The sequence below is a fragment of the Pleurodeles waltl genome, chromosome 10 (assembly GCF_031143425.1).
Source record: "Pleurodeles waltl isolate 20211129_DDA chromosome 10, aPleWal1.hap1.20221129, whole genome shotgun sequence".
In the NCBI taxonomy this organism is placed as follows: Eukaryota; Metazoa; Chordata; class Amphibia; order Caudata; family Salamandridae; genus Pleurodeles; species Pleurodeles waltl.
This window is the reverse complement of record NC_090449.1, coordinates 22,713,637-22,848,473: the sequence shown is the minus strand read 5'-3', so window position 1 is coordinate 22,848,473 and position 134,837 is coordinate 22,713,637. Positions and strand designations below refer to the sequence as shown.

At 46.7% G+C, this 134,837-nt stretch overlaps 1 protein-coding gene across 1 annotated transcript; it reads right to left on the bottom strand.

The window, feature by feature from the left end:
• Positions 1–33,562: 33,562 nt before the first annotated feature.
• On the bottom strand, positions 33,563–126,509 carry ATP6AP1 (ATPase H+ transporting accessory protein 1). Its single transcript, XM_069209498.1, has 10 exons — positions 126,315–126,509; positions 110,962–111,088; positions 103,239–103,313; positions 101,606–101,799; positions 90,711–90,751; positions 68,974–69,059; positions 60,285–60,517; positions 60,137–60,184; positions 59,118–59,358; positions 33,563–36,144 (listed from the first exon to the last, which is right to left on the bottom strand). Exons 1-10 carry the CDS (start codon positions 126,413–126,415, stop codon positions 35,935–35,937), a joined length of 1,356 nt encoding a protein of 451 aa, XP_069065599.1. The 5' UTR covers positions 126,416–126,509; the 3' UTR covers positions 33,563–35,934.
• Positions 126,510–134,837: the final 8,328 nt, after the last annotated feature.

Genomic DNA, 134,837 nt, shown 5'->3' with positions numbered 1-134,837 from the left:
TGCAGGCCTCGGTGCCGCTGGTGTCTGGGGCACTGAGAGCTGTCAGTGGAGGCTGCAGGTCCCTCAAGTCTGCCTAGGTGGTCCTCGTGCAGGCCTCGGTGCCGCTGGTGTCTGGGGCACCACTGAGAGCTGTCAGTGGAGGCTGCAGGTCCCTCAAGTCTGCCTAGGTGGTCCTCGTGCAGGCCTCGGTGCCGCTGGTGTCTGGGGGTACTGAGAGCTGTCAGTGGAGGCTGTAGGTCCCTCAAGTCTGCCTAGGTGGTCCTCGTGCAGGCCTCGGTGCCGCTGGTGTCTGGGGGTACTGAGAGCTGTCAGTGGAGGCTGCAGGTCCCTCAAGTCTGCCTAGGTGGTCCTCGTGCAGGCCTCGGTGCCGCTGGTGTCTGGGGCACTGAGAGCTGTCAGTGGGGGACAGGCGCAGGGCAGCAGGGGCACAGAGTCCATGTGTGCACAACTGCTTGTGTAGAAGCAGCGCAAGATTCCCTCACATGGCACAAAGCTGCAGTGGAGGTGAGGGTGAGGTGGAGAGAGGAGGCGGTATGTCAAAGAGGGGGTGCCGAGGCAGGGGTGGGAGACAGGTAGGAATGTGCGAGGGAGACCGGGGGTCTGAGGATACTGAGGGGGAGAGACTGAGGCTTGAGGAGTAAAGAGAAGAAGCAGGTGACGAGGGAGAGGATGAGAGCAAGGCATGGTAGGCAGGCAGGTGAGGGTCAGAGGAGGGGACAGTAAGGTAAAGAGAGGAGAGGCAGAACAAGAGAAGGGTGATGGGAGGAAGAGATGGGGGTGAGGTGGAGAGAGAGGAAGAGGAGGCCACTGCAGGGAGGCAGGAGGAGGAGATGGCAAAAGATGGGTGAGATGGGGAAAATGAAGATGAGGTGAAAAAACAAGTGAGGCACGAGGATGCAGAGGGTGAGAAGAGCAGGGTGAGGCATAAAGAAAGGATGATAAGGTGTAGAGAAAGGAGGGTAGGGCAGAGAGAATGAGAGTGACAGAGAGAAAGGAGAGTGAGACAGAGAAAGGAGAGTGCCAGAGAGAGAGCAAAAGAGATAAAGCATTTGGCTACAAAACAAAGCCTTAGAAATAGAGGTATAAAGCAAGCATGACCCCCACAGTGAGCAGAGTGTGCATCTCATCCCTGTACAAGACTATTCAGAACACCTAGACCCAGATGTCAGACTCCCAGGAGATGCTGCTCAATCCACTCATCATCATGGCCCTCCCGTGCTTCTTCATGGCCACCAGTGCTTCTTCATGGCCCACCCGTGCTTCTTCATGACACATCCATGCTTCTTCATGGCCACCCGTGCTTCTTCATGGCCACCCGTGCTTCTTCATGGCCCACACGTGCTTATTCATGACCCCACCCATGCTTCTTCATGTCCAGCTCATGCTTCTCAATGGCCCACCCGTGCTGCTCAATGACCCACCCGTGCTTCTTAATGGCCCTTCCATGCTTCTTCATGGCCCACCCGTGCTTCTTCATGGCCCACCCGTGCTTCTTCATGACACACCCATGCTTCTTCATGCCCCACCCATGCTTCTTCATGACCCCACTCGTGCTTCTTCATGTCCAGCTCATGTTTCTCAATGGCCCACCCCTGCTTCTTCATGACCCACCCATGCTTCTTCATGGCCTGTGCTTCTTCATGATACACCCGTCCTTCTTCATGATACACCTGTGCTTCTTCATGACCCTCCTGTGCTTCTTAATGACCCACCCGTGCTTCTTCATGGCCCTTCCATGCTTCTTCATGACACACCCATGCTTCTTCATGCCCCACCCATGCGTCTTCATGGCCCTACCTTGCTTCTTCATGGCCCTCCCAAGCTTCTTCATGGCCATCCCATGCTTGTTCATGACACACCCGTGCTTCTTCATGTTTAGCTCATGCTTCTCAATGACCCACCTGTGCTTCTTCATGACACACTCATGCTTCTTCATGACCCCACCCGTGCTTCTTCATGGCCCCACCCGTGCTTCAGCAACACAAAAGGATGACGGACGGAGTGTTGAAACTTTTCAAACACTTACCCCCGGACACAGATCTGGGTTTAATCCTGTGCTTCTTCATGACACACCCATGGTTGACACACCCAGGATTCTTCATGACCTCACCTGTGTTTCTTCATGGTTGTCCCATGCTTGTTCATGACCCCACACATGCTTCTTCATGACCCACCCATGCTTTTTTATGGCCCTCCCATGCTTGTTCATGACCCCACTTGTGCTTCGTCATGGCCCACCCGTGCTTCTTCATGGCCCTCCCATGCTTGTTCATGACCCCACCCGTGCTTGTTCATGACCCCAGCCATGCTTCTTCATGACCCACCCCTGCTTCTTCATGACCCACCCCTGCTTCTTCATGGCCCCACCCGTGCTTCAGCAACACAAAAGGATGATGGACAGAGTGTTGAAACTTTTCAAACACTTACCCCCAGTCACAGATTTGGGTTTAATATATCGTTCTTTTGCTCACCATGCCATTCCAGTTTGGAACCAGCCATATGAAAATCAGTCTTGACCCTTATATGTTTCAGGGCAGAAGATGCCAGCTTGCAAGACGTAACACTGGATACGGGTAGTACATACAAAATTGAGGTACTAAAAAATATTATTTGTATTATGCAATGCATTTGTTTTCTTCAAAAGTTATAGATATAGATATGAAGTCTGTTCAGTAAGGCAATGGCACACAGCGTGCCGTCCTCTGCTTCTCCTACTAGTCTGCAGTTGTCTTGTTCAAGGGCGGTTTCACGGACCTGCCCTGCGGTGTCCTCGTCAGTCTATTTATCTGCAGGTGTGACTTTCACCTTTCTTCGAGACTACCTTGTGTGCTTCACTCAACTGCATCAGTTGGTGTCACCTGACACTTGATGACGGGCACTCAGCGTGGCCCTTAGGAACAGTCTAGTCTGCACCCCCTTTTCTGGTATGTGGTTCTGCTCCACAGGTTGCGTGTGCTCATCCGTTGCAGGCAGGTCGATCTTGGTTGTTGTTGGTGCGGATCTGCACCTAGTGCAGTGAATCCACTCCGGACGTCCCTGTAATTTCACTGCCGTCCGCTTCACCAGGAGCACGAGGTGTGGTCCAGTCCACCTAGAACTAAGAGAACATCTTTTATTTTTCTCACCATGACCATGTCTCCAGTTTTAAAAGGATGTGTGAGCTCTGAGGATGGATGGGACAAAGCTTTCTTTACCTGGAGATGGTGATGCCTCAAGACTGATGACAACTTTATAGCATAGTCAGAAATGTTTTCATCTATCCACAGCAGTGCTGCTTGAGATGCTAGGAAAGGCAACCTCAACCCCACAGACATAGGCCGCCCCATCAGTACATCATAGGGAGACAAAAGGGTTGTCCTAGATGGTGTTGCCCTTATAGCATTCAGCACTAAAGGCAGAGCATCAGACAATTTCAGGCCTGTTGCATCAGTTGTTTTTGCTAATCTATTTTTTATATTGGAGTTCATCCTCTCCACCTGTCCTGAACATTGGGGGTGGTAAGGGGCATGCAGTTTTCACTCTAGTCCCAAACATTCACACATCTTTTGCACCACTGCAGCCACAAATTCACCCCCTCTGTCCCTATTAATGCCCTCGGGGACCCCAAATCGGGGTATGATATCTTTCATCAAGCATCGCACCACAGTTGCAGCATCATTTTTCCTTGTGGGAAACGCCTACACCCATTTTGAAAATTGATACACACACACACACCAGCAAATATTTGAATCCATTCACTGGGGTATATAGGCAAAGTCTATTGGGACATTGGTAAACGGCCCCTGTGGTACTGGTAAGTGATCATGTGTAGCAGGGGATCAGCCTTTAGTATGTTGGGCACAGACAAGACATTGGGAGCAGAATTGTGCAGTGAAAGCTGTTATCCCTGGTGCAAACCATTCCTGTCTAATTAGCTCAATCATTCCCCCTTGTGCCATGTGAGTGGGTCCATGAGCAAGCTTTGTAAGAGGAAGGAACATACTACTTGGAGCCACAGGTCTCCCATCCTGATGGACCCATAATCCCTCATCATTTTGCAAACACCCAGCATCAATCCACACTCTTTCCTCAGCTAGTGTTGCAGACCATTGTTCTTCCTTCACATCAGCTAGCAACAATTGTCTCTCAACAAGCTGAATTTTTGGAATGCTTTTTGCCATTAGGGGCACCATTTGTACTGGCTGTAACATGCTTTCTCTTGCTGCTGTGTCAGCCTTGGCGTTTCCTCTGGCTATCTTGGTGCTAGCCCCTGTATGTGCCTCGCATTTTATGACTGCTATGCTGTTGGGTAGTAGTATTGCTTTTAACAAGTTCTTTCCTAAAAGGCCATTTTAGATGGGGCGCCCTGCTGCTGTTATGAAACCACGATACTGCCACAGCTGGCCAAAATCGTGGACAACTCCAAGGCATACCGTGAGTCAGTATAAATGTTAACAGTTTTCCCCTTGGCTAGGATACATGCTCTTATTACAGCATACAGCTCAGCTTGCTGGGCAGATGTGCCAGGGGGCAGAACTGCACTTCCAATTATGGTGTCTACTGTTGTTATCGCATACCCTGTTCTGTTTTATTTTTATTTATTTATTTAATGCGTTTTTATATAGCGCGGACTATACCCGAGGGTGTCAGAGCGCTTCACAATAGGCAAAGTAGAGATACAAGAGGAGAAGAATTACAAGTGAGCCTTGTGTAATCGGTCTGTTAGTCTACTGGAGGAACCATCAGTGTACCACTCATAGTCTGCCTTTTTTAAAGGTGTCTGTTGTAAATCTGGTCGGGTGTAGTGCATGTTTCTACAAGCTCAACACAATCATGGTCAGGGGTCTCATCAGAATCACTTTTGCAGGTACTAATGTTGCCAAATTAACAGATGGGCATTTTTTAATGGTAATATTAGTGTTAGACAACAACGTGACCTCATAACCTGTGCGCCTGGCTTCTGAAAAATGCTGTGTTGCTGCTGATGACAACAACAACTGTACTGAATGTGGCACATAAACAATTCAAGGGTAGTCCTTCACAATGGGAGCCGCCCTCTCTACCATCACAGCGGTTGCTGCAACTGCCCTCAAACAGGCTGGATGCCCAGTCACTGCCGAAGGCAAAGTCACAGAGTAATACGCCACAGGTCTTCTTCCAGCGCCATGCTTGCTGTGTCAGTACACCATTTGCAATTCCATTTTGCTCTGACACATAGAGATGGAAGGGTAGTTTCTAATCAGGCAGCCCCAATGCTGGCGCAGTACACAATGTCCCTTTCAGTCTCTTGAAACATTCTGCAAGTTCATTAGTCCATACAATGTTGTTGGGTGCATCTTGTAGTGTGCATTTCCTCAAGAATGCATCATAGGAGCTGTGCTCAGGGATCCACTGGCGGCAGTAGTTCATCATCCCCAGGAAGGACATCATTCCTTTCTTGGTCGATGGGGGCTGCATGCTTTAAATCATTTTAATTTTGTCAGGAGATAAGCAGCGTGCACGTTTGGATACCACATAACCAAGGTAAGTCACCTCTTTTTGGTAGCACTGACATTTTGACAATGAGGCTTTGTGTCCTCTCTCTGGAGGTGGTTCAGCAGAGCTACAGTGTCTCTTTCACAAGCCTCAGGTGATGGGGATGCCACAAGGAGATCATCAGCGTACTGCAAGATGACACTGTTGCCTTCCAGGTGTAGGCTGTCCAGGTCTCTCTTTACTGCCTGTGCATAGGCCGTGGGGCTCTCTGTGAAGCCTTGGGACGGTCTTGTGAAAGTGTACTAGGTATTATTTATTGTGAAGGCAAAGAGGTACTCACTCTCTGGATGGACTCTAATACTGAAAAACGCACTTGAGAGATCTATAACTGAGAAGTACTCTGCTTCTGCAGGTATAGAAGATAATATAGTATTGGTGTCAGGCACAACAGGTGCTAAGGGAACCACAATGTTGTTTATCTGGCGTAAATCCTGTATGAATCTATACTGCCCAGTGTTGCCCTTGGGCAATGGAATTATTGAACTATTGCAGGGGCTATTGGTCTTTTTAATGATACCCTGTTGTAAGAAAGACTCAATCGCAGGTTTTATTCCCTCCTCTGCCTGAGGTGACAGTCTGTACTGACCACATAAGGTAGTTCTGCATTTTCCTTAAGCGTCACTTCATAGGGAGGGCATGTTTTTAACAAACCTGCCTCATTTTTGTGTTTTGCCCAAACCTCTGAGTTCACTTGTTCTAGGACCTTGTTTTTTGTCAGCTGTAAAGCCATATTCCCTTCAAGCTTGTCAAAAACTGCAGCCCTGTCATTTCTGAGCATACAAAACGTCCAACACCATCCTTCTCCATCTCCCAACACAGACACAACTACCAAAGGAAATGTAAAGTCCTTAGTTCTTGGTAAGACCCTGAGATGTTGGACCATGGGGCCTAAATCTTTAGGGTAAAATCCTGGTGCTACAGCTATAGACATGTGTGGTTTTGAAGCTGGTACTTGAAATAACCTCTCTTCCTGTGGTCCTAGCTCAATGCTGAGAGCACACCCTTATTTTCCTACATACAAAGCGTCTTCATGCAACTCCATTGTCCAGTACAAATATTTGTCTGCCATGTAGGCGTACCATTCGGGCACTGGGCTTGTAAAAATGCTGCAGTACAGTGTCTTGGCCCAGGTACTGATGCCAACTGCACCAACTTAATCATCAAGTCACTCTCAATGTCAGGGCTGTATTTAAACAGTTCTTGAAACATGTCATTGTAGAAATCTCCCTGTACCGGGGTCCATTGGTAGCGTGTTGGAGAGAGAGATAAAACCGGGTTTGGACATAACATAGAATCCTCACTCAATTTGCAAGCAGTAAGTGCTCTATAAGCCAATTCTAATCTGTCCTCAGGCACTTGTAAGTAAATCCCATTTTATGTAAAATATAGGGGGTTATTACAACTTTGGAGGAGGTGTTAATCCGTCCCAAAAGTGACGGTAAAGTGACGGATATACCACCAGCCGTATTACGAGTTCCATAGGATATAATGGACTCGTAATACGGCTGGTGGTATATCCGTCACTTTACCATCACTTTTGGGACGGATTAACACCTCCTCCAAAGTTGTAATAACCCCCATAATGTTGCATGCAATTTACAGAGGAGGTCTCTTCCCTAACAAATTGATGGGTGCATCTGGTGACAGGAGAAACTGATGGGTTGTTGTGAAATCCTCAACAGAAACTGGAAGGGTTCTGATAACTCTTCATGCATCAGCATTCCATTTACAGCTACAGTAGTTACTGTTTTACCACTACTAGGACCCAGCTTGTTTCTTACTGCAGAGATAGTTGTACTGCTGTCTATTAGGAAATCAATTTCCTTACCTCCTACCTTAATTGGGAACATGGGATTCTCCTCCGGCGTGTCAGATACCTCCATCATAAAGCACTGCGTTCGTCGGTTTTCTGTTGTTTGGGTCATCTCTCTCTCCACATGGTCCTATGCTGAGCCATGTCGTTCCTGAAAGGGATTCCTCAGGGAGTGCTGTGTTTGCTTGATGTCTCTAGGCATGGGTGGTGCTGATGGCTGGACCTTGTCCCTGTCAAACCTGTTGTTTCTATCTTTTCTCTCATACCGGTCATTTCTGTCATTTCTATCTGTTGTACCTCTATAACTTTTACAATTTCGGGCCCCAGTGCCCATACCTCTGGCAAACATAGCACTGATCCCTACCCATGTCTCTTCTCTGGTATCCTTGACCTTTATCCTGTCTATGCCACGCCCCCGATAGTACATTCCCTCTGGCTCCTCCTCTCGTTGTGCTTGCTGCAACATCATCCCTTTGTCAATTTTAGCTGAGTCCTTCTTTACTTTGAAAATACCATCCCTTTCCATAGTTGCCAGAAGTGTGCACAACTCTTGATATCCTTTAGCAGACCAGTCAGGGTGGGGTAGTTTACAACTATGGGCCACAGATGCTAATAATCCATTCATAAGGGTCTGAGTTGCCAATACTTTATACTGATTCCCCTGACTTCTGCAACGCAGCTGTTTCTTGAGAAAAATCACCATGTTTTACTGCTAAGCCATTTACTGTGTCCCTGACAGACTCTAACCAATTCATCAATCTATTTTCTGTGACATCCATAATATTAGTCAGTATTGTCCAGTCCCTTTCCTGTAAAATTTGGAACCACTCTTTACTAAAGACCACCTGCTACCATATCCTAGTTTTAGTAACATTTCTACATCTCTGGGAAGGGGGGTATACGCAAAGCATATTTTATGGAGCCATTCATAATATTTCACACTGGCTGTGAATGGGTCTGGGGCATCCTTAGCCATTTGAGCTGCTTCCAAGGGGGTCCATGGTTTTAACATTGCTGTCCCTCCTAACACTATGTTTGGTGCAGTCATTCTAGCGTTTAATAGTGCATCATCAGTACAGGAGTTCTCACCCTTTCCTTTTAGCGCCCGTGTGCAAGACTGTATAAGTATCAGCCATTGTCTGCTATCTATCTTATCCTGAAGATTATGAATGGAGCGTTGTATTTTCTCCCTTTCTGTGTTCACTTCTTCCTGGAACCTATCTGTCTTCTGCCTTAGGTGAGCTAATTGCATGTTTTCCTCCTCCTTGTTTTTTCCTCGTGCACTCATCCCTAAATCCTCCCTTAGACCAAAAGTGGAAGTTGGGACAGGGGTTTCAAAAGCAAGCGGTATGTCCCCCCCAAAGGACAGGTGTCTATTCAGGACCGGTGTTGTGGCATCTCCTTCTCTGGCACTGGTTGACATGTCAGATACCCTAGTTAAATCACCCTCCAGGGATATATGGAAATAAGGCACACGTGGCAAGCCTGGTTTTGGACCCAGGGCCTACTTGTGTGTGTTATTTCTTTCACAAGGTACATAGGGGCCTGAAAGTGATGGGTAAATTGAAGTTTTGTGGATGCTTTGGTCCAATGTTAGGGGGCTGCTCTCATTGGAATTGATCTCACTATTCACATCCAATCTCTGTCTTTTCCTTTCTTCCTCTGTTAATAACAGTATCTCTTCCTCAGTTAATGTACTACTAGTTATTTGCTCATTGTTCCCTCCTTCCCCTAATTTTACATAAAGGCCATGAGGCTTGGAGGTGATAAACAGTTTCTTTAATTTATTTATGTCAATAGACACTTGGCGGTGACTCCAAATACACAGCAGAGCAGCAGCCCTTCTCGAAGTTTCAGGTATTGTTTTAACTCTGTCTACTTCAGCTATCGTCAAACCACAGTGGTTACATAGTGACAAAAATACTGCTCTGTTTGCACATAGTTACTTAATTCCAATAAACATTGGCTATAGGTTGTGGGCCAATCCTTTGCTAGTTCTAGCTCCTTTTTATTAAGTTTTTCACAATCCCTGTTCACCACTGCCACCGTAGAACAATCTCTGGACTCTGTGGAGACATTTTCCCGGCCTTTCCTTTTTGAAAGGAGAGCTTTCTACTTAGCAATTGAATGCCACTGCCGCAAGCAATCACTGTTGCTTATGTAGTGTGAATCCCATGATGGGTCACCCCCTAATTCTATAGTCTCTGTCACTAGTTCAATATCCTCTATCTCAAGAGAACCAAATCCAGGCCGCCTCCCGTTATTCCCCTTCCAAGTCCAAACTAGCGCACAGAAAGGGGTCACATATTCCAGACAATTTGTATCTTCTAGAACCGGAGCTGCAGGGCTATCTGGTGGTAATTTAAAACCTTTCTCTCCTGTCAATTGTTTAAACAACTTTTTAGTCTTTTTCAGCATTCTAGGGCTTACCACCATTACATTTCCTTTAGACTTGCCGCTGCCCATTGTGCCCTTCCCTCACAATTTTACAATCTGAAAAAAATAAACACAAGGGTTGTATCCTGCAAAAAAATGTGTTAAACAGGGGAAAAAAATTGTTATGCAGTGGTGGATAGACAGAGAGATAGAGAAAACAGGAGCTGTTGACAATTTAGAGGCACAACATAAAACAGTTTTATCTTGTCTAATGCAGTGCTGCACTACTTTACAAATAATTAAAAAACACTGCAATGAAACATAGTGGCACATTTACAGTTAATCAACACATAATTGAAATACACTTATTGATCAATGACAGACTATTTGTTTGTGCACATTTCAAAATCATTTCCTGTGTTCCGGTGCCAGCTGATCAAATGCTTCCCAAGCTACACACTCTGGGAGGGTTTCAATTAATTAATGTATTTATTTATTTTCTCTCTGGGATTCCCGTAAAACAAAAACAAAATTCTCTTCTCTCTGTCCAGGCTCTCCTGCGTGGTATTACTATTCACCGTACGAATTTGCCACCATCATTTAACGTAATGATACGGATAACTTTGTTACTCCTAAGTCACCTAGTTAAGAAAGAAAATATCTTCCGTCTGGCAAGGTTCTCCTGCATGGTCTTCCTATTCGCCATATGAATTTGCCACTATCATTTAACGTAATGATATTGGTAACTTAGTTACTCCTCAGTCACCTATTAAATTGCCAGCTATATTTTTATTTACCTCAATCCCCAGTTTAACTCTTAGCTAAATTGTAAGCTTTGAAAGGCCACAACAGCAAGGCATTTAATTAACTTACCAGTGATGGTATTTCATGCATCCCACTTCTGACACCATTTGTTAGGGAAACTACTTTTCAACCCTCCTAATAGTGACACAAATAAAACACAAACACCAGGCAAGGCTCCGGAACAGATGAAATGTGTCTTGAGGTACCTATGTTAATCGGCAGGCCAAGGCAGAAGGCAGACGCACATTCCAGTGTTACGTCTTACAAGATGGCATGTTCTGCCCTGAAGCATATAAGTCAGGCACTTATATATGTTAATAAGTGCTGTCACAGCAAAACCCCAAAAGGGGACATAGTCCAAACATGGGCAATCACATACAAAAGAAATGCTGCATATACAAAACTTAAAGTCCATAGAGTAAAAATATACATAATGCAGTGTGACCATGAACAAGTGAACAGACAACAGGTGGTCCCTAAAGAAAAGGGGGTTGGGTTGCTGACTGGCTGAACTTAAAGTGTGAGACCGAGCTAAACTTAACAACGTGTTTTGGAGCGTTTTGTTTGCACAGCTGGCAGAGGTGTCAGAGAGGTCAGTAGGGAAGTCGTGGGGCAGTGAATGTGGATGAGCCGAGTCAACCAGTGAATGATAGGAGCAAGTGTCTTGGTCAGTGGAAAGAATAAATAGCTTACTGGGATTCAGATAATGGAGGAGAGAATTGAAACTAAAGTATCATATCTATAGGTACATACATGAGAATATATTTTTCTCAACAGGTAGAGGGGCCGGTAAAGTCCAGGGAGAGACACTTAAGAGGGTAGAGTGGAAGAGGTAGAGATAACGCAGGGTGGAGAGAGCACTGCGGGTAGATTCTAGGGAGGGTCACTTCAGAGGGTATAGGGGAAGGTAAAGTCCAGCGAGAGACACTTAAGAGGGTAGAGTGGCAGAGGTAGAGATAACACAGGGTGTAGAGAGCACTGGAAGTAGAGTCTAGGGAGGGTCACTTAAGAGGGTAGAGAGGCACGGAGGTAGAGATACCGCAGGGCGCAGAGAGCACTACGGGTAGGGTCTAGGGAGACCACTTTGATGGTACAGAGGCAGCTAGGGATGGTCACTTAAGAAGGTAGAGAGGCACAGAGGTACAGATACCGCAGGACGTAGAGAGCACTGCAGGTAGAGTCTAGGAAGAGTCACTTCAGAGGGTAGAGGGGCTGGACGTACAGCTGCAGGGGTTTCAAGGCAGGGGCTGGTTGGACACTGCAGAGCCAGCAGGATATGGAGCACAGGGAAGGACCCTTGTACTGTAAGGGGGTTAGAATGATAAGTTCTACAGCAGCATATCCCAAACTCTGTGTTGCAATCAGATATTGGTGGATCATGAAAATCCAAGCAATAAATAAAGACGCCTTATATTCTGTCTTTATCTTGTCACATTTGATGCATTTCAAAGACTGGGGTCAAATGCGAGGCTATGTCTTCCGGCATGTTGCTTCTTATATTATTTATCATGGGGATTGGTGTTTACAAACTCCTCTTACACTGCAGAAAGAGAAAGAAAAGTAAAGGGAATTATGTGACAATCGTGCTGGGGTACAGGAAGTGTAAAGGGAAAGGCTGTAGAATGTCATTTTTTGTAATAGGCACTAAAATGTAAATACTTGTAAATGAACTGCACATCCAGCAGTTAGGAAAGCAAAAATTAAGCATTTTTTTGTAATTCTGAAGTGCGCTGGATACAAACATTTCAATGATATCAAAATAAATCAATACGCTTTAATGCACAGATGATAAGTATTCACTGAAACTCGATTTCCACAAGTTATCATTTGTGTGCAATATTTTTTATCAGTATAACTGTATCTGTGCAGATGTAGTGGTCATTTCAATGGAGGATGGTGCTGCATGGAAATGACAGTGGCTCCCACACCATGTTACGTTTAAACAAGTGTCCACAACATGTCCATTAAAGGTAGGGTGATCGTGAAATGTTCTTGTTCTAAAAATTGGGTCATCGTTCTAAAAAGCTTGGGGAGCACTGAACTACATGGATGTTATGGGGCTGCGACTGTAGGGTTGGTCTCCGACACATGCTTTGCAGGGAGGAAGTCGGTAGAATCATACACTGCAGAGTGAAACATGCACTGCAGAGAGATGGTGTGGGATTGGCCATACACTGCAGGGTGGCGTTAGTGAAACACGCACTGCAGACAGGTGTTAAAGGGATATGGACTGCAGAGAGCTGGTGTGGGATTAGCCATGCACTGCAGAGAAGTGTTATAGGCAAATGCACTGCAAAGAGGTGGTGCGGGGTGGGCCATGCACTGCAGAGAGGTGTTAAAGGGACAAACACTGTAGAGAGGTAGTGCTGGGAGGGGCATGCACTGCAAGGAAGTGTTAAGGGCACATGCACTGCAGATAGGTGGTGAGGGAAGGAGCATACACTACATGGAGGTGTTAAAGGGACATACATTGCAAAGAGGTGGTGTGGGGTGGGCCATGCACTGCAGAGAGGAGTTAAAGGCCCATGCACTGCAAATAGGTGGTGAGGGAAGGAGCATACACTGCATGGAGGTGTTAAAGGGACATACACTGCAGAGAGGTGGTGCTAGGAGGGGCATGCACTGCAAGGAGGTGTTAAGGGCACATGCACTGCAGAGAGGTGATGCGGGGAGGGGCATGCACTGCAGGGAGGTGTTAAAGGGGCATGCACTGCAGAGAGGCGATGTGGGATTAGCAATGCACTACAGGGAGGTGGTAAAGGCACATGCACTGCAGAGAGGTGGTGCGGGAGGGGCATGCACTGCAAGGAGGTGTTAAGGGCACATGCACTGCAGAGAGGTGGTGCAGCGTGGGGCATGCATTGCAAACAGGTGGTTGGAGTGGGGCATGCACTGCGGGAAGTGTTAAGGGCACATGCACTGCAGGGAGGTGTTAAAGGGACATGCGCTGCAGAGAGGTGGTGTGGGATTAGCCATGCGCTGCAGAGAGGGGGTGCGGGGAGGGGCATGCATTGCTAACAGGTGGTTGGAGAGGGGCATGCACTGCGGGGAGGTGTTAAAGGCACATGCACTGCAGGGAGGTGTTAAAGGGGCATGCACTGCAGAGAGCTGGTGTGGGATTAGCCATGCGCTGCAGAGAGAGGGTGCGGGGAGGGGCATTCATTGCTAACAGGTGGTTGGAGAGGGGCATGCACTGCGGGGAAGTGTTAAAGGCACATGCACTGCAGGGAAGTGTTAAAGGGGCATGCGCTGCAGAGAGGTGGTGCGGGGAGGGGCATGCATTGCTAACAGGTGGTTGGAGAGGGGCATGCATTGCTAACAGGTGGTTGGAGAGGGGCATGCACTGCAGGGAGATGTTAAAGGGGCATGCACTGCAGAGAGGTGGTGTTGGATTAGCCATGCGCTGCAGAGAGGTGGTGTGGGATTAGCCATGCACTGCAGAGAGTGGGTGCGGGGAGGGGCATGCATTGCTAACAGGTGGTTGGAGAGGGCATGCACTGCAGGGAGGTTTTAAAGGGGCATGCACTGCAGAGAGGTGGTGTGGGATTAGCCATGCGCTGCAGAGAGGGGGTGCAGGGAGGGGCATGCATTGCTAACAGGTGGTTGGAGAGGGACATGCACTGCGGGGAAGTGTTAAAGGGGCATGCACTGCAGAGAGGTAGTGTGGGATTAGCCATGCGCTGCAGAGAGGGGGTGCGTGTAGGGGCATGCATTGCTAACAGGTGGTTGGAGAGGGACATGCACTGCGGGAAGTGTTAAAGGAGCATGCACTGCAGAGAGGTGGTGTGGGATTAGCCATGCGCTGCAGAGAGGAGGTGCGGGTAGGGGCATGCATTGCTAACAGGTGGTTGGAGAGGGGCATGCACTACGGGGAAGTGTTAAGGGCACATGCACTGCAGAGAGGTGGTGCAGCGTGGGGCATGCACTGCTAACAGGTGGTTGGAGAGGGGCATGCACTGCGGGGAAGTGTTAAGGGCACGTGCACTGCTGAAGGTGGTGTGGGATTAGCCATGCGCTGCAGAGAGGGGGTGCGGGTAGGGGCATGCATTGCTAACAGGTGGTTGGAGAGGGGCATGCACTGCGGGGAAGTGTTAAAGGGGCATGCACTGCAGAGAGGTGGTGTAGGATTAGCCATGTGCTGCAGAGAGGGGGTGCGGGGAGGGGCATGCATTGCTAACAGGTGGTTGGAGAGGGGCATGCACTGCGGGGGAAGTGTTAAGGGCACATGCACTGCAGAGAGGTGGTGCAGCGTGGGGCATGCACTGCTAACAGGTGGTTGGAGAGGGGCATGCACTGCGAGGAAGTGTTAAAGGCACATGCACTGCAGGGAGGTGTTTAAGGGGCATGCACTGCAGAGAGGTGGTGTGGGGAGGGGCATGCATTGCTAACAGGTGGTTGGAGAGGGGCATGCACTGCGGGGAAGTGTTAAGGGCACGTGCACTGCAGAAGGTGGTGAGAGAAGGAGCGTACACTGTAGGGACTGGCTAGAATTACCAGCTGCAAGGGGGGGGGGGGGGCACATGCTGCAGAGAGGGGTCACAGAGATGTCTACTGCAGGGATGAGGATGCAGGGAAGAGTGTGCACTGGAAGGAAGGGTAGGTGCCACGCACACCAGACTGCAGCTGGGCGGAAGGATATGCACTGCAAGGAGGAGTTCCGGTGAAGGGCGTGGACTGAAGGAGCGAGTTTGGAAAGATTTGTGGCAAGGGTTGTGCAAGACAGGGGCGACGGTCAGAGAGTGCATCACGTGCCTCCCTTGAACACACTGGCCCTGCTCATGTCAGTGTGCAGCGAGGCACTGACTCACTGCACTGTATGGAGAGGGGGTGGTTAGATGCTGAGCCTGAAGCTGGGGGAGGGGCCTGACCCCAGAGATGAGGCCAGCAGGGATCCATGCGCGGCGGAGGTGGCATCCCTCACGCCCTCCCGATGCCCGGCAGCCGAGGGCACGTGCCAGGTGGAGGGGGCAGGCACCGGCCTAGAAATGCCCCCGGGGAGGGGTGTCACTGTCAAGCGAGGCATCCAGGGAAGAGGGAGGCGTTCACCGTCCAGGAAAGGTTGCAGGACGGCGTCCATTCATTCACCAAGAAGGACTGCCTGATCCAATGCGCCAATAAAGCGTCCGCATGCCCACAAAGCGCCTCTAGACACTAGAGTGCAGTGCTCCAAGTAGGGTGGCCAGTGTGGAAGAGGGATCCTTTGAATGTGTGGCCGCAGAAGCACAGCTAAGAATAATCTAGGCGTGGCCTATGTAATTATGGACTTTTGTCTACATGAGCAACAATCCTGTGCTTTGACTTTACCAGTGCTTGTTGGCACTTATTTTTCATTTAGTATCAGATAAATGAGAGAACTCGCATTGTTGCAGTCACATCACTTTTCTGCACTCTCCCAGCGTTCGTCACTTGTGCCGTCTGCTCCACGCCACTCTTTGTGAAGTGCCCTCGTCTGCGTGACACATCTCCGCGACTCTCCGCCACGTCACCGTCCCCGTTCACTAACACGCACCGCATTTCTTTTTTTCCTTTGCTACCGTCAATACTTCGAGGGCCGTGCGCCCCCTTACGTACTCACACTTACATAGCACATTAATCACCCGGCTGTGTGTGTTCTGCAGAGAGGCCAAGGACTGAATGAGCATGTAGTCTAGATATCTTGATGAGCAACAGAAAGGGCACTTGGGGAACTCTCACAGACTTTAGCCTCTACTACAGCGTTCTCAACTGTACCCCAACATCAAGATCCGGGCACCACCTGGGATCACCCAGACGCCTAGAGGCCATTCAGTTTGCATTATGCGCTATACAAGATGGAAATGCTGTATAAATAACAAATCTACAGAAAAAAAAAAATCCAAGGAAAGGAAACCCCCCTAGGAAATAAGGATGCATTTACCGAAGTTACATACGTGAAAAGTACCTAGGACTGCATCGCTGACTTGGAGTACCTCGAGGGAGTTGCAGATTATAAAAGATTATCATTTTTATTTATGAAGTTAACAACATTAAACATAGGTCCCAGTAGGGACGCGTGTATAGGTTTCTTTGTAATTACTAATAGTCATGAGCACGGGCAGGACCCGCCCCACTTAAAGCCATGCAAGAGGGGCACTTCATGCTTCAGGGGATGTTCTGCGAAATACAAGAAGCCTTCATCCGCAGAAGTTGGGGCGGGGCAATAGGGCGGTCTTCAAGTTTTCGGGTAGTGGGGGGGTGGAGGGGTGCAGTCTGCAGGTTCACTGGGTGGCAGTCATCCTCCTTCACATATACATGACACCTTGCATGTGTCAGCGACAGACTGACAAGGGCGGCGGTGACAATTGAGGGCGGTAGAGGGGATTGGTTGGCACATTTGGGTTTTTCAGGTCGGATCTGGGGGCTTGAGGTTTCTCTTGAATGGTAAAAGGTTGCCTTTGAGCCTGAGGTCTACAGAACGACTGTCACAAGCACTTGCAGCAAGCATTGAAAGGGCTTTGTCACAGTTTTCTGCCTTTTTTTAAAAATCTTGGATATTTCCAGGATCCACCATTATTTACTTTTGGTTCTTGTCTTTGCTCCAGTGAAGACTGACCTCTCAGGTGAGCAGGTGGGGTTCTTTTATGTCATGGGTGACAGGTTGCTCCATCAGACCGGTGATGGTTATCCCGTCCGCCGAAATCCAAATCCCATACATTATAATGCGTTTAGACTCCAGGGGGCGGGTTATGGGTCACCGTTGTGACGGAGTAACCCGTCCGCCAAGTTCTAAAACAGGGTCATAGGCTGATTTCTTCGCAGATTGGACAAAATGAGCACCCGTTTAACGCATGGCACCGACGGGGGGACAGCACTGATTTAGGAAGGCCTGGAAGCCTTGTGTTGCCACCATTCAGGCGTGAGAGAACCAAGGCCTGGTCAGTGGTACTAAAGTCTTCAGTTAAGTTGGAAAGTTTACGTTTTCTAAGACGCTGGACCAAGAAGGAGGTGATTGTAAAACCTGGAGCACCTTGGCATCAGAGAGGTGTTTTGGTTAATAGTGAATCCAAGTGCTTATGTAGTGTCATTGAGTTAGAATTGCTCCGAGCAGTTCCTATAAAGGGTGAAAAGAAGAGGGGCCATGATAGGCCCTTATGGTACCCTGTGTTGTGTCTTGACTATGAATGATGAAACCTTTTTTGGCATCCTGAAGGACTCAGTAGAATGATGACGTAAGTGTTAGGACATGGGGCAGTGAATGCAAGTTTAGAATGTTGAGTTTGCGGTTACACGCTGAAGAATAGATGTGTAATACATAGTTCCATGTGAGGTGTATTCAATAGCGGGTACCCAGGCTAGGGCAGACACTGCATCCCGCAGCGGAGATGATAGGGATGTGATGTAAATGAACCATTTTGGAAGTAGGTCCTCTGCTGTGATGGGAATGTCCCCTGCATGGTATCCGGGTATGTTCCCCTGTCCTGAAAGCCAGACTGCCTGTATATATGGTATCCTGCCTTTTATTTGAGTCCTGGTGGCATGCTAATCTGAGCGTGCGTGCAGACGCCTAGGTTTATTCCAGGACGTTTTAACTCCTGGCCTGTCCTATGACCTGATAGAGCGAAACCAAGCGTGCCCTCCTAGTGAAGAGAAGATTGCCCAGGACATAACATAGAGTGGTGGTGGCTGCCTACCATGTTTTGGAGATTGCTCATGTCACCAGAGGTTCTCATCAGCGTCACAGTGTGGCGTACAGCGCCCTGTAATGTACAGTTAAGCTGTTATGTGCATGTTCAGAACCTTGTGCTGGTATCCTTTGCGTATGGAGAGAGGGAGAGATATGAAGCCAGTGCGATCCATTTTGGGTACCCGTGGCTTGGAATGGCACACGATGGAGGGTGACAGTATCTTCCCCAGACAGTGGTAGTGCACTGCCTGCATTCCTGTGACCAAAGGGTGGGGAATCGAGGCACTGAACTGAGGAGGATGGAGACATGGCTACCTTCAGAAGTTGCATGAGGACTTCTTTAACAAAGGGCTAGAGAGTAGCTGTTCCTGATCACTGCCATTTGGCGGACGGTAGGTGTGAAGGGTGGGCCTGCAATTTCTGTTGTGCAAGTTCAGGAAGTTTCCAGGTCAGGCCATCCGTTTTGTCTATCCCTAATTTCGGCTCCAGAGTGGCCAATGACAGCACAGTGCCAAACCGAACACTTCACCGTGCCTCTGTTGTGGGTGCTCCGTGTTGTGGGCAAACCCCCAGCGCTATTATCTGTAAGATGGCTGTATCTGGAGAGCAGCTTGAGAAAGACATTTGAAAAGAGAACCACCTCAGAAGCCCGCCCGCCCGCCTGCTGGGAGAGGTCTGGCTGAGATGCAGGAGGAGAGATTGTGAAGAAGAGAAGCCTGGGATGTCCCCAGGAACGAGGAGCATCTAGAGCAAGCGGACTATCAGAGAGCAAGGCAGGAGTAACCAGTGCTGCAGAGGGCTCTTCTGGTTTCTCAAAACCCATTTCTGGCAGAAACCATTTCATGCATTGCACCTGTATTAGTATGAACAGGCCTGCAACTGTGTGTTGGCACGGTCAGGGTTGGACCTTCCAATGTTGGCCCAAATGAAGCTTGATCTGCCACTGAGGCTTGAGTGGCCATATCCTAACCTGCACCTGCTCCAACTTGTTGGGCCAACTGGGGACCGACTCTACCCATGGCCACACAGAAGCAGCGGCAGCCAGGCCCACTCCAGTGCTTTGAAGCCAAGGTCGCTGACCACAAACTCAAGCTGGATCATGCCTGGCCTACTCGGCAGCCCCGGAGACGGTGTTTGCTTATCAAGCCCCCCACCCCCCCACACACACACTTGTGGGAAGGACTAAGAGGCCTGCATATCTGGGGGGGTCAGGAGTAAAAAAAAAAAAAAAAAAAAAAAAAAAAAAAAAAAAAAAAAGGACTATTGAATTACCAACTATACCACCAGGGCTGAGAGACAAGAAAACATGGACTTTGTGCTCATTTGTCTGATGGGAATGTTTGAAGCTGCAATTAATCCAAATTGAAGCTTCTTCCCAAACTACTGGACAGGAGCAGCCATCAAGGGGTCACCTGGGGTGGGATAAATATGTGTGACCAAGTCAGGAGTACCACCGCAATGGATAATCACAGCTAGGATCACTGGCTTGTATACGGAGTTGCTAAGTTGGACTGTGTAATATTTAGTAATGATGTACACATAAAAGTACTTTATTTTTCTGAAAAGACCAGCTCTGGGCTGGACATGTACGTTACTGTGTGTTGGTTGTCGAAATCTGAGCTCTTGCCTCCCACACTACCAGCCAGAGGCCTGTAATGCCCGTCCTTGCTACCCTGAGAACCAAGTGTAGAAGAACTAGCTATTTACTTCCGATAAATACTCTAACTGCAGATCTGTCTGGTGGATACTCTAACTGCAGATCTGTCTGGTGGATACTCTAACTGCAGATCTGTCTGGTGGATACTCTAACTGCAGATTTGTCACCTTGGAATACTGCCAAGGGACCACACTGGATCCGGAAACGTTTTCCAGTTATGCTCCTGTGCACCTTTCTGGGAAGAGTAGAGCAGCATAAACGTTCCAGTTCTGTGCGCCAACATCAGTTTCTTGCTTGTCCCTTTCCACACCATCAGAAGCAGAGCTTGAACAATTATCAGTACCAGTGTGCAGATTCCAAACTTGGGACGTTTTTTAGATGCTTAAAAGAGGCACTTCCACAGAATAGAGTTGGGAGGGTGATGAGCAATCTGTGGTTCGATAAAGTATCCACCAGAAAGAGCATTACCAAAGGTAAGTCGTGTTCTTCTGACAGATGCTTCAAACTGCAGATTCCTCACTTTTGAAATAGACACCAGAGCAGTACCTCCAGGCCGAGGGCCGGGGGAGTGGTCTCAGATCAAAGTCTTGCAATAACATGCAGGCAAATGTCATTCTTGCCGAACCTGGCTAGGGAGGCAGCAGTGCTTTGTGAATGTATGCACTGATGCCCACATTGCAGCCCTTTAGATGTGAAAGCCAGTCACTCAACGTCCCAAAGCAGTTGTAGCCGTCTTAGCCCTGGTAGAATGCGATCTCAGACCTTCAGGCAACTGCGTCTTGGCCAGTGCATCACAGCTCTTAATGCAGAGGGCTAGCCACCTTGACAGAGGCCTCTTTTTTACACCTTCATGTTCTTCACCCCAAAGAACCCCACAAAAAGCTGGTCAGGAGTTCCTTGTTATGATCGCCTACATGGAGTTCCTTGTCACAATCAATATAAAAGTACTTTTGGGGGTTTGGCTAATGCAGCCTCCCCTCCTCTTTTGACAGATGAGGGGAGGCAAAGATCACAGGCAGGGTGGTAGGCTGCCGAACGGGGAAAGGAGTCTCAACTTTAGACAAGAAGGCCATCCGTGTTCTCAACACCAGCTTGTCTGGGAGAAAAGGTGGTGTTGCACTGGCTGAGCCTGAAGCTCATTCATGTGATGGGCTGAAGTAATCACAACAAGGAAGACAGTCTTCACAGTCAAGAGATGCAACAAGCCACTATGCATCTGCGCGGAGGTGGTGCACATGAGACAACGTTAAGACGAAATCAAGGTCCCACTGTGACATCACAAATGGTTTGGGAGGAATTGTGACAAACATTTTATAAACATTCCAATATGTGATTTAAACAAACACTGTGGGTCTGGTAAACATAAAAAGGCTGAAAGGGCCAACAAATAACCTCTAACAATGCCCACTGCGCACCAAACCACAAACTTATCCAACTTAAATAGTCTTCGTGGAAGGGCTTCTAGAAGTTAGTATGACATCCACCACTTCAGACTGCAGATCAAATGTAGTCAACTTCCACCGCTGAGTCTCCATGCATGAAGATGTAGATTGCTTCGATTTAGGTGGTGGACCCTGCTGCTGAGACAGGAGGACCTTGCGTAGTGGCAGTCTGATCAGAAGACAGGTGCTCGTGTCCAGACGTTTCAGGGACCATCCCCTCCTGGCTCAATCGGGAACCACTAGAATGACTTGGGCCCGGTCGTTCCTGATCTTTTTCAGAACTAGAGGAAGGCAAGATAGGGTGGGAGGCTGGACAAGAATCATGAGTTCCTTTTCAGCTGAAATGCATTTCCTAACAAGCGTTCTTGTGGAAACTCTAACATGCAAAACCTTTGACACTGCACATTCTCAACAGTGGTGAAAAGATAGCCAGGACTATCCACACTGTGAGAAGATGCAGACACCTTTGGTGATCTGCAAGAAGCGGCCTGCTTAGCTCATCCAATCTGGCAATCAATGATCCTGCTAGGTGGTTTGAAATCAGGGAAATACCCTGAAGCTCCAACCATGTCCAGAGGTGTAAAGCCTCCTGGCACAGTGCCCAGGAACTCATTCATCCTACTTGTTGCAATACCACATAACAGTGGCGTTGTCCATGAGAACATGCACCAGCCTCCCCTTGATATACAGCAGTAAGGCCTTCAGAGCTAGATGAATTGCCTGCTTCTCCATCCAGCTGCTATGAAGCCCAGTTTATGTCGTAGATCAGAGTCGTCTGATATCCTCCTCCCCCGAATGCAGCCCCCTCCCAGTAGTGATGCGTCTGTCACCACCGTCAGCTCTGGGGGGCAAAGAGAAAGGGGCCTGTAGGTGGACCAATTGCATTTGAGCAGCCACCATTGCAAATCTTTAGGCATCTCTTCCATAATTTGGACGCCATCCAATATATTTTTTTCAGCCCTAGGACCACTGAAACTTCAGACTCTATTGCAGCACCTGCATGTGCCACTTGGAGTAGTTGACTAGGAAGATGCAGGATGATCGGATGCCAAGAAACCTCAGAGCTGCTCTCAAGATCCGGGACTGAGTCTGAAATGTTGGGATCATAGCACAAGTGTCCTCGACTTGTGGCAGAGGGAAGGGTTGGAACTGCACTGTATCCAGGATGGCTCCACTGAATGGCAGCCTCCATAAAGCAATCCAATACGACTTCGGCTTGTTGGTCATTAACCCCCAATGATGTCAAGAGATTTGCCGTTGTCTGAAGGTGGTCTACGACGGACTCTGGTGAGCCCGCCTTAAACAGCCATTTGCTGAGGTAGGGGAGAACTGGTATCCCCAACCTCAGAAGGTGCGCTATGACCATCAGTGACGGCTGGTGATGTTTGAAAGTGGTGGGGCATAAACGTCATCTTTGACTTTCACGCAATAAGCAAAGCGAGCGACACCAACTGACCCAAGGGAATTTCAGGGTGAACGACTGTCTTCACTTTTACCAGGCAGAGAAATGTATACAGATGGGATTACTTAGTGTAACCCACCCACAACACAACTCTGAAACGGTTAGAAGGCAAATTTTAAGCACTATATTAAACAACCTAATTTATTAAGTGATGGATAACATTTGTCCTTTTGTGATGATTCATTAATGACTTTTTATACATGATGCTGGACTTGAATTGTGTAACCAGATCATGGTGCCTAGTGGCAGGGGCTGTCTAATGAAATGATTGTGTGGGCTACCATAAAGCAATTGTGTTACAAGCCTCGTGATAGCAGCTTGCCCATACTGTCATACAGCAAATGCTGCTTTAATTACACACATATATGGAAAATGTCACTTACCCAGTGTACATCTGTTCGTGGCATGAGACACTGCAGATTCACATGCTGTGCATTATCCTGCCATCTAGTGTTGGGCTCGGAGTGTTACAAGTTGTTTTTCTTTGAAGAAGTCTTTTCGAGTCACAAGACCGAGGGACTCCTCCCTTTCGGCTCCATTGCGCATGGGCGTCGACTCCATCTTAGATTGTTTTCCCCGCAGAGGGTGAGGTAGGAGTTGTGTATATAGTAAAGGTGCCCATGCAATGGAGTAAGTATGTATGTACAGAATGTGTATAAAATAATAGTACATATTTACAAATGTACAAGTTTCATCAACTTATAACGGCTAGAGGCTCCCGGGGAGGCGGGAGGGCGCATGTGAATCTGCAGCGTCTCATGCCACGAACAGATGTACACTGGGTAAGTGACATTTTCCTTTCGATGGCATGTGTTGCTGCAGATACGCATGCTGTGCATAGACTAGTAAGCAGTTATCTCCCCAAAAGCAGTGGCTTAGCCTGTAGGAGTTGAAGTTGTCTGAAATAATGTTCGTAATACAGCCTGTCCTACTGTGGCTTGTTGTGTTGTTAACACATCTACACAGTAATGTTTTGTGAATGTATGAGGCGTAGACCATGTGGCTGCCTTACAGATTTCTGTCATAGGTATATTTCCTAGAAAGGCCATTGTGGCGCCTTTCTTCCTAGTGGAGTGCGCCTTTGGCGTAATAGGTAGATCTCTTTTTGCTTTAATATAGCAGGTCTTAATACATTTCACTATCCATCTGGCAATGCCTTGTTTGGATATTGGATTTCCTGCATGAGGTTTTTGGAAGGCTACAAAAAATTGTTTTGTTTTGCAGAACTGTTTTGTTCCATCACTGTAATACATTAGTGCTCTTTTAATGTCTAACGTATGTAAGGCTCTTTCAGCTACTGAGTCTTGCTGTGGAAAAAAGACTGGGAGTTCCACTGTTTGGTTTAGGTGGAACGGTGATGTAACTTTTGGTAAGAATTTGGGATTTGTACGGAGAACCACTTTATGTTTATGTATTTGTATAAATGGTTCTTGTATAGTGAAGGCTTGTATTTCACTTACTCTTCTAAGAGATGTGATAGCTATTGGGAAGGCTACTTTCCAGATTAAGTATTGCATCTCACAAGAGTGCATGGGTTCAAATGGTGGACCCATGAGTCGTGTTAATACAATATTGAGGTTCCACGAGGGAACTGGTGGTGTTCTCGGGGGTATGATTCTTTTTCAACCCTCCATAAATGCTTTGATGACTGGGATTCTAAAGAGTGATGTTCAATGTGTAATCTGCAGATAGGCAGATATTGCTGTGAGATTTATTTTAATGGAAGAAAATGCTAGTTTAGATTTTTGTAAGTGTAATAAGTAGCTTACAATGTTTTTGGCGGAAGCATGTAGTGGTTGAATTTGATTATTATGGCAGTAATAAACAAATCTTTTCCATTTGTTTGCGTAACAATGTCTTGTAGTAGGTTTTCTAGCTTGTTTAATGACCTCCATATATTCTTGTGTGAGGTCTAAATGTCCAAATTCTAAGACTTCAGGAGCCAGGTTGCTAGATTGAGCGATGCTGGATTCGGGTGTCTGATCTGTTGTTTGTGTTGAGTTAACAGATCTGGTCTGTTTGGTAGTTTGATATGAGGTACTACTGACAGGTCCAGTAGTGTTGTATACCATGGTTGGCGAGCCCAGGTTGGTGCTATTAGTATTAGTTTGAGTTTGTTTTGACTCAATTTGTTTACCAAATAAGGAAGGAGAGGGGGGAAAAGCGTAAGCAAATATCCCTGACCAACTCATCCATAACGCATTGCCCTTGGACTGAGGGTGTGGATACCTGGACGCGAAGTTTTGGCATTTTGCGTTTTCTTTTGTTGCGAATAGGTCTACTTCTGGTGTTCCCCAGCGTAGAAAGTAAGTTTGGAGTATCTGGGGATGAATTTCCCATTTATGTGTTTGTTGGTGATCTCGACAGATTGTCAGCCAACTGGTTTTGAATCCCTGGGATGTACTGTGCTATTAGGCGAATGTGATTGTGAATCGCCCAATGCCAAATATTTGTGCTAAGAGACACAGTTGTGATGAGTGTGTCCCTCCTTGTTTGTTTAGGTAATACATTGTTGTCATGTTGTCTGTTTTGACAAGAATGTGTTTGTGGGCTATTAGTGGTTGAAATGCTTTCAATGCTAGAAACACTGCCAACAGTTCTAAAGGATTTATATGCAGTTGCCTTTGTTGAACGTCCCATTGTCCCTGTATACTGTGCTGGTTGAGGTGTGCTCCCCACTCCATCATGGAAGCATCTGTTGTGATCACATATTGAGGCACTGGGTCTTGGAATGGCCGCCCTTGGTTTAGATTTATAGGATTCCACCATTGAAGCAAGAAGTGTGTTTGGCGGTCTATCAACACTAGATCTTGAAGTTGACCCTGTGCTTGTGTCCATTGTGTTGCTAGGCACTGTTGTAAGGGCCGCATGTGTAGTCTTGCGTTTGGGACAATGGCTATGCATGAAGACATCATGCCTAGGAGTTTCATTACAAACCTCACTTGATAGTGTTGGTTTGGGTACATGTTTAATATTACATTTTGGAAGGCTTGTACCCTTTGTGGACTTGGAGTGGCAATCCCCTTTTGTGTGTTGATTGTTGCTCCTAAGTATTGTTGTATTTGACACGGTTGTAGATGTGATTTTTGGTAGTTTAGAGATAACCCTAGTTTGTGTATGGTTTCTATGACGTATTTTGGGTGTAGAAGACACTGTTGCTGAGTGCTGGTTTTTATTAACCAATCGTCTAAGTAAGGGAATACGCGCATGTGCTGTCTCCTGATGTGAGCGGCTACTACTGCAAGGCATTTTGTGAATACTCTGGGGGCTGTTGTTATGCCGAATGGTAACACTTTGAATTGGTAATGCACACCTTGGATTACAAACCTTAAGTATTTCCTGTGGGAAGGATGTATGGGTATGTGGAAGTAAGCATCCTTGAGATCTAATGTTGACATGTAGTCCTGTTTGAGAAAGGGAATCCCGTCTTGAAGTGTCATGTGAAAGTGATCTGATTTGATGTAATGATTCAGTGTTCTGAGGTCTAATATGGGTCTCAGTGTTTTTGTCCTTCTTTGGAATTAGGAAATACAGGGAGTAAACACCTGTTCCTTTTTGATGGTTGGGTACTAGTTCTATTGCTTCTTTTTGTAACAATGCTTGGACATATTGTGTGCTCTTGGAGGCACATCTGGTGGCAAATGTAGGAATTCTATGCAATAACCATGTTGGATAATGGCTAGGACCCACGCGTCCGTAGTTATGTGTTCCCAGTTGTGGTAATATTCTGTAAGTCTCCCCCCCCCCACTGGTGTTGCGTGGTGGGGGTTTGTGACATTGAAGTCACTGTTTGGTTTGTGGAGTTTTTGCGCTCTGGAATTTCCCTCTGGCTTTAAGGAACTGTCCACCCCTATATTGTCCTCGAAACCCTCCTCTCTGATACTGGCCCTGATATGTGGGTCTGACTTGTGAGGTGGAAGGCTCTCTAGTTTGGGCACAAAACCCCCCTCTAAAGTGCGGCTTCCTAAAAGTGCCTCTGCTCTGTGGGAAGTAGAGCACGCCCATGGCTTTGGCCGTGTCCGTGTCTTTTTTCAGTTTTTCTATTGCCGTATCCACCTCCGGCCCAAACAATTGTTGTTCGTTGAAAGGCATATTCAGCACAGCCTGCTTGATTTCTGGCTTAAATCCGGAGGTCCGTAACCATGCTTGTCTACGAATGGTTACTGCCGTGTTTACTGTCCTTGCCGCTGTGTCTGCTGAGTCCATAGGCGACCTTATTTGGTTGTTAGAGATAGTTTGGCCCTCCTCAACAACCTGTTGGGCACGTTTCTGGAACTCTTTGGGAAGGTGTTGAATAAGATGTTACATTTCATCCTAATGTGCTCTGTCGTATCGAGCCAGTAGAGCTTGAGAATTGGCAATTCGCCATTGATTGGCTGCCTGTGCTGCCACCCTCTTGCCTGCTGCATCGAATTTCTGACTTTCCTTGTCGGGCAGTGGTGCGTCTCCTGAGGTTTGGGAGTTTGCCCTTTTCCGGGCTGCTCCCACTACCACCGAATCAGGAGTTAATTGTTTTGTGATATATACAGGGTCAGTAGGGGGGAGGTTTATATTTCTTCTCCACCCTAGGCGTGATGGCTCTGCCTTTTACTGGGTCCTGAAACACTTGTGTGGCGTGTTTTAACATGCCTGGCAGCATTGGCAAGCTTTGGTATTGGCTGTGAGTAGATGACGGGGTGTTGAACAAAAAGTCGTCCTCTATGGGCTCTGCATGCAATACTACATTATGGAATGTAGCTGCCTTTGAAACCACCTGCATGTATGCAGTGCTGTCCTCAGGTGGTGAGGGCCTCACCGGGTAGCAATCAAGACTATTGTCTGAGACCGGTGCATCATACAAATCCCATGCATCCGGGTCATCTTGGGTCATCCCAGTGTGTGTTGGTGACTGCATCATTGGGGGTGTTGCTACCGAGGACAGATGTGGCGAATGTGATGGCGATTGCTGTGGCGAGAACCGTGGTGGTGTTTTTTCTTTAGCCACTTTCGCTTTTTGGCTGCATTTCCGTTTCTTGGAATGTGAGCTTGCGCTTCATCTTTATTGGAGGAAGAGTTTGGATTCTCTCCGTGTCTTTTTGTATATGCAACCTCCTCTAGGTATAGTCTGGCTCTCCCATGCCCAGTTCTTGTTCAAATCTGTGACCTTGTAATTGAGTTGAAAGGCCTTGTTCTTCTGTATAGGAGCCTGGTTTCGGCTCCGAGGCCGCATGTTTCGGCACCGAAGTCTTTTCTACAGTCTTTTTCGGCTCCGAGGAAACCTTCTGGACTTTCGGGGTGCCGAACTCTCGGTGTCGAGTTTGGTCGGAGCCGGTATCTCGACCGGAGTCGGATGTCTTCGGCTGCTGGGAGGCCTTTTTCGGTGCCGATGTTTGGTCACCGTGTTTTCAGGTTAAGCCATGGCCTGTTGGCGGTGGCGTCCCCTTGGCCTTCATTATTTTGGAGTAGGTTTTTGCCGGGGCTGGTTTACTCACGATTTGCTGCGTCTTCGGCTGCTCACTCTCAGACTCGTCCGAGTCCGAATCTCGAATGGAGAATCTCTCCTCTTCTTCGACATCGATGTGCCCGGCCGGTGTCGACGCCATCTGGAGTCTTCGAGCTCTTCGATCTCGCAGTGTTTTCTTGGATCGAAATACCCGACAGGCCTTGCAAGTATCCTCTTTGTGTCCAGGAGACAAACACAGATTACAGACCAAGTGTTGGTCTGTATAAGGATACTTTGCGTGGCAGTTGGGGCAGAAGCGGAAGGGGGTCTGGGCCATGAGGTTTGAAGATGGACGCGGTCGGGCCAACTAGGCCCCGCCGAGGAGTGGCAGCCCCGAAGGGCCGCCGGAGCACTTTTTTCTTCGGTGTCAATGTGGTAGCACTAACCCGGTACCGAGCGCAAACAATACAGTAGAATTTTCCGATAGTTAACTAACTTTTCCGAACCGAAATACGGAGCGAAGAGGAACACGCCGAACCCGATGGTGGAAAGAAAACAATCTAAGATGGAGTCGACGCCCATGCGCAATGGAGCCGACAGGGAGGAGTCCCTCGGTCTCGTGACTCGAAAAGACTTCTTCGGAGAAAAACAACTTGTAACACTCCGAGCCCAACACTAAATGGCAGGATAATGCACAGCATGTGTATCTGCAGCTACACATGCCATCGAACATATATATATATATATATATATATGTATCAGAGCTGTGCGTTTCAATCCATAAGCACATGGGCTAATGCCAGCTGTAACCAGTAAACTATCACCTCGTGTTTATCATTTAATACGCACAACACAAGATTGAAATGTAGAAAATCTGTCTTTACCACTAAACAAAAATGAGTACTTTATCTCCCCTCTGTCAAAGTGTTCTGCTATAAACTGGTTTCATTCAATATTGTGCACTTTTTTTTTTCCTGGCCCTTGGCATAAAATGGCTTAGGTATATGGTACATGCACTCCAAGCTCCTCTCACAAAATACTTTTTAGATACCTGTTCTTTCCATCTCTGTTTGCTTCATGTTTGCTGCCTTGCACAAGTCTGAGTAAAATGAACGCCTCACCAGCACATGGTCTGTCTGGATGTCAACTGCCGGTACTCAAAGGCCTAGACTGGGGCAGCCTGGTGTGCGCAATGCGTCACACACTACGCACAGGCCGCACCAGCGCTCTTCCCTTTGTTTTAAGCCATTGTTATACACAAAGGAGATGGTCGCCCCCGGGCTAGCGGTAAAAACATGCATGTAAAGTGCGCACACGGGTGGAGCTCGTGTGCTTTTGAAGAAACCGAATCCTGAAACTAGGAAAGCTTTACACATCCTCTTATCCATGGTGTACATGTAGATTTCAAAGGCATTTCTCAAGCTGGGCGTTGCATGCGGTTTTGCATAACTATACTGAATTGCAGCCCAGTGGCCCATCTCACATACCTATCTCCAAACCTGAGCACTACTGCGCAGGCACCGGACGAGCGGCGCACAGCCCAGCTGTCAGCACAGACTTCTTAAGTTCATTTGTCCATGCTCACTACCGGAAGGAAAGGAACGCCGGCAGAGGATAATTAAATTATTTAAAAAAAAAAAATTTAAAAAAAAAAAAAACAAACATGGCCTATTAGTGTGCGCTTTAAAATTAAGCTGGACCACAAGTGACTATGTTATATGCTGTTCCCACCCCCGCGCTGACTCTACTGCGCCCTATCCTGGAGGTTGTTCTGTGTCAAAGAGCCAATACTGACGCAGCTCTTATGATATTTATTATATTGAACAGCATGAGAGCTGTGCTGGGATTGGATGGACAAGGCAACACAGCGCTCCAGTTAAGACATAGAGGGCTGCATTAACTGGCCCGGCCCATGCCCTCCTGACAAGGTGAATCTATCGTAAGAAGCCTCAAGTACGCAGGTCAGGCCCGCCGAGTCCAGGGACCGCCCAGTGTATCATGCTCAGTTTAATTACACAGCTCCTCTGCTCAACATGCAACAGCCTCACCCATTCCCTCCCTGTTGGCAAGTGACATCAAAGTAAGCGGCACAGAACAAAACCTCACCAAAAATGAATTTAAAGAGGTAGCAGAGAATAAAATAGAGAATTTAAGCTGCTTTATTTTCCAGGAGTTTTGGCTGCTCAAATTAGTGGGGCAACACTCCTCCGACCCTATGAAAACAAGCTGTTGGTAACCATCAACATCACTTTTGTGAACACCAAGGGGCCTTGCTGAGGAGGAAGTGGATCACTGCCAATTGGAAATGCTCCTGGCTGACCTTGAACCGCAGGTAACGTCCGTGGGACTGAAGTTTTACCACACTTTTTTTTTTAATTCACTTTGATTGCTGAGCACCCGTCCGTATCTGTAGTAACAGAACAGAGCCACACAGACCCCTAAGAGCGATAGTCTAATGTTTCAGGGTGGCAGCAGATGGCTGGGGGGGGTGGGGGGGAGCCTGCACAAGTGCCCTCATTACATATGCAGTGGGCGTGGCTATTGATTTCTGCATCCCCTTGCAGTCTGCAGCGCTGCTGGCCTCCCTGGGAAGACAAGCATCTAAATGATAATTTTCTCCCCGCGATGCAGGCTGTGCGTCGAAATTTCGCCACACAAGTAGTTCTTTGCAGAGATGAAGTCTTTCTGGTCCTGAGACTTCAGAAAACAGGAGGAAATCTCAATCCAAGCCATTGGAGAGCACATCTCAGCAGAGCCAGAGGGCAGCAGGGCAGCAAGGCAGCAGTCCTTTGGACAGCCAGGGAGCTTCTCTTAGCAGGTTCGAAGTTTCTTCACCAGTAGTATCTTGTCCAGAAGTGTCTGAGTTGGTAGGGTCAGAGGCCCTGTTTAAATACCCAAATGTGCCTTTGAAGTGGTGGAGACTTCAAAGAGTGGCTTACACGTGCACAAGGTCCCCTTTCAGTTCCATCCTGTCTGCCAGGGTCTCAGTAGGGGGTTTGGCAGTCCATTGTGTGAGGGCAGGCCACTGTCCTTTGACATGTTAGTGTCAGGCCCTCCACCCTCCAAGCCCAGGCAGAGCCATTCAGTATACAGGTGTGACTGAGCATCCTGTGTTTGAGGTTCTCTGAGTGAAATGCACAAGTGAGCTGTCAACTAACCCAGCCAGACGTGGATTGAAAGGCACAGAAGGATTTAAGTGCAGGGGTAAGGACTGTTGTAAAGAAAGAGCTGAACTTGAGAGCTCCTGGCCCAAAAGCATGAACTGGCACAACTGGTATCAGAATCAGGAGCTGAAAAGGGGTCACAGGCAATGCAGAGCACGGCGAGCGAGTGCTCTAGAGGGGGAGACGGAAGTGCATTTTGGATGGGGAGAGGAGTTAAGGAATCTTTCACAAGGAGAGACTTGTGTTGGGCCTTTAGTCAGGAGGCCAGAATGGGCTCCAGGAAACCAGAGAGGCCAAACAACGTAGAAGACTCCTTCTCTAACAAAGGGATCTTGGATCATGTGTCTTGTGAGGGGCTGCAAACGGGCACAGGCCCACAAGAGGTTGCACCAGGGCTCTCATGCACCTCAGGCCAAGTAAAATGTACAAAGGCCCTGCAGACTACCAGTACAGACATCAAAGGCAGTGGTTCCCAACCTTTTGACTTCTGTGGACCCTCACTTGATCATTACTGGAGCCCAGAGACCCCCACGGAATTATTATAGGAATCCAGGGAACACCCACACCCCAATGAGAGCCTGAGAGTGAACCCAGCTTCTTCCACTGTCAAAGCCAACGATTAATACGCATCTGCCTAAGGACTCTCGTTGTGAGCCTATGAACTTGCAGATAAAAGTCTATATTCAAGTAAGGAAAATATTACTTACCCTGTACGCATCTGTTGCTGTAGATTCACATGCTCTGTATACTTCCGCCATCTAGTGTTGGGTCCAGATGTGTGCAAGTTGTTTTTCTTCAAAGAAGTCTTTTGAGTCACAAGGTGAAGTGATTGCTCCTCTTGGTGACAACGTGCATGGGCATCGACAACTCTGTTAGATTGATTTCCCACAGGCGGGTGAGAATAGAGTGTGAGTAAGCATCAATAAAGAGATGTCCATGCAAAGGAAACCCTAAGAATGAACTACAGCGGCCACAGGTGTCCAGGGAGGACGCAAGTGAATCTACAGCAGTCATGTCTCGAACAGATGATTACAGGATCAGTAACATTTTCAGTTCGAGGCATGTGTGGCTGCACTGCTGACGTACGACCCGTTCAAAATAGGACTAATACTTGTAGAATGAAGGAGCCCCTCTGCTCATGCTGAATATACAGCTCACCTGTACTTAATGGGGGCGGAGGAGAAGAGCGCCTCAGGTACATTACTTGCCCCTGTTCTTTGGAGGGTGGTGAGAATCCATCAGTATAGACTGCTTACAAATAAACACAGACACTGGAACCAAGGTAATAGAATACTATGGTAGAAATTTAGCCAACGCTTGTTACCATTCCAGCAGGTAGGTACCCTTGCTGCTGCGGAACACCAATAAGACGGTCTACACCAAATATCAGAAGACGAACATCCAGAGGAAACACCCTCCTTTGTGTGTGGTTTTCCACCCGGGCACCAGCTGAATTATGAAGGATCCTCTGTTCCGGAATGCTCATGAGGGAAAAGGAAAACAGTTTTTTTGCCTGTAACATCAGCTCTGCCGCTTGACATCACTTGAAGGCTCATATGCAGTGCACAGCTGTCAGCCAGTGTTTAGTGGGTGACTTGAGTGCAGCCAGTGTGTGACAGGTCAGGAGGGGGTCAGGGACATCCCCACAATGCTGCCAGCACTTGTTTGTTGCAAGTGTCTTTATCTGATATGTTGGACCCATTCCTTGCGGGTTTTCCCTCTCAGGAAGAGTCTAGATCAGGGTTCTGCAAAGTAGGTCCTGGAGAGCCGGGTCCATGCCAGATTTTTAGCATTTCCACATTTTGAAAAAAGATGTTTCAGAAATCTACGTTTTTCTAAATGTGGATATGCTACAAATCTGGCATGGACCCGGCTCTCCAGGACCTACTTTGCAGAACCCTGGTCTAGATTGTTAGTGTGTCTCGCCCAAGAAGACAAGCAAGAAACTGTACGGGTAGAGGTGAAAGGGGGTCTGTTGCTACGTACCTGTGTTTTCATCCTAAAATACTGGGCTACCACCTTTCAAGAAGCAGACAATAAATGACCTCTCCCTGGAATCCTGGCACCATCACCAGTAATGAATCTCTGTTCCATTCCAGGCCCCCGCCTGTATGAAATAGTGGTCAGCCCCCCTCCACATCACAAAAGACCACGCTGTGGTGGGATAAAGCGGTTGCCAGAGTAGCAAAAAAGAAACAAGAATCGGCTGACCCAAGAGTAACAAACTCCTGTGCTGGGGCTCAGAACAAAAGACTAACAAACCAGGTCATTCTGGAGGTTTATTTCCATTTTATACATTTAATTTATACAGTGACGAGTTACGGAGAGAAGTAAACAGCAATTTAAACCTGTGAACACCTCCAGATTCAGGTGGTCCACTCCCAGACCATGCCTCTGAGAACGGGGCCTCCACCCGGTGAGTGAGAAACTGACTTCTGGAAAACAGAAAACAAAACTAAATATCCCTCCCGCCCCATTCACTATTCTGAAGGTTTGACCTACATACATTACAAGCCCTACAGGACTTCGTGCAAACACACCCTTTTGGACTGAAATCTCCAGGGCTCCTGTTTCAGAAGTGCTGGGACACAAGACAAAGAAATAAAAAGGGCTGACAAATCTCCTTTCACCTGAATAGGAAAACCACACCCTGCCCACCACTTCTGCAGGACATCATCACACTGAACCTAGAGGTGTTCACACCCCAACCCGCCTGCATTGTGCCCCAGGTCGGGAATGAGGGCCCTTTGTACAGAGATTGTTTTTTAATTGGCTAACAGCTACAAATATGTAAACTGGAAACAACCACAGGAGACACTTTGACAAATAAATACACAAGCTCACACATCACGTTTCTAAAACGAGTGCTCTTCTGAGCTCCTCTATAATACAAAGAGAGCTGGTGTCTCGCAGTCAGGGAAGGAATTTGTACATCTTTCGAGCACCAGCTAGTGGGTCCCATCAACGAGTGCAGAGAATAGGGAGTGGGGCTGGGCACTCCAGCACAAGGCTGTGGCAGAGGGGTAACAATTATATATATATATATATATATATATATATAAAAAAAAAAATAAAAAAAAAAAGGAGAAATGTGTGGTATTTCTAATATGCAAATATGCAGTGGTCCCGCATCTGATGCAGTAAGAAATAAAGAATAAAGATTCTGAAATCAGGGGCCAATTGCTTCTCCAGAGGAGAAACCAACTTGGGCATGTGCTGCATCCTGCCCGACTAGCTGCAGAACAAAGAGCAGGGACAATGCATCTATTTCCTCGTTTAGTCTCTGGCACCCGTGACATTAATAGACAAGGAATTTTGCATTTTTAAAAATAATTCTTGTGGGTATTTAGGAAGGGGCATATAAAATTCTTAAATCCAGTGTATGACGTGCAATAACTTCCTTGCGATCACCATACTCTATAGGTCACAAGTCGTTTATAGTTGTAACCCAGCTGTAGGATGAGCATATTTTTGCATTAAACCAAAGCCTTGAGCTGAGGTGCTGCTTCTTCTCTGAGGCTTTCTAGACTCCTGGGATACACAGAGGTGCCCGAGATCAAACATGCTGTAGACTGGTGTCTACAGCACACACGTCTACAGGATGATGGTCAGTATGCAGCTCTGGGTTTCCTTTGGAACTAGATCACATAACAGGCGTAGTCCACCAGCCCTCTCCGGACAGGCAGATCCTACCAAGGGCTCAGGAACAGAGCACACCGAGCAGTCAGGCAGTCCCCCGGCAGCCAACAACAAACGAGGCGCTTGGTTATTTCATAAGGACTACTGGAAGACACCAACAAAAAGTACAAGAAGAAGAACACGCCCGCGAAGGCTTTGTGTAAGGATTAAACCTGTACAGAAATGCACCGCACTGCCCAAGAAAAGTAGCAGGAACTTGACAGCAGCCTCTTCTCGTCGTGATAGCTGAAGCCAAGAACAGACCCCACATGCTCTAGCTAATCAGGCCAGAAGACCTGTCCCAGGAAGTCACTACTGCACAGTATGGAGCATCCACTGCCCTTCCAACTCCTGAGGGTATTGAGCCACAGCATAGGCCAGAAGCACCGACTGCCCCATGAACGTAAGGAAGAGACACTAAAGAAAGAGAGCGAGGGTGAAGGTCTGCTTGGTGTCCATGGTCCTGTCAGAGGATATGGAGTCAGCTAGCGATCTCATTCAGCAGCAGATCCCTAGAACTCACTGGAGAGCAGGCCAGGTATATGCCAGGACACAAGTCAGATGCTTCCTGATGCCAGGGTGGGAATACTGCAGAGCAGACACGAGGAACCTCTGCTGGCTGGATTTCCAATATGAAGCTGGCAGTCATGCAAGCTGGCTTCCCTCAAAAAGAAGCCATCATCAGGCAAGCGCAGCCAGTGCCATGCTGGAACTCTCAGCAGCAGAGACAGTTCAGAAATGTACCCACGATTCACAGAAAAATACAGCAGCAAGCGGTTATCACAAAATATCCCTTCAATCGTTTTACCCCATCCTCCCCATCCCATGTGTCCTTACTTCAGTAGCACGTGCCCACTAATTCCCCCCTACACTTTTATTGGTTTTGAGCTACAAATTGGTAGCTACTGGCTAGAAAGATAAATCTCCATCCTCGTCTCCGGGCAGCCTCTCTGACCACCTTCACTCAGTCTGTGGGACAGAGATGGATGGACCCTTGGGGTCATCAAAGCGATCCATGGTCTTCAGACTCATCAACATGTGCAGTCCGTAGGTGAGAATAAAGAGGAAGAGGAGGGTGGTGATGAGTCCCATCCAGATCCCAGGGGTGAAGAAGGCTGCACAGTCGCTGGCGTAGGCAAAGCTAATTCCGGTCACATTAAAGCTTTGAATCTATGAATGAAAAGACGGAAGAGGTATAAACATTAGTCTACCTCCAATATCAAGCGTTGACACCATCTTGCCAGCTAAGGCGTTATGCACATTTTATTAAATCAACTTTGACAAACGTCACTCCTGCTCCCAAAGAGAAGACAAAGTTTCTAAACTCCAATTACTAAATGTAAATCTACAGATAATCACAGTTTGCATAACTTTAGTTCTTGCCTGTACGCCTGGTTTTCCAGTGTTTTGCAGAGGTTATTCTATTCAGCAATGCTCACAGAGAAGAAGGTAACCAACCCAAACCATAATATGGGGTCGCCAGAGTTCTATTCAAGAAAAGCTTCTGATCCGAAGAAAAGGTTATTTACCTGTAACACTTGTAGCTTAATGTGGCATCTCGCAACCACAAGCTTGCGTCTTATGCTACTGGGCAATGAAGCATTCATTTCACCAACAGCAATACAACATGAAAAACGCAACAGAATTTAAGGCCCCGTCAGTATTGCCCCCCCTTTTCGTCCAGTATTCAGGAACTCCTTTTTTAGGTCTCAACATAGACTGTTTTTAGCCTCGTACTGACCATACCAAAATGTACAGTGGGTTTACGGCCAACCCACTGCTTACCACCGGTTGGCAGTCACTTGCCTATTTGGTGGCTTCTCTTCATGTGTCTCTCCCAGAGGGGGATTGTCTCTCCCCTAGAGCATATCTGTCCCTCCCCCACAGCATAGGGTCTGTACCCTCACTTTGATTGGATGTCTTGCATCCTTCCACTGCTTGCATTCAGGGAACTACTTTTTTCTTCCTTTTAAAACTCTACACGAGTGCACGCGTCTCCTAGTGTCCTCCCTACTGTCATTCTTCCCAGCTCAAATCCCTCGCCCCGGTCCTCATTTGTGTTTAGCAGTTCATGGGAACATACTTTCAAGGTGAGCTTTGGGGTTTTAACAAACAAATCTAGTAGTATAAAACATGTGCGGGCTCAGGCCACATTCCTAAATTTAATTTTTTTGTGCGCCGAGGTTGTTGTTAAAGTCTAATAACCTCTGACGCCAGTTTGGTGATTTAAACAACAGTAGACGTGTGTAACCCTGCTCTGCACTCAAACTTAAATTCAGCGGCTCTCGAAAGTTGCTTCTACGGGGAGTTAGTTGGTGCAATTGCTTCTGAAGCACGGCTAGCTGCTTTAAGCAACAGGTTTCTTGTAGATACTGTTACTCCGGACCACACTACTGAATGCACATTTGACCTGCTCTGAAAAGTTGCACCTATAGCGTGAACATTTCCTGCAAAACACGTGCGCTTGCAGCCGTCTTTCTAGGTTTCTTTTAGAAAGACCTTTGGCCGAGATTGTTAATTTAACTTCGGTCACTTCCTAGTACATGTCAAGAGAGACACTGCTTATAATTTTACACCACCATGTGCTTTTGAACACAATTGAAATGAATGTAATCTAGGACTGAGCTATCGGTGTCAAGGTTTCCAAGAGCAAACATCAGCCATGAATAACATTTGGTAAAGCTTGTGAGTTCATCTGTCCTCCTGTTTACCTCCTGGTAGACTTTTGAAAGTGCAAATGTATTAAACAGGATGAATGAGGACATTAAAGGAAATTTGTTGATGCCCGAGTGTGGCAGTCTGTCAGTCAGTCAGTGTAGCAGAGAACTACATCCGCCACTCTGACTGACTACAACCCACCAGATTGACACATCACCACCAGCCCAGTGGTGATTTCTGTACCTCTACAGCAACCACTGCCACAGTGTTTCTATGAAGGCACTACAAGTTTACTGGGAGGCTGCCATCTGTTAGGCAGCCATTCACCAAGGTTTTTTTTTTTTCCCTCGAGAAACAAACCCCACCTTTTGAACTTTAAAAAATAAAAAAATAAAAAATTCAAAAGGTGGGGTTTGTTTCTCGAGAAAAAAAAAAAATACAACTAAAAGACTTACCATATCTTGGGAGTTTCCTCCAAGGATGTGGGGACATTTTTTTTATTTGGGTCTGTGACCGCAGGTTTTCATTACGGACTGAAGAAAAAAAATAAAACATATCCGTCTGCTCGCTCTGAATAGGTGAGGTGGTCAAATGTCCTTAATCTGACAGCCCCCCACTCCACCGGGCTGATGGAACAAGTGTTCTGGCAGCGGGTGGAAGAACTGATTTCCTGTCCTACTCAGAATAGAGCAGGTTGACTTTGGGTTTGGCGACAGAGAACACCACAATGTTTGCGACAGAGTACCCAGTCTGCCAAACTCTGAATCAGGCCTTGGGTAGGAGGGTTTAACTGATACCAAATGTTAATGTTGCTGAACGGACACACTGACCACTTTGGGGAATGCATTCCAGGAGGTATATACTGATGTTTCTTTAAATCTAGGCCGTCCTTGTGGCGGAAGCGTCAGACTTTGTAGACTTTAATAAGTACACTACAGAAGGCCCATAACTCACCGCTTATTGTGAAATGCAACGTATGTACAAATGAGGTCATTTTTTAAAGAAGCCACACACTGTAGCAAGATATGTAATGTTATACATCCTGCTTCTAACTATACTTACGTATGTGCGAGATAAAAACTTATTGTTCTGTCCCTCTGTGTTTTACGAACTGACCTTTCAATTTACGAATGTACTTTAACAACTCACCAGAGCCCACTCTTATTTCTAATTGAAGCCTTTTAGGTTGCTTCTACAGGGAGTTGATCTAATCAGTTTTTTCCTAAAGCGATGTCACCTCCTCCTAACAGTTTCATTGACTATCCTGTGACTATGGGTCATGCTGCCATAATCATAAAACGAGACATGACGAGGTGCTAATACACCATCATTTTAGATTTTCAATATTTTTTTAACGTAAAGGGTTTGACCCATACTCCTTCATATACATGTTTGCAGTATTTGAGGTTGCTCATACATTCATAAGGATATCAGACACCAGCCCTGTGGTTTAACAAGCTTCCACATAATACACATCTGCTATGAGAGTTGCCCATCACTGTACAGCCCAAAAAAAACAAACATCACCAAATCAACAGGCATGGAATAATTGAAAAGATCTGTCACATTGATGAACTATTCTGGAGGACACTGATAAACTTAATTCACTGCAGGTCCCAAATATCTATACAATGTGACCGCTTCCTTACATCTTACAGAGACACTCGGATAATAAATATGGACTCCCTACGGAATTCTCCACTTCTCTCTCCCTCCAACCATGCCAGCTCAGGACAACAGCTATAAACAAAATCTCAGCTTGGACATCCCAGTGGAGTAACAAGCAAAGCAGACTATAAATATAAAAAAATACCATAAAGGGACAGGCAGAGCTGTTCAAATATGACAGCATCCTGAAAACCATCAAACTGTGCGTCTGTCTCTTACACTTCTCCATCCAACACACTACTACCTGCTGCGTCCCTTAACACGATAACAGCACCTCCGTGTTCATTACACGTGACATGGAAACATTTACCACACAGGATCAAACAAGAACAACATCCTTCATGGTGCAGTGTGCAATTTATGTAGGCAAATGCTTCAGCACCCAACTCAGTGATAGTAAACGCTACATAAATGCTGCTATACAATCCAATCGGTCAGGCATGTCTGGAAGCATGTCTTACTAATCAGCTGGGCTTTATATCTCCTCTACACTCTTCCCATTAAGAGTATCCAAGCTCCTCTTCACAAGCAGATTAATCTTCCTGCTCTCCACAGGTCCTGCAGCAAAGTCTACAGGCTTGCTGGAGAGGTCACTGAGGGGAAAGATGCAACGAAGCAGGGGGTCCACTCCTGGCTCTCCCATTCTCTTCTTAATGTTGGAGCAAAGGACATCCTTTGTGACCAGCCAAACAATGAATAAAGTACTGTCAAGCAAACTGTTGCATTTTTGGACTTAAGATGTCATTCTTCTTCATGAACTATTTGAACGAACAATAAAGAACTGACTCCTCATACTTACTGTGAACTGTTATTTCCAATGACCAAGAAGATTACGAACTACCGCTGGTGTGCCCTACTTTGATATTAAAATGAATAAAGCACTGGCTGAGGAGACCAGTACTTATCCTCCTCTGGTGGCCAGGCCTGCGCAATAGGGCAAGGCTGTACCTTTTGAGAGTCCTGTTGGACCTCACTGCCAGTCCTAGTGGAGCATCCTTACGAAGCGTGGTGCTTAAATTTGCAGGCTCCTTGCTCTGTTGTCCTTTCTTTGTTTCAGTTTAGGTTCCAAGTGTCTAATGGACCCTTGGGCACCTATTTCACAAATGGAATGTTAGAAGCAAAAACGGAGTGGGGTGCGTTTCACTTTGGTAGGAGTAAACTGGTCACTCAAAAGGGAATGAGACGGCTAGGTCTTTCAACCCCTCTGGAACACTTAGTTTTGGTTAAGGTTACAGGAGATGTGTATGTGTGACTGGCATGTCTAACAAGGCGACACCTGCTCTACTCTCTGGAGACCATCACCTTGAATAGTGCACATACAGGACATCCAAAACACAAGGTTGTCCAACAATGTATAATGGTACAGCGACACAGTCAGGCAGAGAACGTCTGTGTCAAAAAGATCTTTTAAGCCAATATTTGTCAGCAAGCTGTCCTCCTCTTAAAGAGCTGTTCTGTCTTGCAGGGTCATTATTTTGACTTGTTAGGCTGAGATTGGTCGCCACGTGGCATTTTTTTTGGTGTATTAGAAAAGTCCTTTGTGTACAGGTGTTTCCTTGAAGTAATGTGGAGTTGACACAAGGGGGTATCACAATGTCGATTGCAGCAATGGGGGGCTGGGTTTGCACTTGATCTAGCAAACATATGTGGACTAGTATGAACATCTGCAGACTTACAATGATGACAACCCCTTCAGCCAGCATATCACACAAAGGTAACATTATTTTGATGATGCTTTACTGATTTGGACAGGTGACCATTCATAATGGTCTCAATACCAGTTGTGATGACTTACAGTTTACTATGTAGCACCACAAACCAAATTAATTTTCTAGATCTTAAAGTGGATGATCAAAAATTATATACAACTGTATTTTGAAAACCACCGGAATGAAGCATCTAAATTATGAAATTCCAGTCACCATCCTCCAAGCGTGAAAGATATTTTGCCCTGTGGTCAATTTCCGCATGTCTGCAGGGCCTGTCCCCAGAGGGCAGATTTCTTTAGCAAATGTGATTATTTGATCTCTAGGCTGGCAGAGTGCGATTATCCCTTCCACCTACCTAAAAGGTCCCATTAGCGGACAGTAGCAGCCAACCAGAAGAACTTAACGAAACCGACGGATCAGAACGATAGCTGCATTGTTTGTGTGACCACTTTTTGCACCATCAGTAACAAACAGGAAACTGTCAAGAACCATCAGCATCAGGCAAGGAATGATTTGGAGAGGTAGTGTGTGGAAATACATCAGCATCAGGCAAGGGATGATCTGGAGAGACATTGTGTGGGAATATATCAGCATTAGGCAAGGAATGATCTGGCGAGACATTGTGTGGGAATACATCAGCATCTGGCAAGGAATGATCTGGAGAGACATTCTGTGAGAGACACTGTGTGGGAATACCTCAACATCAGGCAAGGAATGATCTGGAGAGACATTGTGTGGGAATACATCAGCATCTGGCAAGGAATGATCTGGAGAGACATTCTGTGAGAGACACTGTGTGGGAATATATCAGCATCTGGCAAGGAATGATCTGGAGAGACATTGTGGGGGAATACATCAGCATCTGGCAAGGAATGATCTGGAGAGACATTCTGTGAGAGACATTGTGTGGGAATATATCAGCATTAGGCAAGGAATGATCTGGAGAGACATTGTGTGGGAATACATCAGCATCTGGCAAGGAATGATCTGGAGAGACATTCTGTGAGAGACACTGTGTGGGAATACCTCAACATCAGGCAAGGAATGATCTGGAGAGACATTGTGGGGGAATACATCAGCATCAGGCAAGGGATGATCTGGAGAAAGTGTGTGGGAATACATCAGCATCAGGCAAGGGATGATCTCTAGAGACATTGTGTGGGAATATATCAGCATTAGGCAAGGAATGATCTGGAGAAAGTGTGTGGGAATACATCAGCATCAGGCAAGGGATGATCTGGAGAGTGTGTGTGGGACTACATCAGCATTAGGCAAGGAATGATCTGGAGAGAGTGTGTGTGGGAATACATCAGATTCAGGCAAGGGATGATCTGCAGAGACACTGTGTGGGAATACATGAATTGACCCCCCCCCCCCAAGTAAAACTGTGAAAAGTGACTCCAAAGGACCCATTGTTGCATTGAATACCAAAGCAGGTGGAATCACTTTGATATGCCCAATTGGTATAGAGATACCCGTCTTAGTGTCTACTGACAAGTTATCTACCACTGAAAAGTACCTCTTTGCTGATGTCTCCAAAGTTTTCGGACCTTTGTGACCTTTTAATAAATGCACTGATTTTTCAGAAAGAGAAAAAAAAAAAATAAAAAAAAAAAAAAAAAAAAAACCCCATCAAACCTCCTACTCTGAAGCCCCTTCGTCTTTACTCCTCCCTCCTGCCAACAGTCAGAGCCTTCTGACCACACGTGCCTGAGCCTCCTATCCCCGTAACAGACCTCAGTGTGCTGCGTGCCCAGTCTTAGGATTTGAAAAGCATCCTAACGCACAGCAGTGTTCGGTCACAGGCGGTCAATACCAGTTGGGTGGAGCAGAATTTTAGTATGGCATTCCGCTCCGTCAGATCACAAATGGTGATTTCCGTTTCTGATGGTGCGGGAGCATCAGACAGATTTTACTGGCTGGAAAAAAACAGCTAGTAAAACCATTTGCGGCTACAGCTGCAGCCAGGCCTGGCCTGGCCTTCTGGCCCTTCAGACTACTGCCTCTGGCAAGGGGTAGCACACAATACTGTTCCCTGCCACAACCATTCCTTCCCTTCCTGCGCCACCCTCTCCCCTCCACCCAGCCCCGCATAGAAGCCCTTGCTACACATCACCACCTGCTCAGAGCAGGGGATAAATGGACAAATGTTAATCCCCATAGAATTCTGCTCAGTTTTACACCCAGTAAAACTGGATCCGTACAACTATTTCCCATGCCATGGGGTTTAACTCATTAACTGCACGGTGCTAGTGGGTTGCTCCAGCATGGTAAGATTAACTGTAGGTCTGCAGTTTGCACCCCACTAGTACTGTGCAATTTGTAACAAGGATCCTAGTAGAGAAGTTGTGCTCCTCGCCTTGCAAGGCAAGGCACAAAATCCTTTCCGTGCAGAGAACACACCAGTCTAGGGTACCATTCCTGGGCATGGGGGCTTGCTGGGCTCCTCACCGCGCCAGAAGAGTTTGTGTGGCTGCCAGTAGTAGTATGTTAACCAGCTGAGCTACCCTTCTCGGTATACCCCACTTGACCACTGGTATCCATCCCAGCACTGTACTTGACGGACCGTCAGCGATTCTGAGGTGTTAACTTGCTGATTTCTTCCAGTTCTCTCCCCAGAAGCCCTTCAGCAGCCCCATAGTACATGCTTTATTGTTCCTGTCCGACCAAAACCGCTGCAACACAAGAACACATTTTTCTTAATGATAGTGTGAAGCTGTTGAAGTGTCGATTGCCACCAGTTTATGAACTTGCTCACTCTTCAAATCCCCGAGTGTGTGCGAATCCATTCCCCCATCCATGTATACTGCAGACTATGGCATCCCATCAGTCCCCAGCAAAGGTGCACTCCAGTTCCTTCAACCATCTAATCAGGGTTCTTCGCTCAGACTTGACCGTCTACTCCTTAATATACCAGAGATTCTGGAAGCCAGGTTTAAGTAGTTTGTGTAACTAATTGCTCAAATGATGACAGTGGGAGCAATGCAACCTACTTAACAGCTAGATTCAAAACCCAGTGCCAAACGCGTTTTGACTCCCACAACTTGTAATCTGCTTTTTTGACTCAAAGATGTCCCCAATCTTTGAATATCTTAATTTTTGCAAAATCACTAAATGCCATCCTATTCACCCCTGGGTCAAAGTCTATGTTTCCTAATAAGTGTGTTTAAGGCAGTAAGAATATTGAGCCCATATCTCATCCATGCACGTTTACAAACCTCGATTAAGGCCCGTTATTAGGGACAATATTATGCTCACCGGTCTGTCTTTTGGCTTCAGCTATGGGACATCCCGTAGGGGAAATCCCAAAGTCTAAAATATGGTTTCGCCAATCTAGCTTGTTGGTGTGCTAGGACAGCCACACAATAGTGTTTAGTAAAGGTGTGCAGAGATGACTAGGTAACTGCCTGCCTAAATGTCAGGTATATGGATGTTCCTAAGGAAAGCATCAGAGGCTCCATTTTTTCAGGTGGAATGTGGCCTTGGCAGAGCAGGCAAGGTTCTCTTGGCTTTAACGTAGCAGGTCTGGATACACTTGACAATCCGTTTTTTACACAAACTTGTGAGGTTTAGCGAAAGCAACAAAGAGTTGCTGAGTCTTGTGATAAGATTGCAAAAAGGTTTGGTCCATCAAAGTAATACATGATTGGCACGTTTAGCACCACATATATGTAAAACCCTTTTAGTTACCTGGACTGTTTGGGGGAAGAAGCCAGGGAGCTCTAGAGTCTGGTTAAGGTAAAAAGGAGATACCACTGCTTTTCACCTTAACTAATCCTAAAGACCAGAAATAATCTGAAAAAACACCCAGTCATTATAGGCTTGGAACAAAGGGTCTTCAAGTGTGAGGATCTGGAGTTCGTTTTTGAGCCTTAAGAAAGTAATAGCGACCAGGAAGGCGACCTTCCATGAAAGGAATTATAGGTGGCACGGAAGCACTGGTTTAAGGGGACGGCCCATAAGTCTAGTAAGGATCACATTAAGGTTCCAAACAGGGGGAGTTGAACTTTTGGTGAATGATTCTGGAGTCCTTTCATAAAAGCCTTGACGACAGATACTGAATATTGAAAGGTGCTCTCTATTCAGCATGTATGCCATGACAGCAGCCAAGCGACAACACAGAGTTGTAGGCAAGGCCTGATGTTTGTAAGTGAAGGCAATTGCAGACAAAGTCCTGGACCGGGGGATTAAGTGTGGGTCTAAGTGCTTTGAAATGCAATAATGGACAAACCTATTCCACGGAGTGGCATAAGAAATATGCATATTGGTTCTGCTTGCTTTCTTTAAGATGTCCATGCATATCTGGGGTGAAACAAGATACTCAAACTCTAGGATTTCAGGAGGCATATCTGTAGCTTAAGCGGCCTGGTTTCCGGGTGCATGATTGCCTTGGTTCTGAGTGAGAAGATCCGGCCTGATAGGGAGCTTCTCATGTGGGACAACCAATATCTCAAAGAGTTTTGAGAACCAGGTGCTGGATGGCTAGGTTGGGAGCCACTCAAAGATTCTTGACCAGTCCATCCACAGAGCATTGCCCATGGCCCGAGAGTGTGGAAACCTGGAGGCAAAGTTTTGGCATTCTGCATTTTCTAGAGTGCATAAAAGTCGATATTGGGGACAAACCAACGGTGGAAGTACGGGAACAGGACTTGGGATCGGAGTTTGTACTCGTGGACATGTTTATGTTCCCGCTGAGCCGGTCTGGTAGGTTGTTGTCCACTCCAGGAAGGTACTTAGATAGGGAGTGTATCAGATGGTGAATCGTCCAATGAAAAATGTGCAGCACCAGTGTTACCAGCTGCTGGGTGTGTGCTGCCCCATGTTCGCAGATAGTACATATTGGTAATGATGGCTAGTCTCACGAGGACTAATTTTCCCTTTATGTCCTTGAAAAAGCTTTGAGTTATCTGTATGGCTAGAAGCTGTAAATGACTGAAGTGGAGATCTCATTGATGAGGCAACCTCGCACCTTTGTAATGTCTTGGAGACGCCGCCCTGGTAAGTGAGATTTCCGTGGTAATGGTGGCTTGCCCTACAACAGGTTGTTGCTGTTCCATCACTGAAGAGAGCTTTGGATGATGGCCTGTATCAACACTAGATCTTCCCAGTGACTCTACGCCTGTGACCACTATGCCAAAAGGCACTCTTGCAGTGGATGCAAGTGCAGTCTGGCATGGGCAACTATGGCTATACAAAAGGCCATCAGCCCCAGCAGGCGCATCACTGTTTTGACTGAGTTGACAATGTTGCTGAAAAAGAGGCAATAATCACTGGAATGCGTGTATCTCCTGCTGACTGGGGCAGGCTTTTGCGATGACTGTGTTTATGATGGACGCTAGGGAGGGTTGAACCTGAAGAGGCTGGAGATTGGATCTGGTGCAATTTAGGGCCAAACCCAGGCTGCGCAGAATGCAGATGGTGGCTTGGGTGGGCTTTAAACTGCTGGTTGCCTGTGCTATTAATCAGCCAATCACTGAAATAGATGAACACATGAATGCCCCCTCTTCTGAGGTGGGTGCTACCATGTCTAAGCATATGGTGAACACCCTGGTAGCTGTGGTGCTTTAGGTTTTGTATGGGTCTTGGGGAGTTGTCCTTCTTGGAGATAACGTGTAGGGAGCAGACCCTTTTGCCTTGGTGCAGGCAGGGGAAATGGTTCTATGACTGCTCTGAGAAGGAGTACTCAAACCCATTGTAGCAGGAGCAGGTCTTCCAGGCTGAGGGTGTGTGTGCTCAAGCTGGGCTGTTTGGTGGGGTTTAGGTGAGTTAGAGGCAGTAGCTGTGCTTGATGATAGAACAGGCAACGAAAAATCATAAAAATATTACTAGACCTGCAGGTCAAGTAACTTGAATAATCTGCTCGGCCTAAATTAAATGTAATTGACCAGTAAGCAGATCTCAAATTGGTAATTCTAGGCAAATGTTATTTTACAGTTGTCTTGTTGTTTTTTTTTTTCACCGTCACATATAAATGAACCTTCTGTTGTGTGAGCTCAACATTTCTGCTGTACAAAAAAAACCTCGTTTTATTAGACTAAACGTTTGCTCCATGTATAAGACTCAAGCCCACATATAAGGTATATATGATGCATGACTTGCCTCTTAGTTTACCAATAGCTTTATCAAGGCAGGAATGTCTCTGAGTTTATGTTTAAACACTCACTTTTAATAAATATATTACTAAAGCATGACGTGGTAGCTCACTGTCATTTACAGACAGTAAATTTCCAAGAAATGTCCAAAAACCTTCCCACTAACTTGCAGCTTTACTGGCAAAACTATACAGTATATTAACAATAATTTGGGAAAACTGGTTTCAGAAACCATATTTATAATTTGCACATCATCAAGGAAAGTGTTCTGATTTGTTTCCATTCTATCAAACTAGTTTTTTCATCACACAAATACAAAAATGGGCTTTCACAACTACTGAAATAGAAGTTGAAATGTTTGTATAGTTGACTTAGTTATTTACATGTTGTGTGTTAGGAACAACCTGATGCCCTACAGCCTTGCGTATAGCAGGTCAGACAGTTCACCTTACAAAATCCTGGAAATCTGCAGTCAGAAGAAAAATTAATCGCACAAAGACAAACTGAATGTTGACTTCTGTCTCTAAACACAGAGCTAATGTGACATAAGTCTTTATTGCGCCTTCATTTTCTTACTGAATAGAGCACCAGTTCTTTGTCAACTCACCAGAAGGGGCAAGTAGGTCCTAAAAATAGCTCGACCTGCTAAAATGACTTGCCATAGCGAGTTGGCAAGTAGATTTTTGAGGCCCAAAGATACCCAACAATCTGTGGTGATTTCCTCCTAGCAAGGAAGAAACCTTTGAAGCCTCCCACCCAGGCTGGAGACAGCTGTTGTATGATCAGCAGAGAAGTGTGGTCAAGTCACTGGTTGGCTGTAGAGGATCTCTTGTTAGAAGTCCTCTGCTAGGAGTGGCAGTGTAGAACAATTAAGGTGGTAACTCCTCTGGCAGCTGTTTTGGCTGCATTCAAAGTGCACCGTATGGAATCACAAGAGATCCATTTTCTCTCTTCGATTTTCTCCCCACTTTTTCTGTACTCACCTGGTAGCTGCTGAAGAAGAGCTTCCATCTTCTTCTATTGGGCCCCATCATAGCGTGACAGCAGGTCCATGGAATTGGCAATACGCCAATAGGTGGCGGAACCCACTGCCATCCTTTTGCTAGCTGCATCAATATGCTTACTCTCATGGCCAGGAGGGAGCATCGCCTGTAGCATGGGCCACAGCTGGCTTACGGACGGAGGAGACCACAAAGGGTCCTCTATTTTGAGTGTCACCACTTGGGATTTTAATGAACGGGTAGATTTGATGATGCCCCTCAGCACTGGGAGAAAATAGAGGGAACACTATCCTGGATAGTGTTTAAACCGGGAAGTTGTCATCTTTAGACCTAACGTGCACGCCTACCTTATGGTAGGCAGCTGCATTCTGAATAACCAGTTGTATGCAGTGGTGTTGTCTCGGTGGGAAGCCCCAACAGTGATTTAAACAAGGTCTGGGTACCTGGGGTTTCTAAGTCACTGTACTCCCCATAAGTCATCAGTGGGATGCAGGTAAAGAGGGGCTTCAAAGTCTCCTTATAGGGGATACAGTTTAGTGTCTGTCCGAGAAGGACTGCGGTGACCCCTGTGGAGAAGCTAGAGGAGATGAAAGTGATGCAAGTGGAAGAGGAGGTAGAGTGGGTGTCGGAGGATATAAAGAGCTGATAGCCTTGTCCCTGAGACTTATAGTGGGCACAGGTTGCGGAGGGGCATCAGGCTGTGTAGTGTCCTCGAATGTGAGCCGCCTCTTTTTTTGGCACAGTCTGTCCGGAGGGAGCAGAGATCTTGCTGAGAGGGGGAGTAGGGGAGAGTAATGATCTACCTATGCCTTTCGTTGAGCTCCTACTGAAGCTTCGAGCACTGGCCCCCCAAAGTTTGGAGCCTGCAGTGGACAGTGGTGTCAGGACCAACGCTGGTTTAGGCAGCTTGTGCTTGGCATCCTGGTGCCAAGATGTTTCTTTGAACTCTGAGAATGACGCAGGTCATGGTGCTTGGCTGGATGCAGTTTCTGCTCTGACGCCTTCCCTCTGTGCCAACCGCAGCCTGAAGGCAGCAGACCTGGAGTTGGTAGTGGTGTACGCACAGCTTTGCCTCAGCATGCGGCCTCATGTGTTTTAACCGTTGTGGACTTGTGTCTACTGAGGCAGATGGAGCAATTTTTCTTCCTCTGGCTCGGAAGAGACAGATCCAGTTACTTTTGGGCAGAGCTGATGGGCTTGGATGTCAAAGACTCTGCGTCCTCCTTGACACCCAAAGGGTCGATTTTGCCAAAGATGCCAACTGCTGTCTCTGCCCAATTGTCTCTGGTGTAATCTGGAATTGTTTTTAGCCAAACCCCCAGGACGTTATGCAAAATGGGCAGGGTTGGCCCATGGGAACTGTTGCCCCTACTGCTAGAGGGTCCTCCCCTCCCACAAACATGAAGAGGACATAAGAGTAATACCCCTGGCACACAGACCTCAGATCACACTGGGCTGGAAAGAGGGCAGAAGGACTGCCCCGCTGCTCCCTGAACCCAGCAAAGAGGCTGCACCAAAGAGTGGAGAGCACACGCTGAATTTGAGGGACTCACAAAGAGGACTGTGCCTGCTGTGCTCTCCTGTGCCAGGACAGAAGTGACTCCAAGGGCTAGGAGACTAGTCACCTGTTAAGCATCATGACTCCAAAAGCTAAAGAAAAAGTAAATGAGAATATAGAAATAAGCATCCTGTAGATCAGAGGATGCCATGAAATCTCCTAAATTTACAAGTTGTAGTGTTGTCATTCAAAATTGTTTTTTTTCTCTCCAGGAAATGGTTTAGCTAACAAAAATCTGTTATTTGTTTCCATTATCCCAATCTTGTCTTGATAAGGAAGTAACCATAGTAGAACCACATGTTCTGATGGGTATAAGGGATCTCTTCAATAGCTCATTTCTGGAGAAGCAAAAGAGACTCCAATTTTAACAGACAAAGCTGTTGATGTGACCTCTTGAGCTGTAGATTGTGAGGTGGTGGTGGTGTAATATTAGTAGAGTTGTCTGCCCATCAGTTTGGGGGTGGAAATTGCGAACGGTGCCTGAAAAACATCACCGATGTCTGGATAAGTCCATTCCACTGTGTTGTGTTGCAGCTCTCTTGATGGGGAGTAAGTGGGGGGAGGAGGTCTATACTGCTGTTTGGTGTACTGTTGCCAGTAACCATGTTTGGGATGAATCTATTGCTGGTATCTATAAGCGTCTCCTGTATAAGAACTTGCCCTTTCCCCTAGCACCATGAAGGGGTTGAAGGTGACGCTTTAAAAGAATCCCCAGAGACCTTACCGTTTCTGTATCTAACTTGATAGATTGGAGAGCAGCATTAACATGGCTGCTGAGCAGGGCTATTCAGTCATGGGGAATATCTAAAATTTTGGCCTATACTGCAGGATGGAACAATGCCACCTTGAGCCATTTGTCTCCTCAAGACAGCCACTCCAACAAGCTGGCGAAAGCCTGTTAAGGAGACATTTACGCTGCATCATATACTTCAGCAGATGTTGCCTTGCCACAATAAAGGATTGCCTTGGCTTCATTTCTTTGGTCTTCCGCTAGGAATTCTAGATATGCACCTAGATTGAACCATATTTGCCTATTATATCTCTCCTGGTTCGCGAGATAGCTATAAAGTCGGATGCTCCAACGGTGATAGCTGCCATTGCTAAAAACCGCTTACCCACATTTATTCAGACGCCTGCCCTCCTTGTTAGGTGAATTTGAACAAGGTGTTGAAGGGTTCCTTGAACATCTCTGGGCAGCTTCCATGATCACAGAATCAGGATGCGGGCACTGTTCTTTTAATGAAGGTAGGGCAATACCGCAGCCATGGTTGCTGGATTCCTCATAACCTTTAGACCAGTGGTCTCCAAACTTTTTAATGCTACGCCCCCCCGGTTGAAAAATAAAAATCATTGCCCCCCCCCCCTCCGAATTTTTCACTATTTTATAAAGATAGCAATGTTTAAATATGTCTAAACCTATTTAAACATTGCAGTTAAGTACTGTTACCTTTTTAAAACTGCAATAACATGCTTCTGCTTAAAACAAAGGCCTGTTATTTGTGTAATATTTATTTTGGCCAGAGTCTGGCGCCCCCCCCCCCCCTTGGGATCACTTGAGGCCCCCCTAGGGGGGCCAGCCCCCCAGTTTGAAGACCTCTGCTTTAGACCCTCAGACAAGGTGTGATCAATTATAGGAACTGCCTTGATCGATCTGCGTGTAGGCTCTTTTAAGTCAAAAAGACAGCTGTCTACCAGTTTTAGAGGAGTGGGCAGATCAGATTGTTTTGAAGCTCTCTGCAGAAGGGCATTGAAACCTCATAAGTCACCCGGACAGGAAATAGTAGAATAGGAGGGCATGCAAAGGGGGACATTAAATTATTTATTTCTGCAAAAACATTGGTAGGTGGTTCTTGATTGAGTTCACCTTCTTCTGGTTTATCATCAGAATAAACACCTCGGATAGAAATCAATGCTGCAGTTCATGCTGGTAAGACCTAGAGTACTGATTATGTGCAGGAAAGGAAGAACCAGATGAAGAGTATGAGATACAGATGGTTGAGGAGCCAAGGTCAGTTATGGAGGCACTCAAGGACCAGTGGGTGCTCAAAACCTTTCATAACAATTCGGAAGCATAAGACAGAGGTCTGTAGCTAATGCTGTGGGGAACTGCATTACTGCCTGATGATCCTGATAGTCATATGAAACATATTACTATTGTTCTGCAAATGTTTCTATTGACCTAGGTTTTGAAGCTTCCAGTTCTGGACCATCCAGTGTACACTCTCCCTCTAAATACCCATCATCATAGTCCTGCTGGCATTTTACATTTAGCTGCGTGGTATTATAGGTAGGACCAAAGGGACCATCATCCTAGGACTTGTCGACGTCCAGCAATTGTGTTGGTGGCAGAGTAGAGATTAGTGTGTTCAGGTAAGATGGATACTGGTATTCCCTTTTCCGAATCCAGAATGGCAGCTTTAGTGATGAGCCCATCAAAGCCTGTCAGCAGTGGTTCTTTTTGCTCGAAGATGGTTGAAGCCGACGGTGGTGCTTGGTTTTCGTCGATAGATGTCTTGCTGTCGGCCATGTTGTCAATGAAGTTGTCAAGGTCTGCGAGGAAGAAGCTACTGTTGTCAACGTAGAGGATGTTGCCGTTGGTCTCGTCAAAGGTTTTTGACAAGCTGTGCAAAACAAGGGGTGCATCAACACCTTTTAGAGTCTGATTTATAGAGTACCTTTGTTGAAGGAGTGGAAGGTTCCCACTTGGATTTTTTAGACTTTGAAGATGACTTTTCTTCAGAATATTCATTACATCCGAGGCAGGTCTTCCCTGAGCCTGATTGTTATCCTTATGGACCTTCCTTAAGGTCTCTACAAATCAATCTCTTATGGGTGATCTCTTTTCTGGGTTTTCTTGAGAGATCTGGTTGTTTCCTCACCATCTGTAGAGAATGGATCCCCTCTTGCCTTCATCTGTATTCGAGACTCTTAGCAGAAAGCTTACAACAATACTTACACTGCTTTGCTTCATGCTTTGAGTGCAGACTGTAAAGGAACTCCTACCTCGAAGATGGGGAAGATTCATGCATGTGACTATGACTCTCACCACTCAGTGCAGCTTTCGGTCCAACTACAGCACCAAAACCGCCCTCATCGCCACAACAGATGAAAACAGGATTGAGGAGAGAAGGTGGCTCTGATACTACTTTATCTCTCTGCTGCCTTCGACACCATCAGCCAATACACCCTCACTACAAGACTACACCACATTGAAATCAGAAGCAACGCCCTCAAACTGATCCACTCTTTCACCACAGGATGCACCCAAAGAATCCGCCTACCTTCTTTCACTTCAGAACCCAAGGACATAATTTGTCCCCCTTGGGTTACCCCAGATTCGCCCCTTAGCCCCACCCTGTACAACATTTACGCTACTCCATTGGCACAGATCGTATGCTACTACAGACTCAGCTTCATCCTATAAGCCAATGATATGCAGCTAGTCCTCTCTGTCACCGAAATGTGCCTTCCACCCAAAGACCGCATGTCCCGCAGAGAAAATGTCAGCAATGCCATGTGGCCGACTGGATGGGAAACAACTGCCTCAAGCTTAACATAGAGAAAACAGAAGTGATCATCTTTGGGAACAACCCCTCACCTTGAAATGACATACAGTGGCTCACTGCGCTAAGAGTACCCCCAACCTGAACACACCAAAAATCTAGGTTTCATCATAGACAGCAAGCTTACCATCAGAAAACAAGCAAACACGTTTCAGCAACCTGCTTCCAACAACTCTGCATGCTCCACAAGATTCTCAAATAGATCCCTGTCGAATACAGAAAAACAGTCACACAAGCCACTATCACTAGCAGACTGGATTACAAAATCGCCTTATACCTGGGTCTCCCCGTACAACTCCTCCACAGACTCCAGAAAACACAGGATGCTGCAGCTAGACTTGTCCTGGACTAGCCCAGAGGAACCCACCTTACACCCCCCCCCCCCCCCCCAAAAGAAACTACACTGGCTGCCTGTACACAAGTGATGCAAATTCAAGGTCCTCACCATGGCCTTCAACCACTCCACAACATCAGACCCAATCTCATCAACCAAAGACTCTCCTTCTGCCAGCCTAACGGAGAGCGCTGATCAGCCAACCTCACCCAAATCCCCAGAATCCAACATACCCAAAGTGGGGCTTGCCTTCTCCTACGTAACACCTACCTATGAACTACACCCACCCTCACTAATTTCAGGAGGAAGCTCAAGACCTGGTTGTTTGAGCACTAACCAATCAGCCCACAGCCTCATCTCATAGCGCCTGGATATCCCCCCCCCCCCGGGGTAATAAGTTGCGCTATATAAATCGATTTGGATTTGACTGATTCAATAATGGAGAGGTTTGGTGCCACACACTAGTGGCAATCTTAAGACTATTCCACACTTTGTGGATGCAGTTGGTGTTCACTCCTTTCTGAATGGTGTACCCATTTCTTCTCTTAACATGATTCCTAAACAATCCAAAAGGCTGCATGTAGGAAGTTGGCTCTGTATGTGCTATTTCAAAGTAAGGAATAGCATGCACAGAGTCCAAGGGTTCCCCTTAGAGGTAAGATAGTGGCAAAAAGAGATAATACTAATGCTCTATTTTGTGGTAGTGTGGTCGAGCAGTAGGCTTATCCAAGGAGTAGTGTTAAGCATTTGTTGTACATACACATAGACAATAAATGAGGTACACACACTCAGAGACAAATCCAGCCAATAGGTTTTTGTATAGAAAAATATCTTTTCTTAGTTTATTTTAAGAACCACAGGTTCAAATTCTACATGTAATATCTCATTCGAAAGGTATTGCAGGTAAGTACTTTAGGAACTTCAAATCATCAAAATTGCATGTATACTTTTCAAGTTATTCACAAATAGCTGTTTTAAAAGTGGACACTTAGTGCAATTTTCACAGTTCCTAGGGGAGGTAAGTATTTGTTAGGTTAACCAGGTAAGTAAGACACTTACAGGGCTTAGTTCTTGGTCCAAGGTAGCCCACCGTTGGGGGTTCAGAGCAACCCCAAAGTCACCACACCAGCAGCTCAGGGCCGGTCAGGTGCAGAGTTCAAAGTGGTGCCCAAAACACATAGGCTAGAATGGAGAGAAGGGGGTGCCCCGGTTCCGGTCTGCTTGCAGGTAAGTACCCGCGTCTTCGGAGGGCAGACCAGGGGGGTTTTGTAGGGCACCGGGGGGGACACAAGTCCACACAGAAATTTCACCCTCAGCAGCGCGGGGGCGGCCGGGTGCAGTGTAGGAACAGGCGTCGGGTTCGCAATGTTAGTCTATGAGAGATCTCGGGATCTCTTCAGCGCTGCAGGCAGGCAAGGGGGGGGATTCCTCGGGGAAACCTCCACTTGGGTAAGGGAGAGGGACTCCTGGGGGTCACTTCTCCAGTGAAAGTCCGGTCCTTCAGGTCCTGGGGGCTGCGGGTGCAGGGTCTCTCCCAGGCGTCGGGACTTTAGGTTCAAAGAGTCGCGGTCAGGGGAAGCCTCGGGATTCCCTCTGCAGGCGGCGCTGTGGGGGCTCAGGGGGGACAGGTTTTGGTACTCACAGTATCAGAGTAGTCCTGGGGTCCCTCCTGAGGTGTTGGATCGCCACCAGCCGAGTCGGGGTCGCCGGGTGCAGTGTTGCAAGTCTCACGCTTCTTGCGGGGAGCTTGCAGGGTTCTTTAAAGCGGCTGGAAACAAAGTTGCAGCTTTTCTTGGAGCAGGTCCGCTGTCCTCGGGAGTTTCTTGTCTTTTCGAAGCAGGGGCAGTCCTCAGAGGATGTCGAGGTCGCTGGTCCCTTTGGAAGGCGTCGCTGGAGCAGGATCTTTGGAAGGCAGGAGACAGGCCGGTGAGTTTCTGGAGCCAAGGCAGTTGTCGTCTTCTGGTCTTCCTCTGCAGGGGTTTTCAGCTAGGCAGTCCTTCTTGTAGTTGCAGGAATCTAATTTTCTAGGGTTCAGGGTAGCCCTTAAATACTAAATTTAAGGGCGTGTTTTAGGTCTGGGGGGTTAGTAGCCAATGGCTACTAGCCCTGAGGGTGGGTACACCCTCTTTGTGCCTCCTCCCAAGGGGAGGGGGTCACAATCCTAACCCTATTGGGGGAATCCTCCATCTGCAAGATGGAGGATTTCTAAAAGTTAGAGTCACTTCAGCTCAGGACACCTTAGGGGCTGTCCTGACTGGCCAGTGACTCCTCCTTGTTGCTTTCTTTGTTCCCTCCAGCCTTGCCGCCAAAAGTGGGGGCCGTGGCCGGAGGGGGCGGGCAACTCCACTAAGCTGGAGTGCCCTGCTGGGCTGTGACAAAGGGGGGAGCCTTTGAGGCTCACCGCCAGGTGTCACAGCTCCTGCCTGGGGGAGGTGTTAGCATCTCCACCCAGTGCAGGCTTTGTTACTGGCCTCAGAGTGACAAAGGCACTCTCCCCATGGGGCCAGCAACATGTCTCTGGTGTGGCAGGCTGCTGGAACTAGTCAGCCTACACAGACAGTCGGTTAAGTTTCAGGGGGCACCTCTAAGGTGCCCTCTGGGGTGTGTTTTGCAATAAAATGTACACTGGCATCAGTGTGCATTTATTGTGCTGAGAAGTTTGATACCAAACTTCCCAGTTTTCAGTGTAGCCATTATGGTGCTGTGGAGTTCGTGTTTGACAGACTCCCAGACCATATACTCTTATGGCTACCCTGCACTTACAATGTCTAAGGTTTTGTTTAGACACTGTAGGGGTACCATGCTCATGCACTGGTACCCTCACCTATGGTATAGTGCACCCTGCCTTAGGGCTGTAAGGCCTGCTAGAGGGGTGTCTTACCTATACTGCATAGGCAGTGAGAGGCTGGCATGGCACCCTGAGGGGAGTGCCATGTCGACTTACTCATTTTGTTCTCACTAGCACACACAGGCTTGTAAGCAGTGTGTCTGTGCTGAGTGAGGGGTCTCTAGGGTGGCATAAGACATGCTGCAGCCCTTAGAGACCTTCCTTGGCATCAGGGCCCTTGGTACTAGAAGTACCAGTTACAAGGGACTTATCTGAATGCCAGGGTGTGCCAATTGTGGATACAATGGTACATTTTAGGTGAAGGAACACTGGTGCTGGGGCCTGGTTAGCAGGGTCCCAGCACTCTTCTCAGTCAAGTCAGCATCAGTATCAGGCAAAAAGTGGGGGGTAACTGCAACAGGGAGCCATTTCTTTACACTGCAGGACAGGTATCTTCAAGCTCAGAGGAGTTTGTACTGCAGTCCCCATCTGACAGCCCACAAAGACTAAAGGAGCTGCTTCTGAAATGAGATTTCCACATGGAAGCACATTTCCAGTTGTAAAGGCAGCCCCAAAAATAGAACAAAGTGTATCTGTGCATTTCTTAAAGCAGACTGAGGTTCGGGCATCTATGAGGCTCTAAGTCTCATGACGAAAAGCACTATGACATTTGACTGCAAAAAGGAGAGCAGATGACAAATTGTCACATTTTACTGCAAACAAAGCAGATTAAAATAAGTCACATGAAGCTTGGTCACTAAATTCTTTGTATTTGCTTTCACATCTTTCCTAAAAATGGCTGATTCAATGCTTTGATTACGAAGCAGTGGTAGTGCAAAGGAAATTAAAGAGAAAACATAGAAAACAGACAAATCAATTCTATCATTTTGAACCACACAAAAAACATTTTAAAACAAAATAAAATGCAAAAACGGCTACTTGCCTAACCAAGAAAATACCTGAAAACCACCTTAGGGGAAAGTGATTAGAGAAGGTGACAACCAGAGATTGAGCAATGAATTCCAAAAACTGCATGCAGCACCCAAAAAGGGCCGGTTATACATCAGAATTTTCTTAACACTGTGAATGTCTATTTAGGTCACATTGTATTTGCAGGATGTTGATTCAGCAGTGTTAAACACATTGGAAAGGTAGCAGCACACATTACTACAGCCCAACTAGCAGTGCATTGCTGATACAGTGCCACCTGCCACAGCCCACGAGTTCCTAGTCTCTAACCAATTCTTCACTTTATGTTGCCAGGGACGGCAGAGACCGTGATCTCTGCTGGACAAGCTTGCACAGGCTCTGTGTGCATATGAGCTCTATATAATATGTCACCCTTCATTACGACTACCATTTGTCTATGATTTTAAACTCTAATATCTGCGTTGTTGTCTGAAAATAATCATTAGAGGGTAGCGGAGGAAGAATTACTAAAATTGTTCAGCTTGTTTTTTTCCATATAAAAAAAGAGAGGTGATCCATCAGAGCCTACGATGAACCCTGGATACATCTTACAGGTCAAATATATTGAACTGTTCTTGCAGAAACACCATTCTGAGCAAGAAAAGACATCCCAAACTAAGTCAAGGAACTGTAGCTATTGGAGAGGACTGCAGAATGCAAGTCTTGGAATGACTGATTTTCAAACTGCAAGCATTCAGGTCTCAAACACTGAGAGGAAACTCCAAGTCTCCCACGGCACCTGAAGATATAGTTGATGTCATAAGCACACTGATAAATGAGTAAACTGTGCTCAACCATGTTAAAGTGGCTCCCCTTACAACAGGATGATCCCAGGAATTCAACATAGCAGAGGGAGGACGAGCACTGGAGCAGGTCCAAAGTATCCCTTACAAGACCAATACGTGGTATGAAGTTAACAGAAAAACTGCTCGGAAAAACAGCAGAGAAGAAACCTTACATCAATGGCAATTTAACATTTGACCGCAAGAAGAGGATGTCACTAAGGAGTCCTCATCAAGACAAAACAGTAGAGAACATAGAGTAGTTGGAACCTGTTTAAAGTGGTGAACTAGGAGAGTCGATGGCAATGCAGAGGAATTCTCAGCTAGAAGCAGCCCTCTACCTGCTATTTATACTCTAGGCCTTCATTATACATTTTGAAGACAAACCGCACTGGTAATAACGCACCAAAATTACTCCTACTGAAGGGTACAACAATTACTGGATGCACTATTACAACATCACAAGTTTTGGCTAGGGGAGTGTAGAAGTACTGAGAATCTCGGCTGACGCACATATTTACACATTTCCGAGACATCCCTGCTGCTCTTTGCCCCACTCAGTTATTTCTACCTGAATATACTAGGCAGAATTTGTTGGAAACGGAAGACGACCCGCAAAGGACAGTTTCCTTCTCACTCAACACTGTAATCTAATTTGGCCTGTAACTTCTGCTACAATATGGATAAAGATTTACAGACCTTTCATAATATGGGTCTAACAGTTTTACCGACTTGTTAACAGCTTCTAGCCAAGTGTGTGTACATTTTATTTTGCCCAAAGAACTTAAAAAAACTAATCTCCAGATAAAATCTAAATGAAGACTCATTACACTTGGTGGAGTTCTAGGCAATAATGCACTTTCCTCTGCTCAATGCTGCAGTTCAACTATTAGTTGCTACAAACAAACATGGAGGTATCCCGATATGCTAGCAAACTGAGGCAAGAAAACAAATACAGGCTCATAGCAAACAGGTCACGTACCTGGAAGTCCTCTAGGAAAATCTGCCATGTGTCTGTGGTCTTGTTGCGGCGATTGGTAGAAAACATGGTGCCATAAGTGGACACACTGCTCACAAACTCGCAGTGATAAGAATAGATGCTGGGTGCATTGACCTGCGAGACATTGAATGGAAGTTCATCGGTACCATACATCATCTGGAAATAGTACAAGGAGAACCACCTTCGGTTTGAAACTTTGTACAGGCGGCTCTTAAGATCGAATCTGGAAGGAGAAAAGAAACTGGAATAAGCACATGCATACAAAAGCACTCTTATTAAAGGTCTATAGATTAAAGAATGGACATGCACACGCTATATATTTCAAATATATGGGTGTGTATATAGAAATGTACACAAATACATACATAAGCCATGCCACAACCTTCCAGAAAGAATGTCATGGATTCCTGCTACGCTCTGAAAATATCAATGCGCCCAAGATGTACCTTAAAAGCCCAACATAACAGTTAAAAAGCCTTCTTCTTGCATTCTGTTACAAGACAACAATATCACCAAGTGGAACACCATTCTTCTATGTGTGGGGTTTAATTTAGACTAAACCACTTCCAACCTTACAAAAGGATGCACCACAAAAAATGCACTTTCCGGGACAGCAGTAAACTCTTGCTAGGTCGCCGGACGACCGTTTCGAAAGCAATTCTGGAATTAATTTTCATAGGATGAAGTGAAATAGGCACAATCTTGTGCATAAATCACAAAACCCACTCTCTGATAACAGCCAAGGCAGGCCTGCTATTCCAGACACAGCAAAGCAAATGCTAGAAACTAGCCAGACAATCAGCAGCTGTGAAAACAGGAATCAGAATGAACCCAAGTCAGTCAGCACTTGTCTCTGACTCACGTGAGAAGAACACAGGTTTCTATAAAGATTGAAACCAGAGACTGAGATGTTTGCAGGAACCCCAACACACCTCTACCCATTTTCACACACACTTTGCCACGAAGACAGATATATAATCATGCCAACCTCCTGTACTTACTTAAGGGTAAGTGGGGAGCCAGCCACAGCTCGGTAAGTCAACACCAGGCTAAAGGGACATAAAAGGTGGTGTTAGTAGTATCTTTGTTGGATGCGTGCGGGTCAGAACATTACAAAAATAAAGTGCAGGAGCTGTGACCTGCACTCACCTGCTGTTTTCGAGGTTACAGAAACTCTTCTGCTGGTCAACAGGTGAGGAGCTGCCGAAGGTCTCATTGGTCAAATCGTGCCACTTGTCACCAAGATACACTGAAATGTTCTTGGCCCAGAAGAGGATGCAGGGGCTGCCCGAGCTATTAAACACTAGAGGAGGGTAAGTCACCTCTGTCTGCAGCAACTGTCGGCCTACATGGTCCATCTCAAAGGAAACCGCTCTAGACACCTGCAAGAGAAAAAGAAAGAAAAGGGAAATAATACAAGATCACAAGGACATAGCCCGCTAGGAAGCAGAGAAGTGAAAAGAAAGGGACATTAAATGGCTAACAGATGTGTACAGGCGCCTCAAACACTACTCTTTTTCCCTCAGATTTGAAGACCGTGACTCATTTATGAGTGTATATTACAGGCACAGTTACTTCGCGAAAATACTACTGACTTTTTGTTTTACATCCTTAGTGTCTCATATGGACCCAAATCATAAGCATTGATGAAAAACATATCAGTAACATGATGAACTGCCATGGTGCTGTTTGAAGGCAGTGAAGAACTGTCCACGAGGGCATCATGGAGTCATAATCTGTCCTACAATTAAGCAGCTCCATGATTCTTTTAGCTCCAGTAGTGTCTTGGCTCCCATTCAGCGAGTGCAGGACATGTTCTGAATGAGACCGAGCAGAGGGGAGACACCACAGAAGAATACTGCTCATCAGATTGTTTTGCATGGCAGTAATGACATGCTTCACAGTCCCCCATCCCAATTAAAAAAGGACAAGATGTGATCTAATGGACATCTAGAAGTGACACAAGGAGATGTTAGCTCTACCAGCAGCCAAACACGAACAGAAGCCACTGCCAGCTGCAAAGAGTCACAACAATAATACAGGCGAGGCAGGTCATATCTTTCAGACAGCCTAACCTTCCAAACCAAACAAACAAGGGACACCCATCAGAGCACAGAAAACAGGAAAGGAGCTTACAGGCACTTCCTCACAATGGGGTATCTACAATCATTGGCCCATTCCAGCATGTATGTGAGCTCAGAGCACTGTCTCAGAGCCATAGTAAGCAGTCAAGACCTGAACTGAAGCACGTGGAGGGCCCTGAAACAATTAGTCTGGGTCGCATTTATCACAGTTGTAAGGAAATGCCTCCTTGGCATGGTTACCCCCTGACTTTTTGCCTTTGCTGAGGCTATGTTTTGAATTGAAAGTGTGCTGAGGCCTGCTAACCAGGCCCCAGCACCAGTGTTTTTTCCCTAACCTGTACCACAATTGGCACACCCTGGCATCCAGGAAAGTCCCTTGTAACTGGTACCTCTGGTACCAAGGGCCCTGATGCCAGGGAAGGCCTCTAAGGGCTGCAGCATGTCTTATGCCACCCTGAAGACCCCTCACTCAGCACAGACACACTGCTTGCCAGCTTGTGTGTGCTGGTGAGAACAAAATGAGTAAGTCGACATGGCACTCCCCTCAGGGTGCCATGCCAGCCTCTCACTGCCTATGCAAGTATAGATAAGTCACCCCTCGAGCAGGCCTTACAGCCCTAAGGCAGGGTGCACTATACCATAGGTGAGGGCACCAGTGCATGAGCACTGTGCCCCTACAGTGTCTAAGCCAAACCTTAGACATTGTAAGTGCAGGGTAGCCATAAGAGTATATGGTCTGGGAGTTTGTCAAACACGAACTCCACAGCACCATAATGGCTACACTGAAAACTGGGAAGTTTGGTATCAAACTTCTCAGCACAATAAATGCACACTGATGCCAGTGTACATTTTATTGTAAAATACACCCCAGAGGGCACCTTAGAGGTGCCCCCTGAAACTTTAACCGACTATCTGTGTAGGCTGACTGGTTCCAGCAGCCTGCCACACTAGAGACATGTTGCTGGCCCCATGGGGAGAGTGCCTTTGTCACTCTGAGGCCAGTAACAAAGCCTGCACTGGGTGGAGATGCTAACACCTCCCCCAGGCAGAAGCTGTAACACCTGGCGGTGAGCCTCAAAGGCTCACCCCTTTGTTCCAGCACCGCAGGACACTCCAGCTAGTGGAGTTGCCCGCCCCCTCCGGCCACGGCCCCCACTTTTGGCGGCAAGGCCGGAGAAAATAATGAGAACAACAAGGAGGAGTCACTGGCCAGTCAGGACAGCCCCTAAGGTGTCCTGAGCTGAAGTGACTAACTTTTAGAAATCCTCCATCTTGCAGATGGAGGATTCCCCCAATAGGATTAGGGATGTGACCCCCTCCCCTTGGGAGGAGGCACAAAGAGGGTGTACCCACCCTCAGGGCTAGTAGCCATTGGCTACTAACCCCCCAGACCTAAACACGCCCTTAAATTGAGTATTTAAGGGCTTCCCTGAACCTAAGAATTTAGATTCCTGAAACTACAAGAAGAAAAGGACTGCTGAGCTGAAAAACCCCTGCAGAGGAAGAACAGAAGACACCAACTGCTCTGGCCCCAGACTTACCGGCCTGTCTCCTGCCTTCCAAAGAAACATGCTCCAGCGACGCTTTCCAAGGGACCAGCGACCTCTGAATCCTCTGAGGACTGCCCTGCTTCAAGAAAGACAAGAAACTCCCGAGGACAGCGGCACTGCTCCAAAAGAACTGCAACTTTGTTTCAAGGAGCAGATTTAAAGACCCCTGCAACTCCCCGCAAGAAGCGTGAGACTTGCAACACTGCACCCGGCGACCCCGACTCGACTGGTGGAGAAACAACGCTTCAGGGAGGACCCTCCGGCGACTCCAAGACTGTGAGTAACCAAAGTTGTCCCCCCTGAGCCCCCACAGCGACGCCTGCACAGGGAATCCCGAGGCTCCCCCTGACCGCGACTGTCTGAACTCCATATTCCCGACGGCTGGAAAAGACCCTGCACCCGCAGCCCCCAGCACCTGAAGGATCGGAACTTCTGTGCAGGAGTGACCCCCAGGAGGCCCTCTCCCTTGCCCAGGTGGTGGCTACCCCGAGGAGCCCCCCCCCTTGCCTGCCTGCAGCGCTGAAGAGACCCCTTGGTCTCCCATAGGAAACTATTGGAAACCCGACGAGTGTTTACACTGCACCTGGCCGCCCCCGCGCTGCTGAGGGTGTACTTTTTGTGCTGACTCGTGTCCCCCCCGGTGCTCTACAAAACCCCCCTGGTCTGACCTCCGAAGACGCGGGTACTTACCTGCTGGCAGACTGGAACCGGGGCACCCCCTTCTCTCCATTGAAGCCTGTGTGTTCTGGGCACCTCTTTGACCTTTGCACCTGACTGGCCCTGAGCTGCTGGTGTGATAACTTTGGGGTTGCTCTGAACCCCCAACGGTGGGCTACCTTGGACCCAAAACTGAAACCTGTAAGTGACTTACTTACCTGTTAAAACTAACAAAACTTTACCTCCCCCAGGAACTTTTAAAACAGCTATTTGTGTTTTATGTAAAAAGTATATATGCTACTGTAATTATTCAAAGTTCCTAAAGTACTTACCTGCAATACCTTTCAAATGAGATATTACATGTAGAATTTGAACCTGTGGTTCTTAAAATAAACTAAGAAAATATATTTTTCTATAACAAAACCTATTGGCTGGATTTGTCTCGGAGTGTGTGTTCCTCATTTATTGCCTGTGTGTATGTACAACAAATGCTTAACACTACTCCTTTGATAAGCCTACTGCTCGACCACACTACCACAAAATAGAGCATTAGGATTATCTCTTTTTGCCACTATCTTACCTCTAAGAGAAACCCCTGGACTCTGTGCATGCTATTCCTTACTTTGAAATAGCACATACAGAGCCAACTTCCTACAACAGTCTGCTAGGTTATGGTCAGAAGTGTTTAACCAGAGGTTAACACCACAACAATGGGCATTAACAAGATATGTAATTAACCATGTGTGGTACCTTTGCCTCTGTAGAAGGCAGTGCCCTGGGGTAAGGTGAGGCTGCTGCATGGATAACAAGCACCGGCAAAGACAATAGGTTTCATCCAGTAATGGTGTTACGCAACCCTTTGGCTTTCTCAATGTTTTTCGTAAACTCAAGCTACCGGGCCATCAAATATGAATAAATAAAAAAAACAGGAGCTAGGGGAGAGTGTCTTCAGACGCTGAACTGTGGGGATCTGCAGTCCAGTGCCCAGTGTATGTGCTAGGACCCTTAAAATGTAAAAACTGCAGAATCAGTGTGTGGAATATTTATCCCTCCTTGAGGAAAGGCAACAGAGGAGTTTCCAGGAACACCATTAACTTGAGAGGAACAGAGCTGAAGGCTGTTCACGCAGTTTAGTGTAAGGGAAGAAGAAAGGTATTTAGGCCACAGCTCTTTGGGCCCAGGGTAGCCAAATGGACTCTGTCCCAGTGGGAGGGGGAGCTGGTCCTAGAACCTGTTTAGTGTAGCTTAGGAGGTGACTGCTCATTTCCCAAAGCACATCCCCTGCACAAACACAGAAGACCTGTGACATCTTGGATTTTCCGTAGTATAGTGCACTCTGGGATAGTTTGCAGTAAGGCAACAAGGTGTTTTGCAAAAGTGAGTATAGCTGCTCCTGGTAACTTTTTCTCCATTGGTTAGGAGTGTTCAGGACTCGCCACTTCCACAGGCTACTGAACTGTACAAAAGTGGACCTCACAACTAGCTCCTCAGAACATTTGCTGGATCTATGGTAAGACAGAAGAAGAACTGAACTTGCTGTTGAGACCTGAAGGGAAGGAACCCGGAACAAAGAGGTAGATTCAAAGTTTCAGTCAGCTGACGTACTGTGTTTAATATTGGAAGACAACAGGCTGAAGTGATCAGATGCAACTGGAAAATGACTGGAGCCTCTTGGTAGCCTCTGCTGGAGTGACTCCTGTCCAGTAAGGTCTGTCCTAGAAGTACTGAGAGCCTTAGTGGTGTCCAGGAGGACTTATTCTGAAATCTCTGAAAAACCTTGACTTCCAGAACCTCAGAGTACTGGGAACAATCACCTAAGTCAATCCGTTCTAGGGCGCAACCTCAATGGGTATGAAATCATCATTTGGTCCTGCTCAGAGCTCTCGACCACCGAAAATCCAGTTCAGCGACCCTTGTTGCAACCCTAGTAGACCTCAGTACAGCCTTCCTAGAAACAGCTCACTGACATGCCCCGCTGAAGTAATCAGAGCTCCAAAAAAAAGAAATACATAAGTCTGAAGGTAGAAATCCTGACTGGGCAAAGACACCAGGACTTCCCCGGGTGCCAACTTTGACTTTTCCTGTCTGGAGCTTTTCCAAACGAAACCAATGGCTTTAGCAGGTCCTTGCTTAATGCCTACCAAACTCTGAAGGGACATTGCAGTATACAGCCTTATGCCCTGTCCTGCTGGACAATTTTGACTTCCATTTTACAGATCAAGTAAGAAGGTAAAATATTTAAATGGGACACTTCTGCTTGGTATGTACAGCCCATACTTAATTGCTGTTGGCCTGAAATTGCACCTATATCCCCAATCAACTGTGATTACAGATTTAATTTTAGGGTTATCCCCAAACTTTTTGATTTCCTCCTCCTATTTTTCTGACCCTCTTCTTGTTGGTATTAGGACTGAGCACTTCACTACTGCTAATCAGTGCTAAAGTGCATGTGCTCTCTCCCCTAAAACTTGGTATAATTGACTTACACGTGGCTTATTTAATTTACTTGTAAGTCCCTTGTAAAGTGGTATACCATACACCCAGGCCCTATAAATTAACGTTACTAGTGGGCCTGCAGTGCAGAGTGCGCCACCCACAGAAGTAGCCTTTCAAACATGTCTCAAGTCAAACTGCTTGCCAAGGCCTACACTCCCTTTTTACTACACCCCAAGTCACCCCTAAGGTAGGCCCTAGACAGCCCTGTGGGCAGAATGCTGCATATATAAAAGGTGGGACATATGTCTTTATGTGTTATATGTCCTAGGTGTGACAAACAGCCTATTTAGTTTCTCATTACTGTGAGTGCTTCTCCTCTCAGGTTTGCTTTGAAGATCCCCTCAAATATGTCCAAGTGGTCATTTCTGATCTATAAGGAGTAGTGTAGGCAGGTTTGGTATGGTTGGAATGGTAGTGAAAAATCCTGATTACAGGTGTAGATGTATTTTACATTACTGTTTTAGAAATGCCACTTTTAGAAACTGGGCATTTCTCTGTGCTTATTAGTCTGGCAATGGCGGACAGTAATTTAAGAGGGAGGGGAGCGGGACACACACACACACACACATCCATTCACAACATTCATTATCAAATATTCAAACACACATGCACACACCAAACATTCATAAAAAAAAAAAGAACTCTCTCACTTACTTTCCTTCAGCTCTGCCTCGGAGGTCCCTTGAGGGTTGGGACTGCTGCCTTACCTTACTGGCTAAGGTAAGGTCAGCCAACGAGAAAAGGCAGCAGTCCCAACTCGTCACAGAGTGGATGAGGTCAGTGAGACTGCTGACCTCACCCCACTCTGTGACAAAGTGTCACTGATTGACACTCAGTCCCTGGTGCTTCAGGGCTTAAAACTGAAGCGCGCCCAGAACTGAAGCAATCAGTGAGGTTCCCCCACGTCATGAGGGGGAGGGCCTCGAGGCACCTTTGATAGGCTGAAGCAGTCACACCCACAGGGCTGTGACTTCTTCGGCCCAGTAAAGTTCAGCTCAGGCAGCCAGGAGCTTGCACAAATAGCACACGTCTAGCTCCTGGGTACCTGACCTAAAAATGAAGTGTGCCAGTCAGGCTGACCTTTGTTCAATCTGACAGACGACCTTCTTGAGGGGCAAAACGTCTGGGGGGGGTGTGGCCCCTCAGCACTAAAGAACAGGCTGCGGCTGAACTCTAGTGCTTTGCAGCCTGACTCCAATCCACGTCTGGGACAGAGTGACAGCTCCACATGGTGCATACTTTCCCGACGGCCATCACACAGGAGGGGCTGGGTGCGACAGAAGAGGCATCTGCATATTGATAGCCTTCGTGGACAGTAAAGAGGGAGGATCGTTCACACCTTAAATTTTAATAGGATGTGTCCTGCCCTCACACAATGGACTGATTAACACCTACTGATGTCTGAAGAGAGCTGGGTTGAAAGGTTGCTGTACGTCACTTGAACGGGTTCTTTTGAAGTTACCCCCTGAACAAAGGCATTTTTGAGTATAAGTAGAGGGGCTGTAGCCCCTCTCAATTTGTAGTAGCACTTCTGGAACTGGGACTGAACCTCTGCAGGAGGACTGCTGGGCTGCATAAAGGACTCATCTGGACTGCTTTCCTGTTGTTGTCCTGCTGCCTGGGACCTACTGGGTGGCACAAAAGACTCACCTGGATTGCTTTTCTGCTAGTTGCCCTGCTGACCGGCTGCTCCCCAACTTGGACTTGAATGGCATGGCTGGACTGCCAGAAGGAATCGCCCCTACCTGCCTACAGGGTGCTGGCCTCTTCGGTGGGCAGGATTTATCTCTGTGTACTGGAAGGGACTGGAACATACAGGTGAGATCAGGTGATCCAGGCTGCATGACATTTTGGTCATATGATCTTGATACTAGTCTTGCAAATTTCTGCATTAACAGAGTGATGGGTTCTAGGCCAGCCTTTGCATGTCAGGCCGGAAGTTATGATTTATGTCTTGCTTTTACCTTGCTAATGATGACAAACATATTTTAGGGCCTTCATTACACAAACTGAGAGGATATGGTTTTATAACCTGTGCAATATGGAAATGCTTCTCCTTATTTTGCATTCATGATGATGATGGTCTGACAAGTGCCTTTTTGGTACAGCATTACTGATTTTGGTAGTTTTGGTCTATGTTTTATTTGCAATACAGTTCATTTGTATATCACTGTGAAGTTCCTTTTGTGGAGTATTTATTGTGTCTCTGGGTTGTGTGTGTTGTGCAAACACTTTACACATTGTATCTGTGGATAAGCCTGGCTGCTCTGTGCCAAGCTACCAAGGGGGTGAGCAGGAGCTATCTTGGGTGTGTAACTCCCTTACCCAGACTAGAGTGGTGGATAGTGCCTGGCTCTGGTAACTACACTAGCCAACCAGGAACCCCAATTCTAACTATTTTGTCCTGTTTTTATAAATCGGGAGTGGGATTTTAATGTGTGTTTTTTACTTTAACTGTTTTGGTACTTCTAAATGCTTTACACATTTTCTTCAAGTGAAGCTTGACTGCTTTGTTCCACAGATACCAGGGGTGAAGCTCATATTTAGATTGCTGAAACCTTTGTCCGCACCAAATCAGTTAGTGACTATTATCTGTGGTGGACCACCATGCACTTCAATTAATAATGCACATTCTGACATGGTGCGTGCAAACAGTGAGATTTCAATGGACTCGAGTAGCTTGCTCTCTCTCTTGGTGTTCTCCAAGCAGTTCTTCAGTCAGGTGGGCCTTGTGCTGTTTGCCGCTTCTGCCAGGTGTTTGCTCCTCTGTGTCTCCAAGTCTAGATGAAGTTCAAAGTCCTTGCCCAGAAAGCCAGAGTTAATTGCAATTTGAGGTCCTGGCTGCCAACTGGACTGTGTCACTTACTCTCCATTCAGAAGGTGTTCTGGGACCCCACACTGTTTTACATTCAAGTGCTTATAAATATTAATATCTTGTGATGGTCAAAAAATGTATTTTTAGAGATTTGCTGCAAAAAACTAGATCACAAACATACACAGTCTTTTTTAAAGTCTCAGCTGATATTTTTGGGATGACAGAATCAGACTTACCCGGGAAGGTCGCATAGCTGTGAGCAACGCAATGTAAGAGATGTCCTCTGACTTCATTGTGTTCAGAACCTGTCCAATTACCTCATCTAAAAGATGGAGAGAAAAAGTCTGATGATATCACGGAGAAAAATAAGACTGTCTCCTTTCATCCAATGCCTCTATTTGTGGTTAAATCAGATGAAGGAATAGATTTCAGATTAGTGCATGCACTTGTGAGGGGAATGGTTAGGTACAATTAAATCTGTTCATTACTCTTCAGTAAAATCAATCAAATACACTGTCAGATCCTGTATGCAAGTGTGAGTTTACATTGCCGACAGGGCTACTGGCCCACAAACGTGGTGGCTGGGGTCATAAGCATCTAGTGCAAAGGGGGTCAGTCATACAACGGCTCTAAAATCTAGATCAAAGATTATCTAATCCACACTTCCCTCAGGGTATGGAGGGCAAGCAGTCAAAGACCTCTCAGAGAGGTAATCACTGGCTCAACAACTCAGAACTTAAAAATCAATCTATAGACACATTAGTATGCCATCCAGCCTGGAGGTTTCCTGAAAAAAAAAAAAAAGGTAAGAACTACAATAGCATGGCAAAACATACTACTATACATACATAGTAGAGGGGTATCCGGTACAAGGCTCTTCAGATGCTACAGATTACAACCAATTGTAAAGCTCCCACACACACCTGGGGATCTAGATGAAGTGCATTAACACTTGCCCTACTACAGTGATTCAGTACTATGGCTGTAGCTCCCACCCGTCCAACAGGATGTGCTCCTGTTAGGACACTTCAGTAAGAACTTGGTTAAGTGGGGTACCAATAGGTCAGTTGAAAATGCATCTTGCTAGAGAGTTCGTAGTAACAGTCATCTTGATTATCAAGTACTTTGCAGAGCACTCACTTCCTTAAGTCAATACCTTCAAAGGAACAAAGTGAGGTAGTGTTGGTCCAACTTTTATACTCATTTTCAGAAGGGGATATGGATCCACTGTCTAAGGTGGTTCCCATTTGTTGGACCTAACACCTTTTACAGTGTTATTCCCAAACAGTTTGCCTTACTCCTCCTATTTTTTTCTGACCAGTTTTTGTTGCCTTTAGGACTCTGGCCAATTTACCACTGCTAACCAGTGCTAAAGTGCATATGCTCTCTCCTTAAGAAGGTAATGGTAATCGGTTTACCCGTGATTGGCATATCTGACTTACTAGTAAGTCACAGGTATAGTGCACCAAGTGTGCACATGGACTGTAGATCAAATGCTACTAGTGGGCCTGCAGCACCGATTGTGCCACCCACATGAGTAGCCCTGCAAACATGTCTCAGGCCTGCCATTACAGTGTCTGTGTGTGCAGTTTTAAACTGCCATGTCAACCTGTCAAGTGCACCCAATTGCCAGGCCCAAACTTTCCCTTTTATTACCTGTAAGTCACCCCTAAGGCATGCCCCAGGCAGCACCGTGGTCACGATGTAGTATATTTAAAAGGTAGGACATGTACTAGTGTGTTTTACAAAGTAGAGTACTGCTAATTTCGTTTTTCACTATTGTAAGACCTGGCTCTCCCATAGGTTAACATGGGGATTGCCTTGAAATATCCTTGAAGTGTAATTTCACATTGGAATCAGACAGAGATTTGGAGTTCGGGGTCTCTGAACTCACAATTTAAAAATGACTTTTTTTGGTGAAGCTGGTTTTTGAATTGTGTACCTCAAAGATAGAAATGGGTAAAAGTACTGGACCTCTGACACCACATAGTTAGAATCCTTCTGGACTGGGAAATTCTGAGGGAAGAAAAGCTGGATGCAATAGAAAGGACTGCCACTATGCCTGTTGCTTTGTTGTGCTGGCCTGCTGAGTGAAAGGACTGGACCTGGCTCTCTACATCCTGCTTCCAAAGGTTCTAAAAGGGCTTGAACTGAGCTTGCCTCCCGTTAAGTCTCAGGGCCATCAAAGACTTCCTCTACCAGTGCCCTGTCTCGTCTGCTGAGAGTCTTGACTTGCAAAGCAGTGCCAACTCCAGTCCATGAGCCCTTGGAAGGGCCAGCAAGTGATCTGAAGGAGAAAATCCATGCATCTATGCACCACGCCAGAAGAATCGACAACGCCTGTCTTGCTGCTGCAGAATCGACTCAGCCCCGTTTCACTGCAGTCCCATAGGTTCTCATTATCCTAATGAGACTACTGTATTGGGGCAGCAGAATCACTTGTGTTGCTGGGACTGGGTCTGGTCCCACACGAGGTGACACGTGTAGGCCTAATCTGGGTTTTGTTTCAGCTAGCTAGCAGTGCCTCATCTCCACCCAAGAGCTGAGATGATTGGGCAACCGAGCACATGACACAAATGACTCCTCAGGGAAATCGTGGTCCCTCAGATCTCATCTGTTTCTCTCAGTTATATTAGTCTCACATATGCAAGGATAATCAGAGGCAGAGTACAGTTTAATAAAATGTTATTGAAGTAATTGCATCTTAGATAATAAAGCGTGTATTGCAATAGCTAGGATGATGAAGCATGACAGGATTAAAATTGTGACAAGGAGAGTGAAACAAAAATAACGCTACCATGTTGTCACTAAGATTGTTAGGAATAGTACCTACCTGGGCTATGACAGAGCAAAGCATGGCTCCAATTCTGCCCTTCAGGTTCCCCTGGGAAGACATTATCCCTCATACCTGAGTAAGAGGCCTGTAGTCTACATAAGCAGCTACAGCAAAGCACTCAGCATTCAGCACAGTCATGGTCATCTGCCTGGAATCTCCCTCTAATGTACATGGGTCAAAGTAGTGTTTTTTTTTTTTAAATAATAAAACAGCTGATGTTCCAAGAAAGGACCCCCCACGTAAGAGTGTTTGTATGTTTCTGTGAAGATTACATACAAAGCGTAGTCTTTTTGCCGGCAACCTATCTTACTGCAGCCTTGAGAAAAGCACAGAGTAAAAGAAATGTCTTGATCAAGAACACAGTGCTGGCCTAGGCAAAGAACAGCTAGATAGAGAAAATTTAAAAAAAGACCGCAAATGTGGCTATTGTTAAAATAAAAAACGAAGCTGACTAAAATATATCTAGGTTAAAGTGCACAGCGGCAGGCCTAGTTTGCTAAAATAACATGTCTAAAACTATAGCTAAAATGGCTACACAGCACCATAAACACAGCATATCTGGATTTTCTACACATCGTCCCTGGGCACCAATTCTACATCGACCTCGCCCCGCAGTAAGGAACCAAGGTTGTGTGTCCAGAAATCAATACATTGCCTTTCATGCGAGGAAAGGATTAGCGCATCAACTCCCCTGCCAGTAAGGAACCGATGCATCATCTCACCCCTCGAGGAAAGAATTGCTGCATCACCTCACCTGCGCAGTAAGAAACTGTTGAATAGCTTTGCTTTTCTGGTGCCTCACCTACCTTGTGGCCCGTATCTCCTTTGTTTTTGACGCATCCCAGATATTTTGTGCTAAACAAGTAGATCCATTGATTCCTATGGATTAAGACTTGCTTAAACTTTTAAAAAGTGATATCTTGACTTGTGTATGTTGGATCTTTGCCATTTTGGTCTTGTTTTACTCAGATAAATATTGGCTATTATTCTGGTGTGGTGTGAGTGTTTGTGTGTGTGAGTGTGTACGCACAAATACTTTACACATTGGCTCAAACAGTCAGGCTTATCTCAGAGGCAATCTACCAAGGGGGTGAGCAGGGGTTATCTTAGCTGTGTGGCTCTCTTACCCTAACTAGAGTAAGGGTCCCTACTTGTACAGGGTGCAAACTACTGCCAACAAGAGACCCCATTTCTAAACACCTTTCAAATGTAATTTTCTGGCTATACTGGAGACTTCTTTTTACAGGGTGATGGCTCTCGCAACAGGCAGTGATGATGCTGGCTCCAAGCAGGAGTATCCAAAACATGGACACAATATGGTGTGAAGACAGTCTGATTGGTAGGAACACTTATTGCAGCTAGGTGCAAAGAGCAGGCCCTGGCTGGAAACCTCTTTAACAACAGAATCTGAAAATTCACCCCTAGCATCCACCAAGCAGCAGTGATCAGGAAGCAAGACTAATAGAAAATCCATTGCTGAAAGGATCTCATAGATTTTCTAAAGGATGGAGCCCTGTCTCCAGCCTCTCTTAAGTCGGTCTCCTCCACCCTACCACAGGAATGCAGGCAATACACCTTCACTGTCTGGGTAAACTATATCCACCCTCCATCTTGCACCATGCTAAACCAGTGGCAATTTAACATGAATCAACACTGGTCCCAAGCAGTCAAACTCTCGCCACAGTCTTGCTACCATATATGGGCCACACATCAACCATGCATAACATACTTGAAGGCATACAGAATGTCACTGTGCAAGGGTCTGCATGTTGCACCTCGCCAGAACTTTACATGATTGGGCCAGTAGGTTGCACTTCACCTGAAATAGAAAAAATGGCCTGCTCAGCACCAGGAATCTCCAAAAATCGTTATGCTTCCCCCAGCATTGTATATCAATAATCCAAGACATTGTTGCTAGCTGAATCACCCCAGGCGTAGACTGGATCTGGAAACTTTTGAGTGAGCATACCCCTGAGCGCGGCTTGAGGTGGCTCAGTTCAGTACCGTGTGGCATCATCGGCGTTGGGTATGATGTTGCGGTCACCTCTATAGGCGCCACCCAGGCGCTTGAACGTCAGTTACTTCATACATGACTCTCCATGCCAGGAGCACAAAACCATGAAATTAACTGACGATGTCACAACTAGGACCCTGAAAGAGACAACCCTAATCCTAGCAAATGAGTCCACAGAGAAGGGAGGCATGGGTGAGTGTAAGGAATCTGCAGCTAGATAGAGTCTCTAACAGATGATATGTTACCGAAGGTAAGTAAATTGTTCATCCGATAGAGACTTCTAGCTGCAGATTCCTTACCTTTGAATAGATACCCAAGCCATACCATCCTGGCAGTGGGCTGCAGACAAATTTAACTACAATAAAAAGTCCTGCAGGACCAAACGGGCGAAATGCCTGTCTACTGACCTCAGCATCCAGGCAGTACTGTCTTGCAAACGTATGCAGGGATGTCGGCATTGCTGCCTGACAGATGTTAAGGAATGAAACACCATGTGACAATGCCGTGGGAGCAGCTGTACCCCTGGTGGAATGGGCAGTCAAGCCCTCTGGAGGCTGCTTTTTGGCCAGTGCATCGCAGATCTAGATACACAGAACGAACCAGAACTAAATGGTTAATTTCTGTACTGCCCGACCCTTTTTTGCTTGAGTTGGCCGTCCACCCGGAACTCTGATTCGGTCAAGGTAGAACGACAACGTTCTTTTTGGGTCCAGTGGGTGACCTTGCTCCTCTTCCTTATAGAGATGCGGGAAGCAAAGAAGGTGGGCAGGGTGACAGATTGTTACAAATAAAATGGGGTCACCACCTTTGGAAGGAGAGAGGCACGGGTGCAAAGTACCACCTTGTCAAGGAATAACAAGATAAGGAGGCTTGGATGATAAAGCCTGCAGCTCACTCACCCTCAAGGCAGATGAAATTGCTACTAGAAAGGCTGTCTTGATAGTAAGCAGCTGGAGGAGACAATGTGCAATGGCTCAAAGGGAGCACACGAGGTACCTGACAGCCAGGATCAATTCCCACTGAGGCATAATGAACGGCGAAGGCGGTAACAAGTACAAGCCCTTTAAGAAACCTATTTACAATAGGGTACGTAAATAAAGAGGGTTGGTCAGGCAGCCACAGAAAAGCAGATAAAGTGGACAAACAGCCTTTTAGTGTAGAGCTGACAGGTTCACGTGGAGGACCCTCCCCTGCTGCTGCGACAGAAGATCCTCCAGAAGGGGCAACCTGATTGGAGGATTGGTGCTCATTTTCAGAAGCTCAGCATACCGGACTCTCCGTGCCGAGTCCAGAGCCACACGGATTACTTGGGCCCGGATGTAAGGAAATGCCTCCTTGGCATGGTTGCCCCCTGACTTTTTGCCTTTGCTGATGCTATGTTTACAATTGAAAGTGTGCTGAGGCCTGCTAACCAGGCCCCGGCACCAGTGTTCTTTCCCTAACCTGTACTTTTGTATCCACAATTGGCAGACCCTGGCATCCAGATAAGTCCCTTGTAACTGGTACTTCTAGTACCAAGGGCCCTGATGCCAAGGAAGGTCTCTAAGGGCTGCAGCATGTCTTATGCCACCCTGGAGACCTCTCACTCAGCACAGACACACTGCTTGCCAGCTTGTGTGTGCTAGTGAGGACAAAACGAGTAAGTCGACATGGCACTCCCCTCAGGGTGCCATGCCAGCCTCTCACTGCCTATGCAGTATAGGTAAGACACCCCTCTAGCAGGCCTTACAGCCCTAAGGCAGGGTGCACTATACCATAGGTGAGGGTACCAGTGCATGAGCATGGTACCCCTACAGTGTCTAAACAAAACCTTAGACATTGTAAGTGCAGGGTAGCCATAAGAGTATATGGTCTGGGAGTCTGTCAAACACGAACTCCACAGCACCATAATGGCTACACTGAAAACTGGGAAGTTTGGTATCAAACTTCTCAGCACAATAAATGCACACTGATGCAAGTGTACATTTTATTGTAAAATACACCACAGAGGGCAACCTTAGAGGTGCCCCCTGAAACTTAACCGACTATCTGTGTAGGCTGACTAGTTCCAGCAGCCTGCCACACTAGAGACATGTTGCTGGCCCCATGGGGAGAGTGCCTTTGTCACTCTGAGGCCAGTAACAAAGCCTGCACTGGGTGGAGATGCTAACACCTCCCCCAGGCAGGAGCTGTAACACCTGGCGGTGAGCCTCAAAGGCTCACCCCTTTGTCACAGCCCAGCAGGGCACTCCAGCTTAGTGGAGTTGCCCGCCCCCTCCGGCCACGGCCCCCACTTTTGGCGGCAAGGCTGGAGGGAACAAAGAAAGCAACAAGGAGGAGTCACTGGCCAGTCAGGACAGCCCCTAAGGTGTCCTGAGCTGAGGTGACTAACTTTTAGAAATCCTCCATCTTGCAGATGGAGGATTCCCCCAATAGGGTTAGGATTGTGACCCCCTCCCCTTGGGAGGAGGCACAAAGAGGGTGTACCCACCCTCAGGGCTAGTAGCCATTGGCTACTAACCCCCCAGACCTAAACACGCCCTTAAATTTAGTATTTAAGGGCTACCCTGAACCCTAGAAAATTAGATTCCTGCAACTACAAGAAGAAGGACTGCCTAGCTGAAAACTCCTGCAGAGGAAGACCAGAAGACGACAACTGCCTTGGCTCCAGAAACTCACCGGCCTGTCTCCTGCCTTCCAAAGATCCTGCTCCAGCGATGCCTTCCAAAGGGACCAGCGACCTCGACATCCTCTGAGGACTGCCCCTGCTTCGAAAAGACAAGAAACTCCCGAGGACAGCGGACCTGCTCCAAGAAAGGCTGCAACTTTGTTTCCAGCAGCTTTGAAAGAACCCTGCAAGCTCCCCGCAAGAAGCGTGAGACTTGCAACACTGCACCCGGCGACCCCGACTCGGCTGGTGGAGATCCAACACCTCAGGAGGGACCCCAGGACTACTCTAATACTGTGAGTACCAAAACCTGTCCCCCCTGAGCCCCCACAGCGCCGCCTGCAGAGGGAATCCCGAGGCTTCCCCTGACCGCGACTCTTTGAATCCAAAGTCCCGACGCCTGGGAGATACCCTGCACCCGCAGCCCCCAGGACCTGAAGGACCGGACTTTCACTGGAGAAGTGACCCCCAGGAGTCCCTCTCCCTTGCCCAAGTGGAGGTTTCCCCGAGGAATCCCCCCCTTGCCTGCCTGCAGCGCTGAAGAGATCCCGAGATCTCTCATAGACTAACATTGCGAACCCGACGCCTGTTTCTACACTGCACCCGGCCACCCCCGCGCTGCTGAGGGTGAAATTTCTGTGTGGGCTTGTGTCCCCCCCGGTGCCCTACAAAACCCCCCTGGTCTGCCCTCCGAAGACGTGGGTACTTACCTGCAAGCAGACCGGAACCGGGGCACCCCCTTCTCTCCATTCTAGCCTATGTGTTTTGGGCACCACTTTGAACTCTGCACCTGACCGGCCCTGAGCTGCTGGTGTGGTGACTTTGGGGTTGCTCTGAACCCCCAACGGTGGGCTACCTTGGACCAAGAACTGAACACTGTAAGTGTCTTACTTACCTGGTTAACCTAACAAAAACTTACCTCCCCTAGGAACTGTGAAAATTGCACTAAGTGTCCACTTTTAAAACAGCTATTTGTCAATAACTTGAAAAGTATACATGCAATTTTTATGATTTGAAGTTCCTAATGTACTTACCTGCAATACCTTTCAAACAAGATATTACATGTTAAATTTGAACCTGTGGTTCTTAAAATAAACTAAGAAAAGATATTTTTCTATACAAAAACCTATTGGCTGGATTTGTCTCTGAGTGTGTGTACCTCATTTATTGTCTATGTGTATGTACAACAAATGCTTAACACTACTCCTTGGATAAGCCTACTGCTCGACCACACTACCACAAAATAGAGCATTAGTATTATCTATTTTTACCACTATTTTACCTCTAAGGGGAACCCTTGGACTCTGTGCATGCTATTCCTTACTTTGAAATAGCACATACAGAGCCAACTTCCTACATTGGTGGATCAGCGGTGGGGTACAAGACGTTGCATTTGCTGGACTACTCAGCCAATACCTGATCACACGACAAATTCCAAAATTGTCATTAGAAATTCATTTTTGCAATTTGAAAGTTTTCTAAATTCTTAAAAGTCCTGCTAGGGCCTTGTGTGTTAAGTCCCTGTTTAGCATTGTCTTTTTAGAGTTTAAAAGTTTGTTAAAAGTTTGAATTAGATTCTAGAAACAGTTTTAGATTCTTAAAAAAGTATTCCAACTCTTAGCAGAATAATGTCTGATACAGAGATGCAGGTGGTGGAACTCGACACCACACCTTACCTCCATCTTAAGATGAGGGAGCTAAGGTCTCTCAGTAATATCAAAAAAATAACCATTGGCTCCAGACCTACCAAAATTCAGCTCCAGGAGCTGTTGGCAGAGTTTGAAAAAGCCAACCCCTCTGATGATGACATCACAGAGGAAGAAATTAGTGACTTGGAGGCCAATGTCCCTCCTCCAGTCCTAAATAGGGAGAACAGGACCCCTCAAGTCCTGTCTCCAACTGTGTTAGTCAGAAATAGTGAGTCCCTCACAGGAGGGTCCCACATTTCTGAAATCACTGAGGATGCTCTCAGTGAAGATGACCTCCTGTTAGCCAGGATGGCCAAAAGATTGGCTTTAGAGAGACAGCTCCTAGCCATAGAAAGGGAAAGACAAGAGATGGGCCTAGGACCCATCAATGGTGGCAGCAATATAAATAGGGTCAGAGATTCTCCTGACATGTTAAAAATCCCCAAAGGGATTGTGACAAAATATGAAGATGGTGATGACATCACCAAATGGTTCACAGCTTTTGAGAGGGCTTGTGTAACCAGAAAAGTGAACAGATCTCACTGGGGTGCTCTCCTTTGGGAAATGTTCACTGGAAAGTGTAGGGATAGACTCCTCACACTCTCTGGAAAAGATGCAGAATCTTATGACCTCATGAAGGGTACCCTGATTGAGGGCTTTGGATTCTCCACTGAGGAGTACAGGATTAGGTTCAGGGGGGCTCAAAAATCCTCGAGCCAGACCTGGGTTGACTTTGTTGACTACTCAGTGAAAACACTAGATGGTTGGATTCAAGGCAGTGGTGTAAGTAATTATGATGGGCTGTACAATTTATTTGTGAAAGAACACCTGTTAAGTAATTGTTTCAATGATAAACTGCATCAGCATCTGGTAGACCTAGGACCAATTTCTCCCCAAGAATTGGGAAAGAAGGCGGACCATTGGGTCAAGACAAGGGTGTCCAAGACTTCAACAGGGGGTGACCAAAAGAAAGGGGTCACAAAGACTCCCCAGGGGAAGGGTGATGAGACAACCAAAACTAAAAATAGTAAAGAGTCTTCTACAGGCCCTCAAAAACCTGCACAGGAGGGTGGGCCCCGAGCCTCTTCACAAAACAATGGGTACAAGGGTAAAAACTTTGATCCCAAAAAGGCCTGGTGTCATAGCTGTAAACAGCATGGACACCAAACTGGAGACAAGGCCTGTCCCAAGAAAGGTTCCACTCCAAACTCCCATCCAGGTAACACTGGTATGGCTAGTCTCCAAGTGGGATCAACAGTGTGCCCAGAGCAAATCAGGGTCCACACTGAAGCTACTCTAGTTTCTGAGGGTGGGGTGGATTTAGCCACACTAGCTGTCTGGCCGCCTAACATGCAAAAATACAGACAGCAACTCTTAATTAATGGGACTAGAATAGAGGGCCTGAGGGATACAGGTGCCAGTGTCACCATGGTGACAGAGAAACTGGTTTCCCCTGGCCAATACCTGACTGGAAAAACTTACACAGTCACCAACGCGGACAATCAGAGAAAAGTACATCCCATGGCAATGGTTACTTTAGAATGGGGAGGGGTCAATGGCCTGAAACAGGTGGTGGTCTCCTCAAATATCCCAGTGGACTGTCTGCTTGGAAATGACCTGGAGTCCTCAGCATGGGCTGAGGTAGAACTAAAAACCCATGCAGCAATGCTGGGTATCCCTGAACTGGTGTGTGTGAAAACAAGAGCACAATGCAAGGCACAGGGTGAACAAGTAGAGTTGGAGTCTGGAAGAATGGCCCAGCCTACCAAGAGAACAGGGAAGTCAGCTGGGAAACCAACTGCAACACAGCAAAAGAAAGGGAACCTCTCTTCTCAGGAAGAAGTTCTGCCCTCTGAGGGAACTGAGCCTTTGGAGCTTGAACCTTATCAGGTTGAGCTCTTAGGCCCAGGGGGACCCTCAAGGGAGGAGCTGTGTAATGGACAAGAAACCTGTCCCTCTCTTGAAGGCCTTAGGCAGCAAGCTGCTGAAGAGTCCAAGGGCAAGAAAAGTGGAACACATAGGGTCTATTGGGAAGATGGACTCCTGTACACTGGTGCCACTAGGAGAGTGGTAGTGCCTCAGCTGTTCAGAGAGTTCATCCTAACATTGGCCCATGACATTCCCCTTGCTGGACATTTGGGACAAACCAAGACGTGGGAGAGGTTAGTCAACCACTTCTACTGGCCCAATATGTCCAACATGGTCAAGGAGTTTTGCCTCTCCTGCCCCACCTGTCAAGCCAGTGGTAAGACAGGTGGGCACCCAAAGGCCCCCCTCATTCCACTTCCAATGGTGGGGGTCCCCTTTGAAAGAGTGGGTGTGGACATAGTTGGTCCACTGGAACCTCCCACAACCTCAGGAAATATGTATATCCTGGTAGTAGTGGATCATGCTACCAGGTATCCTGAAGCTATTCCCCTTAGGTCGACTACTGCCCCTGCAGTAGCCAAGGCCCTCATTGGTATCTTTACCAGAGTGGGTTTCCCTAAGGAGGTGGTGTCTGACAGAGGTACCAACTTCATGTCAGCATACCTGAAACATATGTGGAATGAGTGTGGAGTGACTTATAAATTCACTACACCTTACCATCCACAAACTAATGGCTTAGTTGAGAGATTCAACAAGACATTAAAGGGCATGATCATGGGGCTCCCAGAAAAACTCAAAAGGAGATGGGATGTCCTCTTGCCATGTCTGCTTTTCGCTTACAGAGAGGTGCCACAGAAGGGAGTAGGATTCTCACCCTTTGAACTTCTGTTTGGTCATCCTGTAAGGGGACCACTTGCTCTTGTTAAAGAAGGCTGGGAGAGACCTCTCCATGAGCCTAAACAAGACATAGTGGACTATGTACTTGGCCTTCGCTCTAGAATGGCAGAGTACATGGAAAAGGCAACCAAAAACCTTGAGGCCAGCCAACAGCTCCAGAAGTTTTGGTATGACCAAAAGGCTGCACTGGTTGAGTTCCAACCAGGGCAGAAAGTCTGGGTTCTGGAGCCTGTGGCTCCCAGGGCACTCCAGGACAAATGGAGTGGCCCTTACCCAGTGCTAGAGAGGAAGAGTCAGGTCACCTACCTGGTGGACCTGGGCACAAGCAGGAGCCCCAAGAGGGTGATCCATGTGAACCGCCTTAAGCTCTTCCATGACAGGGCTGATGTGAATCTGTTGATGGTAACAGATGAGGATCAAGAGGCAGAGAGTGAACCTCTCCCTGATCTTCTGTCATCAGACCCAAAAGATGGCACAGTAGATGGAGTGATCTACTCAGACACCCTCTCTGGCCAACAGCAAGCTGATTGTAGGAGAGTCCTACAACAGTTTCCTGAACTCTTCTCCTTAACCCCTGGTCAGACACACCTGTGTACCCATGATGTGGACACAGGGGACAGCATGCCTGTCAAAAACAAAATCTTTAGACAGTCTGACCATGTTAAGGAAAGCATCAAGGTGGAAGTCCACAAGATGCTGGAATTGGGAGTAATTGAGCGCTCTGACAGCCCCTGGGCTAGCCCAGTGGTCTTAGTCCCCAAACCTCACACCAAAGATGGAAAGAAAGAGATGAGGTTTTGTGTGGACTACAGAGGGCTCAATTCTGTCACCAAGACAGATGCTCATCCAATTCCAAGAGCTGATGAGCTCATAGACAAATTAGGTGCTGCCAAATTCTTAAGTACCTTTGACTTGACAGCAGGGTACTGGCAAATAAAAATGGCACCTGGAGCAAAAGAGAAAACAGCATTCTCCACACCTGATGGGCATTATCAGTTTACTGTTATGCCCTTTGGTTTAAAGAATGCCCCTGCCACCTTCCAAAGGTTGGTGAATCAAGTCCTTGCTGGCTTGGAGTCCTTTAGCACAGCTTATCTTGATGATATTGCTGTCTTTAGCTCCACCTGGCAGGATCACCTGGTCCACCTGAAGAAGGTTTTGAAGGCTCTGCAATCTGCAGGCCTCTCTATCAAGGCATCCAAATGCCAGATAGGGCAGGGAACTGTGGTTTACTTGGGCCACCTTGTAGGTGGAGGCCAAGTTCAGCCACTCCAACCCAAGATCCAGACTATTCTGGACTGGGTAGCTCCAAAAACCCAGACTCAAGTCAGGGCATTCCTTGGCTTGACTGGGTATTACAGGAGGTTTGTGAAGGGATATGGATCCATTGTGACAGCCCTCACTGAACTCACCTCCAAGAAAATGCCCAAGAAAGTAAACTGGACTGTGGAATGCCAACAGGCCTTTGACACCCTGAAACAGGCAATGTGCTCAGCACCAGTTCTAAAAGCTCCAGATTATTCTAAGCAGTTCATTGTGCAGACTGATGCCTCTGAACATGGGATAGGGGCAGTTTTGTCCCAAACAAATGATGATGGCCTTGACCAGCCTGTTGCTTTCATTAGCAGGAGGTTACTCCCAAGGGAGCAGCGTTGGAGTGCCATTGAGAGGGAGGCCTTTGCTGTGGTTTGGTCCCTGAAGAAGCTGAGACCATACCTCTTTGGGACTCACTTCCTAGTTCAAACTGACCACAGACCTCTCAAATGGCTGATGCAAATGACTCTCTTGGGAAAGGTTAGTCTCATCCTCTTTCGTTTGGGGGGGGGGGGGTTGTGTAAGGAAATGCCTCCTTGGCATGGTTGCCCCCTGACTTTTTGCCTTTGCTGATGCTATGTTTACAATTGAAAGTGTGCTGAGGCCTGCTAACCAGGCCCCGGCACCAGTGTTCTTTCCCTAACCTGTACTTTTGTATCCACAATTGGCAGACCCTGGCATCCAGATAAGTCCCTTGTAACTGGTACTTCTAGTACCAAGGGCCCTGATGCCAAGGAAGGTCTCTAAGGGCTGCAGCATGTCTTATGCCACCCTGGAGACCTCTCACTAAGCACAGACACACTGCTTGCCAGCTTGTGTGTGCTAGTGAGGACAAAACGAGTAAGTCGACATGGCACTCCCCTCAGGGTGCCATGCCAGCCTCTCACTGCCTATGCAGTATAGGTAAGACACCCCTCTAGCAGGCCTTACAGCCCTAAGGCAGGGTGCACTATACCATAGGTGAGGGTACCAGTGCATGAGCATGGTACCCCTACAGTGTCTAAACAAAACCTTAGACATTGTAAGTGCAGGGTAGCCATAAGAGTATATGGTCTGGGAGTCTGTCAAACACGAACTCCACAGCACCATAATGGCTACACTGAAAACTGGGAAGTTTGGTATCAAACTTCTCAGCACAATAAATGCACACTGATGCCAGTGTACATTTTATTGTAAAATACACCACAGAGGGCACCTTAGAGGTGCCCCCTGAAACTTAACCGACTATCTGTGTAGGCTGACTAGTTCCAGCAGCCTGCCACACTAGAGACATGTTGCTGGCCCCATGGGGAGAGTGCCTTTGTCACTCTGAGGCCAGTAACAAAGCCTGCACTGGGTGGAGATGCTAACACCTCCCCCAGGCAGGAGCTGTAACACCTGGCGGTGAGCCTCAAAGGCTCACCCCTTTGTCACAGCCCAGCAGGGCACTCCAGCTTAGTGGAGTTGCCCGCCCCCTCCGGCCACGGCCCCCACTTTTGGCGGCAAGGCTGGAGGGAACAAAGAAAGCAACAAGGAGGAGTCACTGGCCAGTCAGGACAGCCCCTAAGGTGTCCTGAGCTGAGGTGACTAACTTTTAGAAATCCTCCATCTTGCAGATGGAGGATTCCCCCAATAGGGTTAGGATTGTGACCCCCTCCCCTTGGGAGGAGGCACAAAGAGGGTGTACCCACCCTCAGGGCTAGTAGCCATTGGCTACTAACCCCCCAGACCTAAACACGCCCTTAAATTTAGTATTTAAGGGCTACCCTGAACCCTAGAAAATTAGATTCCTGCAACTACAAGAAGAAGGACTGCCTAGCTGAAAACCCCTGCAGAGGAAGACCAGAAGACGACAACTGCCTTGGCTCCAGAAACTCACCGGCCTGTCTCCTGCCTTCCAAAGATCCTGCTCCAGCGACGCCTTCCAAAGGGACCAGCGACCTCGACATCCTCTGAGGACTGCCCCTGCTTCGAAAAGACAAGAAACTCCCGAGGACAGCGGACCTGCTCCAAGAAAGGCTGCAACTTTGTTTCCAGCAGCTTTGAAAGAACCCTGCAAGCTCCCCGCAAGAAGCGTGAGACTTGCAACACTGCACCCGGCGACCCCGACTCGGCTGGTGGAGATCCAACACCTCAGGAGGGACCCCAGGACTACTCTAATACTGTGAGTACCAAAACCTGTCCCCCCTGAGCCCCCACAGCGCCGCCTGCAGAGGGAATCCCGAGGCTTCCCCTGACCGCGACTCTTTGAATCCAAAGTCCCGACGCCTGGGAGAGACCCTGCACCCGCAGCCCCCAGGACCTGAAGGACCGGACTTTCACTGGAGAAGTGACCCCCAGGAGTCCCTCTCCCTTGCCCAAGTGGAGGTTTCCCCGAGGAATCCCCCCCTTGCCTGCCTGCAGCGCTGAAGAGATCCCGAGATCTCTCATAGACTAACATTGCGAACCCGACGCCTGTTTCTACACTGCACCCGGCCGCCCCCGCGCTGCTGAGGGTGAAATTTCTGTGTGGGCTTGTGTCCCCCCCGGTGCCCTACAAAACCCCCCTGGTCTGCCCTCCGAAGACGTGGGTACTTACCTGCAAGCAGACCGGAACCGGGGCACCCCCTTCTCTCCATTCTAGCCTATGTGTTTTGGGCACCACTTTGAACTCTGCACCTGACCGGCCCTGAGCTGCTGGTGTGGTGACTTTGGGGTTGCTCTGAACCCCCAACGGTGGGCTACCTTGGACCAAGAACTGAACCCTGTAAGTGTCTTACTTACCTGGTTAACCTAACAAAAACTTACCTCCCCTAGGAACTGTGAAAATTGCACTAAGTGTCCACTTTTAAAACAGCTATTTGTCAATAACTTGAAAAGTATACATGCAATTTTTATGATTTGAAGTTCCTAATGTACTTACCTGCAATACCTTTCAAACAAGATATTACATGTTAAATTTGAACCTGTGGTTCTTAAAATAAACTAAGAAAAGATATTTTTCTATACAAAAACCTATTGGCTGGATTTGTCTCTGAGTGTGTGTACCTCATTTATTGTCTATGTGTATGTACAACAAATGCTTAACACTACTCCTTGGATAAGCCTACTGCTCGACCACACTACCACAAAATAGAGCATTAGTATTATCTATTTTTACCACTATTTTACCTCTAAGGGGAACCCTTGGACTCTGTGCATGCTATTCCTTACTTTGAAATAGCACATACAGAGCCAACTTCCTACACCGGACATTCTTGATCTTCTTGAGAACTCTGGGCATAAGTGATATGGGCGGGAAGGCATACAGGAGGCCTGAACTCCACTTGTGATTAAAAGCATCGCTGAGCGATTGCCCTCTTGGAAACCCCAACGTGCAATACTGCTGACACTCCACGTTTTCGTCGGAGGCGAACAGATCTAACCAAGGTTCTCTCCATCACTGAAAGAGTCCTTGTGCCATCTCCGAAAGGAGACTCCATTTGTGATTCGCTAGGCATGACGGCCGACTTAGTCAGCCCTGGCATTCAGAAAACCTGCTAGGTGTTGAACCACCAAGGTTATACCCTGCTGTTCCAGCCATTTCCAGAGAAGCAGGGCCTCTTGACAAAGTGTTTGCGATCACACCCCGCCCTGCTTGTTGCAGTACCACATTGCGGTGGTGTTGTCCGTGAACACCTGCACCACCTTCCCCTTGACAGAGGGAAGAAATGCCTTCAAAGCTATCTGGATCGCCCAGAACTCCAAAAAGCTTATGTGGAGCCTGGATTCTGCTGGAAACTATAGTCCTCTAATCTCAACCTTTCCCAGATGGCTGCTCCAGTGATGCTTTTAGGCAAGGGAAAGGAATCTGCCTTTGACCCAATCGTGGTTTATGAGCCACCACTGTAGGTATTTTACAGTTCTCTCCGAGATCTGGACAATGCCAGAGAGATTTCCCAGATGCTACACCCACTGGAACTTCTGGTCCCACTGCAGTGCCCACATATGCCATATGGCATGATTTACCAGCAGGATGGAGGAGGCCATGAGATCCAGCAGCCTCCATGTCAGTCTCACCGAAACCCAGGATAGAGGCTGAAACATCGGTATCATAACCTGAATATCCTGGACTTGCTGATTGGGAGGATAAGCCCAAAACTGCACTGTGTAGAGAACCGCTCCAATGAAAGGGAACATCTGAGAGGGAGCCATTGTGACTTATGCATGTCTATAGCGAACCCCAGTGAATGCAGGAGGTTCGCTGTAGTCTGGAGACGACAGCCTGGGACGAGTCCGCCTTCAACAGCCAGTCGTCGAGGTAGGGGAAGACTGACACCCCTAACCTGTGCAGATGAGCTGCAACCACCACCATCACCTTGATGAACACCGAGGGGTGCTGGTAAGGCCAAAAGGGAGCACGGTAAACTGAAAGAGCTTGTGGCCTACCGTGAATCATAGGTAATGTCTTTGGGCAGGCAAGATGGGAAATACGCATCCTGCAAGTCCAATGCTACCAACCAGTCTCCCTGGTCTAGGGCAGACAAGACCTGAGCCAGAGTAAGCATCCTGAATTACTCCTTCTTGAGAAAGAGATTGACAGTCCATTGGTCTAGAATAGGGCGAAGACTCTTGTTCTTTTTGGGTATCAGAAAGTAGAGAGAATAACAACCACTGCCTACTTCTGACAACAGAACTCTTTATATGGCTCCCTTGACCAAGAGAGTTATAACTTCCTCCAAGAGCAAAGTTATGTAATCCTCTGCCAGCTGTTGTTGTAATGGCGGTATAGTAGGAGGAAAGGATATGAAATGCAAGGCATAGCCCTTTTGAATGATCTGCACAACCCAAGTGTCCGATGTAATGGACAGCCAGTGGAGGGGATGATGCTGAATTCTCCCTCCAATTGGGCACTCATTGTCCTGCAGAATCAAACTAGGAGGGCTTGGAGATCACAGCTGTCGGTGGGGTGGGAGGCGGATGACTTCTGGCTTCCAGACCATCAAGGTCTGAAGGCACTGTGCCCACGTTCTCACCTAGCTTGCGGAACTTGACCAGGACGGTGGCTAGCTAAGGGCTGGAGCAGTAGCATGCCCCTTCCTTGGCCACGAAAGGGGCGAAAACCAGATTGGGGAGGAGGGGCCACCGAGAGGCCAAAAGACTTGGCCATAGCCAGAGAGTCATTAAAGCGCTCCAGAGCAGAGTCTGCCTTCTCACCAAACAAGCGAGTGCCATTGAAGGGCATGTCCAAACGTTTTGCCTGGACAGCCCCTAAAAAGCCAGAGGTTCTCAGCCAGGCATGGTGCCTTAAGGCCACAGTCGACAAAACAGATATGCCCAGCGAGTCCGTTGTATCCAGGCCACACCTAATGGTGAACTTCACTGCTTGGGAAAGGGCTGCCCGTGGCTCCTCCAAGACCTGTGGCAGCACTTATGCAACCATATACCAAAGGGTATGGGAATAGAAGGCCCAAATGGCATGAGGTGTTCAGACCTCAATGCTAGACTGGTGGAAGAAAACATCTTCCCAAGCTGGTCCAGCCCCTTGGATTCCCTGTCTAAGAGGATGGCAGGGAACATGCCATGGGAAGTCCAGGCTTGGAATACCAGGCTCTCAGGGGTGGGGTCTTGGCTGAGGAAACTAGGGTCACCCAGGGCAGGCCGATAGCGGCGGGCAAGTGTCTTGTTCACAGGAGAACTTGTGCTGGGTTTGGACCAGGTAACCACCAGGACATCTGTAAATGCATCATTAAAAGGCAAAGGGGGGGTCGGAAGAGGAAGCCCCAGGCTGAAGCACTTCTGTCAAAATATTAGTTTTAACAGCCACTGAGGGTAGTTTGATGCCCAAGACCTCCGCTACCCTATGCACTACCATTGCATAGGAAGCTCTCTCCTCCTTAGTTACAGTAGCAGAGGAAAGCATTCCACAGATGTGTCCAGTCCACTGGTCTCTCCTAGTTCCTCATACCAATCCAAAGGTTGTTCCTGCTGTTATTCTAAAGGGTTCAGCAAACCCCTCCCATTCCTCTCCTAAACTTGGCTACTGCAAATAATGCTCAGGCAATGATTTGGCGCCGTACGACGATGTTCCAGATAAATCGGAGATTAGAAGGGGCTGCAGCCGCCTGTGGGCCCCAGCAACACCTGGAGCATTGACATCAGGAATTGGAGCCAGAGAAGGTTGCATGGTTATGACCGGCACCGATCCAGATAGGATCCATGAGACCCCATTGGAGCGGAGGCCAAAGCTGCCAACACGAAACCTGATGGGGCCTCCTCTGACCCCACAGGCCCAAAGGTGCTCCGGAGGGGGTCGGCCCACTCAAATACTCGGCGCATGGCTCATAAAAGTCCTTGATTTGAGTGGGAGTCGCTCCGGCTCCTGGGAACAAGGGGGAGGCGCAGAGTCAACTCTGCTAACAGTTCCGCAGAACCCTGCCTGGAACACCAGTAATCCTCTCACTTAGCGTCAACCGACAGACAAGGCGAAGTCTGCTTGGACTTCTCTTTGTGCCTCTTCCCCGAGTGTCCCAAGGACCTCATGTGGGAGGAAGAGGACTTGGGGCTCCGGGACCATGCCTGCGACTTTCTCATCGACCTTGATCTCTGTGGAGTTGGACTCGATGGCGTCAACTGCCAAATCTCAAGCAGCTTCAGGGACTGCTCCATCAAAGATTTCAGCACCATGGCCCAGCAGTCAGAGCAGGACTTCGAGTCATGGTGGCGCTAGAAACACCAGAGGCAGCCCAAGTGAGGATCCGTAACCGGCATAGCGCGGTGACAGGTGCCACACAGTTTAAATCCTATCTTCATGGAGGACCCCCTCAACACCAAAAATATTTGACAAAATGGCAAAAACATTTTGTCAAAAAGAGACAGAGGGGTAACTCTTCTCCCGATCTGCGCTAACTGGCGTGAAAAGAAAAGAACTGACGTCCGCGCGCCGGAGTGGCCCCTATATAGGTGACCGCAATGTCATATCCGGGGCAAACGATGCAGAGGATGCCATGCTGAACCAAAAAGAGCCAACTGACGGTGCCTGCCTGGGGTATGCTCACACAAAAGTTTACAGATCCAGTCTACTTCCTGGGGAAATTCAAAAGGTAAGGAATCTTCAGCTAGAAGCCTCTTATTAAATACCTCTTGCTCGACAAAAGATTCAGTCTGATGGGACAGCACCCCACCTCCGTGGCAACTTAAGACTTCAAGTGAGAATGCAAAACCGATCTTCATGATGCACAGAGGCCTCATTCTAATCAAACCACAACTACTCATGATGGACATGAGGCTCCATCTGAGGGTACTATTCTTATTATCCTCATTATGTACTCGATACTCCATCTGAAGCTACTAGACCCAACCTCATGATGAACGAAAATTCCATCTGAGACTACAATGCCCAAACTTGTGGTGTACGCAAGACTATATTTGAAGCTACAATCCCTTGTGCTTGTATAAGACTCCATCTGAGCCTACAACATTCACCCTCATAATGTGCATACAACTCCATCTGAAGCTACCACCCTAATGACTTACCATCATGATCTACAGGAGTCTCCACCAGACTGCAATCCTCTATCCCATGATGTACATAAGTCAATTCCAGGATATAGAATCCACTCTTGCGATGCACACAAGATTCTATCAGACAACAAGCATCCAACCTCATGATGCACATGAAATTCCATCTCCAGCTAAAGCCTCTGCCCTCAAGTTGCACATGAGAACAAACCTGAGGGTACTGCCCCTTCATGATGTACTAAGGCCCCAGATGAGGGTACTTGCCCTTTGTGATTTACTAAGACTGCAGCTGGGAAACTGCACCCTCTGAAGGATAATGGTCCTTCGCGATGAGCACAAGATATTAAACTAAGCACCCCAACATTCAGCCATGTTAGCTGCACCTAAATTGAATGCACAAAAATTGCACCTGCTGAGAAGTGTCACGTGTTACTATAGATGTCCACTCTCACACTTCATACATGGTGAATTCTGCCTTTAATGACACTTTACGAACATTCAAGAAACCTGAGTGCGCATTTTGCTGTTACAATGAAAACTGGTGTTTTAACTTCTACAACTGATTTTCCAACATAGAACAAGGCAGCCTTCCCAGAGTACTGCTAGACTGTACATGAACAAGTCAAATATTTATAAGCTGTGGTTGAATGATTAAAAGGGAAAATACTAATACTGTCCAGCATATGCAGCCATTCACATATTAACACTTCGACTCGCCGAGTTACAAAACAAGCTTCTGTGCCCATAAGCAGACACGCAGGAAGGAGAGATTAGTGCTAAAATGTCACAGCCTGACAATTTATAATACAAGAGACTGTCCGTAACTCTCACGATTCTCACTCCCTCGTATGATCATACAAGGTCCACTGGCGTCATGATGAAAAAAAACACACAAGATGGGAATGGACAGCCAGAAAGTATACCAGCTACAACATTCTGTGAGCTTTGGGTATGCTAAGCTCACTCTCCGGCAAATTGAAAAGGGTGGAGCCATCAGGCAGTGGCGGTGATTAGAAGTGTGACCCACAGTAAAAAGAAACTACCAGTTTTACTAATAGCGCAGTAAATATGAACTATGAATGCTTCACGCACATCACATTTTTAGTTAGAATACAATGGACACTTGATATAGAAAATACAAGGAATTGTTGTTTTTCCAGACACTATCCAGTGTCCACACAAAAATGTCCAAATAAAGTGAGGCACATATAGTTTACCATGGGGGATAGTGGAAGAAGTCACAAACTCACCATTGCCTTTCAGCACTTCCTTGGTTGCCAGCAGGACAGAGCTGTGGGGAAAAAAAAACAAACAAAAAAAAAAAAAACTGTGTAATAGAAGTTTAACCTTTGACATGCACATAAACAAAAACAATACATATAAGGTCGGTGTAGGTTGACCTTTACATCTACAGAAAACACACTAGACTGTAAATGGAAAACAAATGTTTAAGAACTCCACAACAGTTAATATGGTGATTTTGGAGATGGGCACTGGTCTAGTGTGAAATATGAGACTTCATGATAGAATAATAGCCCCTAGCAGCTGTAGGAAGATACAAAAATGTAGGGTTAATAAATCTCAAGGTATGTTTTTACTGCCACCCAAAGTGTGAAACTAGCTGGGAGGCAACACGGTGCAGAATACAGCAGTGGCTTAAAGGATCTATTCATTCAAGCATGTGCTTGGTTGGAGCTGGATGTACACATAGCATGGATTTCCGTTTGATGTGGTTGAGGGTCCACACAGGAGCATTACTAGCGTTCCTACTCAGTGTGCACCGGGACAAGAACCTTTGGCACAGGTCAAAGTACCCTGAAAAGAGAAGACTCAATCAGTACTCATCAATAGCAGAGAGTAGGACGCAGTACTCTTGGGAAGACCCTTGCTGCCTAGCTCCACAGAAGATCCTTGGAGCGATGCATGAGCACACAGCCATGTCTACGAAAGGACAAGTTTAATCCCCAGTTATTACGGAACACGAACTGAACAAGTAATGCCGATGGGGAGTATGGTAGATAGGCTGCATTTGTAGAGCATTCTACACAGAATCTAATGATCTAAAGTTTCTTCCAATCCCTTTCAGCTTCAGTATGCCAAATTCTGGGGAATCAACATTTGTGGTCTTAGGAGCTTTGGTGCTATTCCGCCCACAATAAAGATCTGACCTTTTCAAAATGACATTGATTACTGTAGGAAGCTGGCCCTTGATGTGGTAGGTAAAAACAGTGTAAAGGGTCCAGATGTTCCCCAGTGAGTGAACAGGGCTTCCTATGCAATCCCAAAGTGCTCTATTTAGGGGTAGTGCGGTTGAGCAGCCTTAGGCTTAGCATAAAGGACTGCAAGGTATCTTCAAACACACAAAATAGTCAATAAATGAGACACACAACTCTAAAAGAAGATCAACACCAGTTTATAAGCTGCAGAGTGCAAAATAGTGTTGGGTGCCCAATGCATTCCTATGGGGATCAGTCATTGCGAAAAGAGTCTGCAGGCTCTGGCCAGGCCAGTCAGACTGAACCAACAGTGGGGCTCAGGCCTCACGATGCTTGGGAACAGCAAGGCACCTTCGGTTCTTTCCTCCACAGCTCAAGGGTGGCAGGTCCAGAGGTGTCTTCGGGTGTCGGGTTTTGGTGACCAGAGCAGTCGCGGTAGAGGGGTTCTGCATGCAGAGGCTGCAGGAGTCCGGAAGGGGTGAAACCACGATGGACTCGGACTCTGGAGGGCTGGGGAACCTTATCTGCACCAGTGGTCTACTTCAACTGGGGTCAGAGACGGCAGGTGCAGTGGTGACTTCAGGCGTCAGCTTTTTGTCTGTTCCGGAGGCTTCAGAGTCCCTTCTTTTGAGTTTGTTGGAGAACAGGTCCGCTGTTCACAGAAGGTCTTGAGTCTTTTTCAAGGCAGGTAGTCGTCCCATGTTTCTGGAGGCACAGCAGCAGGACGAGCCGATTCTGGTGCAGATTTCGATGAGGGATGCAGACAGGCTGGCAGGGTTGGTACCAAGTCAGCTGCTTCTTTTCCCCTCTTCTGCTTTCACGGCTCTTCGGTGTCCTCTGGCTTCTTAAGTCCTCATGATCTGCTCCTCTAGTACCACGGCATCCCTTAAATACTGAATTTGGGGGCATTACGGGGAGTGTAGGGTAGTAGCCAATGAGCTACTTACCCTTGGGGTCACTACATCCCTATAAGACCACATCCTGTGGGAAGTCGGTATAACCCTGTCCCAGAATTCCTAAATCTGCCAATACTAATATGGTAGATTATAAAATTTAGTGTCCAGATCAGGCAGCTCACCTTAGGGGTGGGACTGGCCTTAAGGGTGTATAAACCTCATTGCATAACAAATTTCACACCTGTCCAGATGCCAAATGGGCCCTGGGGCATTGGCATCTTCCTTCAGAGGAAGGCTAGATCTGCAAGGGTGGTGAGCTCCTTTGAAACTTCCAGCTTTGGGATGCAGATTTGCTGGTCATCCTGTTGGGTGGGGCGTGCAACACACTCCCAGAGAAGGCCTTGTAGCTGACCGCCCGAGAGCAAAGAATCTCACCCTGGAAGGTCACTCTCACCCTCTTTAGTACCCCAGGCCCTGGGTACCATTTATTAGGGACTTGGAGGGTGCTAAAGGATTTAGCTTTTGGGGAAACAACTGTGCAGTTTGGGGAAAAAGGATTGGCACTGGGGGCCTGGCTATCAGGAACCAAGTGCACTTTCATTCGAAATCACATCATGTAACAGGCAAAAAGTGAGGGGGTAACCATGTCAAAAAGAGGCACTTTAGTACAGTTCCAAAAAAAGGCACCAAGCGCCAGCCCTTCCTGTAGTGTGTATGATACCGATGTGCGAATTCCAAGCAAGGACAGGTAATGATGCGTTTCATCGGAAACACTGTGGTTCTGAAGTACTGAACCCATTTGCACAAACAAATACTCCCAATTTATTAAACCTAGGACGCACAGACTATTCACTGATTGAGAAGTTAGTTGTACCCGATAACGGGTAGGTCTATTTTTGAGCATCAGACAATTACTGCAAGCAAAAGACACATAAGGGAAAGAGGGAGCAAAGAGACGGAAAAGTGTCACAAAAGGAAAAGGCAGAAAGCTGCAAGAGTGAGTTAAAGGGGCAGGAAGTGGCTGTAAATGGATTAGAGGCCAGAGATGGCTTTAAAATTACGCTGCCTCAGTATTCTGTGCTCACACATTTAAATGCAGCAGCCATGTGTTTCAGAGGAGAGCTTTGGGCACTGGCATGATTTTATTTACAAATTAACCACTGTCTCTGGAGCAGCTGTGACCAATCAGGTGGTCAGATATTCTTGTATGCTTGTCTGAGCTGTATGAAACTATGACGGCTACTGTGATTAACAGAGACCAGGACATCCAATTGATTTAGACATCAGTACACCTAACGTCAAGCCTGGAGAAAGCTAGGAAAGTGAACTTGATTTCCAACACAAAAGGGTCACATAGGAGTGCTTGAAGTCCTTTTGATAGATTGCACATATTGCACAAATGAAGGGCTAGTTCCACTTTCTTCGTTACCACCACCAGATGATCCAAGCCCTTCTTAAAGTGTCTGTCACTGCTCTGCAGCCAATCATGTAACATTCTCATGTGCAAGCATGCTTAACCGGCTCATTATATCCATCACAGCCATCTCCATTGTGAACACACTGTCAAATATCCCATGGAGCACGCCTACAGTCTTGCTCAATTGTTAGCTTGCTATGAATTTTTTTTTTTTATTAGACACATTGTAAGGAAATGCCTCCTTGGCATGGTTACCCCCTGACGTTTTACCTTTGCTGATGCTATGTTATGATTTGAAAGTGTGCTGAGGCCTGCTAACCAGGCCCCAGCACCAGTGTTCTTTCCCTAACCTGTACTTTTGTTTACACAATTGGCACACCTTGGCATCCAGGTAAGTCCCTTGTAACTGGTACCCCTGGTACCAAGGGCCCTGATGCCAGGGAAGGTCTCTAAGGGCTGCAGCATGTCTTATGCCACCCTGGGGACCCCTCACTCAGCACAGACACACTGCTTGCCAGCTTGTGTGTGCTGGTGAGGACAAAACGAGTAAGTCGACATGGCACTCCCCTCAGGGTGCCATGCCAACCTCACACTGCCTATGCAGTATAGATAAGTCACCCCTCTAGCAGGCCTTACAGCCCTAAGGCAGGGTGCCCTATACCATAGGTGAGGGCATAGGTGCATGAGCACTGTGCCCCTAAAGTGTCTAAAACAAAACCTTAGACATTGTAAGTGCAGGGTAGCCATAAGAGTATATGGTCTGGGAGTCTGTCAAACACGAACTCTACAGCACCATAATGGCTACACTGAAAACTGGGAAGTTTGGTATCAAACTTCTCAGCACAATAAATGCACACTGATGCCAGTGTGCATTTTATTGTAACATACACCCCAGAGGGCACCTTAGAAGTGCCCCCTGAAACCTTAACCAACTACCCGTGTAGGCTGACTGGTTTTAGCAGACATGTTGCTGGCCACATGGGGAGAGTGCCTTTGTCACTCTGTGGCTAGTAACAAAGCCCGCACTGGGTGGAGGTGCTTATCACCTCCCCCTTGCAGGAGCTGTAACACCTTGAAGTGAGCCTCAAAGGCTCACCCCCTTTGTTACAGCACCACAGGGCATTGCAGCTAGTGGAGTTGCCCGCCCCCTCCGGCCACGGCCCCACTTTTGGCGGCAAGGCCGGAGGAGATAATGAGAAAAACAAGGAGGAGTCACTGGCCAGTCAGGACAGCCCCTAAGGCAACCTGAGCTGAAGTGACTGACTTTTAGGAATTCTCCATCTTGCAGATTGAGGATCCCCCCCAATAGGGATAGGAATGTGACCCCCCCTCCCCTTGGGAGGAGGCACAAAGAGGGTGTAGCCACCCTCAGGGCTAGTAGCCATTGGCTACTGCCCTCCCAGACCTAAACACACCCCTAAATTCTGTATTTAGGGGCTCCCCTGAACCTAGGAACTCAGATTCCTGCAACCTAAGAAGAGGACTGCTAGGCTGAAAAACCCTGCAGAGAAGACGGAGACACCAACTGCCTTGGCCCCAGCTCTACCGTCCTGTCTCCCTCCCTTCTAAAGACACTGCTCCAGCGACGCTTTCCCCAGGACCAGCGACCTCTTAATCCTCAGAGGACTGCCCTGCTCTAGAAGGACCAAGAAACTCCAGAGGACAGCGGCCCTGTTCACCCAAGACTGCAACTTTGTTTCCAAAGAAGCAACTTCAAGACAACTGGGTTTCCCGCCAAAAGTGTGAGACTTGCTACTCTGCACCCGACTCCCCCGGCTCGACTTGTGGAGAAACAACACTTCAGGGAGGACCCCCCCGGCGACTACGAGACTGAGTAGCCAGAGTTGCCCCCCCCTGAGCCCCCACAGCGATGCCCGCAGAGGGAATCCTGAGGCTCCCCCTGACCGCGACTGCCGGCTTCCCAGATCCTGACGCCTGGTAAAGACTCTGCACCCGCAGCCCCCAGGACTTGAAAGATCGGAACTCCAGTGCAGGAGTGACCCCCAGGAGGCCCTCTCCCTTGCCCAGGTGGTGGCTACCCCGAGGAACCCCCCCCCCCCTTGCCTGCATCGCTGAAGAGACCCCTTGGTCTCCCACTGATTTACATTGGAAACCCGACTTGTGTTTGCACACTGCACCCGGCCGCCCCCGTGCTGCTGAGGGTGTACCTTCTGTGCTAACTTGTGTCTCCCCCGGTGCCCTACAAAACCCCTCTGGTCTGCCCTCCGAAGACGCGGGTACTTACCTGCTGGCAGACTGGAACCGTGGCACCCCCTTCTCCATTGAAGCCTATGCGTTTTGGGCACCACTTTGAACTCTGCACCTGACCGGCCCTGAGCTGCTGGTGTGGTAACTTTGGGGTTGCTCTGAACCCACAACGGTGGGCTACCTTGGACCCAAACTTGAACCCCGTAGGTGGTTTACTTACCTACAAAAACTAACAAATACTTACCTCCCCCAGGAACTGTTGAAAATTGCACTAAGTGTCTAGTTTTAAAATAGCTATATGTGATTTATTTGAAAAGTATATATCTGCTATTGTGATTATTCAAAGTTCCTAAAGTACTTACCTGCAATACCTTTCATTTGAAGTATTACATGAAAAATGTGAACCTGTGGTTCTTAAAATAAACTAAGAAAATATATTTTTCTATACAAAAACCTATTGGCCTGGAATTGTCTGAGTGTGTGTTCCTCATTTATTGCCTGTGTGTGTACAGCAAATGCTTAACACTACTCCTTTGATAAGCCTACTGCTCGACCACACTACCACAAAATAGAGCATTAGTATTATCTCTTTTTGCCACTATCTTACCTCTAAGGGGAACCCTTGGACTCTGGGCATACTATTCCTTACTTTGAAATAGTGCATACAGAGCCAACATCCTACACACATGCAAAAAAAAAAAAAAAAAAAAATGGACTGTCCTGGACGCCTTGTTGAGGCCTGTTGCAATACTGCTTAGACAGATGTTCAATCAGGCAATTCCATCTCATTACACTAAGGAAAGTGTTCATATTTGTGAAGTGTATGTTATGTGTCACTGTGGTAACGACTCCCCAAGCAACTGCATCCAACTTCTTGCTCTCTTTATACGTGGTGGTGGGTCTGAGACAACAGGGAGGTTTATTAACCTGTTTCTTACATGGAGTCACAAGGACCCAGGCGACAACCACAGGGCACTGTGGCTAACAGATTATGTGACCCAGTTTGTGCTTCTTTCCAGTTCATGCTCTTAGGGGTCTGGTTCTTTGACCCTTCCACTTCGGTTTGTTTCACCACAAGAGGTAACAAAGGCAGGTTGTTAGTACAAGTGCATGGATTATCTAATGTTTTTCCTTCTTCCTCAGACTCCAATGATTAAACCAGGCCCTATTCTCTGGTGTTGATAAAGACGTATGGTTATCTACATATGAAGGCCTCCACCACCGTGGAATATGATTCTGGATCTCCTTCAGGCTTTGATCTCTTTTTAATTCTTAATGGCAGAAAAAGAGACCTCTTCCTTGGCTCCCGCGGCGACCCGAGACTGATTTATCGCTAGTGTACAAAAGCCACAACTACTTGTTAAACTTAAAAGCCACAAACACAAACTAAGCGGTGTTGCCGCGCTTCACCTAGCCATGCTAGGACATGTGCCCCTGTAGCTTTGTAATCAAAACCCTCGTTCTATTTATTCAGAATACTGTTTGGGCTTGGCTTCCCATTTGCTGACCTGGTTCAGAGAACCAATAAAAGGCTTTGTCTTCTCTATTAGCAAGTCGGAGATTTTTCGTCTTTCCCAAAAAAAAATTTTTTTTTAAAAAGAGCGTTACTGTAGTTAATAAACTAGTGCCAAGGAGAATCAGATTTATTTTTATCCATAACCTAGGTCCAGGTAGAGCATAAGAAAAAAATAAAAAAAAGACGACATTGTCTAAATGACCTGAACCACAAAAAGCCCTAGCTGATGATTGGAGCTGTGATGCCAATGGGAAATATAACCTGAGGATGGCGTGTCTTTACAAAATCACATTGTTCGACGCCAACTGTAAAATATTTGTGAAAAACAAGTTTAACTTTTTGGTGCTCACCATTAAAAGGCAGAATTTGCACAGCTAAATTACAATACAGCAATGTTTCAAGAGTACATTGTGCTAGCGTAATGGTGAAAACAAATGTTGAAAAAGTATCTTAGTCTAATGTTTGGTGGTAATTTTAAGAAGCCATGAAAATCACCAAGAAAGGAGGTGGCTCTGCTATATAGTGGGAGGTCGCTCTATGTTTGGCGTGCGATGTAGAAGAACGAGCAACTTCCTGCTCTGCCTTTGTGAATGCAGGGTGTGTGAGTGAAAGTGATGCTGAGCGTAGGTGTCTGGCAGGTTGGTGAAAGTGCATGCCGCTGTTCAGGTTTGATGCCCCAGTGTTGTGCATGGCTTTGGATGTGTGCATGAGGAGTTTGAATTGGCTTGTTTGTGAATGGGGAGCCAGTGTAGCTCTGAAGTGGGGTGACATGGGTGCGGCGTGGGAGGTTGATTACGAGTCTTGTGGCAGCATTCTGGAATATCTGAAGTCTGTGTAGGAACTGCTTGAAGATTTTGAATTAGGGTGCGTGGCTTCAGTCAAGTCTGCTTGTGATGAAGGCTTGCGCGATGCTGTGTCTGGTGTTCTCTCAGCCACTTGTAGATCTTTCGTAGCATTCTAGGATGTGGAAGCAGGCATCGCTCACTGCCTTGACTTGCACAGTCATGTTGAGCTCGTCATCCAGGATGATCCCCGGGCTTCTGGTGTGTTGGCCCTAGCTGTCAGCCACAAGTGTCCTACAGGGAGGTTCTGTTTCTGAAGACTGCTACCTCCGTCTTGGAGTTGAGCTTCAAGCAGTTTGTTGTCATCGATTCTGCTACCATGGTCAGTCAATTGGTTAAGTCGGATCGGGTAGTGGTTGTTTGGCAATCATGGAGAGGATGAGTTGGGTGTCGTCTGCGTAGGAGATGAGGGTGATGCCTTGGGAACAGATGAGGTTGGTAAGAAGAGTCATGTAGACGTTGAACAGGGCAGGGCTGCAGGACTATCCGTAGCTGACTCCACTGATCAGGCTCTTGGTCTCTGTCATGCAGTGTGTCAGTCTGACTTTTTTTTAGTTCTTTCTGTGAGGAAGGAGCAGATCCAGTTGAGTGCAGGTTTTTAGGTGCTCGTGGAGTCTTCTGACAAGTGTGTTGTGGGAGACTATATTGAATGCCGCTGGGAGGTTGAGCAGGATGACGGACGCCGTTTCTCCTCGGTCCAGGATGATCCTAATGTTGTTGGTGGTTGTGATGAGTGCTGTTTCAGTTCTGTGTTTTTTTTCTGAATTCTGATTGAGCATTGCCCAGTAGGTGGTGGTGTTTGAAGTGAGTTGTGAGTTGCCTGCTGATGGTCTTCTTTATCAAATTGTTGGGAAGGGGAGCAGGGAGATATGATGGAAGTTGCCCAGTTGGTTTGGGTTAGCCGGCGGCTTTTTGATCAGGGTTTTCATTGCTGCATGCTTTCACTCTTCTGGAAATGTAATGGATGTGACAGAGGTGTTGATAATGTGGATGAGGGCAGTGCTGATGGGGGACGCTCCAAAGTTTTATATGTGGTGGAGGCATGGATGTGTAGCAGCTCCTGAGTAGATCTGCATGATCGTTGCTGTATTTTCTCTGGCGAGAATTTTCCATCTGGCTAGGTGCCCATCTTGGCTGGTGATGGGCAGGTTTGAGATAAGATCACTGGGGTCTGGTTGGTGTACACAGTAGCTGAATACGTTTGTGATTTTGATGTGGAAGACATTTGAGAGGTTGTCGTAGAGTTCTTGGAAGGGGGTGATACTGCTGATAGAGGTCAAGTGTGTATTGAAGTCCTTGATGACCAAGCTTGGAGCTCCTTTCGATGCATTCAGTTCAGCTGGTGCTCTTTTCTTGGTGTCTCTCAGTTGCTGGTGGTAGTGTCTGAGTGCGGCCCTGTAGGTGGTTCAGTTGGCAGCTGTGTGGCTGGCTCTCCATTTTGTTTCTAGCTGTTTGAAGCCTTTAAGGTCCTCGGAGTACCAACAGGCTGGCTTATGTACTTTTTTTTACTTGTTGGGTTTGATGGGTGTGAGGTATTGATCCAGTTGTTGGTGATGTCCTTGTTAAGGTAGTCTGTGGGGTTAGTTTGATCCGTGCACAGGGCGTTGAGCCAGTCTGCTTCAGAGATTTGCCCCCACATGCGACTGGATAGGGCGACGCTGGTGGGTGGATTGACTTGCGGTTTGTTGATTTGGAAGTGGATGACGGAGTGTTAAGTCCATGTGAGCAGTGAGGTAAGGTTATACTTCATGAAGAAGTGGGAGTGCCTTGTTCAATAAAAAAAAGGGTCCTGAAGGAGCAGATGTGGTTGTCTGAAAAATGCAAATGGATGCCGATTTTTCAGGTGAAATTGAATTTTCGACTTTTGAATATTTTGCTCGTTTCAAGTATTGTTTTTAATCTGCTGCAGAATGCGACTTGTGGTTCCCATAAGTTTCAAGGTAAACAGAGAAATTGTATTTTACGCAGTATTGCAGGGCATTATTTTAAGTTAGTGTAGATTCCAACATCGTTGGGAAGAGCCCTGTAAAGCTATCCCTTTCAAGGTCCATTCTTAAGCATACAGTCAAATCGCAAATATACTTTGTGTCTGAAAAGCATTTCTACATCCAGCAACCTCAAGGACCAGTTAAGCATAACACACACTACTGGGTGCTACACACAGTTTTGCACTACAGTTAACTTGAATTTTGTATTCAGGTCCCTTGCTCCTTCTCTCCGCTAACCCTCCGGTGGTATTCAAATGTGTATATTAAGCTTTCTAATGGGATACAGCAAGATATGCAATTCTGTGTTCAGGTTACAAAAAAAAAAAGTGGTTATGATTAAATGAGCATAAATAGCAGTCGGCATATGCACTTTTATGTTGTGGAATGGGAAGTTGAACAATCTCAATGCAATAATGTACATGAAGAACTCTTACAACCAAACAAGCTCTGTACCCACACAGTGTACCCAAGGGGTGTTTGTTATGAGTGAAAGGCTAGCAATACTGGGTGGGTTAGCATGAGTGTCTGCTTTCCAAGATGGACACATCCAAGGGCCGCACAATATTTAACCCAAAGAAGCTCAGTTTACAGACAGCAGCCATCACAGCCCCAGGTGTGGCCGAACCAGGAGATTAGATGTTAGCAGGTGGGTCAGGTTTCCTACAACGTGACTATAGCAGTGGCCAGAATGGTGGAATTCACACCAAGTGGTCACAGGAAATGGCCTTCTTGGGGCAGTCGGTCTCTGGGCGCTACAGGGACTCCGCTGAAGTGTTGATGTAGGTCATAAAGAGTGATGGCTCTTTTCTTAAGAAAAACTAGAATGGAACCCTCGCCGACAGATTATTTCAAATCTGGAGTGGGAATGTACATACATGCTAACCTAGGTTTTGGGATTTACCATACTTTTTTCACACATTTACCTTCATGCGCACAGAACAATAACGTTTAAGGAATCTTGTGTGCACGGCCTCGCATCACCTCACGTCAAAGTTAAAAATCAAGAAAATGTGTACCTCTATACTGCTTGCTCTATATTTATAGGTTCAGCACAAGACCTACCTGGAACTGTAGGGCAGGTTTACTACCAGAAGGGACGGGATGCTTTTGTTCAGTTTCAGCTCCTGTAGCGTGGAAGGGTCCACATGCAGGGGACTGGCTCCCAGCTTCTCCTTCAGATAAGTGGGTAGCGTGTTGGCTGCATACCAGTCCACAGAAGGCAATACCAGTGAGGATGGGGACGTCTGTAGGGCATTCTGCAACACAGACATGGTAGATGTTCACACCCCAACATGTGTTTATCAAGTCATGGCAAACTAGCCCCAGTCTTCCCAACGCAGCTTGCACAAAAGACATGGGTGAAATGTAAAATCACGCTCAGATAATTAGTTTAATTTCCAAAATTTTCTTGTTATACAAAATTCCACAATATCATGTAGTAACACTCCATTCGCAGTAAAGATTTACAATGAAGAGGATCATTTGTGGTAAAATGTTACCGCCAATGCACAGGAACAACAGAACGCAAACAGCTGTTCACAGTAGTTTTGTTTCAATGCGTCCTTGCATCAAAAGTTGAAACAAGGACACGTCACACTAAAATATTGTTAAAAATGAGTTTTGCATTTGGGGTAATTTTGCTGAAATTTTACGTATTCACGTCTAATCAAATTACGCGAAATTCACACATTCCTTTTCCCGAGGGCAAGTACCCATAAATGGATTTTGGGCACTCGGCTCTACATGAAGGTGCCGTTAAATGAACTACAGGTACGCAACACCACAGGGAGAAGCCCATACATGGATTGTGGATATGCAGCTTGAGAGGAATGGTACACATGAATAGATTGTGAATACGCAGCTCCACAGGGAAGGTACCTATAAACGGATAGTGGGTATGCTGCTCCAAAACGGGGGTTGTGTCGGGGCGGGGGGGGATGGACATTGGGACACCTATGAATGCATTGTGCATACTCTGCTCCAAAAGAGCTGGGATCCCCGTTAATGGGTTGTGGGTACTCTGCTTCAAAGGAGGAGGGCACTCATGAATGCATTGTGCATACTCTGCTGGGATACCCGTTAATGGGTTGTGGGTACTCTGCTTCAAAGGAGGAGGGGCACCCATGAATGGATTATGGGTGCTCTGCTACGTAATGGACAGTGGGTACACTGCTCTAAAAGGGGGTGGGCGAAACCCATGAATGAATTACGGGTACTCTGCTCCAAAAGAAGTGGGGGTCAAGAATGTGTTGTGGATACATTGCTCCACAGGGAGGGTACCCAGGAATGGATTGTGGGTGTGCTGACCTATGGGGATGGTGACCATGAATGGATTTGGAATACACATTTCCATAGTAGGGGAGCATGAATGCATTAGAAGTTCCATCTTAGAAGAAAACAAAAACAGGCAATTCTTTAAACTGAGTTATTTAGGCAGATAACATCTCCACATCCACTGCAGAAAGATTTGTATAGCATCAACCAGTTTATCGTCATCAAAATACAGTAGATGGGCACGATCACAGTGGCACTCAAATGAACAAGATAGAAAATGCCTCCCTACTGGAGGTCAGGGGTGGGAGGTGGGAAATTAACCACCCATCCCGATCTGGCTACAACCATCCAGTGATGCAGAAATAGCGGTAAGAGGCTCTAAGACCTCAGATGAAATATAAGGTGAAGATAGTGTCCTCACCTCCAAATTTGGAAAGGCGCTGTCCTGTTTGTTGCCAAATACACCTCCATAAGCTGTGAAATCTTCAATGCTCAGCTACAAAGGAAAGCAAGCAACAGGTTATGCATGAAGTTAGCAATATATCAAAAGCACACCACAAACAGAAGTAATGCAAACAAAGGCCACCATACTGGATGCAAGCTGAGGGTGTCAAGATGTAGGTGACAGCTGTCTCAAACAAGGGTGCTGTGACAAAGCATAGACCTTTGTTTAAGACTGGAGTAAGGGGCCAAGTAAATATTTCCAAAAATTACCTAGGGCAATAACAACATCTACCAGTGTCATTAAAAGTAATCATGTTTATAACAATGCAGCACTAAAACCACAAACACATATTAGATATAATAGAGGTGTGCAAAATTGGGAAATTTTAGTAGAAAATTCTAAGAACAATTTACAAAAATTACACTTTCAGTGCAAAATGTGGACTGTCCGTATAGTGCGCGACATTAAGCGAAAGCACAACTCGTATAAAACAAGTCATGGACAATATCAGCAGGACACTGATTTTCAAGCCAAAAATCTCTCTCATTGAGACATTTTCTGTGCAAATTGTAACGTGGAATTCAAAACATTTCACAGGTTTAATTAAAATTTCATCCAAGCTTGGAGTACAGCAGAAGTTACATAGGGACGGAGCTGATTTGGAGTGGACTGGGCATGAGTTTAAAGAGGTTGTAAAGCAGCCCTGCTGTTGTGACACAAATAGTCTTTGAGTGTCCTAATCATGATTCATAGTGTCCCAGATTAACAGAAGTGGAGATTTCCATAAACAGGGGCTCACTGAAAATTGTTGCAGGAAATGTGTGAGCAACGATCAATCACAGTGAAATGAGGAAGCGTGCATAGGCTGTTGTGAAATTGTCAACTCATGGTCAGAAATCAGGGAACAAGAGGAGAGGATGAGAAGAAGACACAAAAAGACAAGGGGTCTGGCCTGGTCGAGGCAAACTGGGCATGTAGGGACCAAAACACACCCTTTAAAACGAGAAGGCGGAGTCTGATTTCTGTAATTCCAGTAAGTTTGTGGTAGCACAATTTGTTTTTTTGAAGGTGGAATCATGGGCGGGGGGAGGGGGTTAGGGAGGTGGTGTAGCACTATGTCTACCCACACTTTCCAATATATCCACTTCATGACACCAGTCCCCACATACCATGAGACAGTTTTATGGATACACTCTGCCCCTGTAAAGCTAGTCTATACATGTTGGTATAAGGGGCTGAATACCAGTCTCAGTGGCCCCACAATACCAAAGAAATCGAGGACTGAGACACAAACGTGACAGTTCCTGCCTTGCAGCACAAACAGGTCCTATTGACAGAACCCTCCAAGTTCCAAGGTAATCTCCTCTAGGCACTGCAGTAGAATGCTGTTGGTAACAGTCACAGCCAACAGATAACTCCTGTAGCACCACTGCTGCTGACTGCTGAGGGATCAGCGTGCATCAGCCAGGAAAAGGCTGGCGGAATGTGACTCATTATTCGGAGATAACACCGCCGCCACCACCAGGCTTTCCACCATGGTGTTTCCGCCACGTTCACTAATGCCCACCACCGCCAGCATGCCGGTCCAGACTGCCATGTTCAAAATGAGGGCCTAAGGCTTCCTTTCCCTTAAATGCATTTCTGTGCATGATTTCTTTATAAGTGCTACTGCTGCTTTTCCTATTCAGACCACTGTTTTCAAACTTTATTAAGGATGTTGCCTTCCTCCCACCAAATGCTTCTTGTTGTCTACTGCTAGGAGTTCGACGGCAGGAAAGCACTTAATTGCTTGTACCACAGTAAACGTAATAATCCAACCATGGCATACCAGGGTCTGTATCTCTAAATAGTGTTCCAAGTGGCTTGCCTTTCATGTTTAGCAAAACAGGAAGCAGCTACTAGTTTTGCGTATTATGCACTACTCCATCAATTTGGGTGGCTGGGAGACGGGGGAGGGGGGGGGGGGGAGGGAAGGGGGGCTCCCTTACCTCTTCCATCTTGAATATGAATTTACTCTCAACCTTGACAGTGTCCAGAGCACGGATTTGCCTGGAAAAAAACTGGTTGAGACCCATCAATTTGCAATTCTGGGGCTGTTCACCAATTTTGACACGTGGACCAGCCACAAAATGTCGTCTAATCTACCCTTTTGAGCAGATTTGCTTCACAAAGAAATGTCACCTATTGCAAGAGAAAGACACTTCTAGGGCAAAATCTAATTTGACAGACTCAGGCCGCACGTTTCAGATTCTGAAGGGGGAAAAAAAAAAAAAAAAAAAAAAAAACTCAGGCCCCACGTTGTAAATCAGGCCCCATTCCCAATTAAGCACCCCCCTCCCAAATTCTTCAAATGTGCAACAGGATTTTCACCTCTTAGACTGAGATTTCTATTCAAAGACATTTCACTGCGGCATTAATCAGACCCATTCAGGATTGCTAATGTCTATCACAGCCATCAAAGTTCCATGAAAACAGACCATGGAATCAGAGCAAGCAAAGCACACAATGCAGTGTGCAGAGAGCCCTGAAGATCAGCATCCAACACAACCACCAAAGCACCAAGAACTCACATCACATGGAATATATCACAGTAGAGATCCTGGACATGAGAAAGCCCAGGATTGTGGGAAAAACGCTCACCCCTTCATCGCTCCAAGTCCATATTCAAGGCAACTTTGTGCTACGCAAAGGATGACCCTAGAAGAGGCAGCCCGCCAAAACGCAACAAACACAAAGCTTGGTAAACAAATGCTAGATAAACTAGCTATCTGTGTCCTTCTCATGCAAAAGAAAATTAACAGAGCCAAGTCTTTAAAGTACTTTGATTTATAAAGTATCAGAGGACAAGCTGTCTAGGCCCTCTAGGGATCTTCTAACCGCAACAGTCATCATGTAGCCCCCCACTATAAATGTTTGCAGCACTTGTTTTGCTTTCTGTCCATGTGCCTTATTAAAACTGAGAAAGGGAGACACTTACAGCCCCTAAATCAGCAATTCTTAAGCAACGATGACATTTGGCCTTTTATTGAAATGCCATATTAAAATTAAACTCCCAAGCCTACAAGATAGAAAAGCATAGGATTTAGAGTGCAACCCAGAATGGTTTGAGGGCAGCAGAGACCATGAGTCCCAGTTGGACGACCATCTGATTCAATTAAATCAAAATCAAAGGAGATTTTTAAGCCAAATATTTTTAGACATGTTGGTACTTAAAGGAGGAAAAGGCTACTATGGGGAGTAAACAAACCTAGACCCAAAGGACCCCCATCAACTACAGACCAATCACAATTGGACGTTTCCTGGGCAAACTGATAGAAAGAGCAGCATTCGCCTGGATGTCACAATGCCATGAAGGCAATTCCATACTTTCAGACTACCAAACTGGATTCCGCCCAAGAAGAGGCACTGAAGCGGCATTCATAACAATCTGGGATGATCTTAAAAACGCAGTTGACTGCAATGGAGTTGCTGCACTACCGCTCAGTTGCCTTTGATATTGTTGACCATGACACCGTAATCCAAAGACTCCACGAAGCTGGCATAGGAGGGACTGCCCTCGACTGGATTACGTCCTTCCTTCAAAACAGAACTAAAATGTATTCTCCATCCCCCTTTTTCATCCAAACCCTACCTCACAAAAGCAGGGGTCCCCAAGGATCCATCATCTCACCTATGCGTTTGAGCAATGGTTTTCAACTCATATGCTACAACTATGCAGATATCATACAAATACTACTTACACTGGAATGCCGCGAAGACATTGAAAACTCACAAATCTTCAGTTGCCTCAAAGCCGTTGATCAGTGGATGACTTGGAACCACCTCAAATGAAATGCTTCCAAAACGGAAATACTCACATGTGGTGACTGGAAAAAGTATGACTCACTGTGCACCTGGCCTGATAATCTCAGACCACCTCCTCAAGTATCCAAGGAAGTTAAAATCCTTGGAATTACCATGGACTTCAAGTTAACAATGAATTCCAAAGTGGACAAATTAGCACGATTAAGCTTCATCACCTTGAAGACTCTGCGACGCATCTTCCCCCACCTTGGAGTTCCACACACGGTGGAGGCTACTATCTCTCTTGTACTATCCAAACTGGGTTATGCCATTAGCCCCTACCATTGATTATCCCTATCTATTATGAAAAAACGACAATGTATTCAGAACTCCGCTGCCAGGCTCCTATTACATGTAAAGCCACAGGCCCACATCTTCCCTGCCTTGAAAGCACTACACTGGATACCTGCTGCCAGAAGATCCACCCGCAGGCTGCTTTGTATCACTCACAAAGCTATACATGGAACAGGACCGCTTTTCATCAGAAACAAAATAACCAAAAACATTCAACAAAGAAACCTCCGCCAAAGGTTGGCACCCCGCCTTAGAACTCCACCATACAAGAAAAATACTATAGGTGGTACATCCTTCTCCGTTCAAGCAGCCAAACTATGAAATTCATTACCCCCAAATATAAGATCCACAGATAACTATCTTGCCTTCAGAAGACTACTCAAGAGTTGGCTCTTTCCTTCATAACCAACACATTCAAACAGCAATGGACTGCATATGCCTGTGTTGATAATTTTTTATAATCTGACTATGTGTATATTATTATAGATATGTATAGCTCTTTAAGAAGTATGTATTGCTACTATTTCATAATAAATTATACACATACTCTTTAAGTCTGTTTAACAAATGTATATTTACTATATTATTCGATGCTTAACAGGTTCATAGGTCATTGTACAGCTCCTACGTTGGTTGTTATAATAGATACTTATGAATCCCTGCTTTCGTTTTTATATCACAACGATCAAACGTTTTATTATCATGAGCATTTCGCTATTCAAAAATTGAGGAAAGATAAATGAATGTTTTAAAAGTACACTTGTTAATTAACTTCAAATATTACAAGTCTTGAAAGTCTGTGTTTATACAACTTCTTCTCATTTTAATATATTCCTTGCACATATATTCCCTTTCTGTGTTTTTACATATGTATTTATTATTCTGGTCCTACTGTACTACAGAAAACTTATAGATAAATAAAATAAAATCTATAAATAAAATTCAAATTATAAATCATTAAATAATATATATATATATACACACACACACACACACACACACACCTTTGTAAGCTTTACTCGGTTTCCTCATCACTCTGTGTCTCTATCAGTCTATCCTCCTTCCCCACTCTGACTCATCCCAAACCCATTCTACTACTTTCATCTCCAAAATAACCCTGCCTAAGCTCTTCCCTTCTCTACCACATCTAGCTCACCCCAAACCTCAGTTTACTACCATGACCTCCCAAACAACCCTACTAAATTCTCCCTCATTTATCTCACCTTTGACTCATCCAAAATAACCCTCCTGCTACTATGATCTCCCTAACCATTTCCCCAGATTCTTCCCTCCCCCATCTCTCCTTTACTCATCCCAAGCCTCATCCTATTTCTATAAACTCCCAATTAACACTTCTGGATGCTTCCCTCCTCCACCCCTCCATTACTCTAGTCAATCCAACTAAACTCACATATCCTCTGCTCAAATTAACTCATAATACTAATACTGCACTAATATTTCCCTTGGTAATCCACCACTAATTCCTCTTGGATTCCGGAGTAGCCAAAAAGCACTTTGACGCCTCGTCAGGGGTAATCAGCGCTATATAATTACAATACAATATTGCAAGCTTTAAGCTAATTGAGGGGGAATGTTTCTGAGAGATTATTAAAAAGGGGGACCGGTTTACTTTAGGGCAAGGGAACAGTCGCTGGTCCACTGGGTCCCCTTGCATATACCTATACAAACCCTGACTAGGCAGCAGTGTGTGCCCTCGTGTGAAGGGTCTTTGCAATTGGAAATGCTCAGTTCGGGAGAAGGTGAACTCGCTTGTAAGCTACTTTGTTTGCACCAGTCTCGCTCTGCCAAATGGGAGCTAAAAGCCAAATCTCTGCATCCTGCTTAGATGAGACCTTTTAGCACCAAAAGGCAGTAGAAGGTGGAAAATCATGATCTTGCCAGGGAAAAGGCCTGATCTGTCCAGCAGAGGAATATGAAAGATCAAGCAATGCCAATCTTTATGCTGGTAAATAACTATACAAAGGAAAAAAACAAGTGATACTTCTCAATAAGAGAGAGTTTGGGACTATCAGACCAAGAAGAGACCAACAGGATTTTCAGCTGCCACCACAGTTTAAGGGACAGAGCAGGTGAGTTATGGAATCAGCCAACCCTCAGGTGCTGCAGAATGTATAAATGGATTCTAGAGCAGAAGCGTCAGTATGAGGATAAAAACGTTAATAATGTGATTGGCCAATCCTATTCTTCACCCTCTTCACTGACTTCCTGTAAACATTAACGAGTATTACACAAAGGGCCATTTATCAAAGTTCCCAGATTTCTTTGCTGCCTGATTAAATGGTCCAAACGTGTGCACTCTTTATGTTAAGCTCACCGTGTGCGTCTTGTCACCACTGCGCAGAGTCGCAGGATTGGTAAGGTTAGGAAATTATGAAAACCTGAATTTTCAGTCTATAGGTTTTTCTATTTTATTTGTCTGTTCTTGTACAGTAGTGTCTTTTTAGGTCTGGCTTTATAGCACAGCTGTGTGCAAGGCCTACTGTTACTGGTACCAACTCATATATATACATATACATATATATATATATATATACACACATATATATATATATATATATATATATATATATATACACACATACACACACAGTGTGGGATTTGGATATTCCTACAATATTTCCTTCTGACCTTCTGCTACTGACTATTTGGTGTAGCTTGATGTCTCAATTGGAGTCTGAAGGCAAGGCAGAAGCAACTATTTCAAATCGTAACAGTAAAATTAATTATCACATTAAATTCTTTATATTATAAATGTTTTGAAGACAGAAAACAATCCTTTTTTGCTTAGTTGGTTCTTTCACTGTAGAAGACTTTTTAAAATGTTTCAGTGGGGATGCAAAATGAAAGCCAGGCCTGAAGGCTTTGCCAATGCTATTAATCAGGTATGTTTTACAAGCTACCTTTTTATTCAATGCCGACAGCTGTGTTATTCTTTCGAGCTCTACAACTCATCCCAAGGATTCCCAGTGCTGTCTGTTCATGGTGCATACATAATTAAAACTAGGTTATTGATGCAGTAGCTCTATGAAGCTGGTACCCTGAAGCCTGCTGAAATGGCCAAAGGGCCCGTTCTGGAACTTTGAAGCACACAAAAGAAAAGCTCTTTATTTTCATTACTACTGCTGGGCGTTTAACTACTCTCTTCCTTGCTCTGCTTCCATTCCCTCCCTGGTCCCGTTGGTTTTACTCCCTTCCCTGGTAAAATACGTTTTAATCCAATGCTCTACTATCATAATAAAACCATCTCAGACCTTTAATACCCACTCAGACCATGGAGCACACATACCCCATCATCACAAAGCACCCCCTAATCAACACACAAAGTATGAAAGTCCTGCTGTGCCCCCTGATCACCCTAAGCACACAAACCAACCACGCAACACAATGACCAATACAATCCAGCGAGGGGAGCAGAGGATTCGGGCAATGCAATGAGAGGATCCTCTATGCCACACACAACAAATAAGAGGGCATAACAAAATACAACGAATGATTTCACTACCATGGAAGGTAGACACCAAAAGGACCTTCCAGTCAATACCTTCTCCTGAAGAAAGAGCAAGACGTTCTTGGGACCACTCGTCAGGGCTGGGTCCAGGAGAGAATTCAACTGCGAGTCCGTTGTCACGTGCCCTTCGTGCGGGTCACCGATGGAGTTCGACAGGGACCTGCAAAGAAGAACGAGATGGTGCATGAGGAAACTAAAGCAGAGCTCAGGAGATTGCTGCAGTACACCACACCCTACTGTCACCCCTTTACAGTAGAAGCAACCCTACATTTTGAGTAGGAAGTCAGGAGCAAAATAACGATAAGCAACAATTTCTCAAGGCACACAACAAAGATAAAGTAAGCAAAAAATATTTGGATTTGACAATGAACATATGGCACTATTTCACTCTCCTCACCAGCCCATACTGGAATGAAAATATTTAAACCCTGGAAGCACCATAAAGCTTGGGCAGCTTAGCAGCTGTGCCAGATGAAGGACACTGTGCTGGGTAGTGTTGCGTCAGGCCCTGCAATACTAGAACAGAATGGAGATGTTTGGGCCCTCGAGTCCTGCACCTTGTTTCGTGGATGGTACTGAACCTAAATGATCAGAAGGACAGCATACAGGCATCTTCACTCTGAAAAGGTATGAATACTCTTCCCTGATAATTGCTGAGAAACAGAAAATGGCACAAAGGCGTTTTTCAGTACTTATTGGTAATTGCCTTTAAGGATCACTGATAGCTAGGTGAAGATTTAATAATGACCGTAGCAGCCTGCTCTTCTGCCCTCCATCTACCACTGACCCCCTTCCCACTCCAATTTAACAGGTTTCGACTGAGAATACCAAGCACTACAAGAACAGGAGTGTATAGAAGGCTGGCAGGTGTGCCAAATAAAGGCTTATTCCATTACGCTGAGGAGCGCAGCCAGAACAAGCAATATTTGGCAGATCATTCATGTGAATATGCACTGCATAGGTTAGATGCAACTGCTGTTGCTTCGCTTTCATATTTTACACTTGAAGATTGTTAGTGATACCTCTGTCCTCCAGGGCCACCTTGTAGTCACCAGCTAAGTGTTTTGGCATTACGAGTTTCCAGTCATAGCCAATAGCTTAATTAATCTAGGGAGGGCGGAGGGGTTAGATCGTGGATGGCAAAAAAAAAAAGAAAAAAAAGAAAATCTAACCTCACTTCCTGCATGAAACACATACTCTAATTGGCAATCATAAAAAAATATTATAAGTTAGATAAAATAGTATTTAACAATAGAGTACAATGGATGTAACTAAGGCACATGCATTGCATACCATGCACAAAGTGCAGTAGTAATTGACATCTTCTGCAGTTAAGCAAAGCTATGTAAACAAATCCTCTGAAATCTAGTGTAGCCACTTTTGTGCGGTTGCCGAGAGGACTTATTGACACAGGGTTGGGAAAAGATGTTCACTATTATGTTGACATCAAGGCACTCTAGCGCCCACCCTCCTGCAATCTGCACCTGGCTCCTTATCTGCAACCCTCACTGAATCTTGTTCTTAGATTGTTCACTCAGCTCTACCACAGAAATTCTAGGCTGGACATGCTTCCTCTACTCAATATGGTTTACTATTCACAACTCTACCACTGAAAATGTAGGGCTGGACATTCTTCCTTTATTGAATCTTGCTAACTATTCACAGCTCTACCACAGATGTAGGGGTGGACATAATCCCTCTATTGAATCTGGTTTACTACGCACAACTCTACCACAGAAAATGTAGGGCAGACATGCTTCCTCTACTGAATAAGGTTTACGATTCACAACTGTACCACAAAGTGTAGGGTGGACAGGATTCCTTTATTGAATCTGGTTTACTATTCACAACTCTACCACAGAAAATACAGGGGTGGCCATGCTTCCTTTATTGAATCTGGTTTACTACTTACTATTCACAACTCTACCACAGATGATGGAGGGCGGACATGCTTCCTCTAATGAATCTGGTTTACTATTCACAATTCTACTATAAAAAAATTTTAGTGTGGACATGCTACCACTATTGAAAAGTAGGGTGGAGAGGATTCCCCCACTGAATCCTGGAGAAGAATATTTACTATTCTTAAGTCTACCACAGCAAATGTACGGGGAAAAATACCTCCTTTTAACAGAGTATTGAAATGGATGATGTCAATCAGCTCCTACCACTTAGAGTTCTGCTAGTTGTAAAAATGCCTTGGAATCGGTAATATGTGAGGCACTACAGCAGCGTCACCATGAGAACACTGGCAGTTTTACCAGACTGAGGAACGGCTCAGGACCCAAGGACCACCAGCTGTCATTACTGTTCCCTAACAGACAGTATCTACACCACAGAATGCAACCACTGACTAACACCATCAACAGGTCTTTGCAATTCAACCGCAAAACATGCTATTGGGACATAAGGTTTGTCAAACTCAAACGATCCGTGCCACCAGTGCAAACAAAGCACACTGATGCATGCAATGACAATGCAAGCCACGGTCTGACTGCAACACCAGTTCCGCTTTTTTTTCCATTTGCAGAAGGGAAAAAATGGCATTTAAATCTCACTTCCACATTTACAGCTTGTGACACTTGGTGAAAAGCCATCAACAGGAACATATGGCACGGCAACCATAGGACCTTAAGCACTTACTTTCCAGTCATCATGCAAGAAACTTAGATTCAACTTCCTCACATCCAGGATGAGAAAATAGTAGCATCACATGGGTATAAACACTGGCTTCAGGGTTCGATGACTCATTCCTCACACAATGAAGCCGACTGTATTTATGCCTAATTTGCAGTATCTCTGTCAATCAAGGTGCACATGTTCAGCTGTGCCCAGAAGCAGGACACAAAAGAATCTTTTCTAAGGAGTAGAGGTGGGATGCTAAAGGAGGGCATGGCAAGGACATTTTTTTAAATGTGTAAAAGGTAACAAATTAGGTACTTTAGAACATACTACCACAGGTTTGTAAATAAATAACAAATGAATGCAATCGGTTAAGGAAAAGATATTTTTTGCAACAGCTCCTTCCAGAGAGGATCCACACGTACATCTGTTGTCAGGCGTTTTCAACTTTTCTTAAGCTAAAAGTGCGCAGTTTTAAGTGTGAAGAACTGAAAATAAAACTGTTCCAATCACAAAAGGAATCAGTGGAAAGCAAATCAATTTTGAAGAAAATCTTCTAGCAAGTGGATAAAGGATAATGCAGGGTATGCATTATATAGACTGACCTAATTAAACAATCTGTATGAATTACAAAGTAAAACAAATCCAATTTTTCTTTGTTACGGAGAAGCACGAGCAACAGTATTTCCTATGGGTATTTATTTTATAGTGTGCACACATGGCAGTTGGAATTAGGCGTGGGCATTTTCCATCCGCCTCCGGTTCTTAACTTGACGAGTGAGGAGATGGAGGCTAAGGGCTGTGGCACACAGCTGCCGTTTATTCCACCACGGGGCATCCATTCACAGATGACCATCACCTTCCCCTCATGAACCCTTGCACCCCTCTGGCAGAGTTTAAAACCAGCCAGACTACTGACTCTGAATGGGAGAGGAGTCTCATAAAACATAAATAGGGAAATGCTCCTCAAAATGTATGATTGGCAAGTAGAATTGCAGAGCACATTGAAATGCCTCCTGTATCGCAGAAGAAAATGTTTTAGAAAAATTAGGAGGGGTGAAGCAGCATCTGACTGAGAGAAATAGAAAAACACATGCACTCTCATGGAGTGCTGAGTGAAAAAGAAAAACAGTACTTTCCTAAATGCGAGCAGTGGAAGGATCCCAGTCAGCCAATCAAAAACATCATAAATAGGCTATTCTCTTTGGTACAGGGAGTGCAGAATTATTAGGCAAATGAGTATTTTGACCACATCATCCTCTTTATGCATGTTGTCTTAGTCCAGGCTGTATAGGCTCGAAAGCCTACTACCAATTAAGCATATTAGGTGATGTGCATCTCTGTAATGAGAAGGGGTGTGGTCTAATGACATCAACACCCTATATCAGGTGTGCATAATTATTAGGCAACTTCCTTTCCTTTGGCAAAATGGGTCAAAAGAAGGACTTGACAGGCTCCGAAAAGTCAAAAATAGTGAGATATCTTGCAGAGGGATGCAGCACTCTTAAAATTGCAAAGCTTCTGAAGCGTGATCATCGAACAATCAAGCGTTTCATTCAAAATAGTCAACAGGGTCGCAAGAAGCGTGTGGAAAAACCAAGGCGCAAAATAACTGCCCATGAACTGAGAAAAGTCAAGCGTGCAGCTGCCACGATGCCACTTGCCACCAGTTTGGCCATATTTCAGAGCTGCAACATCACTGGAGTGCCCAAAAGCACAAGGTGTGCAATACTCAGAGACATGGCCAAGGTAAGAAAGGCTGAAAGACGACCACCACTGAACAAGACACACAAGCTGAAACGTCAAGACTGGGCCAAGAAATATCTCAAGACTGATTTTTCTAAGGTTTTATGGACTGATGAAATGAGAGTGAGTCTTGATGGGCCAGATGGATGGGCCCGTGGCTGGATTGGTAAAGGGCAGAGAGCTCCAGTCCGACTCAGACGCCAGCAAGGTGGAGGTGGAGTACTGGTTTGGGCTGGTATCATCAAAGATGAGCTTGTGGGGCCTTTTCGGGTTGAGGATGGAGTCAAGCTCAACTCCCAGTCCTACTGCCAGTTCCTGGAAGACACCTTCTTCAAGCAGTGGTACAGGAAGAAGTCTGCATCCTTCAAGAAAAACATGATTTTCATGCAGGACAATGCTCCATCACACGCGTCCAAGTACTCCACAGCGTGGCTGGCAAGAAAGGGTATAAAAGAAGGAAATCTAATGACATGGCCTCATTGTTCACCTGATCTGAACCCCATTGAGAACCTGTGGTCCATCATCAAATGTGAGATTTACAAGGAGGGAAAACAGTACACCTCTCTGAACAGTGTCTGGGAGGCTGTGGTTGCTGCTGCACGCAATGTTGATGGTGAACAGATCAAAACACTGACAGAATCCATGGATGGCAGGCTTTTGAGTGTCCTTGCAAAGAAAGGTGGCTATATTGGTCACTGATTTGTTTTTGTTTTGTTTTTGAATGTCAGAAATGTATATTTGTGAATGTTGAGATGTTATATTGGTTTCACTGGTAATAATAAATAATTGAAATGGGTATATATATTTTTTTTGTTAAGTTGCCTAATAATTATGCACAGTAATAGTCACCTGCACACACAGATATCCCCCTAACATAGCTAAAACTAAAAACAAACTAAAAACTACTTCCAAAAATATTCAGCTTTGATATTAATGAGTTTTTTGGGTTCATTGAGAACATGGTTGTTGTTCAATAATAAAATTAATCCTCAAAAATACAACTTGCCTAATAATTCTGCACTCCCTGTATGTACAAACACAAGAAGAGGAAGGCAAGTTGGTGAATAAGAGGCAAAAAAAGGAGTGACAAAAAAAGCTAGCCAATGGGTAAGTAATGCCAAGCTGTAAGCCTACTTTACGTTCATAATAGGTAATTTGCAACCAGACAGTCTATGTTGTCTGGTAGGCGATAAGTAAGAAAGGCCGTAGCATAACCCTATGCAAACTACACTACACCAAAATTGTATGCTTCTCTCATTAGCCCAGCTAATGAACAGAATCAAACACCTGTCCTAAGGGGATAACATATTTCAATCTACTACAATAATGTTTTCTCCCCAATGTCTTTGTGTCTTCAACAGAATGTGCTCTGGAGAAGTTTCATATGTCTGGGTCTCCCAAATAAAAGATATTATTCATCTCGAAACTACTCTGAACATTGCAGATTATGTCATAAGTTGTGTAAATCAGACCACATCTCGTCTGATTTGCTCTTTCTCTATTGACTAAAAGGTGAATATACAGGATTGTCTTTAGATCCTTCTTTTGTACAGTGAGTGGAGTTTGGCTCAGGACCCAAATCATTAGAAACAAGTTCCAGTATACTCACTGCAACCCACACATACAGATCTGCATATTCAACAGGGCTGGTCAGCTCCTCCTGTCTACCTTTGTAAACAACACAGTCAAGGCTTGTGCGTACAGACAGTTCGACCTCAAACTGTCTACCACCATGCCTGCAGCATGAGAGCTGCCTATTAGGATTTTGCCAGTAATTAAAGACCTGGCTGTTTCACGTTGGCTGCACAACTATTGACCTTTCAGCGTTTTATATGCAAAAGCTATTAAAAAAAACTACTTAATACCCAACTTTACTCACGTCAATACCGGACGTGGCCAGTAATACATTCTACTAAGGTATCTTACTCTCTTACCAGCAAAATAGTCAAATTACGCCCTTCATCAAAGGCAACACATACCACACATTCCCATCCCACCCATTCCTCAGGTTAAGAAAAGAAAAAAAAAACGTTGTTAACCATGTGATTTTGGCTATATAAAATGTCAATATTAAATAAATGCAGCTGCGACCAACCGCACTATGCTACCTTGCTGATCACAAAGTTTCATCGTATCACTACTTGAAATCAAGCACTAGCAAAGCCGAATAGGTCTCAGTAATCCGAGAGCTACTGCCTTTGGTAATGTCAATGGAAAGTATCTGTAGTTTATTTAATTGATTAAAATGTGAGCTCCACGTTGCAATTAAAAAATTTAAAAAAAAAATATTTAAAAAAAAATACAAAAAAAAAATAAGAAGTTGAATCAATCTCAATGCAAAATACAGATCATGTGAAAATATATCAATTGGACAATTATAACTAGAGGCTTTGACGGCCCTTTTTCGATGATACTGAACTACATCGGTAAAAAAAAGTGAAAAATGTGAGTTTATAACAAGCATGTTTTTCAGGAGAAGACTCTGGTAGCGGGAGTACATAGCTGAGTTCTCGGATTCATTAATAGTTTTTAAGATTACCATGACATGATATTTTGCTTGTTCTTCAATACGTAAAACTGGATTCTAGTAGACATTGTCCAACCTGTTTTTTTATGTAGTTCGTAAAAAGGAGGTGTGAATTTGTGGAAGATTTGCTATCTTGGAAAAAAGAGACACAGTGTTCACTGTTGACCAACAGTGTGCTGCGAGACATCCTTTGATTCTACATTGCCCCAGTTACTGTTCCCCTTCCATCAGGAGTGCCTAGAATTAGGCTCAACACCAGCAGCAACAAATACATTAAAAAAAGTTTTCTTATCTTCATGTTGGAAGTGATAAGATATTATTCAGTTTATAAAATTGCAATGCACACATCTCCTCGCTCACAAATGCTGGCCATAGCAGGGCATGCAACACTGAAAACAGCAAGTATGTATACTTTCTAAATAAATATAGTTAGCAAAGTCAAATTTGGCTAGACATTCTCTAGTTATGAATAGGTTTACAAATACAGTGTCTAATGAGTGAAAGAATATAGTGACTTGGGGGACACACATCCTGCAGTTTGCTGATTAGCCAGCAATTGGCTACAAACATATATGTCGGAGTGAATGGTCCCCCACAGAGCTGCGGTCTTTGTAAAAAGGAACAGGCAGACGTATGAAACTCCAAAGATTAGAAAATAAACAAAAATACGAAGAAAGTGTTGTAGGTCAAATAAGGCCAATGGCTAAAAGACAGAGGCTTTATCGACACAAATGCAAATTTACGCATGTTTTAGAAAACGTTGTTTGGCTGTAAGAGTATTCTGTCACAAGATCATAAATAACCTACATCAGAGCAAACACCAATTGCTACCACAGTGAGAAGCCTTGGAAGTTTTAGGCTGAGGTCAGCAATGGACAGATTTACTGACAGGTTACCGTGATGCCTGCAGCTACTAAAATAATGATAATATGTTGCAGCAAATCCCATGTAGCTGCACACAACATGCACACCTCTGCAGTGGAGTCTTTAATTGGTTGATACATTGTACACTTGTCTAACCCTCAGCGAGCGAACTTCATTCTACACTCACTGCCAGATGTCCTTGCACACCACAATCTCACCCCTGAATGCAACTTCACATGTCCAACTGCATCAAAAGGAAATGCCAAATAAAGAAGCCCAAAAGTTGCTGCGTTAAGATGGTTATTTCTGGAAAGAAATGTAATTGCTAAGGAAGTTGGTGTGTCTAAGGTTTCGGCATACATAAAAGTAGAGCTGTGGCTTTACCTCGCCTTTTTCAGAACTAAAGCCCCCCTTGCACTATGCAGTGCTATAATAAAAAAAATTACAAATTACAAAAAAAAAAAAAAAAAAAAAAAAAAAAAAAGGTAGAAGAAAAGAGCCAGTGGAAGAGAAAAGCTAGACCTTCTTTACACTTGTGGAATCTACTCACCAATTGTGAGGCACATGGAAGGGGTTAAATGACTGGCATTTGCACATTAGATTAAGGTGTGCTATGCTGGAGACAGGTCAGTTTGGGTAAAATGAAAGAGGAAAGTACGTATTGTCAGGAAGCCTGCACATTTGACTGGCATGCTACTGCAGTGCCTTGACACTGCTCCGGAGCTTGCCGTGGCACATGCGAGCAATAAAGGAGGGCAAGGCTGCTAGTAAATGAAAAGCAATGGGCGGGCTGAAAGCCCACAAAGTATAAACAGCATGTCTTGAAGAGACAGCCGAAACGCTGTCTATCTGAGACCTAGAACCAAAATAGCTTATTATTTAAGACATCCGCTGCAGAGACTGTGGTTATCCATACATTTCCATTATATAATAACAGCAGGAGAACTCTGCAGTTTAATGCAATTGGTGGAAAAATAATATCAATGTTTAGTCTAGTCAGATTTAATGCTTCTTATAAAATGCACAGAGGGTTAATAAGCCTTCTGTAAAGCATTGTAGGCTACAAATGGCAGGCCACGAAAAATCATTAAAATGTTTAGACCTGCAGGTCTAATAGCTTGAATGATCTATTCGACCTAACTGTAATGCACTTGACCCGGAAACATGTCTCAAATTGTGTGATCCTAGGCAAATATTGTATCTTACAGCCACCTTTTTCTTCACTCTCGCATATGAGTGCACATTCAAATATGCGAGTTCAGCATTTCTGCTGTAAATAAATCCTCTTTTGTTTGATTAAATACACTAAACGTTTGTTCCATGTATAATAAACCTAGCCCGCATATGGGGTACACATGATCCATGCATGACTTGCCTCTTAGTTTACTAATAGATTTAACATCAGGGTAGGAGTGTTTCTCAGTTTATGTTTAAACACTCACTTTTAATAAATATATTACTAAAGCATGATGTGATCGTTTTTTTCAGTAAAGCTGCAAATGCGCTATGTAGTGTATTAACAATATTCTGTGAAAATTGGGTTTCAGAAAACATTTATCGTTTGCACATCACCAAGTGTTCTGACTTTTTTTTTTCCCAATCACACAGAAGTACTAAAAATGGTCTTTCACAGCTACTGAAATATATTTTGAAATGTTTGGAAAGTTGACTTAGTTATATAAATGCTGTGTGTTAGGAAAAACCCGATACCAACAGGCTTTCATTTCACATAGGTGAGACAGTTCACCTTACAAAATCTTGGAACTCTGCAGTCACAAGGAAAAGCATTTGTGCATTGCAAGAAGACAAACTGACTTTTGACCTCCGTCTCGGAACACAGCAAATGTGACAAGAATAAGATTTAAAGGCATCTTAATTGCTAATTCAGTTTCTGACTGAACAGAACACCTGTTCTTTGTCCACATATTTCTCACAATTACGCTATAGAATTGGCAGCTCTCAGCATACTTGACTTCAACACTGCAGTAATGTTCAGTAATCCCCTTGTAAAAAAGGCAATGAAATATATGACTTCAAACATTCTACTGGCAGCAAGGTCTACCTAAACCGGTAGGAGTATTCTTCGGAACTCCTGAAAATAATGGGCAAAATATTGGGGAACAAAATATCGACAAGGTAAGTATATATAGGGTGGACTGGTTTATTTTAACTTAACTACACATCTGTGTACTTTAATGATATACAATGTCAAGGTTCATTGATGTGGGGTTAAGAATAATACACCAAAATGTGTATACATGTACTTACCTTCTCAATATTTTGGTGGCATGAGGTTTCTGTTGTCGGGTTTTCAAAATAAATCTGTCCATTGTGTAGTATTTTACTAGACGTAAAGAAGGATTTTAACACTTACTGCCACTTTGACATCTGATCCCAGCCAGGATACAAGTGACTAAAGATGCTACTGATGTTTTATTTCACTAAATATTCAGCATAATTTAGAACAAGGAGATAGCCTAGGTGACCCAAGGGCATAATAAATGTGTCTTGTGGCCCAAGCCTGCCACCCCCCTTCCCAGAAATCATTTAAGATCCTCACAAGGGGGGGCACTCAGCCTCAAGAGCGTTGTTGTAGTGCATGCATGTCTGTTCTGTGCGCAGCTTGAAAAACTCAAAAACCTGCCAAAAAATACTTTAACTCAAGCACTTCTGGAGTTATAAGGTGGGTGTTTGCTTCCTTGACGGCACTGACATTAAGGTGTTCAAGATTCAGGTAGCCTCCAACCAGAATAAAACGCAAACAAATGCATAGCTGCTGGTCTGTTAAGTAAGGCATTTGTCTTAGTCCCAGATTCCAATAATGATTTAGTTGGGGTCCTTGGGTTCCCCAAAGATAAAGTGGGGTTTACAGGAACCACTAGTATAGATTAGAGTGGCAGAGAGTGTTGTGTACTGGAGTGGCATTGTGTGGAGTGGCAGAGTAGGTTGGTGTAGAGTGGACTGGTGCAGAGTAATTGACATTGGAAGCAACGGCTTAGAGTGCTGCGCAGTATAGTGGCACTGAGTGCAGTGGCATAGAGTGTTGCAAAGTATAGTGGCGCTGAGTGCAGTGGCACAGAGGGGAGTGGGGCAGAGTAGTCAAATTGTATAGCGTGCAGTGGTGTAGACTGCAGAGTAGAGTTGAGTGCAGTGCTGAAATTGCATCACAGTTAAATGATTTGTTTTGATCATATTAAAGTATGTTTCCAACCCACTTTAGAAATAACAAAAAATGTGCTTCATTTGTGCATTCGTAATTCTGATATATTCTGTAATATTTATACAGCTGATTTAAATTTCCTGTGCTTTAAAAAAAATAAGAACTGTTTCCTACCCCCAACATCTAGTAAGATACTCATTTAAATCCTCTCACTTTGCAGGCACAGAAAAAAAAAGGAAACAAACGCCTTTGCAAGAGAGCACCTGACACTTTACCTCAGTCTTTGAACGCACAGCAAATGTGAAAAGATAAGAACAAGATTTAAAGGCCTGTTAACAGAATGTGAGTTTGTAGAAGGATACAGAAAACACTGTTTAGGCCTGTGAAGGAATGAACTCAAGCTGGAGAATCGAAAACAACTAAAGGAAGCAAAGGGAACGCGATAAAAGTGAGTTACAAACCACAAGGCCAATGGCAAGCATCAGGCAGAACACAGTCGTAAGTTAGCTTTCTGAAAGTCTCCAAGATGTTTTTAGCGAATCAGACAGCTGCGCTTTCTGGTGGGCTATGACCACAAAAGCACATAAAACAAGGACACATAAATATTCTCTGTCATCAACAACTGCACCAGGATCAAGTCAGAAGATTTCACTAAGGCCAGCCTGGATCACAAATCCAGATTGATACTGGCTGACAGATGGGGACTCTGCAGGGATTCCCCCAAATTTCCAGTCCTGCAAATTGCTAATCACTACAAAACACAAGATTGCATCTCCTCACTACCTCATGTCACAGTTGGGCACCTGCTTTCACCGTCTTGATCACACCGACCATGCCTGCAGCTGCCCCTGCACCATGCCCGCAGCCACCACCCTGCCATGCCTGCAGATGTCAGATACCCTTAGCACCCTTTTCTTAAACACCAGGTGGTCAATTACAATGTCCCTCAGCCCTGTGGTATTATGTTTAGTATTATGTAAATTGTTTCTTTTGTGACTATGTAATAGCTGAAGATTCCTTTGGAGTGGTTGGCGCTACTTGTGCTAAGTAAGAAAAACACTAATATCCAATTCTCATCCCATCTCGCTGCCACTATGTTACCACAAACAGCTATATTTCCCTAAGCTAACACACAACCCAAGCACTGTCAACTCAATAAAATATCTAAGCTCTTATCTCCTAGAATTATATCTCTGCCAGAACCATTATACTCACCCAGCCCACACCCCAACACCCCACCTCCGGTCTCTCTCTATGGTTATGTTCGCTAGGTCTGCCATATCCCCATACAGACACCCCTCCTTCAAGGTCACTATCCAACCTCCCCAGCTCTCACCTTCTCAAAGCTATCCCGCACCCCTCGCAACTGACGCTGCCCTCTCCCTCAAGCTCACTCTGGCTACCTATGTCGACACCCCCTTCCTTCAGGCTCACACTCCCATCCCAGGTCTCGCTGCCGTCTTCCTATGTCGACACCGCTTCCTTCAAGCTCACACTCCCAAACGCCCCCCAACCCCTGAGCTCTCTCTAAGGTTATGGACTCCAGGTCTGCCTTATCCCCATACTGACACCCCTCATTCAAACGCACTATACAACCTCCCCAGCAAACACCCTGTCGAAGTTATCTCCCACCTCTCCCAACTGCCACTTCGCCTTGCCTCAAGCGCACTCTTTCACCCCTCGCTGCCTATGCCAGCGTCCCTTCCTTCAAGCTCAAACTTTCACCCCAGCTCTCACCTTCCCCAGCTCTCTCTGGTCTCCAATCCTGCCATCTCCCCATATCGACGCCCCTCCATCAAGCGCCCTCTCCCACCCCAGCTCCCTCGCCTCCCCCCTGATCTCCCTCTATGGTTATGGACAGCAGGTCTGCCATATCCCGGTACAGACACCCCTCCTTCAAGATCACACTCCCTCCCCAGCTCTCTCTGCCATCTCCCTATATGGACACCCCTTCCTTCAAGCTCAGATCCCCACCCCAGCTCTCTCGTGTTCCCCCAGCTCTCTATGCCGTCCTCCTAAGTGGACAGCCCTTCCATCAAGCCCAGACTCCCACCCCAGCTCTCACATCCCCGCCCCAGCTGTCTCTGTAGTCTCCGATGTGTACACCCCTTCCTCCAAGCTCACACCTCCACCCCAGCTCTCTCTGCCGTCTCCCTGTGTGGACAGCAGTTCCTTCAAGCTCACACCTCCATCCCAGCTCTCTCTGCCGTCTCCCTGTGTGGACAGCAGTTCCTCCAAGCTCACACCTCCATCCCAGCTCTCTCTGCCGTCTCCCTATGTGGACAGCCCTTCCCTCAAGCTCACACCTCCATCCCAGCTCTCTCTGCCGTCTCCCTATGTGGACAGCCCTTCCCTCAAGCTCACACCTCCATCCCAGCTCTCTCTGCCGTCTGCCTGTGTGGACAGCAGTTCCTTCAAGCTCACACCTCCATCCCAGCTCTCTCTGCCGTCTCCCTATGTGGACAGCCCTTCCCTCAAGCTCACACCTCCATCCCAGCTCTCTCTGCCGTCTCCCTATGTGGACAGCCCTTCCCTCAAGCTCACACCTCCATCCCAGCTCTCTCTGCCGTCTCCCTGTGTGGACAGCAGTTCCTTCAAGCTCACACCTCCATCCCAGCTCTCTCTGCCGTCTCCCTGGGGGGACAGCCCTTCCCTCAAGGTCACACCTCCATCCCAGCTCTCTCTGCCGTCTCCCTATGTGGACAGCCCTTCCCTCAAGCTCACACCTCCATCCCAGCTCTCTCTGCCGTCTCCCTATGTGGACAGCCCTTCCCTCAAGCTCACACCTCCATCCCAGCTCTCTCTGCCGTCTCCCTGTGTGGACAGCAGTTCCTTCAAGCTCACACCTCCATCCCAGCTCTCTCTGCCGTCTCCCTGTGTGGACAGCAGTTCCTCCAAGCTCACACCTCCATCCCAACTCTCTCTGCCGTCTCCCTATGTGGACAGCAGTTCCTTCAAGCTCACACCTCCATCCCAGCTCTCTCTGCCGTCTCCCTATGTGGACAGCCCTTCCCTCAAGCTCACACCTCCATCCCAGCTCTCTCTGCCGTCTCCCTGTGTGGACAGCAGTTCCTTCAAGCTCACACCTCCATCCCAGCTCTCTCTGCCGTCTCCCTATGTGGACAGCCCTTCCCTCAAGCTCACACCTCCATCCCAGCTCTCTCTGCCGTCTCCCTGTGTGGACAGCCCTTCCCTCAAGCTCACACCTCCATCCCAGCTCTCTCTGCCGTCTCTCTGTGTGGACAGCCCTTCCCTCAAGCTCACACCTCCATCCCAGCTCTCTCTGCCGTCTCCCTGTGTGGACAGCAGTTCCTTCAAGCTCACACCTCCATCCCAGCTCTCTCTGCCGTCTCCCTATGTGGACAGCAGTTCCTTCAAGCTCACACCTCCATCCCAGCTCTCTCTGCCGTCTCCCTGTGTGGACAGCAGTTCCTTCAAGCTCACACCTCCATCCCAGCTCTCTCTGCCGTCTCCCTGTGTGGACAGCAGTTCCTTCAAGCTCACACCTCCATCCCAGCTCTCTCTGCCGTCTCCCTGTGTGGACAGCAGTTCCTCCAAGCTCACACCTCCATCCCAGCTCTCTCTGCCGTCTCCCTGTGTGGACAGCAGTTCCTCCAAGCTCACACCTCCATCCCAACTCTCTCTGCCGTCTCCCTGGGGGGACAGCCCTTCCCTCAAGCTCACACCTCCATCCCAGCTCTCTCTGCCGTCTCCCTATGTGGACAGCCCTTCCCTCAAGCTCACACCTCCATCCCAGCTCTCTCTGCCCTCTCCCTATGTGGACAGCAGTTCCTTCAAGCTCGCACCTCCATCCCAGCTCTCTCTGCCGTCTCCCTATGTGGACAGCAGTTCCTTCAAGCTCACACCTCCATCCCAGCTCTCTCTGCCGTCTCCCTATGAGGACAGCAGTTCCTTCAAGCTCACACCTCCATCCCAGCTCTCTCTGCCCTCTCCCTATGTGGACAGCAGTTCCTTCAAGCTCGCACCTCCATCCCAGCTCTCTCTGCCGTCTCCCTATGTGGACAGCCCTTCCCTCAAGCTCACACCTCCATCCCAGCTCTCTCTGCCGTCTCCCTATGTGGACAGCAGTTCCTTCAAGCTCACACCTCCATCCCAGCTCTCTCTGCCGTCTCCCTGGGGGGACAGCCCTTCCCTCAAGTTCACACCTCCATCCCAGCTCTCTCTGCCGTCTCCCTATGTGGACAGCAGTTCCTTCAAGCTCACACCTCCATCCCAGCTCTCTCTGCCGTCTCCCTGTGTGGACAGCCCTTCCCTCAAGCTCACACCTCCATCCCAGCTCTCTCTGCCGTCTCCCTGGGGGGACAGCCCTTCCCTCAAGCTCACACTCCGACCCCGGATCTTCCTCTCCACCGGCTCTCTCTCCCGTCCCCCTATGTGGGCTCCCAGCCCCCTCACCTCCAAGCTCACACACTCCCTCCCGAGAGCCCTCTCATCCCCGGCCCTCACCCGTCGCTGGACCAGAGCAGCAGCGGGACGTGCTGCGAGGCCCTGCCGAGCCGCGCGCAGCCCGCCATCAGCAGCATCAGCACCAGCCGCAGCCCCTCCATCTTGCGCTGACAGGAACAAGCTCTGCGTCCCGTCACCTGACCCAGGCGCGAGCCCGCGCGTCACGTGACACACGCTGCTGCCATTGGCTAACGCCCAGGTGTCAATCCAGCATTCCCCTGGCGACGAAGTCTTCCGGAGGGAGGAGGAGCCGGAAGAGACGGCTGCTGCTGATTGGTAAAACTCAATGAAACCCCGTCTCCTGAATCCTTGTTCGAACCAATGGCGGACAACATAGGGACGTAAAAGGAAGACGTCACAACGTAAACCTAAGGTGAAGTACTCTCGTGCGGAAACAGTCCACGCCAGTGCTATCTTCAAGTCGTACTCATTTCGAGTGAGCCTCACGCTTGTTGGCTGAGGCTCACTTAAGCAGATGTGATTTAATAGATGGGGAAGAGGATACAAGCAAGGATGTTGGTGTTGCTGGTGCATGTGTGTAATATGTGTAGCACACGTACAAGCATTCTTTGACTAAAAAGGATTTAGGAATTTTCAAGATTCAAACCACTTAGCATACTGACAATATAATTAAGAATGACGACCTTTCGACCACTGATGTCATCACAAGAAATGTGTCATAATCAACGGAATGATATGTATTTATACAATTTTATGCAACATAGGTAGTACACAGAGGTATCAGAGCACTTTACCAGGTCCATAAGTGATGTACTGCTCCATTTCAGGGTTTTCTTTTAATTCTGGGGCTTGTCGTCTTGTTTATTCCATTAACTACAGGACTTGTAGATGTATGTATCCTCATAGGAAACAAGACTACAAGTCCCAGAATTCAAAGGAAAATACCTGGAATGGATATCAAGCATGAACCTAGGAAACTTGGCAGCTATGCACAGACCATCCCATTTTGTTTCAATTCCAAGTCCCTCATGAGCAATGAAGGGCGTGTTCCGCAGAATAGTCTGCCTTACAGCCAGTTGCCAAATGGTGAGCTCATCTGAAGTCTGCCCTTTCTGCTGGAGGAGCGGACAGTATTTTGATGTAGGAAGAATAGGAACACATCACATACATACAAACATAAGTTCCCAAATCCCAATACAAACATTTTAGGCTAGGGATAGTTGTAAACTAATGTAAGTAGTGAAAGGCTTAATACAGGACATGCAAAAAAAAAAAAAAAGACAGACTGTGGGTTCAATAAAAAAGGCAGGTCATATTTAGGACAAACAAACACTTATTATTTAGGAAACTTATACACATGCTGCATTGTTAAATTAGCTGTGATGAAACACACAAGAGGCCCAAGCCACATTAGAATGAGAGTTTTTCTTTAAAGCTGCACCAACTGTCGCTTTCAAAATCTTCACTTAGCGCAAACAGGGTGGAACAAAAGGGTGTATCCTGCCTTAGCACAAGGGTCCTAAAAACCACACGTCATTCATATCTTGGTGAGGGGAACTGTGTAAGGGTCAGATAAGCATTAGCACAAGGCAGGGCTACCGTGAGCATCATGTAACATATAATCACTGTTGGACCTTTTGCCTTACGCAGGGTCATCCCCAGTCTTTTTGCCTCCTTCCTCCTGGTTTTTCTGACCTCTCGCTGTTGGCTCTAGGACTCTGAGCACTTTATCACTGATGACCAGTGCTAAAGTGCAGGTGCTCTCCCATCTAAAGTTGGTATGATTGGCTTATACCCAATTGGCATATTTAATTTACCTATAAGTCCCTTGCACAATGGTATCTCTATACCCAGGGCCTGTCAATTAAATACTACTAGTGGGCCTGCAGCGCTGCTTGCACCACCCACCGAAGTAGACTTTCAAAACCTGTCTCAGGCCTGCTAGCGCAGTTTTCTGCCACAGGGACCTGGCATCTAAACTTTCTTGCCAGGCCCAGAACTCCCCTTTTACTACATGTAAGTCACCCCTAAGGTACGCCCTAGCTAGCCTTATGGGCAGGGTGCCATGTATGTAGAAAGACAGGACATGTGCCATATTGCATGGCCTGTCCTGGTAGTGACAAATAGCCTAACTTGGTGTCTCACTGCTGTGAGTGCTGCCTTCTCATAGGATTGCATTAGAAATGCCCTTCCTTATTTGTAAAAGGTATTGTCTGATTTATGAGGGGTAGCGTAGGCGTGTTTGGTATCGTTGTGATGGGGATAATAAATACTTCTTACTGGTGTGGGTGTATTTTTTATTACTATCACAGAAATGCCACTTCTAGAAAGTGCGCATTTATCTGTGCTTATGACTCTGGTGTTTTGCAGCTTGACTCCAATCCATGTCTGGGCAGAGTGACAGTTGGGGCTTTGTGCATACTTTTCAGACAGCCTGTACACAGGGAGGGTGGAGGTGTCACAGAGGTGCATCTGCATACTGAATAGTCTTCCTGGGCTGAGAGAAGGGAGAGGTGGGGCACACCTACATTTCTAAAGGCTGTGCCCTGGCCTCACACAATAGGGTCGTTAACCCCCCACTGATGTTTGGAGGCTGTGCTGAAAGGAGAGAGGGGGCACTCCCAGAACCAGTTGTAACTGGCTGGAACCTCCTCTCCCTACCATTGTAAAACACTGTAAGAACTGACTATAAGTACAGGGGAATTTTCCCCACAATTTGAACATTCTTGGAACTTGAAACTGGACACAGAACACTGATGAATGGACTCGCCAGGAAACCACCTTGGACTGCTGCTGTTGTGCTGACCTGTAACCTGCCTTGTCACTAGGAGGAACTGCCACCATCTGCACCCCTTGTGCTGGCCTGTAGCTGGGCCCACCAGCCCTGTGCTTCTTCTTGTCCTGCTTGCTCGCAGGCACAGGGTGCTGTGGCCCCTGACCCCTGCAACAATCTTTACATCTTTGCCCAGAGCGCTTTGGAAAAAGGCACTCTCTTCATTGCTGAGAAAAAGATCACCGCCGCAGCCCGGGCTTCAGATGTGCCCTAGCGCTTTGAAAAGCGCTTTAATTCTGCCAAAAGTCACTGCCGCAGCCCGGGTTTATAAAAGGGCCGTCGCGCTTCCCTAAAGCGCTCTGCCTTTATTTAGAACCCCAAGGATCACCGCCGCAGCCCCAGGGAAGCTGTTGATCAAAGCGCGAGTGTTACACGCTTATTAGTGCCCCCAGGGCACTGGGAAAACGAAGCTGGAGACTCCGGAGCAAGCGTGCTCCTAGCGGTGCTCACGGGGTCGGGATCACTCCGAGGAGCGCCCCCGGGCACCGGCAGGCCCAGCCTTGGGCCAGAGCATCATCAGAGCAGGAGGGAGAGGAGGACGCCTCTCCCTCGCCTGCCCAAGCCCTGGAGGGCTCTCCTTTGATTTGGGGGCCAGGCGGTAGCCTCACCGGAGGCTCGCCTGTGCCGCCGGCTCCCTTGTTGGCCCCCTCGTGGGCCAGTGGTATTTTTGGAAGTCTCCCCCGTGTGAGGGCCGGTGGAGGCCCGGGGAGACCTCAGGAGTTCGCGAGTCCCTGGAGGGGCCCGTTTTCAACCCAGAGGGGGTGCGTGGCGCCCCCCTCCTCCCTTGAGGATTTCCCTGACTTGGGCCCCCCTCGTGATGGCCGGTGGAGGCCCGGGGGGCCCCCAGTAATCACAGTCCCCAGGAGGGGCCCGTTAGGAGTACCGAGGGGGTGTGTGCCACCCCCCTCACCCAGAATTGTCAGGAGGCCCCCGTTTTGCGCACAGGAGCGCCGGGGGCCCCATTTTTCACCTTCTTCGTTCCTCAGGCACTGGAGGTGCCTTTACCATCAAAACAGGTACTCCCTAAAAGGGGTCCATATATATATATAATCTCAAGTTCTTCCTACAGACTTTGGCTGATTGATATATTGCCTACCTGTTCTATGATGCTTTTACATATATGTGCAAATGTTCCTTTTATGGGCATGACTTGCTAATATGTTCCATAACTTGCCATATATTTTCTAATGTTCCTACTATGGGCGTTTTATTATATTCTTATGACAAGTGTTCTAATGTGATAACGTGTTTCCTGACTACTGCTTATGTTGCAGAATACTGAGTAACCTGTGTGTTATTTGTGACTACTGCTAGTTTGCAGAGTAACTAATGTGTAACGTTCCGACAACTGCTAAGGTAGCAGGATAGTACTGTTATGTGATGTTTGGTCTGATAATTGCGTTGTGTACAATACAGTATATTTTCATATAATCTGGTGTAGTGTTTCCTTTGTGGTGGGGGATATTGCGTCACATGTGTGTGTGTGTGTTGTGCAAGCGCTTTACACATTGCCTCCGGGTTAAGCCTGACTGCTCGTGCCAAGCTACCAAGGGGGTGAGCAGGGGTTATCTTGGACGTGTAACTCCCTTGCCCTGACTAGAGTGGGTAAGTTCTGCCTGGCTGAGGTGCATACCCTAGCCAACCAGAAACCCCATTTCTAACATTGGTCGTCAGCGGTGAGGATAGGACTTGCGCTTGCACAATACCATTGTGGCTCATTATTTCACTACAAGGATTGCGTTTAGACCATCACATGTTTGGCTTCTCTTAACTTTCTCTCTTTGGTCATTTTTCCTGTTTTCAGTTCTCACGCTTGGGTATTGTGGTTGTCACAGTTGAGTTATTTGTACCTTTTCAAGATGGGGCTTACCTTTGATTTAGAGGACCTGCCGTTTTACACGCAGGAGGAATTAGAGGGGTTCTGTAGAGAGAGAGGGCTGCCTGTAGAAGGGGACCTCAGGAGATCTCTGAATTTCTTTGAAAGGTTTGTGACATATACCGAGGGAGGGAGTGTGCTTAGGGAGTACCCAGAGGATCCTGAGGGTAGCGAGGGTTCCCAATGGGAGGGCTCCCAGACCTCATCCCTAGAGAGTGGTAGAGAGACTGATCAGGAGGGTGAGAATGACCGGTTGGGGGCGCCAGTTGACAGGGAAGGCCACAGTGATAGGGAGTCCCTTGCTGGGTCCAGTGTAAGAAGCAGGGCTACCTCTCATTCCTTGACGCCTGATGAGCTAAGAGATAGGCGGGAAGAGAGGGACCTGAAGTTGCAGTTAGCACGCCTAGCTGTTGAGGAGAGAAGGGCTGAGATAGAGAAGGCCTTAGTACAGGAGAGGATGGCAGAGGCAGAGAGCGCCTTTGCCAGAGAAAGACTCGCTCTAGAGCGCAGTCTGAAGGTTCTGGACTCACCAGCGCTGCAGGTGGAGTCCAGTGGTGGCAGCAATGTAGAGTGCTGTAGCAAAGATGTTCCGCACATACCCATAGATATGGTACCTAGGTTCCAAGAGGGGGGTGACATACGTCAGTGGTTAAAGGAATATGAGAGGGCTCTGGTAGAGCACAGGATCCCTGAGAAGGATTGGGGAACTGGCCTAGGGAGCTTTATTCCTGAGGAGGGGAGGGATGCCCTACTGACTCTAGAAGAGAGTGAAAGGGAGGGGTACTCCGCTGTGAAGAATGCACTGATTGTGAAGTATGGTTTTTCCCCTGAGGAATACAGAAAAAGGTTTAGGGGTGGTAAGAAACTGTCCCACCAGTCTTGGGAGGAGTTTGTGGAGGGTTGCTGCATTGCACTAGATGGATGGGTGAAGGGTAGCATAGTAAACAATTTGGAAGGGCTGTTTAATCTGATTGTCAGAGAGCACCTGCTCCGTTGTTTTTCAGAGTTACACCAACACTTGTCAGTGTGTGAGCTCTCTGACCCCAGGGAGCTTGCAAAGGAGACAGACTTCTGGTTGCGTACCAGAGGGTCTGATGTGGCATTAGGGGGTGTTCCTAATGAGAGTGGTCTAGGTGTTTCCCAACCAGGTGTGGTGGGAAAGGCTTGTGTCCCAGGTAGGTCCCAATGTATTGGGGCGGGTAAGGCACCCCATGTCCAGTCTCAGATGAGAGGGAATGGGGTTGGGCTGAGGCCCAGGGTACCCGAGCTCCAGTCCAAGGTCCTGGAGGGTTCCATGAGTGAACGCCAGGAGGTGAGCCTAGCCTGTGCCGTAGGGCCAGCTGTTCAGAAGGATCCCATTTTGTCATTAGGACTTGGGCGGGTGGCTGGTGATAGCGTTCCGCCGGTCCTGGTAGTCTCGCTATACAGCGGAGGAGGCGGAAATCCAGGTATAGGGTTGAGAGGGGGCTGTGGGCCCCAGTGGAGAACCTGGAGGGTCAAGGGTCAGCTCTGACAACAGAGCCCCCCAGGAATTACCTTGGTGAGACCATTTCTGGGCTGGGGGGGGATCCAGACTCTGTCAGATGGGCAGAGGTCAGGAGACCTGTGCCAGCCAGACTCTTGTGTGGCCCTTGGGGAATGTGTTTCCCCGGTGGGGGGTAGGTGTGCCCCCCAGGAAGTCCTGGTGCGCCAGGCAATGATTCAACCGCAGGGTGGTGACTCTGGGTTGGAGGATCAGGTTCATGGGGGAAACTCTGACCTGATGGGGAGTAGGTGTGCTCCCAAGGAAGTCCTGGTGCGCCAGGCAGTGGTTCAACCGCAGGGTAGTGACTCTGGGTTGGATTGCCAGATTCAGGGGGTAAGCTCTGATCTGGTAGGGGGTAGGTGTGCTCCCAAGGAAGTCCTGGTTCGCTGGGCAATGGTCCAGTCTAAGGGTGTCGTCCCTGGACTAGATAGACAGGTTTAGGGGGTAAACTCTGACCTGGTTGGGGGCGCGGTTAGTGTGCTCACCTCCCCGTGTGAAACTTCTGGTGGCTTCTCCCGAGGTGGGGAGACGCAGGACTCTGGAAGTGGGGTTCAGGGAGGGGGAAGCCCGCCCCGGACCCCGGTGCAACCCAAGGGTGTCATCCCTAGGTTGGGTGGTCAGTCGCCAGGTAGTGATCCTGGGCTGGTGAGAGAGTTGTGCAGGGCTGCTGTACCCAGCACCCTGGCAAGTGTGGATTCTGGTGATACCCCTCCTAGGAGAGGAGGGCGGGATCCTAGACGGAGGGGTAGAGGGAGGAAAGCCTCGCCTCTAGCCCCTGTAGAACCTATGGGTGCGGACCCTAGGTTGGTGGATCAGTGGCAGGGTAGAGCCCCTGAACTGACTGGAAATGGAGTGGAGACAGGTTGCTTTGAACCTGGGGCTACCGCCCCCCACTCGTTATGGTTTCAGAGACCAGAGGCTCCTAGATGGCCTGGGGCCTGGTTCTGGCCATTGGCAGCTAGAGAACCCCAGTGGGTTGGTCTAGGCTGCCTGGGAAGCATTGACAGAGAGATCCAAGTGGAGTCAGGAAGGCGTAGAACTGGAACATGCCCCTGCTGTTGTGGGCCTGGGTCCTTGTTCTATCGCCCCAATCAGGGAAGTACATCAAGGTATTGATTGTTCTCCCCTGGCTTTTGGCTGGTAGGGGGTTGTGTTGGACTTTTTGCCTTACGCAGGGTCATCCCCAGTCTTTTTGCCTCCTTCCTCCTGATTTTTCTGACCTCTCGCTGTTGGCTCTAGGACTCTGAGCACTTTATTACTGCTGACCAGTGCTAAAGTGCAGGTGCTCTCCCATCTAAAGTTGGTATGATTGGCTTATACCCAATTGGCATATTTAATTTACCTATAAGTCCTTTGTACAGTGGTATCTCTATACCCAGGGCCTGTCAATTAAATACTACTAGTGGGCCTGCAGCGCTGCTTGCGCCACCCACCAAAGTAGACTTTCAAAACCTGTCTCAGGCCTGCTAGCGCAGGGCCTGTGTGCGCAGTTTTCTGCCACAGGGACCTGGCATCTAAACTTACTTGCCAGGCCCAGAACTCCCCTTTTACTACATGTAAGTTACCCCTAAGGTACGCCCTAGCTAGCCTTATGGGCAGGGTGCCACGTATGTAGAAAGGCAGGACATGTGCCATATTGCATGGCCTGTCCTGGTAGTGACAAACAGCCTAACTTGGTGTCTCACTGCTGTGAGTGCTGCCTTCTCATAGGATTGCATTAGAAATGCCCTGCCTTAGGTGTAAGGGGTAAGGGGTATTGTCTGATTTATGAGGGGTAGCGTAGGCGTGTTTGGTATGGTTGTGATGGGGATAATAAATACTGCTTGCTGGTGTGGGTGTATTTTTTATTACTATCACAGAAATGCCACTTCTAGTAAGTGCGCATTTATCTGTGTTTATGACTTTGGTGTTTTGCAGCTTGACTCCAATCCACGTCTGGGCAGAGTGACAGTTGGGGCTTTGTGCATACTTTTTAGACAGCCTGAACACAGGGAGGGTGGAGGTGTCACAGAGGTGCATCTGCATACTGAATAGTCTTCCTGGGCTGAGAGAAGGGAGAGGGGGGGCACACCTACATTTGTACAGGCTGTGCCCTGGCCTCACACAATAGGGTCGTTAACCCCCCACTGATGTTTGGAGCCTGTGCTGAAAGGAGAGAGGGGGCACTCCCAGAACCAGGTGTAACTGGCTGGAACCTCCTCTCCCTACCATTGTAAAACACTGTAAGAACTGACTATAAGTACAGGGGAATTTCCCCCACAATTTGAACATTCTTGGAACTTAAAACTGGACACAGAACACTGATGAATGGACTCACCAGGAAACCAC

What these genes read in the sequence shown, in the direction of transcription:
- ATP6AP1 (XM_069209498.1), bottom strand. Translation starts at nt 126,415, where the DNA reads ATGGAGGGGCTGCGGCTGGTGCTGATGCTGCTGATGGCGGGCTGCGCG. An exon ending in GCGCCTTTCCAAATTTGGAG is followed by an intron (nt 101,800 to 103,238) that starts GTGAGGACACTA and finishes TCTGTGTTGCAG; the next exon opens with AATGCCCTACAGACGTCCCC. An exon ending in CAGCTATGCGACCTTCCCGG is followed by an intron (nt 60,518 to 68,973) that starts GTAAGTCTGATT and finishes TTTCTCTTGCAG; the next exon opens with GTGTCTAGAGCGGTTTCCTT.